The sequence below is a fragment of the Dermacentor silvarum genome, chromosome 8 (genome assembly GCF_013339745.2).
Source record: "Dermacentor silvarum isolate Dsil-2018 chromosome 8, BIME_Dsil_1.4, whole genome shotgun sequence".
Lineage (NCBI taxonomy): Eukaryota > Metazoa > Arthropoda > Arachnida > Ixodida > Ixodidae > Dermacentor > Dermacentor silvarum.
The window spans coordinates 40,039,033-40,183,211 of record NC_051161.1 but is presented as its reverse complement, the minus strand read 5'-3'; the positions used below and the strand labels follow the sequence as shown (position 1 = coordinate 40,183,211).

The following is a 144,179-nucleotide window of genomic DNA, read 5'->3' as shown; positions in this document are numbered from 1 at the left end:
TTGTCTCTCAGGGTCACGTGCTGACCCTATACTGCGAGGTAAACAGCGAAGGAAATGGCAAGACTTGCTGCCTCACGTAATGATCTCTCCTAGTTCATTTCTTCCTCCACGGGGGGCGGCCTCTCTCTGGCCCCAGGCAGCCTGTGTGACGTGTGCTTAAAGCGGGGAAACGCTTGGCAATCTCGGCAGGACTCGGGGAAAACAGTTGACAGTCGCTCTCGGTCTTCGCAGCCGCGCTGTCGTTGCTCGTGCTCCGCATTCTATAGTACGATTTCAAAATTTTCACGCCACTTTAGTCACTGTCTGGAAAACGATTAATCGAACTGCTTTCATCGATTAAACCGATTAAATTAAAGGTAGACATCGATGACGATTAATCGTTTTGCGGCGTACTTTTCGTCGATTAATCGATTAATCGTTCATCGATATCACCATCCCTAAGCAAGTGACTGTCCCAAAATGGTGAAATTGGTCAAAAAGTGACTATTTGCGACTAACTCAGTCGTGTTACCTCCTTAACTCGCCAATGTGATCGTGGCCTAACAGACACCAATCTCAAGGACCATGCTTTTGCATACTGCAGGTGCCAGAAGAGACTACATGGCGGCCATGGTTTGAGCACTGTCTATTGCCTCATATTGCTACTGCTATAACAAAATGCTCACATCATCTCAGAAGCCGAAAGGAAACAAAATCACTACAGCATGTTTCAGAAATAAGTACCTGTTTGATGCCGTTGAACTAGACAGGTGGGGAAGCCACGATCCAGCACTGCAGAGTGCAAGGTATCGCTGAATGAGTGCCCACGTCTCACTGGTGCTCAGCATATTATGCACCACCTTCTCATAGTGTGAACGCTCAAGAGTCTCCACACCTTCAATGGTAACTCCAAGCTCCCTAAACATCAGAGAGATGTTAGAAACATAAAATGCTCATTATGGATTGTTGCATGCTGTACAACAGGAGTTTCACAATGAGTGTTACAATATCACACCAGCAATCCCCGACGTCCCTGCATACTATGTAGGGATCAACAGAGGGCGAACAAGGAAACGCTCAGCGTAGAGACGATGTTCTGACAAGAAAACATGTCTTCATCCTTAAAGAAGTACTGAGAAAAATTTTTGTCTAGTTTATATTTCTTTATTGGACAGCTGTCGACTCAGTAATTACACTATGGAGCCTCCATTCCTTGAGAGTGCAAGAAATAATTATTTACGTTACCTTTTAACGCGAGCCATTCGAAACATGTGCCAAGTGCAGCATGGCTTCAGACGTTAAAGGGAAGACTGTTATCATCACCGAAGCCTGATTTGGCAGTCTCGTGGTACCAGACCCCCGTGACACACTTAGATCGTGCTGGCGAAAACTGAGCCCATTCAGCACTTGATGGACAAGAGGGGAGAAGAGCGAGTTCCCCTGTATTTCCAGGAGAAGTGCACCATTGGAAGGGTCAACCTGGAGCTTTCGTGAACATGGTCGCATTGCATGGCCTTCAGTTACTACACCAGGCTGGCTGGCACACTCTTGATTTGCTTGTGATACCACATGACCGTGACCTTCGCTTTTGGGTGACGTGAATATTCTCCTTTCTCACATTTGAAGCTGTGCTGCACTTGGTGCGCATTCTGAATGGGTCACCTAATAGGTGCGGTAATTACTATTTGTTTGTGGCATTCTCAAGGAATTGAGGCTTCATATTGTAATTATGGAGTCAACAGCTACCTAAAGAAAAGAGTGGGACACAAATTTTTCGTGTCAGTAGTTCTCTAAAAAGACAAGCCCCCTAAAAAGAGAAGTGCTGTTCATCTATTGTTGATTTCTTCAAGTCTCCATCTTTCTATGACTCCTTTGTCTTGTTTGTATATGATGTACAGTGCTCGTGGAATGAAACGTGGCAGGTAAGCTTTAAGTATACACCGGTTCATACTTCAGCAGGCAACACTGTAGAGGCTATACAAGTTGTGTGGCCATAGATATGTCACTGTGCAGGTTTTGCAGTACAGTTGTTCTTCATGTGCATTGTTTATTATGAAATAACTACGTCACATATTACAACTGCTACTTTTGGATGCAAGTTTAAGTCGAATAATACATTACTTGTGCATATTAATGCTTCTAGTAGGCAGCCAATATACTACATATACTTGGTCGCGAGCACAAGCGATGTGCTGTAGCCGCTGGTCGCAAAAACATGTTACTCCGCTCATTTGGTGGTAAATAGGTAAAAATCGATAACCGGTGGACCATTAGGGTTACAGAATGGATACCAAGAGAAGGGAAGCACAGTCGAGGTCGGCAGAAAACCAGATGGGATGATGAAGTTAGGAAATTTGCAGGCGCAAGTTGGAATACGCTAGCGCGAGACAGGGGTAATTGGAGATCGCAGGGAGAGGCCTTCGTCCTGCAGTGGACATAAAATATAGGCTGATGATGATGATGAGGTTTAGATCTCCGACACCTTTTGTGTAATAAATACATCAAATTTAGCGACCTGCAACTACGAGACTTAAAGGAGTCCTGAACCCCCCCCCTCGGGATTGGTGAAAAAACATAGTCCGCGGACAGCATATGTTGCGGTGAACAGCTTAGGCAAGTTTTACAGTCGTGCATGACGCGTGGAACTTGTAAGCGAAGCACAAAGTCACCTTTCTCTCAAACGCTCTTTTCAACAGAAGCCATGTCCCTAACTCTTTTCAGGACGCTTTATTTCATCATAAAGTGTCCGGAAAGCACGGCTGTTATTGGCCAATAGCTGAAATCAATCAAGAAGGGTGTTTGGACCTGTTTGGATCAGTGTGCTTCTTCCTACTATTACTGTGTAAATTTATTGACGAAGTTTAATAAACATGCTGAAGTAAACGAAAGTCTGCTTTTGAATTTTGATAATAATTACGTACTTCCGGAAGAAGCCGACTATAGTCTGCTCCTGCTAGGCCGTGGAAAACAGCCTATTTTAACTTCAAATGCATTTCTCCACTTCGATAAAAAGTGGTTCAGGGCCCCTTTTATTTTACATCCAGTTCATGGTGTGTACCTAATACTTTTCTTTCATATGTGACACACTACTTTTTGGTTGCAGATGCCAACAGTAAAAGAAGTCTCCCCAACCTTCGTAGTGTCGCCTGCTACGTGTGAAACAATGTATAGAGCATTTCATATATGCAACTACTTGGAAGAACTATGTCATGTCGCTATGAATCTGGTCACAAAAGGTGATGCAGACTCTGATCTAAGTTTATGAGCCAAAATTGCGCCAATGTCACACAAAACTACAGACGGTGCAAGTGAAAGAATGCGCATTAATTGACCCTAAATTGACGGTTTTAGTCCATGAGCACTGTACACGCATAATATGAGTGACGAGAGAACTTGCATGCTATTTAGCACAACAACCACCACAGTGCCATAGCATTCATTGTTTAATGTGTCACTTGTTCGTAAAGCTGTGCGCTCTCCGTGAAAGAAATTACTGTTGATGGTTCTAAAAAATATCAGCAGACTTCAGTGGTCCCTCGGGCTCTAAACTTATTTACTGCGACAGCAGCGGGCTCTCACAGGAGCACTATCATTTGCTCAACAAAGACTTCACTGCAACGGACACTTCACTGTCTTTGTACACCACAGTATCGCCTGCTCTTGCCTCCAAAATATGTGAACTGGTGCCACTGCTCTGATTATTCTGCATGATGCACAAAACCCACGCAAATAGCCAAGTGTGAACATTGCGCAATAGCTCAGTGGTTAATGCATCTGGCTCCAGACTGAAGAATGCCACAGGGATGTGAGCTCGATCTCCAATGGTGGTGGTCAGCAAACTTCTGTTTTTATTCGCCATTTGGTGAGCGTGAAGCTCAGTATAAAGAGGTGGCTTGATGGCACAGAGGAAATAAAAACATCTGTTTTTTAAACAGGAGGAAGCATCACGTGGCAATCTTGGAGCCTAGTCATAAAGATAAATAAAAAGCAGCAATCATGGGGAAAGTGCCTAAGCATATGATGGGAAGTGGTGTTTTCTAGTCACCCCATGTGGTTGCGCTGGGTTCGTCATCTGCTTGTCTGCTGCAATGCTTGTGCAGCCGCTTATAAGTTGTAATGAGTGGCTAATTGTGTGGATGCTCCTGAGCTAGTGTTGCCATTGCAACAGGAACAATGTTTCCAGATATCGAGAATGAGAAATAAATACATTAAATGCAGCGAACAGAAAACGGTCAGCATGGGCTGGAAAAAGTAGTGCCAGCTCCGGTAGCCACTGGAAAGGTCGAATAGGCAGACACAGCAAACTCAGTTTCCAGCTTTGGCTGGGTTTGCTATGAATTATTAATTTGACACCTTAATTAAAAAACACATTCTTCTATGCTTTCCTTGGTTTGACTGTCTGTTGGCTTCATGTGGTTGTTACTAAATATAAATAGATCCCCTCGGTTTCCCAGACTTCCCTCGTTCATTCTCACAACACATATGTCAGTGAAAAGCGCTTCTCTTACAGCAAGCACTTGGAGTTCCGCTAAGAGAAGCAAAGTGAACATTTCAGCAGAAAATAACAGAAAAATTGAACCGGTTTAATTTCCCATTCTGCAGCTTTTACAGTTGATCTTAGCTGGTCTTAATGGGCTATGAATGGGTGCGCAACAATAACCCAGCTACACTAGTTGAACATTTTCACATGCAATGTTCCAGGATTTCCTCAATGTAAGTACATCCTGCAAATTCCTAGAATTTTGTTTTCTTCTATATTTAACTGCATTACAGCATTCCCAGTGTAGCGCATGTTTGTGCCATTCTGGAAGCTCATAGAGCTTGAACGCGCTTTGATAAGAAGCATATCACGCATGCATCACATTACATGCCATAACAACATAAGAAAGTGAGACCACAAATGAAAAGACCCTCACATATCTGTGACTCTCTCACGTGACAGCAGTGCTTCAATGGCATCTGAGAATGGAGTCTCATCATCATAAATGAGATCCGAGATTCGCATCACTCTGGAGACATCTGGTGAAATTGTATCGCCGCCGCTCGGTGACCCCTCGGGTACAAAGCGACGCTCGCACCAAGTCTGGGCTGTAAAACCTCTTCGCACTAGGAAGCCCATGCCGGTAAGACTCTCAATGCGAAACATTCTTTTGTTGTTTCCAGACACACCCTGAAAACCTGAAAGCCAAACAGAATGAATGAATGAATGAATGAATGAATGAATGAATGAATGAATGAATGAATGAATGAATATGTTGGTATAGGTGTAGGTGTATCACATTGCAATAAGACTGCATTTTGCAATTGCATGAACATCTTTGCAAGGCCAGGTCTGCCTGTACCTCTCAATGTTGATTGATTGATTGATTGATTGATTGATTGATCAATTGATTGACTGGGTTAACACCCCAAAGCAACGCTAGCATTATGAATAACCTTGTAATGGATGGCTAAACCTATGTACAAAAGCATTTTAGCATTTCATCCCCATCAAAATGCCATGGTGCTGGCCAGGAATTGAACCTGCGACATTGTGTTCAGCAGTAGAGCACCATAGCCATTGAGAGAGAGCGAGCCTGGCTGGTCGGCTCTCAGTATTCTTCTCCTCCATCATAGATGTGCAGATGAAGTAAACAGTTTGCTCATTATTAACATACTGGAGCAAATACACCTTCTTAAATGTAAGTGTTGTGCTACATGTAACATGACCGAGGTTTCAGTTGAACAAAATCAGCTTTTCCATAGCAAATACTTAAAGTGTCTTACCATTGTCATTCCACGCTGAAATGCTGCTTATGGTGGAATCCATCTCCAGCAGCGGAAGAAGCTGACCGAGGTAAGCCAGGAAATCAGGTCCCAGCAAAACACCTTCTTCGATCACCACAAAATGTGCCTGAAAATAGTTAATGAGACCTTGCTACTGTACCTGATGTTTGTACTTTGCACATGATCAACCCGAAAACAATAAACATAATCGATTTTTAGCAGGAAAGTTTAGCAATATTTGCATGATTTAACACTACAAGTTCTCACTTACGGCATCTGGAAACTGGTGCTTTGCAAACTCGAATGCTTCAGTGAACTGGTCTATAAAAGAAAAACGGAAAGACAAATGAAGTGAGGGTGTAGCATAATTGCTGATCTTTGTTAAAGAAAGCAGATGAAAACATGTTAATCTGGGTAATTAAGCTGCCACACACATTATATTTGCTTCGTTTGGTCTTTGTCAGTATGCGACCCTCAACCATTGTGCAGCGTGTTATGGCCACAGAGAGAAGGAGAAGGTGCGAGTCACTGGCATTAGTAAATTGCAGTGGCAAGATAGCAGCAGTAGGGCATGGTGTTGGCCAATGATACGACATGCCCAGTTTGGCACGTTGTATGTGGCTGCCAGCTCGGGGGAGTATTGAAACTGCTGCATCAGAGGAGTTAATAGCAGTGTCGCATGCTGCCACATATTGAATCAACCCACAATTACCACAAAATTTTTATATGAACTACGAAAAGGTTCACTATATCTCAGTGCTCAGACAAAGTATACAGAAAGGAGCTACAGTGTAAATGCTGGTCTTCCATAATTTTAACCATGGTAGACCAACAAGCCTTACCAACATACCTTACTGAAGTTCACTGTAACTTATAGAAAATGTCTAATCTATTAAAATGAGATATTAAGTGCATGTATTTATAGGGATCTGAAGAATTATGATTGCCTCGTTATATCTATAAGTTCATTATGGTACTTCATGTGACTTTAATGACGTTTTTTTTTTTTTTTTTTTCGTAGCTCTCCGGCCTTTAAGGGTTCTCTCAGCCAATCAAAAACTTTCTTTTTAATAGTGAGACAGTGAACAGCTGTGCTTAGCAAGGGTAAAAACTGATTGAGGACAAATAAAATAATAAAAGACTGTGCTCATGCAAGATGCATAGAACCTAGAAGTTGACTGTGCTACAAGACAGAATCTAAAAAAAGCTAACTGTGGTGCATGCCGCTTGCTTAAATATGCATAAAAGTAAATGCTATAAAGCCACAGACCACATGGTTTGCCGATTTTAGCAGTGTCTATCTGCTCTGCTGCAAACTCAAACAGATCACAGAGTTCTTTCACTTCTGGGTTCTCAGGAAGGTAGAACACCTGCAAATTGCAACACAAGGCAAATCATTCAAATGCATATTAAATTTTTGTGTGTGTGTGTTGTGTACTTTCCAAAAGAAAAGAAAACCTTAATACTACAAGGAGAAAACATGCACACTTGATCTTCTGCTTTACATGCGGCAATCTGTTGGTGTTATGAGCCTTCTAGGGTAATGTATAAACATTTGTGTTGTGTCAGACAAACAACACACCATTGTAAAAAACTGCATCACGTGCCACGAACTTCAGCTATCGCCAAATTTTCATCGTCACGCTCCTTCAGCAGCTGGCAAGACATGCACTCATTCAGGATCATGCGTTTTCGCGAAACTGCGGCACTGCATGGACCCCTGACTTAAAGTCCTTCCTATGAAAAAATGTTCTCACTGAAAAAGCAATTCAAACCTAAACACACTTTCATATACATACCTTAAAGTAGAAAGAACTGCAATATTACAGTCTCAAATGTACATACATTTTACAACCTGTAATTCAAATTATTCCGGTGAAAAATTTATTCAGAACCTGAGTCATTGCCTAGATGAAGCAACAGGGGACACTATTGTTGGGCTAGCTGATATGCACTCATTAAAATGAAGAAAGAGCTCATACAAATGGGACAAAGAAGGGAGACGAACAGAGGCACTCTGTCAATATCTTTATAAAGGGGCCAATTGCAGTGCTTAGCATGTATTTTATGAGAACGTGAGCCTCCCCGCCATCACTCCCCTCAAGAACCAAGCTCAGAATATCTCAATCTGCCGAATGGCTGACTTGGGCCAAAACCACTGCACAGCGACACTGCCTGGCTGCTTACATCAAATCTGCAACGATGCGAACAGCCAGCGACCGTCTGGACTGAGGTGCTTGATCACTTACTAACATAAATTGCATAAGTTTTCTCTCCTTGTCTCGGTTGTGTGCACTGTCCTTCATTTTAAAGGGACACTCAAGAGAAACACAAAGTCAGATTAAACTGATAAAGTATTCTTTCAGACCTAAGGTATTTCAATTAATTTGGGCCATTGTGGCTGAGTAAAAGTTCTTGAAACTTACCAAATTCAGCCTTTGGCTCTTTTAGAATAGTCAAACCTCGATATAACGAACCTCGATTTAACGAAAGTCGCGATGTAATGAACTATTTTTATTTCCCCATCTTAGTTCTATTGAATTAATGAAACCTCGATATAACGAAATTCTCGATATAACAAAGTTTTTGCTGCGAGTACAACTTCGTTATATTGAGGTTTGACTGTACATCAGAATACAATGCAGTCCTTTTTACCGATAAATGTTTAGCTAGGCCTGAGCAGACGTCGCCAAATCTATGACATCATGGCAAGCTGGTGCAGGAACCTCAATGCAGCATCGACACTCGTCTTTCATTTTTGTGCCTTTTCTGGGTTGCCAAGCCTCTTTTCATGGTAATAAATGCTTCTTTGGTATTGCAGTAGGCTTATTCACTAATGCACCTCAAATAGTTTTTTTCTTTAGTTGTTCCTTTAATGACTATACTAAAGAGACACTAAAGAGCAACATTAAATTAGTTTGGTTCAGTCTGGTTGAGTATTTTCCTCGGGGCTCAATTTGGCATAAAAAAAAAGAAAAATGTTGTTAGCAGAGAAAATGAAGGACAAAGTGCCTTTAATTGAATTTCATGCTCAAAGCACAGTGCTGGATGCTAGTATGACATCCTGAATTTTGAAGTATTCTCGCAAGTTTTGGCCATCTTTCTTCAGAAAAAGGCCTTAAAACTCACTAGGCAGAGCTTTTAGAGTGCAATATAATTCTTGTTTGTAAACAAACTATAAACCAATCCAGCAGACGCTGTCCAAATCTCGTGACGTCACAAGGGACTAATGTGGTAACTTCAAGCCCCGTTTCTTTACTTTTACATCTTTTCTGGCCTTACAACACTCTGCCAGCCGTAAGGCTGAAATTTCTGGTGTTCCAGAAACCAATATTTGTGGTATGCCGGTGGTCTGGCATTTCCCATATACGTAGTGACATTTCTGGTATTCCAAAAATTCCTTATATTCCAGAAATGCCTGATGTTGCACACGTTTCCGCTTTTCACAAATGTAATTTACCAATTCAGCTCAAGTAAACATTCCTACTTACAGTGTCCCTTTAATCGAACTGATAAAAAAATCATTCGACCACATCACTTACCACAACACGATGTGGATTTATCCCAGGCTGCATCACAAGAGTCTCTAGTGTTAATGGCAAGTGACGAACGTCTTCTCCTAAAAGGCAGAGGTAAGAAAGACTTGTGCAGAGTTGACAGCAGGAGGACAGTCGAAATAATGATCAGAGAGAAAAGAAACAAAAAAAACTTTAATATAAGGCTGCCAAGTGAGCAACGCACCACTCATTACAATGACAGGCGTCGAAAAGATTTTGCTGCTTGGAGATCTCACGCTTGGGTTGGGAGAAAGCGGATTGTCCACGACGTCGCCTGAATGTGTGGGAGAAAAAAACTTAATATTTAATTCTGGGGTTTTACATGCCAAAACCAGGATATGATTAGGAGGCATGCATAGTAGGAGACTCTGGGTGAATTTTTACCATCTGGGGTACTTTAACATGCACCTAAATCTACCTAAATACATGCAGCCTATTGCATTTTGCTTTCATCGAAATGTAAATGCTTCAGTATTAACACCATTCACACAGAATTACGTACCTGAACAGAATGAGGGGAAGTGTTGGTATTTTTTACAGAAGTGTCTTCTGGCCAAGTTCTCCTGAGGCCTGGGGTCCGGGTGAATACTTCTCCCGGACACTTCAGAGAAGTTAATTGAGCATGTGGGCATTCAAACAATAGATTCGCATTCATACGAACCATTGACTAGCACTTATGCATTGCTTTGATATATACTCACTCTGAAACGGTATGCAGAATCGAATGTCATGGGGGATGGCCCAGCCTTTCGCCTCTACAAAGTGTAGCTGTCAGAAGAGAGTACACCAGGTGCACTGTTACTTCAAGTCTTTCTCACCTGAACACTGTGAAAATCAGTTTGGATCTACCGCAACCACATAGTACATTGCCACTGTGTGGAAAGAAAAAAATTAATCACACTGTTCTTTCAAATCGAGCATTTGAGCACAGTGATCAGTGGTTTTGAACTGTCTGTGAGCACAAGATAACAGGACTTGTAATTGTAGCACAAAGAGAAGCCTTCAACATTTTACTAGACCATTTTCAAGTTCCTCGAGGTTACCACTACCATTTCAAGTGCTTTCAAGGAGCCAAGAAATACTGCTTCAACCCGTTTCAACATTGCAAAAAGCCCATACTTCATCTCAAGATCTCAAACAAAAAAGCCAGTATTCACAAAGCCTTTATGTATAAGTGCTGGTTCAATGGCCGGCATTCAGGGCGTCCACGGTTTATGATAGTGATCAGCGTGATAATGAGACGATTGCCTTGGCAGTGGCCAATCTTGGGTGACACTTCCATAAGAGATGTCTCGCAAAAAATATACAGGCATAGTCCAACAACACTTCATTCACCTCAACAAAAGACAGAAGATAATGCCAAAATGTCAAAAGACTATGCCACCGTGGTATCGTGACAATGGCGTTGCGCTGCTAAGCACGATGTCGTAGGTTTAATTCCCGGCCGCTGCAAGCTGCATTTCAATGGGGGGAAAGTGCGAAAGCACTTGTGTACTTAAGCTCAGGTGTATGTTAAAGAAAACCAGGCGGTCAAAGTTAACCTGCAATTCCTCACTATGATGTGCCTCATAATCATATTGTGGTTTTGGCATGGCAAATTCCAAAGTTTATCTTAAGATAAATGCACAATCTCAATGCACTGCCTGATAAGAGACTGCTATGCAAGAAGCACTTGGAAAGACAATCCACATTGGCAATGTATGTTTACAGACCAGCTGTGATAATTTCTCACTCTTGGCACTGACATACACTTAACTGTAATATTGAGGGAGAAAACGCTGAATGGAATTTCTTGTGACCTGCAAAGTACAGTGCAGTCCTTAGCCTACTTCAGGGCTTAAGTCTCCCTGAGTCCCACGGAGCAAGTCACAGCATTAAAGGGGGCAAATGAAGAATTTAGACCCATATTTTCAAGTCTATGTCAACATGACGGTACTAGTACTCCATTGAGTTGAAGCAGGCAGATTGATCTGTTGACTGATGTGGTCAGTGCACTTCCCTGATACCTCTCGGTGATTCCTAGGTTACAATTATGAAACAGGAAATTTTAACACCTACTCAAAGGCAGTGGAGTAAAGAGGTGTTCCTAGAAAAATTTATCATTGCAAGAATTGCACAAGGGTATTACCAGTTCAATCTCATTCAATTCTGTGGTATTTATGTGCCAAAACACTGGTATGACTGGTATGATTATGAAGCACACTGTAGTGGGGGACTCTGAAATAATTTTGATCACCTATGGCTATTTAACGTCCACCTAAATCAAAGTATATGAGCATTCTTGCATTTCACCCCCATCGAAATGCGAAGATGAGCATAACTGAAGCATAAGGGTGACTTCAACCAGTCAGCAGTTCTGCTCTAGACTCTCACGAGTCGAGGTAGTGCACTGAGCGATTGAATGTTAAAAAAAGCCGGCAGATCCCACACCCTGTGAGAGCCGATGGTATGCGAAGCAGTGCGCAACCTACCAAGTTAACGAAATGACCACGAGAGCACCAAGACGTAGGCGGCTCTTTCATGACCTACATGACACGCATGTCACGACATTCATGTCATGAGTCCTCAGGAGTCCCTTTAGCTACACCTAAGAGACCTTAGGGTGAAAGCCTTAGACATACTCTTGACTATAACTTCTACCAGCATCCTGTAGTGTTTCCTTCACTTAGTACCCACGTCCAAACCCATTTCAGTGTTTTTCAGTGTTAATGATTTTTTCGCGAGTCATAGACATTTTTTTCTGAGTCATGCTCATGACTATGACTTCTACCATCATCCTTTAGTGTTTCCTTCACTTGTACCGACGTCCGAACCCATTCCAGTGGTTTTTGAGTGTTAAACTTTTTTCGCTGAGTCATTGTCATTTTGCTGAGTCATGCTCATGACTATGACTTCTACCAGCATCTTTTAGTGTTTGCTTCCCTTAGTACCACGTCTGAACCCATTTCAGTGATTTTTGAGTGCTATACTTTTTTTCGCTGAGTCATTGTCATTTTGCTGATTCATGCTCATGACTATGACTTCTACCAGCATCCTGTAGTGTTTCCTTCACTCAGTAACCACGTTCAAACCGATTTCAGTGGTTTTTGAGTGCTATACTTTGTTTGCTGAGTCATTTTCATTTTTGCTAAGTCATGCTCATGACTATGATTTCTACCATCGTCCTTTAGTGTTCCCTTCCCTTAGTGCCCACGTCCGAACCCATTTGAGCGCTTTTTGAGTGTTAAACTTTTTCGCTGGGTCATTGTCATGACCTAGATGACACGCATGCCATGACATTTTTGTTATGACCTATCACTTACGTTTGTCATACACTCCTGTCATAATATATCAATTTTGGTACCTACCAAGTTAACGAAACAACCATGAGAGCACCAAGACGTAGGCGGCTGTTTCATGACCTACATGACATGCATGTCATGATATTCATGTCATGACATATGATTCATGACTTTATACAGGATGCTGGTAGAAGTCATAGTCATATACTCTTGTCATAGTATGCTAATTTTGGTACATAAGTTAACGAAACGACTATGAGAGCACCAAGACGTAGGCGGCTGTTTCATGACCTACATGACACGCATGTCACAATATTAATGTTATGACACATAATTTATGTTCGTCATATACTCTTGTCATAGTATGCCAATTCTGGTACATAACAAGTTAACTAAACGACCATGAGAGCACAAAGTTGTAGGCGGATAGATAGATACGGTCAAAGTAGCAAATATTCGCCAAGAAATGCTTCGCATTTCAAATACATTGTCAAAAAGGCACTCAGTCACTTATACCCACAATGAATCTAAGGAGAAATCCAAAGCAAGGAAGGTGTGGTCCAACATAAGTCGTAAGTTGAAAAATACCAGATATGTATATAATGTGGCTTCTAAAGCCTACATCATTCATAGTTGTTTGCAAAGAATAAGTACGACTTTCCAGATAACTAGAACTTTTAACGCCTTCACATTCCTTGAATTCTGTGCTGAAATGTAAGCATGTATTGCGATTGAGGCGCCATAGATATAAATGACTGCTAATTAGTACTTGAACATTGTGTCATGCTCACTGGTTTATGGTTTATGAATTAGGATAATGTATTGAACTAAGAACGTTTCTCAGAACAGAGGTGACAAAATGGAAATAAAAGAATAATAGTCATGACGGAGCAAAGTAAGACCACACCCCAGCAGTTGTAAAGTGCAAAAAATTTTCTGGCGTCTAATGAGGGGGTGACGGCATGCAACTTCAAAGGAACGCAATGATAGTACTTCATGCAAGAACAACTGAACATACAAACCTAGGCACAGCTAGTTCGAACAAAGCAAACAGATCTGAAAAAGAAGTTAAACAAAAGATCATACATAAGCTTATGCACACAAAGGATGAACTTAAAATTCCCAGGGATGCAGAATTTCATCTGAATCGTTTAATGTGTCAGTTCTCAGAAACCAAACGATGCTTCCAACAACACAAAGCCTTGATTCAATGAATGAGCAGACATGCAAACAAAGCAGACTTCATAGCTGTCCTCTAAAGCAACTCGTTTTTGCTTTTTATCCTTTACCATCAAAGCAGCATGCATATGGTGATGCCTTATTTACTAATTTAATTCAATGACACGTACTGTACTCTTCTCCGCAGCAAGTACACCAGCAAGGTACACCAATGTGCTTCAACTTTGGCTATAGAGGCCACTTTCTCGTCCACGGAGTGTGCTTGATTATTTTTTTTAGGGCATATTACACCAGGTCACAAACAGAAGAAAGATAAAATGGTTAGTTATGATGATGTAATGTATGGTGGTCTGGAACCCACTGTGATGCCAAACTTTACTTTGTCACCTTGATGACACCCCTGCAGAATTGTGGCTGCAACTGCCATTTTGCTCGCACTTTCAAATAACTTTTCACATTTCAGATAAAAAACGGCCATATTATGATTAAGAATCGCTCTAAGTTTCTGTGTTGAGGTGAATTTGACCATGCAGGATTTAGTTCTTGAATAATCCACTGTGCAAAGCAGTAAACATTTTAAATCAACTGAAAGCACTGGCTGAATTCCGTCACCTAACAATACACCAGATACCATCAACCTTCCAGAATACCAAACCTGTTTGACCAAACCATAAGAGGAAATTATTAGAGTTACCGTAATTGTGAGCAGCGCCATAAAAGGGAAACAATATCAGTGTACATTCATCGGCTTTGAATGTACACAATTGTGGTCAAAAAAGATTTCAATAAATGTGTTCTTTTATATTAACTCGTACTGTATTTCATGGTCAATAGTCCACACTCGCTCTGCAGTCCGCAGCTGCAAATTTGGTCTGAAAATAAGATTTTTTTATAGCGTCTGCAATCAATGCACGGTCGATTTCGCTATGTGATTTAGCACAATAAGAGGCAATTGGGCCTTTTTATTATTCAAACGCAGCTATGATCAGATCCTTGAAAAAAATTTAACTTTGTATAGTCAGTACCCACAGACTGTTAACATCCTGCGAAATTTCCACATTTAGACACCTACAGTCTACTGACTACAGTTTGGAAAATATGGTACTCTTTATGATGTGAACTAGTTTGAATTGTGTTTTGAGGCATGAACCACTTGCAGCCACACTTACATCTTCATAAGGTGAGAACCCAGATATGCCTTTCTGAGTGATAAAGTACCACGAGGAGCGGTAATGCAGGTTCTGTGCCATTGCACTGCCAAGTTCATGAAGGAGCAGCCTGGCAATCTGCGAAAGCCTGTAATTGATGAAAGGAAACTGTCCCGCATCAGGCACTATTGCGTACAGATGATGATACAACTAATGCAATCATCATGATGTGTAGTGACATGCAGAACATCTTTCACGACGAGGCTCGGACATGACACATCAGCATGTAAATAGCAGAATCATGTGCTGACGTTGATAAGCGCAACATGAACCATTGAACAATATCAGTTCTGCAATGTTTGAGGTACTTTGACAGGGCTATTTGGTACAGCGTGTCTCAATCTCAAGATAGTATGCTGCTCAGTACATAAATACAGAAAAGCACATGCACATAGATAATAGTGCATTAATGTCTATGTTTGCTTCCGGAAATAAATAAAATTGAACTGGAAGAATACAGGAGATCCAAGGGCTCAATATTTTGTTAGTCACAACCATATGAAGGAAGCAGACAATGAAGCCAGAGAAAGCATACAGCTTGAGGTCGTTGCTGTACATGCAAGTGGGCATCCCAAGGTTTTTCATGATTCAAACTGGCAGTATTGTTTTTGGTTTATAACACTGACTTGCAAAAAGCTTCATTCCACATTATTGCCAGACAGTGACATAAGCAACAGGCAGCTTTATCTGAAGCAGGTTGGAAGGTCTAGCTTGAGTGCATCTTCTACAGTGCTAGCATTAATCCTGGATTTCTCTGGCCATCTTTCTTACTTTTGGTTGTGCTGAAAATTGTAGACATCTTTCGGTTTATGGTTTTAAACTGATTTCATGAAATGCAAATTGCTAGGTGCTTTTCTTATAATTTGTCAGTTAATATCAAATAATCCAAACCCTGGCCATAACATGCTTAACTCATTACATAGCCTCCCATATAGTACTTTCCATGCCCACGCAATCCCTCCAGTGGTGCCATTCAACCTCTTCACCAGGCCTCCTTGCATTTTATCCATGGCACCCACTAGGGTTCTGTCAGCCCAGAAAACCTAAGCCCCGCATGAGCCGTGGTCAGCATGCAGAAAAGGCGCAAAGCTAGCATGTTCATGTCTGCAAGTCTGCTAAAACATGATGAAATGTGTTTGCCTGGATAAAGCAGTGGTTGAGGATAAAGAATAAAATGATGTGCTCGTACACCAAAAAGACGGTTTCGTCTGTCAAGTTGACTAAGGGCATATCCTTCCCAGGAAAAGTACAGATGAGCCTGCCTAGCATATTAGTAGCTGTGCTTTGTACTAAATGGCCTTTCAGTTTACTTTAGAAATCCACTTGCTTACTTTTTTACAAAGGACAACACCGATTGAGAGCTTCATATCGTCAAACACTGCATGACAACAAAACTTGATTCAGTCGGCTTTCTTGTTCTGCACATTGCCATAGACAACCACTAGACTACAATGTGACTGTGTTTCAATCGCTGTGTAGTGGAAGCATTGTTCATTGTATTCCTCATTCTTAAGCTCAGACTGCAAGTTATTCTTGGAGTTCAATCAGCATCATTTGATCATAAATGTGAGATTGCAACTTTTGGTACGTGACTTCAGCAAGAATGGTGTTGAAGGGCTGCGACAGCGTGTAGTCTTCAAGTATTCAAGGTGAGAAGTTGTTGGAGGCTTTTGGAAGTTGCTGGAAGTTTTTTCTTGAGCGGAAACAGCACAAGAACAGGACAGACAACAGCGCTGTTGTCTGTCCTTTTCTCGCATCCTGCTCTTGCACTGTTTTCGCTCAAGTCATGAACTAATCAGCCCAAATGCGTACGCTTCTAAGTTTTTTCACCCTCTGTTCACCAACGTTGCCCTAGAGATAACGGGCAAGAATGACATCGCCAAAACTTTTGCACAGAAGCCACTGTCACGGATGGTCCACAAGCTTTAGCTGCAAATGACGGCAGTAAATACGTTTGTGTTGTACTTCTCAAACACCATATTGCATTTTTGTGTTAGGCTAGTGTGCAATACATCTTATACATTAAACAAAAGTGCAAGGAAGCATCTTAGGATAAATGAGAACAATTTCTTATGCTTTTTCATTTCTCGTACACACATTATTTGCAGCAGACTATTTGTTTGTGCCACTGCATATGTTACTGGCACTTATATTTATAAAGCAATAGAATTTGTGCAGAAAAAAAGGCCAGCTACAGTGGGCACTGCACTATTGTGTCGTCTGTTTGATTCTGGGCTGGCACTGCCGACCGGCAGCGAGCACTGGAACTAGGCGCAATGGCCGGTGCCTTGCGGTCTAGGCATGGATGGGCAGGCATGAAAGGGTACAGGAGGCTATAGGCTCATTGACTCCTTCACTTAAGCAGTGCACGTTCAATGATTACCAAAAAAATCAAAATTCAAGTACGAAGTTATCCTTTTAGTATGTGGTGTCAGTAAACAACATTTCCACAGAATCAACTCACTTGCGCGTGGGTTCATCAAACGTGAGGAGAATCAGGATATCTCCTTGCCTCAGGTTCAGAAGAAGTGTCTCAAGTTGAGATGAGTCTGGAATGACAATGTTTGACCAAGAGCCTTCAACCACACTTGAAATACTTACAATGTAAAGTGCACAAAAGAACATAGTTGCAAATGGTATGTTTCAATGACCCCATATTATAACAGGAACCAGCATTTCAAGGAAAGTAGAACGTGCTCCAACGCATGTATGTAAGATTTCATGTGGAATGACAAATCTCCGGAAGTCATTTGTAGTATACAAGAGGTGACTGAAAACTTATCGGCCTAACGACCATGATGCCTTTACCTTAGCCAAAGGTTAGTTTTGCAGCTCATAATAGATGTCTTTGCAAGGCCCCATATGAAATTTCTCACTAATGGCTTATTCTTTGTTTCAGGTAATGAAGACTGAAGTGCAGAAGGTGACCAGTGTCTGAACAGTTGCTAATGTGAGCAAACGTGCAGTTATCCAATACCTGCTCAAAAAGGGCATGAGTGGACAGGACAGTCACAAGAACATGACCGAAACATTAGCAGGAGGATGCCACACCCATTTCACTGTGAAAAAGTGGGTGGTTGAATTCAACAGGGGGAATTACTCTGTCCAAAATGCCCCTGGCAGCGGAAGGCCAGCAACTGCCAGTAAAAAAGAAAACGTCACAGCAATCCAGGATATCATAATGGCAGACAAGCATGGGACAGAACGTTTCATAGCAGAGAAAGTGGGAATACCCCAAGAATGAGTTGGGTGCATGCTAACTGTTGCACTGGACATGCACAAGTTGTCAAGTTGGTGGGTCCTGAAAACGTCGACTGCTGAAAACAAATGCCAGAGGCAAGCCATGTCTGCCGCAAACGTGACCCTCATTGAAGCAGATCATGCGACATTTCTCAAACGTTTTGTGACCACGCACGAAGCATGGGAATGCCACTTTCAGCCAGAGCCCAAGGCAAAACCAAAACAGTTGAAACACCCTCCTTCTCCCCCCCCCAAAAAAAAATTCAAGTCCATCTTATCAGCTAGCAAGGTGATGGCCTCTGTTTTTTGGGATGCAAGGGGTGTCATCCTGACTAAGTATCTCAAAAAGGGTGAAACAGTAAATGAAGCATGTTATGCTGCCCAATTCAAGCCTTTACGGGAGGCCATCAAAGCAAAACAGCTTGTAATGTTGAAGAAGCATGTCCTTTTCCACACCACACCCGTGCACAAGTCCACCACTACAATGCCTGTCACTGAGTCCTGTGGCTTCTAACTGCCTCCCCACCTTCACTACTCGCCAGATTTGGCTCCCTCAGACTTTCATCATTCGCCTAAGTTCGAGCAACACTTAGCTAGAACCCACTTTCCATGAGATAATGATGATGTCATGGCTGCGCCGGAGGACATGCAGGATGAAACATTCTATAAGGAAGGATAAGGATTAATAATGGATCATATTGGCGGCACCGGTAGCAAGAGTGCGTGGCACTGAAAGGGGACTAAGCTTAAAAATAGCCACGAAATACTGAGCTCCTCACCACCTTTCATTGGGAGGCCGAGAAGTTTTTGGTCGGATCATTACAAGGATTATCATTAGGACAACTAACATGGTGCGTCATAGCACCATGTTAGGATCACTGCGGAAAACATTGCTAGGATCCTCGCTTTGATCATTAACTTACAAGCTCAGGCTCACTTTGCAGTCTGTGCCTCAATTCACAACCTGTGTATCATTTTAACTATAATAAAAAGACACTAAATTAAAATAGTAAGTTGAGGTGTATTGGTAGATTACTCTTCAACAAAAGCAAAGTAGCCAGAAAATAGACAAAAACAAAAGACGAGTGGTGATGCTGCCCATGATGCTCCAGCACCAGCTTGCCATGCTGTCATGGATTCTGACAGCATTCACTCGAGTCTAGTTAAATGTTTATTGGTAAAGAAGAACTACCATGTTGCATTGTAAAATAAACTGATGCCACCTAGCAAGTTTCGAAGACATTTTCTGATCCAAAATGGCTCTAAATGTTCAGAAATGAGTGACATCACATTGATGTACCAGTGTAAAATTCAAGAAAGTCAGGTTTGACCTTCGTTTTCCCCAGTAATAATTAGCGATTTTTCTTTGTCAAATGAACAAAAATAGTGTTGAAAGAATATTTTATCCATCTAAACTGATTTACAGTGGCTCTATAGTGTCCCGTTAACTGCTTTGTTATTATCTGAGATAAATTATGGTGGAAAGATACACCAATGTAAATGAAGATGACTTTACACCTGCTGCAGTGAAATAAGCACGGCCCATTATACAGCTGCATTGACTGGTGGCTGGCCTCAAAGCATTCAATGCATTGAATACCAATGCCCTACAAAAGTAACATTGGGAACCATACCTTCTTCGTAGGTGTCAAAGTGGCTGACATGCTGCACAAATCGTGTGATGCTATCGATGATTGCCACATTCATGCCCCGTCCACCGCTGTTCAGGTTGGCTCCAAGGATGCTGCCATGCAGAAATAAACCTTGTCAATGTTATAATAACAAAAAAAGGAACAGAGCATGAAAACTAGTAAAGAGATGTATTGCTAAGGTTTTTGAAAGGCTTGTATACTATTCTTCAGATATATACTACTGTAAGTTTAGAACAAAGCTACAGAAAGCAAGCTGGCAGCCCACAAGCAATCATATCACACTTGTAAGTTATAAATTACATGGCGAGCATAATGAGCACATCACAATCCACTGACACATAAAGTAGGTGTAGCTTCAGACATTGCATCAGTAATATTCCGTTACCATCTGTTGACAGTTATAAATACCTTGGTGTTCACACTTCTTCTAATCTTTCGCGGAATACGCATGTCGAATATGCAACTAACAATGCGAATCGCATGCTTGGCTATCTGCGTCTAAATTTTTTTGAAGCCCCATCGTCCCTGAAGTTGACACTTTACAAAACCTTGGTAAGTTCTAAATTATAGTACGCATGCACCATATTGGATCCTACTCAGATCACCCTCATTCAAACTCTTGAAGCCATTCAGAATCGAGCAGCACTGTTTCATCTTGTCAAATTATTCACGTCATTCCAGTGTCACATCTATGAAGAAAACCCTAACTTGCCCTGATCTCGCGTTAATCTTTTTCACAAAATCTATAATTATAACAACTATTTGAAGGACATCCTGTTTCATCCACCTCATTATATATCTTCAAGGACCGATCATCGCTTCAAGGTTGGTCTACCGTCTTGTCGCACAAAATTGTGCAATGACTGTTTTGTCTCTAGAACAAGCGTCGCATGGAACCACCTTCCCTCCACAATCGCAAGCATAACTGATGACCACAAGTTCAGGATCGCTTTAGAAGATGCCTTGTAATATTTTGTTGTTATTTGCACGTCTTGTAATTCTCCCCCCACTCCTTTCTGTAGTGCCTTTGGGCCCTGAAAGTATTTTCAATAAATTAATAAATTAATTAAATCAAGACAGTGATGTGTTACTGAATATGCTCTGTTGAGCATAACAATGCTACTCATTAGATGTATCAAAAAAGGAAAGGAGGAGACTAGGAACTAAAAAAATGTCATTATTATTTATGCTGCTCGTGAAGCAAATGAACTAGTATCATGTAGAGTGCTCAGCGATTGAAGCGCGATACTCAGAAAGCATGGCTGTTGGCACTTTTCGCACCACTGGTGGGTGCTGGGGACACTGAGCTAATGCACTTTTGTATGACATGAAAGTGAGAGTTCTTGTGGGGTGCATTGTGAATGCATTCTTCAGCACTCTCCCAGCGCTCACTGGTAGTGCAAAAAGCACCCATCACCATTAGATTCGAGTATCGCACTTCAATCGCCGAGCACTGTACTCTCGTATACAAATGAAGTAGTAGTACAAACAAGTTCGGTTTAACTAAAACATATTATTTTGCTTATGCTTTAATCACTTTGAGCGAAGTCATAACCATTTAGCACATGCCATTTGAAGGTATAAAGGAGAGGCCAGTGTATATTATGAAACATCACACTTTTGTTGATCCACCATTTAAGCAATGCCTATTTTCCAACATAAGGATGCAATTGCTTCAAAGCTTTGGTTTCTAATTTTATAGATTTTTTTTCTGCTGGCTATTTACTTATTCGAAGCTTCCAGGACTGAAATTCTCCATAGTGTTTAAAATGCCTTCTCTGTAGCCCATGAAAAAATAGATACGCAGCAACTTCATGCTAATGGCATGTATATTTGTGACAATGTTGCCATTCTGTCTGCCGAATGCGTAAGAAAAGGTACAAGTTTTCGTACTACTTTCCATCGACACACAGCCTTGGCTGGTCATGGTGGTCCTTGCCAGTAAAGATGTGGACCGCAAAGGAGTCATTGGCGCATGGTTCGGGCAAACCACAGTTGGGGACACGCTCACCAACTAGTACTGCTGGAACAACATGTATGATCCTGCAGAGAACAAGAGGTTGAAAGCAAGTTTGTATAAACACAATGAGCTCATCAAAACTGCAAAAGAATGTACATCTACGAATATATGAATAATTAATGTGGAAGTCGCATGGAGAATCATCGGCTAAGCTTCTTGATTCAAAGATATATGCATTGGATACAATGAAATTTCATTTTTCCTAATACTTCACATTGAAAAAGAAAACTGTTCATTCAAACACTCTTGTGCTCACCAAATTGAAATGTAGTTCCAACAAGTCAGTGGTGGTCGCAGCAACAATTTCACCATGCTCTGAATGCATCGCGTACGCCTCTGTCATTATGAAAGCTACAATATTCTTGATATTACAAGCACCTCTGGCTCAAGAGCACAGACTGAGCACTAAAGAGCGCAGTGAAAGCAAAGTTGATAACAGTGGCACGGCAAAAATTGACGGTCAACAGCACAAATAACTGAGCTCATGTGGAAAAATTGCTAATGAAACAAACACAATCTAAAACTGCTGGAGTACAATTTGGAGGCATTGAAATTCAACTCTCCCTCGCAGCTTAATCTAAAAGCACGCACTGATGCTCACAAAGGTTTAAAGTGGAAGTTCAGGTATTCAATAACAGTTAATTGTACAAGTGCAAAACAACCCCTGAGCCACTAAATCCAACAGCTTGTTAGTTACAATGTGGGAAAATGAAACCTATTTTGCTGAACTGTTCAATGCATTCAACTGATGACGGCAGAGCTACCAAACGTAATTAAATATTATGAAGAAGGAGATACTGTACACAAATTAGCTTTTTAGAAGCCTGAATGGTAAGACATATATGAATTTTAACTCCAAATGCAGGCATGTTTGTGAAAGTGAAGTTGTGAATGAGAAAGAGCATGGGTACTGGTGAAAGTATACCAAAAATGCCAAAGAAAGATATATTACTTACTCATTTGTTTATTTTATTTGCCATATTTGCAGCGCCATTAAGGCATTACAGCAGAGGGGGATAACAAATATACAAAATTACAAATGCAAGAAAAAAAAGAGAGAATAATGGGTACTTATACACATTATAGATCCACCACGAAACTATGAATTTGCGAACAGACATGCAATCAATAACTGAGGGAAAATACTATTTTAAAAAGCTCTGTGCACCATTTTATTAGCGAACCTAATGTCATACTTGCCAAGATATTAGTTCAGTTGGTCAGTGCTACTTTCCACATGCTGTGTCAGTTAAGCAATGAAAGTAAGTGCTCATTTAGAGAGCCACTTACTCAGATTCCGTGTCCACTTTCAATGCATTCAAGAATCCTGTTAAGCTCGTCATGCTCATGTGTATGTCCTCGTAGACAGAACCTGCTGAAAAACGTGCAAGTCACAAATTAAGTCAGAAGCTTACCGACCAATTTGATTTTATAGGTTGAATTAAGTCGGCAACTACCGATAAAATTACTGCTCCTACGACCACTCAATACCATCACGTAAATAAAACGTTCATGATAAAAGCATACCTCAAAGATGCTCTCATTATTGCCAGCAACCATGCATGGAAAGTAAACACAAACAGCAGATATTTCGAGACTTGAGGCAGCTAGCTCAGAAAAAAAAAAAAAAACATGGCTATAAGAACTGCTTATTACTGGCTAGCCGCTTCTGATAAGAATCTGTTAGATACCACAATCATCCTGAGCCTGTTCTTGCGAACCTCTCCAGCGCACGAACTTCCTTGCAAACACAGGTGCGATCCTGTTGGTTATGCCACATAGCAGCAATGATGTGCAGGTAAACCAGCTACAAATAGCAAGCTTACGTGCTTTTGTAAAACCAGCCACGTAAAGCGAAACAAATGGCAGCTTACAGGTAAGAATGAGTTATTTGAGAATATTCGTATAGTTTATTCGGGTGCACTTTACATAGATGAAAATAAGACGGCGCAGTTAGCAACTCACCTGTGGAGTTAAACCCCAGTGCATAATCACCGCTACCGCCGCTATAACCTGCGGAAACAAAAAGGAAACTTCTGTATCTGTGCTAATATTTGGTGAAATTTGAGAAGGCTTGCCTTTCCAGGATATCCAGGGTCTAAAAAGTAAGTACAGCACGGAAATGGCAAGAACGAGCTTCAGACGCAAGTGGGCAGCTGAAAATGAAACCGCAGCACATCGCGACTGTCCAAAGCACACAAGTGTCACAGCTCAGCTTACCACTTCCGCCCTTAAATAGTTTGTAGCAGATGACTCGCGCTATAATCGCCATGTTTCATGCGTTTTTGCTAGATCGTTTCTTGCTAAATAAATCAGGTATCACATTTTCTTAAGCATTTTTCTCAAACAGAACTTTCTGCTCAGGCAGGCGCCATATTGAAGGTGGTTGCCAGCTTACGAACATGTAATCGCTAAATTCAGTTCGTGCAGTCATGGTGAACCAAAACGTAGAGGAGGTGGTTGGTTGATTGATCAGGCGAAAGGCGCACACATATTTAGCTCAAGAGATGTCTGTTTTCTTGCACTCCTCCATAAATTGTGCGTGACATTGCGAAATCTGCCATATATCGCATATGGAGTTTCCTACAGAAATAAAGCAGGAATCTTGTATCCTCTAAAGCTCAGATACCTTGTGTCGAAATGATTACTTTTCTCGCCTGTGTACTGTGCGCACGGTCCTTCGCACACTCTAAAAAAGATTTTACACCCTTTGGGTCTCTCCCAAACGATGGTCCTCATCTGGCTTCCTTGCGTTTCCTCTCTTGAAAACTCGGCGCTCGCTACGTTCCTGTAAATAATGCTGTATGTCACGTTGTTAGAGCACCATAGTAATTTACTATAAAACTTATTCGTACAAATCAGTCACCGCGGCTGCCGCATGTGAACGCAGCCAGAAGAAATGCATTAAGAACTTTCGTTTATTAATATTTTTTTTTATAGACAATGCCACCATATCTGGCCTTATCGCTACACGACGCGTCTAACATTTTTGCTGTCATGTCGTTGTCACATGTCACCACGTTGATGATGCCAGATGTGGCATTTCGAGACCAATTTTAGTATCGAAACTTAAATTTTATCATTTACGTAATTGCCAGAAACGTGTGGTATATTGTCTCTGGCGCACAGCTTGGAAAATAGGGCATGTTTAAAATATAAACGCTGTGTTTTGTGAAGAAATGCAAAATAAATAGCATCCCATTTTGATAAATTCCTTCAATTATAAAGCATTTTGACGTGGAGCTGCGCAAGAATTAAGCCTTACATTTCCGGACCGCTGATATACACTAAATGCAATGCCATCATGAACATCTTACCTTAATTATTCGCACCATAGGCAGGAGCGATAACATATATGCGTCAATGCTCGAATCGGAAGCGTATTTTGTCACAAAGAACGGAGACTCACGCACAAGCATGTACATGAACGTACGTGCGCGCGCGCGCGCGCGCGCGCGCGCGTGTGTGTGTGTGTGTGTGTGTGTGTGTGTGTGTGTGTGTGTGTGTGTGTGTGTGTGTGTGTGTGTGTGTGTGTGTGTGTGTGTTGTCGTGCGCAGTGCGCATCTGTGATAATATGCATGCACGATTTATTTATTTATTTTAAATACTCTCAATGCCATTGCTAGTTGTAGCCCTCCCTAATATCCCTGTGTAGTCCTCTACATCCCTCCCTCCAACTGACAGCGGTGCTCGTGTTCGTCTCCTTAACTATTTGGTCGTCATTATGGTGCCAATTCACCTCAACAGTTTATCAGTACCACATAGAGTTTCGGCGTAATTGATCCTATCGTCGAAACATTCATCAGGTTTGTTTATGGGGTCGACAGACTACATTTTATATATTACAGGTTTGCGCACCATTGCTGTGTGCTTAGTGTACTTGAACAATGCAAATCACTCCATCAAAAGGCTGAAAAATTCGGGCGCTGCTGATGCTACACTTGTGCAGGAGCTATGCGAAAGCTTATATAGCTTGTTTTCTTTCTTTTTTTTTTTAACTGCACCAAATTCTCAACTTTCAAATGTGGCCTGTGGCAGATAGCATGATTCTAACTCTTGAGCTAAATTACTTGACGAGTGGCCATTAGTTCTGAGAGAAATCAATATGCTTATTTGAACGATTAACATAATTAAGCCAATTAACGGTCTAATTAATTTGTTTACGGTGAATATTTCAACCTACGAATTGTAGCGAGTGAGTTCGCAAGGTATTTCCATTTGGAACGAATTCTGAGGGTGGCATCGGCTTTGAGATATGCGCGGTCAAACTTGCGGTAAAAATGCACTGTTGTTTCACTTACTTTTTTTTTTCGAGGGACGCGCGCTTTCACGGGGAGTGAACGAACGGCGGAGAACAAACGCGCGTTCTGTGCCGTGCTCCCTTAAGGGCTGCAGAAGTAGGCGTCTCTTTCCTCCTTTACAATCACCATATATGTAGAGCAAACGCGCCTTCTTCTGACGCACGAAAGGCCGTAGGGGGGAGGTAGAGGGAAGGGAGGCGACGTGTAGCTGCGGCACCATGCAGGCGCCTATTTATATCAGAGGCTCCGGCAACAGTCACCAACGCCGCACGCATTTTGTGCGAACGCGGGCAAAACGCCGACGGCGTCGACAACAGTTCTGCGTGTTGCCGGTGCTGCTGCATGTCCAAATTTATACAGCTGATAAAGCTACTATCATTACTCCGTATAGCTCTCTACAAATTTGCTATCGCAATTGATGCTTCGCCTTTCAGGTGAAACTGCGACAATTTTTTAAGAACACGCTGTTTTATGCATCGAAGCACAAAGGTAACTGGAACACAAATGCATTTCGTCAGACACTGTGAAAATTAATGTCTCGGAACTGGTGTATGCCTGAGAGTTCGTTTCAAATGGATGTAAGCCTTGCGAACTTACCGTAAGGCTACAGTTCGTAAACTGAAATATGTGCCGTAAAGTAAATAATTAAAAAGGTAATTGGTGTAACTGTGTTAATTATTTAATCAGGCATTTTGATTTCTTGTAGAAGTAATGGTCACCTCATCGAGTAATTCAGCTCAAGGGTTAGAATTGTGCTATCTACCACAGGCATTTTTTTTTTTAAATTTGGTACAGCTAAAAAAACAAGAACAAGAAAGAACACCTTGTGGAGTGTCTCATCGGTGTTATTGTATGTCAATCGTTTGTTTTCAGTCTGCTAATTTGTTTTGCCTTGTCGTTGTCTATGTTCAATCATTGCGGCTCATTGCTATTAACACCACGTTGAGCGACCACCGATTGCTGGCGCATGTCGCATTCTAGAGAGCCAGTCACGTCCCGATACACATCATGTGAAGTACACGCAATGTTTCATTTACTGCGCTGTACACTCAAACGCGTTTTTCGGCCCACTTGCCGTCTACGTGCCGAACGCTCGTTCTTTTCTGCGCTTACACCGGTCATCATCATTCTTCCTTCGACAAGCGTCATACATCGATCTTCATCCTTGTGACATCGCTGCGTGTATACGTCTCGCGCTGGGCATCCATCCGAAATGTGGTATGCATTTCGGCATAGCTTGGGAGCAACGTAATGCATAAACATAAAAATTGCAAGACAATAAAGTTTTGAACATTGTAATGGAGAAACATATGAACATAGTGTGACATTACACGTTGCATGGGATGAAAGTAAAGAAAATTGTACGCATCACCGTTAATTGTAAACAATGTAATTAACCGTTTTACTAAAGCTTCGTTTCACTTGACTGTGCGTTGGTTCTGCATTTTTTTTTTTTTTTGAGCGTCGGCGACAGCACGCTTCACTACAAAAGTACTATGGGCCACTGGAGAGTTTGAGGTGCGGCGCCGTGGCGTACTCCGTTGAAGCGAGCAAAGGTGATCAAGCCACCCGCGGCAGCCAATTGAGACCTGCAGTTGCTATTCTGGTGATTTTCAAATTGCGCCATATTGCCAAATTTGTCATTTTATCAGCTCTGATTGGCCCGTGTATAGGCTGCCGTGCGCGGTCTGATTGGCTCAAAACCGCGCCATTGCAGAATTTGACAATATTGCGATGTTTGGCAGTGTCCAGAATAGCACTCCCAGTGACTTGTAGAACGTATCGGTGACACTGCAGCATTGCCCACTTTTGTGACGGTCCTCCTCCCCTGGCCGGATTAGCGTTCTCTGCGCAAAGTTGGGGAGGTTTTTTCTCGCAATATCTCCAATTCGCAGAGCACCGCCACCCTCCTGTAGAATGCTGTAGATGTGGAGCCTAGAGATTAGTGATTGTATTCACGTTTCACATCGTTCTCTACGTAGGAATGTGCTCTTATTAGGCGCTGTTGCACCGAATTGCTGTGTTTTCTCAACATGATGATACTCATTGCCCTCAGGGACAGTAGCACGTACTACACTGTTAGGGCTCGGGGCCAAGAATCAGGTGACGTACCTGGCGTGTTCATAGAGATTGTGAGGAGTGTTAAAATTGAATTAGAATGTATACGACATTGTTAAAAGAGAGAACAGCCTGACTGACAGCAGACAAAAAGAAAACGAAAAAAAAAGAAAAAAGAAGAAGAAGCACGTCTTTGTCATCGTGTACCCAAGTATCCTGTGAATCTGGCTCCATAACTGGCGGCATAAATGCATAATGTATTTTATCTGTTACTTACCTTCAGACGACGTATATGGGATATATTGTGTCGTAAGTATTATAGGGAGATAACTACAGCGCCACGTCTTCCGCTTGCTTTTGTAAAGTAGCCTTTTATGTATTGTCGTGGTTGTATATATTTTTGGTTCAAGGGAGAGGAAGACAAAGCGGCGATGACACGCGCATAGCACTCGAGAGCCGCTCGCGCGACGGCTTCGAGCGCAGCGTCGGGCGCGGGTCGGGCCGATCCGCAGGATTAGGCTAAAACGAAATTCCACCATGTAGGCTCCAATGTCAGAGAAGGCCGCAAAGGTTACCGCGGAGTACTACCCACCAGGCGAAAAGGGTAAGCCGGCGGCCACGCCCATCGACATCTCGCCAAACGTCTTCATCAAGCCCGGGCTGACCTTCGACGACGCGAAGGGCGCTGGCAAACCCGAAGTCACCACCACAAGGCAGGTGACTCCGGACGGCATTGTCATCAGCCGAAAGAGGGAGAAGTACGCTATTAGGCCCAATGTCGAGACAGTCGTCGTCAACGCACGACCCCCGACTCCGCCGCCGTCGCCGCCCCCGAAGCAAATCATCACCACCACAGCGCCAGCACTCACCCCGTTCCACCAGCACTGCCTACGTGTACGGCCAGTGCCTCCACACGCTCTCATACCTTTCGTCAGACCCGTACATCCGCCAGTGCCACTGTGCCCGCCGCCGGTGATACCACGAGAACGTCGCCGCGAGTCGGCAGCTGAGGCCGCAGAGAGATTCAGTCGCAGCGTCCAAACCGACTGTCCCTCTCCATTTCAAGGCCTCCTTGGAGACCGAGACCATTGATTCTGCGAATAACATCACCGGTATCCCGTTCACGCCGATCTACTTGCCGGTTTCAATGCAGAGGCAGCGGGACTAACTGCGTCGTCCATGAGTCGACGGTGGCCCCGCAGCATAACTTCAGGATCCTTTCACCGCCTCCCGTGATCGAGACTTCGGCTGTCGGCGAGGCGCAACGCGCGGTCGTCACTCTCGAGAACGAGTACGACATCAAATTTCCCGCTCCTCCGCGGCGCGAGCCTTCGGTGAGGGCAATAGGCTGCGGATCAATGGAGGAAGATGACTTCCTCGGCAACGCATCGATGGTCGCACAGACCACCATAATCCTCAACGAGGGCACGCCGGGTAGCCCGGGGAACATCATCGTTCGTCGCGGCAGCAGCGCCACTAACCTGGCGCAACAGGCCCTGCCAGCGGCCCCCATGGCGACGATAACGCTGCCTCCTACTGGGCAGCGACTGACGACGCAGCAGATCACAATCCCACCCGTCGGACCGGTCCAGGTGTCCCCGCCACAGGTGTCGATGATGCCGCAACCGCAGACCATATCGCACGTGCAACAGACGTCCTCCGGGGCGCAGCCAATGGCCACCATCAACATCACGTCCCGTATTCGCGACCTGACCGACCAGGTGATGCGCGAGTCGCGGCGCGTGGGCCGCGCCCGCGACCGGCTGCAGCGCCGCCGTCCGGCGCCCTTGAACCGCGTGTACTCGGCCGAGGACAAGTTGTACAACCTCATGACCCTGGAGAACCAGCTGGCCAACGAGATCGCCAACTACCGAAACTCAGGACGCGTCCGCGACCCCGAATTCCTCTCGACGCTGGCGCAGACCGAGGACAAGCTGCGGCGCTTGATCAGCGCCGAGAACAACGTGGCGCGCGACATGCGCCGCATCAAGAAGGAGAGCTTCAAGCAGGAGACTTACAAGGTGATCAGCCCGCGCCGGTCCATCACGCCGACGTCGTCGGCCACTTCGACCAGCATGTCCTCGTACAGCCCGCCGTCGACTCCCATGCCCATGCCTCCCATGTATCCGATGCCGGCCATGCCGCCCATGCAGCCGCCCATGCAGCCGCCCATGATGCCGCAGCAGCAGCAGATGATGATGATGGGCGCCCAGCCCATGATGATGGGGGGTCCGGGCCAGATGATGATGCAGCCGGGAATGGGCATGATGGGAGGCGGGCCGCAGCAGCAGCAGCAGCGCTTACCCGGGCCTGGCATGTATCCGGGTCTGATGCGCATCAGCATCGAGTCCCCCGAGTGCACTTGCACGAGCTTCACCTCGTCGAGCAGTGTTACGTCCGACTCGTCGGACTCGTTGCCCAAGAGAAAGGTCGCCAAGGAAGAGACCAAGGTGGTCGTGGAGATGCCCCCGACCCCGCCGTCGCCGGCGAGCCCGCCGACGCCTCCGCCGCCGCCACCACCGCCGCCGCCGCCTCCACCTCCTCCGCCACCTCCTCCGCCGCCGCCCGTGGACTTGAGCGGTACTCCGTCTCCGGACGAAGGTGGAGGCAAGAAGAAAAAGAAGAAGAAGAAGAAGAAAAAGAAAAAGAAGAAGAAGGGAGGCAGCCCTGACGATGGTTCGCCCTCGCCGGACGACGCGAGCGGAGGTGGCAAGAAGAAGAAGAAAAAGAAGAAGAAGAAGAAAAAGAAGAAAAAGAAGGAGTGAAGACCGGGCAGACACAAATCGCGGGACTCTGACACGAATCGGATTAAATTCAGGCCTCCACGGGCCGCGCTTCGACGTAAGCTATTCGCCTCTCTCACTTCTTCGGAGGAAATATATCCAATCACGTCATCGCGGTCGCCATAACGCAGTACAGGGCTGGTATAATGTAAGGATTCCTTTAACTCTATTTAATCATCGTCGTCTACCCTTCCCGACCGACCGATCGCGGTGTTAACGTAGGGTGGAGCGTCGCTCGAACCACTAACAAAGCGAGGGAAGGAAGATAATTGAAACAGCATCAGTATATTGACCCGGCTCAGCATAATCCGGTTTTGAACAAGCTATCTCGTTAGCCTTAATCATTGTAAATTCAACTTTCTTACTATGCGTTACGAAAGAAAGAAAAGATGCCCGATCCGATGCTTCAAAGTTTATATTTAGATAGGATTAATCTGGTGGATTTCATGCTAAATACAAGCTGTTCGGAACGCTGAAATGTTGAGGTATTTTCCCTGAAAGAGGTGTGCCTTGCACGGTAAGAACAGCGGAAATCCTGCGATCATCTGTCTTGGGTCAGAGGTTTGGCAGCTGAGAATACATTAATATGGCGTCCATGCGTTAAACGATCAGTGAATAATTAAAAAAATTAATTAAAATTAGATACTTTTTGCTAATAGAATTACTTCCAATTCGAAGAGCGTATTCGAAGTGCACAAATATTCGCTGGGGCCGAAAATATGCCATTTGTTTACTACAGGTATAGGGGTACCTGTGCAAGTGAAAATACGTATATACCGAGTGTTTCATGTAACTAAAGCCAAGATTGAAAATAAAGTACATCTTAGGCGACTGAGAACAATCGCATATGTGTAACTTGACGTGGGATTAGTTAGCTATCTAGATACGTTGGATTGGTTAGCTATTAGTTAGGTATTTGGTTCCGTTGAATATTTATTTTAGGGCATAAGTGTCATTGTAAAAGTTGTAGAGCGTGTTCAGAAACACGAAATAATTTTTTTCCCGACAGTATCTTTTGCGTGGTTACTTCTCCCGGGGCTCTGAAGAAAGTCCGCGAACTCTGAAAAAAAAAAAAAAAGCAAAAAGAAAAGTGACGTCACTAGATGCTTGCGCGTCTGGTATGCCATACTCTCAACCAAACCCACGTGCTTTAAAAGTAGACGATGGGTGTATTTCGATCCGCTTCCTGTGCCGGCCTATCGCTTATCATTTTAGACCACCCCGACGTGGCTGCCTTGATGCCGGGGCGATCTTTATATACAGCAACATGCGACCTTCGCTGCTTGTAAACACGACGGAGGGCGCTGCACGGACGTAGCATATTGGCATTACGGGCGTAGTTGACATTACGAGAAAGAAATTGAGCTGGGCAGGCCATGCGTAGGGTAGATGAACTGGTGGACCATTAGAGTTAAAGAATGGGTTCCAAGAGAAGGGAAGCGCAGTCGAGGACGGCAGAAAACTAAGTGGGGTGATGAAATTAGGAAATTTGCAGGTGGAAAATTGGAATCTGCTAGTGCAGGACAGGGGTAATTGGAGATCGCAGGGATCCTTTCACCCTACAGTGGACATAAAATAGGCTGATGGTGAAGATAATCGCTGTTAAAGCCAACTCAGCCGGAAATTCTCAGCCATCCCTACAACATCTATTATGATAATATAGCTAAGCTCCCGGGGGCATTGTCGCGGTTGAGAGCGTTGGGAACAGAACGAGTATACGGAGCAGCTAATAACTTGTAGTCATTGATTTAATCGGGGGAGGGGGGGGGGGTCATTTTTAGGCAGCCTGCAAACTTCTTCTTTCAGTAGTAAAATTGTGTTCCTCTTCCTCTGCAGGTACCACCATGCTTGCATGACTAAGTGATGCGCCTTCTTCTATCGCTATACCTATCTTATCTGAACTGATACCGATAGTTAGTAATATCTCGTCGCGCGCTGCGATTATTTTCTTTGCCCTAATATTGACCATATGGTGTAAATTTCCCATTTATTATAATTTAAGATGGCTCAACTTTTTTGGAATTTCAGCTGTGAACGGCAATACATGTGTTGAAGTTGAATACAAGTTGAATTTGTCTGTAGGCTTTCTTTAGCCTACAGACAAATTTTTCAGAAATGAAGAAATATTTGGTATGTTATTCGGTGTTTGAAGGATTATTACACCAGATTAGTACTCAATTCGTAGATCCTCCTTGCCAACCCCTTCCCCCCCCCCCTCCTCTTTTTTTAGCAATTGCCTATATTGGGCTACTCAGCATTAGGAAGAAATTTCCTACTCAGGCCTTCAAACTTGTGTTGTATGAAAAAAAAAGAGACATCAAATATGACGATTACTTATTCTCTTGGGAATCGCGTAAGGTGTGCACTTCGGCCTATACAGGCTGCGCAAGTCCGCGTAGGTCTTGTTAATGATGCAGCACTAGTGTTGCAATATATAGCCTGCGTAAGAACGCAAGCTGCACTCGAACATGATGTCAGTGTTATATAGCGGCCAGAATCCATGTAGTGTCACGTGGAATCTATCGCGCTTGGCAACAGTCGTACAGTGAGACAGCGTCACCCACAAGAGTGCGATTTGCGATAACGTACGAACTTATGCAGAGACAAGAATGAACTGAAAAAAAAAACAACCCTGTAAGTCAAATGGGAGGCGCATTCTTGGTCGAGTGTTGCTAGACAGGGGCCTCGGATAAGGCCTTCCTGAGGGATACATGCCGACCCATTTCGGAGAGCACGCTGACCAAATTGGTTGGGGTGTCTTTCCCGTCTGCACGCCACCCACGGCGCGAGAACAAACCAACGCGTCGGCTTTTGCTTTGAGAGAGAAAATTCCTACAAAGTCTTTGCTGTGTGGAGAGCCACGTCACCCTTTTCTTGTATCGTTTTGTACTTTCACTCTTTTTGCTTTGTGTTTGCAACACTCCTCACATTCATTTTGGGTGCCTGTTCCGAAATCTCCGAATCTTGAAGGCGCACAGTAAGGGTACGCTAAGAGCAAGAGTGACCGCTGTTAGATTTCAATGCAAATGAAATGGATGGAACGGGGGCGGGGAACTCGAAGAAATAGCTGAGAACCCCTGAACTTCTCATCCACCTTTTATCTACAAATTTTACTTCTTTTTCTTTTTTGCAAGCAGCAAGAATGTAGTCTTTCTGAAAACAGTTCGCTTTCCTATCGTTTTGCTTTCAGTTCACACTGTGCTTCGTTTGCAGCAAATTGTAGCTCCATGTTTTAGTCTGCTTGGCTTGGTGTCGAAACAGTTTCTGCAGTTGCATACTGCTGTAGACAACATTAGCCCGAACGTGACACATACAAAGAAGGAAGCACGTAAGTACACAGGCGGTGTACATACACATAGAGGACCCTCTGTGCGTTGTACGTGGTTCCTTCGTTATCGGTGTCAGCAGCTTGCGTTAATCTTTCCAAAGGCATGCATCACCAACTCGTCCACACTGTGAAACTAGAGTTCTAGACAAACGCTCGTCTCGCGAGTGAAAGGAGAAAGAAGTAGCTGTACCACTGCTATATATTTTAGTGGTAACACAGCCGCACAAAAACCAACCAACAGACGCACGCACGCACAAAGATTATTTAGCTTTGCTTTCGTCTGCAGACAGGCTTTTCCTTTACGTGGCTGTTAATGTAACAGAGCACGCTTTACAGGAGGAAAATTTGGTGAATGCGTTGTAAGGTGCGGGCGGTGTGTGTGTGGGGGGGAAGGGGGGGGGGGGCATTTTGTTGCTCGAGCTCATTCAGAGTAATTGACCCATCGAAAGCCGCTCCTCAATGGTCCTCAATGGGAGGAGCAGGGCTAACGTTTTCACAGATTAACTGTTTCGCCGCCGCCACCTCGCTACAACGCGCCCGTCACCAAACCAGCCTTTTGTAAAGCGTGCTCCGTTACATTAATACCTATATAGAGAAGAAGCCCACTTTCAGGAAAAAAAAGCATAATCGAGTTTTTTTATTGTTTTGCAAGAAAAAAAACTTTACAAAGAAACAAAGTTAGGCTTAAGTACAAATGTTGCAAAAATACCAAGTGGTCCGCGACAACACGCGCGCCAAATTCACGAAGGAAGCATGTACTTGGGCCAACATTTGCCGCACACGCCATTCATCTATTGACCTCTTCTGCGTCACTTTAACGGCTGCCGATAATCTGCAGCGGTTCAGGGACTATGGCGTTCTGCTGCTGGGTACGAGGTCGCGGGTTTGATTCCCTGCCACGGCGGCCGCATTTCGAAGGAGGCGCCATGTGAAAAATGCATGTGTACTTAGATTTGGGCGCACGTTAGGTGTACGTACGTGTTCAAAATAGACCCGTAGCTCTCCATTACAGCGTCACTGATAGCCCCAGTGTTGTTTTGAGACGTTATATCTCCATGAATTAATGAATCAGCCCAAGTAAAGACCAAGCCATGTTATTATGCATTTGTCTTCATTTTCGGTAGAGATTCTGATACTGTAAAATGTCGCCAACGGTCACCTGTACGACACATTACGCGTCCTACCTAGTCCATGTCTTCCTTTTCATTTCATCAAGAAAACCAGCTCACGTATTCTTGTTAAACAGAAAATAAGCTCGGTCCCTCGCGGTTTTCTTTCAAGTTTCTTTATTAGCCTCTAATACACTATGTTTGTAGTATTGCTTTAAATCGGACATATTTACATCGATGTCTTTTCATCTAAGGAACTGTGGCATTCTATCCGATCTTTCCTTTCTGATGTACTCCACAGAGGTCCTTAATTTTTCCCAAGATGGGGCTGACACACGCGCGCGTGCGCACGCACGCACTCACACGCGCACACACACACACTCATATGCATGCACGCAAACACACGCACACGAACAAAGAAATAAAATCAACCTTTCTCCGTTCCCTAAATTATAACTTTATATCACTTCACATCCCTAAAAAAAAAGAACGTTAAGCTGACCTATACCTTCAACAAGCCAATAAAGTCATACAAATCTTTCTGAAGACTTTCTGAAGTTTGTTTTCTTTTTTCTTTTCTTCTTTCCATCTTTTCAGTTTCTCCCTGATGGCTGACATCCGGCCACCTATTGTCAATTCCGCGTGTGTCTTTCCCACTTAGAGCATCGAAAGAGAACGAGATTCGAGCCATAGAAATCGGGTGACAGCCACGGTAGACACGGGACGGTTTTAAAGCAGCACGGAGCCCTTGAGGCGTCCGTTCTCACGGAACACTGGAGGCCTCTAAATTGAATGCCAGGAACAGAGGAAAAATAGGCTCTCGTTCAAGTAAATATTTTATTGCGATAGCAATTATATGGACACTCAAAAGCAGATTTCTGCCGTCGGCGTCGCCGTCGCCGTCGGCGTCGCCGTCGCCGTCGCCGTCGCCGTGAGGTTCCGTATGACGTCAATGGAGATGAAATCGTGGCCGCGCGCCGCCGAACGCTGTATGTGCGAGTGAAAGGGCGCGAGGGACGCGCTCTTTCACGGGGAGTGAACGCACGGCGGAGAACAAACGCGCGTTCTGCGCCGTGCTTCCTTAAGGGCTGCAGAAGTAGGCGTCTCTTTCCTCCTTTACAATCACCATATATGTAGAGCAAACGCGCCTTCTTCCGATGCGCGAGAGGCCGTGGGGGAGGGGGGGAAGGGGGAGGGAAGGGAGGCGACGTTTAGCTGCGGCACCAAGTGCCTATTTATATCAGAGGCTCCGGCAACAGTCACCAACGCCGCACGCATTTTGAGCGAACGCGGGCAAAATGCCGACGGCGTCGACAACAGTTCGGCGCGTTGCCGGTGCTGCTGCATGTCCAAGTTTATACAGTTCTGCTTCTCTGTCAATGGGAGACTTGTGGGATTAGGTTTTGCGGATTTCGTGGTCACTCTTGTGAAGTAGGCATCTAAAAAATACAAGGTTGAAAAGAAGAAGAAAAAAATATTTGTCGATGCGAGTCGAGGGCGAAGGGCTTTCTGAGCCGGAAATCAATTTGTGTTCAAGGAAATGTTTTATAAGTGGGTGAGATTTTTCGCTTTCTGTTTTCCTGTTAAAAAAGAAAGAAAAAGAAGATAAAGGATGTTGGTGTTCTTTCGTTATATTGCGTGTAGGAAGGCGTTTCCAAGCCTATTTCATAGAATAAAGGCAACTAGAGAAAAAAATACAAGTCATGCTTTATTGCTCGGTTATTCTTGAAAAAGTCTACATTTCTTAAAACTTAAAATCGATGAATAAAAGGAAGTGAAAAATTTGGGAGAAGGGAGTTTAAATATTGAAATGTACGCCGAATTGTGGCGCCGTTGACGTCAGTGTAAAGCCGCGGACTTCACGATACTTCCACGCATTGAATTATTGTTAGGCGAGTGTGAATAGTAATTCTTGAGACAAAATCGAATACAAATCGAATAGTGCCAGCAGTGAAGCGAGTCGAATCAAATAGCTTTCGAATATTGAACAGCTACTTTTGTCACAATTACCATAAAATAATGTTCGCATAACGTTAGCAATTAAAGCACATATGGAGCGTCAGGAACAAATAAACAGTTTGTTCGTATCTATACAGAACTCTTCAAAGAGTGCGATTGACCACTGTATAGCCGGTAAGGTATGGTTTCCTGAGCGACGAAGCCTGCTTGAACACGTAAGTTCTCACGTTTTATGCCTATGCTATGACAGCGGGGATGAAATGGGTTTTACTTTTGCTTCAGTTTTATGTTTGTGTTTAATTGACGTTTCGAACAATTCGAAATCTATTCGATTCGTATTTACAAATAGTGACTATTCGATTGGAAGACCGAATCGAATGGGACACTATTCGATTCGTTGTTACGAATTTTCGAATATTCGCGCGCCTATAATTATTTTTGTGCAAAAAAAAGTGCACGAAGGTTGCCGGGCGGTACTTTTTTTACTTTGAAATGGAATGTAATTGTTTCTTTTTTTGCATATAAGTGAAAATAATCTAGTCCCGAGTAGTACTTTTCAAAATACATGACGTTACACAAAGATGGCATTGCCGGTTCAGTTGGATAATTATTTTATACTTCCTTTTTGGATTACGAAGTCTCCTCTCACGACAAGGATAGCTTATTTTCAATGACAGGAGCACAGTCTATCAATTTCATTGTAATTTATCTTGGTGTTTCTTTGTCTACTGGGGCGCTGCATTTTTTGTCGTTGCTTTACTTACGTGTAATCTTACTCTATCTTTTATCTTTATGCCAATTCTTTTTATCTTCAACTGCTGTCTCTATCCCTTCCTTCCTAAAGAGTAGGCATGGCGTTGTGCCTCTCTCAGTGGCAGTTGCCAGCCTACTTCTTTTCTATCTCACTTTCTGTCCATTGCGTATGTGTTTTCATATTGAATAATAATACCTATAATTTATCTCATTTCTCTGCAGTGTTTTATAATAGCTTTAGGAGTGAGTTGCCATGTGATTCGTATAGTAACGTATATACGTAAACGAGCTTACTGGCGTTATATACATAGCGAATCATTAGAATTATGTTGTACCCTTGTTTGTTTATATAAACAAACAAGGGTACAACATAATTCTAATGATTTGCAGGAAAACATGCATTTACATATCATTATTGCATGAATTAATACTCAACTTTGGTTTCAAGAATTGCACCATTGATCTCTGATTGTGTTGTTTTGTATTGCTTTTTCTAACATTTATCCCGTACTCGCATACAGTTGCCTTAATGTCGCATGTTCTTTCTGTCATTTAGATTATTAAATGACTAATTTGATTGACGTTTTGGTCGCTTGGCAGATACGCTTGGATATTCATAAGCTGCAAGTGGTCTGTGGATGGTGCCTTACATGAAGAACTCTTGTTTAATTTTTATCAAATTAGTATTAATTAAGGTGTTAGCTCCATCAACTAAAACAAGTGAGCTCGCTTACATTTATACGTTTGTTATTAGAACCATGCAGCAACTCGGACAGTTTCATCGGAATGCGACCGCTATGGTCGGACACTGAGCGTAGTGACAAGGCCCAACGCTAATACTTCACCAAAGGCTTGGACTGCCTTCTTGCGGAAAGCCGATGCTGAAGATTACAGAAAAAAATGCAAATGTAAGACAGAGATCAGCAATCAGTGAACAATATTCTTTATTTCTTCTTTTCTAAGCCGCGTCAAGAAAAGAAAACGGAACGAGAAGAATTGGGAAGATAGACGTGCCGTGATGCCCGGCACACTGTTTTCTTCAGCATCTTCAATGACAGCGTTCGCAAGAGCTGCAGCGCAGCCGGCCATTACAAAGGTTGATTGATGTTGCCGAGAGAGAGAGAAATACAATGCAAACCCGCGAGTCACGTTTACTTGCATCTCGACGGAGAGATAAAGGCAGGATTCTAACGAATCAAAAGGGGATGTCACAAAATCAAACGGGGAAGAACCGATTAGTTCCACGCATCGGGCCGATAATAAATATATAACCTTTTCTCCCCAACGCCCGCTCTTCTGACACTTTATCAATGATTGTTTGGCCAAATTGCCACGCATTCTGTACAGAGGCGGGTTTCTGGCGCCACAGACACATTAAAAAAGATAGAGAAAAAAAAGTCAAAGGCCATCATACCCGCAGTTTTTGTTTGTTGCGTCATAGCTGGCGATCTATCTCGGCTTTAAGTTCTTATCCGTGTTATTGATTGCATTTTTTATTTTTTTTATATCTCACTCTCATTATTTTCCAAGTCGCTCGGCGGATTCCCTGAAAAGCATCGTCCAACACATCTCCGGCGAGTATACACCAGAAACCTGCGACATAATACGCGGCGGCGCAATCTATGGCCCGTCATTTGCACTAGCGTTCTTTTTCTTTTTTCTCCGCCTGTTCACGTGTAACCCAGATCTACCATGTTTTAAACAAGTAAGTCCCCGGCGGGCTCCGGTCTGCTTAATGAGGATGCCTCTGACGTCACGCTCCATTGAGTATTGCCAGTGGAATGTGTTTGCTACGTCGTTTGCGATGAGACGAAAACGACGTTTCACGAGTGTTTTTGAAGCAGCAGTGACAGTCACTCGATGTACAGCAGTGCTCAACCTTCGGACGTGAAAGTAATTGTTGTGCTATTGCTTTCAGCCAGGGGTTTATAAACGAAACCAGAGAAACCAGCGTGCTGTCACGCTTTGTTTACCTTTGAATTCTGATTAAATATCTTTTTTTTCTGCTCATTACAGGACATTAACAATAACTCTGCCCTAAAGTAGCTTCGCAGAAAAGAGAAGCGTACATAAACTGATTTCTGGAACGTTCTGAGATAACAGAAGATAAACGCAGAGCATGGAAGTATAGATAGTAGCCGATATGCATGGGCAGTCATTGGAAGAAAAGAAAAGAAGCAGGAAATTTATTTCGGGTAGCCCACGACACACGAAAATTCCGCAGGTCGACTGCTCACGCCTGGCTCGAGACATCCAGCGATTCGGGTACAAGTGTGACGTTCTGTAACAAATTAGGCGAGAAAGAGATAGAGGACCAGACACATTTTATGTACTCAATATCAACGGCTGCAGATACGCTTGGCTTGTGGCTGCTGCCGCACAAATTGTACAGAGACCTTTCACATCCAATAAGTTAAAGCAAAGCGAATAGAAAGCTATACCAGCCTTTAAACAGCCAGACCGAAACGTTGAAATTAAACAGCCAGACCGAAACGTTGCAATCGAAGCAAACACATTCGAAGCCAGCTTGTCTGCACCTGCCAAGTGCACGCCGAGATGAAGCCTCGGTAACTAGGTTTCTGACTCCATATAGAGCAGTTTTCACAACGTAATCGGGCTGCGACATTTATTTTCTTTCGTGCAAGGCGCACAGCGCGTTCATCCTGAAAGGACAACGAAATGTGCAACTGTAACGAAGGGAGATGAGAGGTCGCTCGGTCATGAATTCTTTCAGGCTCGAGGTGAGCACGCGTCAGTGACACGTCACTTCCGGAGGGAGCCGGCGGCGGTGCCGGACTCCTGCTGCTCCGCCGACGACGAATGGAGCAGACCGCGTTCGGCCGCGGCCGCCATGACGTCATCGGCGACGGATCGCTTTCCGGGACCGCCGAGGAACTCCGAGTAGCGTTTTCCCGGGCCTCCCAAGAACTCGGAGTAGCGCTTTCCCGGGCCGCCCAGGAACTCGGAGTATCGTTTTCCGGGACCGCCCAGGAACTCGGAGAGCCGCTTGCTCGCCCTGTGGTGGCCCAGGATCCAATCCAAGTCGTGGCCGTAGCCACGGCTCCTCGCGAACGGGCTGTCGCCGGCGTACAGCTGCTGCAGGCTTCTGCTAAGTGCGCCGTCCGGATCTGCTCGTGTCGGGAAAGGGCGAAAGGAACGTCAGTTAGAGAGCAACGTGCTTACACGTGCTGAAAAAAAAAAAAAAAAGAACGGCTGCGACAACTGGCGCTTTGCGACCAGTATGTCACTTCCGACTAAATAAAACAATAACGTTGGGCGCCAGTCGCGCCGTTATCGGTGTTTGATGGCTGGACAGCGCTGAGTGCCTTTTGTCTGTGTAATCAGCATTGTCTTCGGCTTTGACGAGCGTAAACTTGAAGCTGTGAAAGCGCAAGTCTTTCCCAAAATGTGAATGTGGCAACGACCGCCAAAGGGCGCGATGCCTTTTCTAAAGCTTCCTGCACTGCGATACTGAACTTCGTTAAACAAGGAAGTGCTGCTATCGCAACAAGTTGCGATCAGCCGTTTCCAAGTTGAACCTTATTCCTATACTAAGAGCATCCATCCTTTGTCCGAGGTCATTCAACATTGCCTAAGATTCCGGCGGAAGTACTATTATGAATTTGCCCCCTTTTAATTCAGGCTGCAGCAGGTGTTACGAGTGGATCCCAAGACGATAGATCAACGGATGAATAATGCTTCCTGCTCGTCACAAAGGAGGCGCACAAAGAGTCGAGACCGTGTACGTGTAAAGTAGTCTTTGTTAGGTCAGGCACCGGAGAGGCGGCACGCCGGAAAGATACGCCTGCATGGAGCTCGACGTAGCGTGAACGAATGCATTTATAGTGTTGATTCCCATCCGTCAGCAATCGCAACTAACGCCTAAGCTGAGTTTCTAATCGAAGGCAATCTGCTCTTGACGTACCTACTAGCTTGACTAGCGTACATCAGCAGCTGTGACCAGACATTTATGCGTGTTTACGTTAACTGACCTTACCTGTTGTTATATACCTTTTCCCCTGATACCATGTGGTGTTTTGGTTTGTTCCGCGCATTTCTTGCTCTCCATAATCATTTTCGCATATTTGACAGGTGAACACTAACAAGTAAGCTCCACTAATGCATTTGAAGTATTGTTTAAACGAGAGAGGGTCAGGATCACTAGACTAGCGCGCCAGCCATGAAAGCTAGTGGGGATATAAATAAATAAGCAACATTTTGTGGGCAGCAGGTAGCTGCTATTTTTTTTTTTCACTGTTCACTTTCTGCAGAATTATTTGTACATATGAAGCCGCGAGTACAGTTTGAACCATGCGGGTGATTTAACGATGATAACGGTTTAGTCTTAAATGTTTAGGCGACATGGTTAAGTGGAACATTTAGAACACAGACTCACGTGTTGGGTGGTGCTGACCGAGCCATACAAAATTGTCTTATGCCCCTTGAAGGAAGAAAAAGAACACGGATGCATTTAAATACCGTGCATAGAAAAGTGATGCAGAGATTGGTCACAGGCAATGTTAAGACACGGCCGCTAAATAAAAAAAAAGTTTTTTTTTTTTTTTTTTTTTTTATCCAGCGGTCGCGGTTTAGGCAATGTTTAGAGGTTGAAAACAAAATTTGTGGCGAGTTTAGACGTGACTTTTAGAGAGTTAAGTAGAAGGTAAAGATGTGATAGGCTGTTTGTGGCGAGTCGGGAGAGTAGAAGTGCAAGCATAAAACAGAGGGAAATTTCAGTTTAATGAGCACGTGTTTAAAAGAGACTTCAGCACAAGCGTAAGCGTTTTAGGCACAATTGATTCATTTCAATGCTCGAGATGAACTCTTTGCGCCGCCTAAATCACCGATCGTTCGTCCATGAAAAATAAAAACAAAAATACAGTTAGACAAGGGCACAGTGAGAGCCTCGATCGTGCAACCGGAATTCCGCAACGATCGAATATGGATTCAACCCGTCTGCAGCAAAGCATAAAAACGGTCTCACTTCTTCGATTAATTGCGCTCGACATTACAGCTGGCGCATTTGCTTTTATTTCCGTTCTTTATCCGCGGTTACAGAAAATGCGCCTGGCGGGCGGTTTTTAAAGGAATGGGTCAATGGCTTCATCGTTGGCAGTTCATGCGGAGAAATCATTAATTTATGGCTGTCATTCGGCGAAAGTCAAAGCGCATTAAGTTGTAGAGGGCGGTAATAAGAAATATTGCAAGTTTAATGCTAACTCGAAGTAAGTTTAGGTGGACAAGTTCTTATTGGCCAAAAACATTACTGACTTCTTTTTTTTATGCTGTTCACACAACAACAATAAAAAGAGAATTCTGTTGAAGTTGTACAAGTATGTCTGCCTGCAGTTGCATATACATGTATACAGTGGTGCTAAGAAGCGACTAGCGCAGAGGCGTGCAGCTAGCTAGCTATCTATCTATCTATCTATCTATCTATCTATCTATCTATCTATCTATCTATCTATCTATCTATCTATCTATCTATCTATCTATCTATCTATCTATCTATCTATCTATCTATCTATCTATCTATCTATCTATCTATCTATCTATCTATCTATCTATCTATCTATCTATCTATCTATCTATCTATCTATCTATCTATCTATCTATCTATCTATCTATCTATCTATCTATCTATCTAAATAATTAATTAATTCTTCGCGGCCCCGGAAGGAGTCGTGTGCTCCACAGATATAGAATAGAGTTACTGCATATGGCTTTCCCTTTGGGAGTCGTATACAGTAACTCAAATAATGGCACTAAAGAGAATGCCTCCTAGAGGACGATAAGAATTTCTCACTTAATACCAACCAACAAGATAGATAATTATCCATAGTCTTGCACGCGGTGGGTAATGTGTTGCATAAGGTGCAACTTGTTGAAGGTGTTGTTGACGAGACATTACAGCAGGGAAACGTGCTTCGGGCGACGAAACCACGTAAAGAAGTGAAGCGCTAGCACAGGCAGTCCGTCTTCGTTCGATAGATGACGATAGTCGCCATCAGCTAAGAAAAAAAAAAAAAAAAAAAGAAAAAAACCCAATGTGGAGGAGCGCGCTTCTGAATTAGGAAAAATGGGTTCCTTCATAGCGAACACTCATCCCTCAGTGGAAGCTGTGTCTTCGTTAGAGCGCTGCATGATATCAGAAGACTAGGAAACCAGTTTCAAGATTCTTGCGAATGAATGTTACGGTCTGAAATATTTCTGAGCCAGAGCGGTTTTCTTTCCCATCCAGATGGCAGAAGTAATAATGGAGACATCGCAGTTTTACTTATGACTAAGGAACGTAAAACAAGTACGTCACTGTGATCGTAATGGCCGCGCCAGGGAGAAAGAAGTGAATGGGGCGCAATCGTGCAGATGGATGACACAGGTCTGTTAGTTTACTCTGCTGCGTGGCGGGTAGTTATGGTCACCAAAATAGCAAGAAGAGAGTCGTTTATGATTGCAAGCTCAGCCACAGTGCCGCATTATATATATATACCGACCTTTTTCCCTTGAAAAAGGTCGGTCCACCGACCGAAACTGTTGGGCAAGTAATAAACCTAAGATAACCGCGAAGTTGTGCTTCTGATTTTCCTAAATACGCTTGGCCCATTGAACAATCCAGTTACTACTATATATATATATATATATATATATATATATATATATAGAACAAACAACCTTCAACACAAATCTGGTCACAAATTTAAATATTCATTTTTTTTTGCAAAGTGAAATATAAACAGAAATATATAGAGAGAGAACATGAGCGCACTATGTTTCTTGTTTCTTTTAATGCGACCGCATTGTACCGGGTGCATTTTTTTTCAGACCACGCAGAATAATAAAAAAAAATGTCTGTGGCAGATAGCATAATTTTAGTTATTGAACTGGATTGCTCAAAGAGGCGGATATTACTTTCACCGGAAATCTAAATGCATAATTGAATTATTACCAAAAATTACAAATTTAGTTTTTAATTAATTACTTTACGGCACGTAATGCAATTACGAATTGTAGCTGGTGGGTTTGCAAGGCGTATTCACTTGAAATTAATTTTCATAATGACACTAGTTTCGAGTTATTCATTCCCAAAGTGTGCGACGAAATACATGGGCAGTTCCAGATACTTTCGAGCTTCAATGCATAAAACGGCAGGTTTGATTTAAAAAAAATGTATTTGGAATAATAGTGCATTTATACCGCAAGTTTCACGGTGCATATCCCGAGACCCACGCGATTTTAGAATTCGTTTCAAGTGGATATGCCTTTCAAGTTAACCGTCTACAATTCGTAAATTGCAATATGCGCTTTAATGCAAACAAGTAACCAAGTTAATTATATATTTTTAATTAGTCGATTGTGCACTTCGATTTCTCGTGCGAGTAATGTGCGCCGGCTCGAGTAATCCAGCTCAAGGACTAAAATTACGCTCTCAGCCACGGTCATAAAAAAAAAAGTTCTGTATAATCTAAAAAAAAAAAAAACAAATAAAAAGAAAAACATGGACCGATCACAGAGGCTGTGTAATCAAATACGTTGATTGGCTGATCTTGATAACGCTATCGCATTAGTCGTGTAGCGTGAGGTACCCCGAGTGTGTCGAGATTTCGTTTCTTTCTTTTTTTTTTTTTTGTCTCTCATTGGTTGAGCTGGAGGTAACACGAAGTCCAACAAACTCGCACAAACATGCGTTCCGCAAATGGCGTGCCGCTTGCGTTAGTACGCCTAGCTAGTTGCTGAACGCATCCCTTGTGCACCGATCTGAGTCGTCCTTATCGACCGTAAAGTGTAGTTGCAGGCGAGTGCAAGTAAGCGACGTTTAGATTATTCGTGGAAAACAAAAGCACGGAAGAGATCGACAGAGATGGAGTCGTTACAGACAGGTAAATGCAGAACACGCATACAGGCATATGTTTTAATACAAAGAGAGAAGACCAAGGAGATATGGGCCAAGTGATAGACTGCAATAGATGTATATAAAATCTGATTAGCCCAGGCAGGCTAGGTGGCTATTTGTCGCCATCCCCGTTTCGAATGGTATGCCAATACAAATCATCATCATTATTCATCATCATCATCATCATCATGTTCTGCTAGCGCCTGCAGCTTAGCTTTACGAAGGGGCTTTCTCATGCACATAGCTGATATAGTCGGATGCTCGAACGCTGTAATTACTTGCTGATAGCGCAAACGTATACATAACCTTCAGACACGAGGACGTCAAAAATAAAAACGACCGGTTGTGGAAGTGGAGCTCAGCAACTGGTATGGTTAGAAAAATATGCTTTTAATCGTCGCCCAGAAGCAAAAGGCGTTGCCTTCCGGACTTGTTTTAGTCGTCGTACAGTTTAGAGGAGGAGTTTCATGCAAGTATTGCTGGAGGGAAAACTGGCACTGTGGTCGCAGGGCCACCGTGCGATTCGTGGGAAGCAAGTTAATGTTATTCGACCCACTTTAAAAGCGTAGGTGTGGCGTCTTCTACCAGTACTTTTTGGTGTAGTTACGTCATGAGTATCATTCCGTTTCTTCGAACAACTAAACGTTTAAGCTTGAGTAATTATTCGATTTGCGATCAACTGTCTGGGGCTCTAAGTGTTATAGTTACTTTGACTGTGCGACGAAATAGGAGCTGCATTTAGAGAGTATAGCATTTACCCCAGAAAATTACTTGCTAGCATGTTAAACTAATTTACTCTCTCAAGAGGACCAAGAACAGTATGGTATCAGGTTAGATAGTTGTTGCTGCGTAAAGAAGTAGTCATGAAAAATAATTTGATGTTCACTCTGAAAGGATACTGCAGAATAGAAGCAGATTAATTAAACAATGCAACACCATCTATAACTTGTGTTCTGCTTGAACCATTGTGCTGGTGGTTCCCTGAGGCACCGGCGCCAGCTTTTCCTCCAGGAATTTTTCCTCCAGGAATGGCCTCCGAGAGCGACGAAATGCAGGCTTTCGCGCATGCGGTCCCCTACGTAGCCGCAAAATTTCGAAACCGTAGCGCTCGCTATCGAAGCATCGACAATTCCACCGCTCCTGCTCGCAAGGGGGACAAATGTTCACGGCATCTATATTGCATACGTGGCAGAATGTGTTCCATGCGACCTGCAACACTGCGCCATCATTCTATCGCTTGGTAAATCGTACGCCACCAGGCGCGCTTTCCGCCGAAGCAGTTGAATAGTTTAGTGTATAAAGTGTTTGGAGATTAAGATAACACTAGAAAGATAAAATGATCAAGGTTGGATGCTGCGTGCCACCGCTTCGTATCAAAGAGGATGCGCATCACCATCTATGTCATCATCATCATCATACATGTCGCAGCCAGTGCGATTACGCTCGACTGGATTGGACGCCTGGAAACGCGATGTACGGGACCGCCGCGGGGAGACCTGCTCGACGCCACACTCGGAGGCCTCGGTTTAGGCATAGTTTAGGCATGACCTCCGAGACGGCTGGCGCGGCCCACACAACTGCACCTCTCGCCAGCCATCTCAGAGGACACGGTTTAGACGGTGTACCTCGTTTACGCGTCCGGCGAAGAGTGGAACGCGTCACGTTTCCTCCGCCCGAGGAACTCGGAACCCATGCGCTTGGGCAGCAGGTCGGAGGTCGAGGAACGCTTGCCCAGGAACTCGGAGCCGATTCGCTTCTGCTTGGCCGCGGCCGCGGCCGCCGCCATGGCCAGGTCGAGGTCGTCGTCATCGTCGTTGTCGTAAGCGCCGCCGCCGCCGAAGCGGTTGACGCCGGCCGCGGCGCGCAGCAGCCTGGCCGCTCGCAGCGCGGCGGCGGGCGACCTCGCGGCCAGCTCTTCCTCCCAGAAGCCTCCTGGCAGCACGTCGGCGACGTCCAGCCGGGAGGACGGCGACCGCTTGCCCAGAAACTCGGATCCCATGCGCTTAGCTGCGTCGAAGCGCGGGCAGAACGCGCGGCCACGCCGCGTACAGCTCTTGTTGGAAAGCGACGGGATTTTACACGTATAGGAAGCCTTACCTGGCATCGGCAAATCAAAGGCCGAAAAAGAGAGAGAGAAAGAAAGAAGCAGCAGCTGTCTTGACTACTGCGATTAGTGGTTATTGTAGCCGGACTTGCGCACGTTTGCAGGGCAAGTAAGTGCTCTGGGGTGCGACAAGATTTGCAAAATAGAACGCTGACGCACTTACGAACGCTGTATCGCGCAATATTGAAATCTTTTATGCACCTGAATATACTACGCAATGCTTGATGAGTTTCTGTTGTTCCTTCCTTTCGTACTGTTTTGCAAGCAGAATTAATTCCTTTTCGTTAATTTGCGCCACACGCTAGAAGGTCTCGGCAAGAAAGCTATGTCTCTTTTGTTGGCATCTTTCCCGAAACAGGTACAGGTGAGGCGTCGGCGACCCAATCTACGCCGTAGCCTGTCTGTCTGCAGCGCGTCTGCAAACTCACATTTATGCCCGATGCTCCTGTTAACCCCACCCGCATTCCAACCCTTCCTACGCTATGTAATCAACTTGACGTTATCGCTCATAGCCTCATTCATCGTGCAGTATTTTCCTTGTATGCATCCCGGCGTTTACTACGCGCCGTGACTACGACATGTATCTATGACCTGGAAGCTAGTCCGCACAGGTTAGGCTGCGGCCAGAGCTTGAGTGTCCTTCGGTAATTCTGCTACGTACGTATTAACTCTGGACGTTGTTGCTGGCTGGCTAGGGTCTCTCAAAATCACGCGGAAATATTAGCGTCACACAGCAATGCCGTGTGCGCGCTCATTATTCTACAGCGACGCGTATATGTGACTCAGGAGACAAGCAGGACAGGAGTTCAGAAGGCACAGGGCAGAAACAAGCCTGCTTACACCTGTGTAGATCCTTTCTTTTTTTTTTTTTGTCACCCTTGCTTCTTGGTTGAACGAACAGCAGTATTCCTACCTCTTTCATCTCTATAATAGCTAATCCACACACGTGCACCTTTATTTAACACTTACACTTCCCTCACCCTACTCAACGAACGAGCTTGTTCTCCTCATCATTCCCCATTTAGAGTGGGAGAGATTGAGCTACGCGCTCACAAAAACGCTGCTAAGGTTAGCAGTTGCTGCCTGAGGAGCCAACTTCCCTTGTCGAAATGTTGGCTCCAGCGATATTCTTTGGTCGACGACTGTTATAAAGAAACAAGATTCATAGAGCGTCGAAATTATGATGAGAGAGCGAGGACTCACAGTTCAATAGAATCGTGTGCGAGCAGGACAACGAAAGAAAAGCCACTGCTGAAGTCCTCTCTTTCAGAGCTCAGTATCATCCATAAAAAGACATGCAGCCAACAATACCTGCGTCAGGCCACCATAGGTGTGGAGAAAACGCGCAGATAGCTTTCCCGTGGGGAGCGACTTTTTTTTTTTTTTTTTTTTGAACATCAGCAGCTGATGTCATACTGGATGGCACAATGCCGGAGGGTGCGATGGCGCGAGGCCGATATTAATGCGAATATTCGCGCGGGGCGCGTTGATTGCTTCATTATTGCGCTGATGGGGGGAAAGATACGCTTCTACGTTGGGGGAGCTCTCCGCGTTGGAAGCAGCCGAGGCTGCAGCACCATTAGCGTGCGCGGTTGAGTGCGAGAACCTAGCTCTACTACTACGGCGAAAGTCGGGTGAGCGTTATCGCAAATCCCATTGCGCGCGGTCCATGCGCTCTTTCGTTCCCTCTCTGTCTATCTGTGCGTCGCGGACGAAATTCCCGGTGACAGTGCGAAAGTGTGTGACATATATACCGCGGTCCCCCCATCAGCCATCGACTTGACCTTCCCGTCCGAAACGCAATCACGGCTTTGCCGCCGCGAGAGCGAACATTCCAACGACTGCCACGTGAGAGTTGCGGAGATTGGTCTCTTGCGTAATCGAGCGCCTTTACAGCGTCCGTGCTCGAGCGTAAGCGAAAGGTCTTAGGCATGTTATCTCGACTGCTGCTTATACGGGCGACTTGGCGTCTGTTTAATCAAGGTCGGCGAATTTCGCACTTGTCCTCGGCATAGCTACCTTGCTACCACGTCTTAAAATTTACTGTTGGGGGTTTCGCTTGCGTAGATGCTGCGGCACGTTCCAACAGGTCAAGCACACGCAAATGACTCTTTTTGTTTTTGTTTTCTTCTGGGGAGTGTACAGGAAGGGAGACGGAGCCTTCTGTTGGCATATATCGTAGAAACTACAACCGAAGTGCAGACGATCCGCATAATATACTGCATGTGTGGGAATTTCTATATGTTTTAGAAAAAAGAGAAAAATAGACGCAGATTCCTATGGAGATGTGTCCTGGCCAGCCAGCGTCAACTCCACGGAGACAGCATTGCCGAGCACATAATTTGGTAGCCGCTTCACGACGGTAATTGTAATGTGCGATCGAGCTATTCCTGTACCAGCTGCAACTATAGTTACTCTCGTTGCTAAGCAATTCTTTGCAACCCGCGGCGATAAGTAGCGCTGAGGATAGATCAGTGCACAGCTACGAGCTAACGGAGGCAAACTTAGAGCGACATACAGCTATACCTATGTGAAATGGAGAGGGATTATCATCTCCGGTTGATTTTACTATACAAGCACATAATAGCTAACGATGGCTACAACCAAAAGGCGCATTCACCTTCGACAGTAAAAATATTGATCGGAAAAAATGTTGTTACCTGGTTAGCGCATAGTCCGGGTTTGCTCACCACCCTTGCCCTTTTTCTATTGCACAAATGCGACAACTTCTTCAGCAGTTTAGCCCTGAAGTGGCTGTTGTTATGCAGGGTTTAGATATAGTTTATATGAGCTTGAGCACAGGGAGGAAGAGGTAGTTAGACACTGTTTTAGGGCATCACTGGCCCATTGCACCAACACAACTCCATGTTTAAGTTTGATGCCACGGCAATGTTTATAAGACATAAACGACAACTGTCGTACTTTTTAAGCCGAGAACGGCATGCAAAGCTCAAATTACTGGCGTATGACGTCGTATGTGCAGCTGCTGGCATAATCGCAAGCGACGATGGAAGACGACACGCGTTTCACAATGAGTAGTGTTCGTGCAAGCTGGGCTTAGCGATATTTAGTTCAGTGCGAGTTTAGCAGACAAACAGCTGGGGCAGAGCGATTTAGGCTGGCATACGGGGATTCAATTTTAGGCAAGGGTTTGGCTGCGCACAGCGACTGCGTTTGCACACAGCGAAATTTTCGCTTTGAATCACGCTAAAGATGGCAGTGAGGAGGAGCGAACGGATATAACGGAGCTCCCGTATTACCCTCCATGTTGGCGTGCACGGCACAAAAGAATCCGCACGTCGCCAGGACCACAAGAGCGAAGAGGTGAAGGCAGCTCATGGTGACCAGGTGCCTGGGAGGAAAACAGAGCGATAATGACGTGTTACTTCAAAAGAAACGGTTTGAGGGAAAGAGAATACCTTAATTTCTAAATGAAAGTTTGACTTCCTCCACGATAATTTAGTTGCTCCAGAAAAGCTAACGGTACTTAAGCAAAGATGTACATCGTTACAACAAAGGCCCTGGCAAGACACAAAAAGAAGACGAATCATCACGGCACAGTTTTATAGAGCAAGTTTATCTAAGTACAATGAGTACTCCATAATACTACTGATTGACCAATGAGAAACCGCCGGGTTGAAGTAGATTCATGGAAGACAAAGATGGCATACAGTTGAATACAGCACTAATCAGCAACGGAAACCCGCGCGGTTTTCTTCGGAAATAGACTTTGGGAGACGTGGAGAAATTCGCCTTGGTCGAGGAATCGAATCCAGGACCAGTGCCTGACTGCGGCGGTTGCTCTTGCTCATCAAATTGAGTTAACACAGAAGGTTAGTACGTGGCAGAGTGGGGGTGAATAATTCGACCAATAGAATCGCAGGAACACTGATAAATCAAATAGGAACTTCCTTTCTAGATCCATGCTTAATTTAGACGAACGCCGACATTCCATTCCATACGGTACCTATATGTAACATGTATTATGCGTGACGTCGTACAGCGACAATACATTGATTTGGCCGTCCCGCTCCGGACAATGCAGCACGCCATGCCCTTGATTATTAATAATAATATTTCGTAGAAACATGTTGTTTCGAGGCGTTTGCGCCCGAACGTGACGATCGGTGCAGCCGCACTTTGCAGCACGAAGACAAGGTTGCGAATGAAACGCGGACGCGAGCTGCTAATCGTCCATACTGTTTTGGCAGTCTTGTATACAGGGTGTCCCAGCTATCACGCAGCACGATTAAAAAAAAGAGGAACGGCATTACGCGAAGCAAACCTAGTGCGTATTGTTTCCTAGTACAGTGGAGTAGCCGCCAGTATTTTTTTCGTTACTGAGATTTAATTAATTAATTGTAATTAATTATCTAACTCGAGAAGTACTGTCCTATTATCAATGTGTCAATGAGAAAGTTGTAGAGCAACATGAAAAACTCCCGATACAGCTTTCTGTTGCTCAATAGCGTGCTACATAAATGTGTTTTTCCGAGCATGAAAGAAGTCCGCGAATACACGCAGAAGTGCCGCCGAGCTGGCCGCTCGGCGGCACTTCTGCGTGTATTCGCGGACTTCTTTCACACTCGGAAAAACACATTTATGTAGCACGCATTGAGCAATAGAAAGCTGTATCGAGAGTTTTCATGTTGCCCTACAACTTTCTCATTGACACATTGATAATAAGGACAGTACTTCTCGAGTTAGATAATTAATTACAATTTATTAATTAAATCTCACTAACGAAAAAATTACTGGCGGCTACTCCACTGTACTGGAAACAATACGCACTAGGTTGGCTTCGTGTAACGCCATTCCTCTTATTTTTTTCGTGCTGCGTGATTGCTGGGACACCCTGTATACAACAGATTGTAAATACCCTCGTTTATCCTTTCGACGTGCGTGTGATCCTAGTCCCAATATAAACACCACACAAAGATAAAAAAAAAAGTAGGATAGCTATTGTGTCCTGACAAGGATACCACACCCAGCCGCTTGGAACGGAGGAAAGAGAATGGAAAGAGAAAGAGGAAGACCTTGCGCAGACGCCAGATTACACAAAGACGTAGTATACGAGCACTACAGCTAGTGATGAAAGCCATTCCAAAACTGCCGTGGTGGCTTAGCGGCTTTGGCGTTGCGCTGCTAAGCCCGAGGTCGCGGGGTCAAATTCCGGCCGCGGCGGCCGCATTTCTATGCGGGCGAAGTGCAAAAACGCCCGTGTACCGTGATTCGGTGCACGCTAAAGAACCCCAGGGTCAAAGCTGATCCTGAGTCCCCCACTGCCGCGTTTCTCACAATTAAATCATGGTCTAATTTAATTTACACCCATTCCAAAACCGCCGACTGTCATTACACAACTCACCATGAGAAACATCATTTCATCTTTATTCGAGAATGTTTCAAGCAACGTTCGCCACAAAGCACATATTTTTACTCTATGATAGCGCTTGCACAAACCGTACAAAAGCGACAGTTCTTGACCCCCAATTCTGTTAATTACGCCAGGCTGCAGTTTTTCTCTTGTGTTCAAGTGGTTTCCTGCAGTCTCTGCTGTCTGCTACACAATAATTTGAAACTTGAAACCGCGGGAAGAAGCCTGTTTTAAACATATCCCAAAAGCAGCTAGCCACAAAAGCGTTTTGCCACAGCAGAATGGTAAAGTAAGCTGTTAATCGTGCGACCTTCCAGTGCTAATTCTCAGTAACTCAATATGGAATTTTTTTAATGGCAGCATAACACCTGAAAAATAGAATAAGGTTGCCGAACCTATCTCTCAGTTTTCTGGGATTTTTCTTAACTTCGCTTCACCACCAGCTGCTGTTCGTCTTTCGAATACATCGACATCAATAGTTAGACTGAGGGCATTGAAGCAGTAGTGGGGGGTATATGCGTATCCAGACTAAATTATGTTCAGGAGGACATTAAAGAAACCCCGTTCGCGTGAATCGGTGCCTAATATATATCCCAAGATAATACTTCCAAGAATTGCATTACTTTGAACCTTCGAATGGTTCATTTTTCTTCGATCTTGTCATTTCGGTAAAGCCCAGCACCTATCCGCATACTTTCTCGCACTGCTAATGGGTCGCGCTCTGTTGCCAGCACGGATTTCGTAACGACCCACTGCGACCCCCGATCCTCTCAGCACCCTATAGCACCATCACCGACACTCCGGGAATTCCCTCACCGGCATCATAGAACCGGCCGCCGCTGTTGCTGTCACGGCATTGTGTGCTCCAGATGCGGCTATACATACACAAAGAACACCCTCAGGAGTAATTTTCTCACCGTATGCATCGAACTCCCGAATCTTCTCTTATTTCTGTTTCGGCAAGCAAAACTGCGGTTGGTAGGTACTATGTGTGTGGGAGAAACCAAAGCCCTTCAGCAATCTGCATCCATGAAAACGCGGTGTCGCATGCTTTCTCAGGTTTTTGTGTCTCTGAAAGGCTCCGGCTCATTTAAAAAAATAAGCAGCAAACAGCTTTGTCGTTATCATCAGCACGTGGGTTTTGAACTTGGATGTTTCTCTTTATCCGAGGGCGCGTCTGAAGACATGAAAAATGAATGGCGCACCGAAGTAAACCAGCCAGAAGCCATTTATCATCAATCGAGTGCGGAGCGCAGGAAGGTGAAATAAATAGAAGCTTCGTTTTTGGCAAAGCTCCTTTGGTCCTCCCACATGCGGTGGATAGCTGAGTGCATCTGATAGGAGCTGTCATTAGGCGAACAATGTCACCTCCGTTTGGCAGCTCTCTCCGCCCTTTCTCTGTCTTTCTCTCGAAAGGTTACATTTTAGCGTAGGATAGAAGAAGCCTCTGTGAAGAAGGCACTAGCTCGCAAAGATTATCATCTGAGGTTTTATCCGTCTTATAATCTGCACGCTCGGAACGCGACCACAAAATAAGGTAAGAGATGAATGCGTTTTACTTGAGCTCGGTAACTTTACAATGCAAAACAAAAGCACTGAAGCAAAATCGCTCGGGAGGTAACCCACAAGTTGGAACTGTTTGTAATAGTATAGATGTCAGTCAACAGTGATTTTGACCATATTAATTAGCGAAGGCGGACGGCGAACGACAAACAGCACTTATTAACAAATTATTTCTTAGAACAGCTCGCTAAATCTTATTCGAGGAAAAGTCAAGGGAGCGCAGACAATCAAATGGAGGCATAAACGACAAGACTGCGCAGAAAGTGTCCACGACGAACCGAGGTGACGTGCAGCATCGTCCGCCGAGCTTCAGCTGAAGCAACATCCACATGGAGCGGCCAAGGCAAGAATGACACGGCTTATCTTTACAAGGCGGGGATGTTTCGGAGGAGGCGCCGACGATGTCCGACGCTTCCGATTAAAGACATTCGCCAGGAGTTACGCTGTCTAACTGGGCCGAGTATCTCGGGCTTGAGCGAGATAATGAACGGAAGCAGGCGCCACCAGGCTACTGTTCTCACCTCACAAGCTCGATCAAGGTTGATTTATCACCACTCCTCTTAATGAACGCGTGCTTCGGCAGCACAAAAATAGTAAACAGCGAAGAAGAGAGGCGGTAACGGATAAACGGTGTGCCGCTCCGAAGGGTTCACGGAGAAACGTTGCAGAAAGTGTTGCTCGGCCCCTCGCTGGCCGCGAAGACACGCGACATAACGTCCGAAGCACCCCTGCGAAAGCTTGGATTGCGCCCAGAAGGAGGCAACCCTGCTGTCATGTTCTCTCGTATTCGGTATTTTTTTTCTTCGACTTTCTGCTCCTTTCATTGCTTGATTGCGAGGCTTGTTACGTTGTCCAGAACGTTTGGGCGGCAGGCGCTCCCTCAAGAAGCGTTTAGGCGATGAGACGCGTTACAATGTTTCCCTTTATTTTCTCTCGCATTCTTCAATCCTGTCGCAGGCGTTGGTTTTCCCGGGGTACCGGAGTGCTGAGTCCTTGTTTCCATCAATGTGCGAACGAAAGCCTGGTGGTCAAACAAAACACTAAACGGCAAAATCTATTTCTTTCGAGTAGTGGTACGCATGTGCATCTTTTTTGAGGCTGAGGCTGTATAGCACGTCTTTCTCTTTCTTTCTTTCTTTCTTTCTTTCTTTCTTTCTTTCTTTCTTTCTTTCTTTCTTTCTTTCTTTCTTTCTTTCTTTCTTTCTTTCTTTCTTTCTTTCTTTTCTTTTCTTTCGGAAACTGCCACGCTAAGCGCGTCTCCAGGCCAATGCCATAGATTCACAGTAGACCGTTTAGGTGTGCACCCTTGCAGTACTACGCGAGATTGCACGCGACACAACCATGCTGTCCGGTACAGAAGCGCCGGCCTGCAGTGTTTGACGGTGTCGCAAATTGAGTCACGGGGCGACGTCGATTGGAAGCGACCAGGCATGACGTACCTGCATGGCTAAGCACGAAAACAGAAGGTGACCGAGTGGCCGTCGGAATGCATTTTTTCAGGGACTGATGCAGAACCGCGCACAAGTGACACAACTTCTTCGTACTCAGCAGAGCTGTTTTGCATCTCATCAAAAGCTCTCCTCTCTATTTTCAAATTAGATCGAGTGATGTGGCAACTCGTACGGGGGTCCTGACGTGAACTTTTGTGAGCCCTTGAAATGCAACAGCGCGTTAAGATCAGGTCTTCAGCCGCTTTAGACAATATGATTAGATAGATAGATAGATAGATAGATAGATAGATAGATAGATAGATAGATAGATAGATAGATAGATAGATAGATAGATAGATAGATAGATAGATAGATAGATAGATAGATAGATAGATAGATAGATAGATAGATAGATAGATAGATAGATAGATAGATCAGTGGAAGTCGCAAAGTAGCACACCGGCTATGAGAGACGCTGTAGTGGAGGACTTGAGACTAGTGTCGACCACTTGATGTCCTTTAACGTGAACCCAAGACGCGAAAGCACAAGCATTCTTTTCTTATTTTATTTTAATCTGCTCCGTTGGGATGCGACCTCTTAGGCCCAGACACGAACCAGGAAAACGGATGCTAAGCAACAAGTTGTCATTGTCGCATATGACGCAACAAGAGAAACCGCGGCATATACTTAACGCCAGTCGAGGACGGCAGAAAATAAAACTAGGTGGGGTCATGAAGTTAGGAAATTTGCAGACCCAAGTTGGAATCGGCTAGCGCAAGACAGGGGTAATTGGAGATCGCAGGGAGAGGCCTTCGTGCTGCAGTGGACATAAATATAGGCTTATGATGATGATGATACTTAAGGCAATAACAGATTTAGAGATGTAGATCCGGATATTAAAGCTGCACTAGGCCCTCATTTTACTGGTTGCACGAGAACCATGAGCTTGAGACGCTGAGTTGTTGTATGCTGGAACTCTAGGTAGACTTAAGTGTGCAGACTGCGCCATCTCTTCTATGAGAACTTGAAAACTAGCGGCTGCGGATCTATAGAGAGAAAAACAACAACGATAAATTGTAGACGAGGGTACATAAAAAACCGTCGAAGGCGAATGCCCATGAGCACGGAATGTCGCGTGCGTTCTGTTGATTGCTGACAGCGTTCTACGGCAAACGCTTCCACGCAGATTCATCGAGCGCGTTGCTCTCACGTAAATGCGCAGCCGAGCTTCTTTTTTTTTTGTCAATTTATGAATTTTTTTTAACGAAACGAAGCTGGCGGATTTCTCTCGCGAACGATGTATATAGGGCTTGAACTCTTGAAATAAGCACAACGCAGAAGCGTCCATGCACCTCGCGGCTCAAAACGCACTAAAATGAATGAATGGATAAAGCCTTTATTTTAAGGAAGGGGACGGCTCTAGGCCGCTGTAAATACAAACTGTGTCGTTATTGGCTGTGCTTAGCCTCATGCATACATTTTGGCACGTTCGCGCTGTACAGCGCGAACGCTGTATAGGGCTTGAACTCTTGAGATAAGCACAACGCAGAAGCTTCCACCTCGCGCCTCAAAACGCACTAAATTACAAACTGTGTCGTTATTGGCAGTGCCCGTGAGGGCAATTCACCGCCTTGTCACTAGGGTAAATTGAAACGGCGTGTTCAATTACCGTGCATTCGATAACTACACATGCTTTCCTAACCTGTTGACTGTCACGGGACCATTTTCGGAAGCGAAGGTCCTCAGACCATGACCCTGCGGTGAAAGCAACGGGAGCGTCACTGCAGTACTTCAAGTCTACAGGTCTCTGCGACCATTTGTGGATCTGGTGCGCACATTCAAGCGTGCGAGCAACTAGTGCTCTTTACTGATAGATAGATAGATAGATAGATAGATAGATAGATAGATAGATAGATAGATAGATAGATAGATAGATAGATAGATAGATAAGATAGATAGATAGATAGATAGATAGATAGATAGATAGATAGATAGATAGATAGATAGATAGATAGATAGATAGATAGATAGATAGATAGATAGATAGATAGATAGATAGATAGATAGATAGATAGATAGATAGATAGATAGATGTGGGTGGTCCCCTCAATCCAGGAGTCCAAGAGGCCCTAGCTGCCCTTCTCGCTCGGTTGACCAGGTTGAGCTGGTCTGTCGATGTAGCAAACCGTACGTGCGTCTGGTTAACCTCCCTGCCTTTCTTCCTTCTATTTAGTATTTCTCTTTATGATTTTATCGCTTTCCGCTTACTGGTGACCTTAAACTGTACGGCATGAGGTATAGAATGAGTGCCAGGAGATAAGCCTGCTGTAAGAGATTTATGGCCGCGATGTCATTTAACAATTATTTTCATTTTCTCTGCATTTGTTGTCTTCGCCTTCAGCAAAGAAAGCTTTCGAACAACACACAACCCGTTCAAGGGATGCACGTCTCACTACTTCTGTCGTCACCGTTAGTAAACATGAAAGGTTGGCCGTACGTACGTGACATGCTGCATCAACACAATTTTTTTTTATCGTAGTATTGAAAAGCTGCAGTCAGCGCGATCAGCACCAATTTTTTTCAATAGCAAACCTCTCTTGCGGCATGATCATTTCTCGCGATATTTGGTATTAAAAGCTTAAGCATGGATTCAAAACATAAAGAAAATAAAAAGCCGAGCTCGCAAATAAATAAATAAATAATATAATAATGATAAATAGATAAAAAAATCACTTATAGTATTTCAATAAACGTTAATGTTCCTTCATATTACCAGCACTCTTTCTTGGGCTACAGCTGTTTCATCGCGAATACCATCATTATTTCATCGCTTCTTATACCTCAGACTGAGTATTGTCGCGTTTTCCTCTCCTATTATAATATTAACACGCACTTCCGGCTGCTAGAGCGGTAGTGTGTTTTAGTGCTATGACGTATACTTGTCGGTACATTATGCCGTTCCAGTTGGCTGTTGGAACTAGTGACAGCCATATACTCTTCTCTCTATTGCTCTTTCTCTCTCTTTCTGCGCGCAGCACCCCCTTACCCTCACCCACACGTCTCGGACTATACGGTCTCGCGCTGTTCTACGCCACCTCCTCCTGCGGTAAACAGAGCCCGCAAAAGCCGTCTGAACTCGACGCCGCCGTTAATTCCTGCGACTTTCCTCCGGCCAGCTCGCCCTCCATTGGACACGCGGTTCTCAAGCCGCTTCATTGGCAACGACGCTACACGTGCGAGATGCGCATATCGCGCCTTTTTTTTTCCCGACCCGTGGCATCCTCGACGGCAAACGGTTCGCGTGAAGCCTTAGAAGATTGCCTCCACTTGCACAGGGCCGCCGGCGAGCGGCATTCAGATGTAATTAAGCGGATCTTCTCTCGGGCGAACGCGTTGCGGGTTTTCGCGACGGCCGCTTCGGGCGACCGCAGAAACACACATGAAGTCTACGGGCGCGGTTTGGAGGGAGGGGGGGGGGGGGGGGGGGGCAAGCCGTACGTAGGTCTGAAATCCTGAAGGCCATTTACGAGACGGCGGCCTTGCTTCCGAGACCCCTGGATAATGAGGCATTCGGGTTAGGGGCACGAAAGCTTGGCAGTACACGAAACGGTGCGCAGAGACCTCTCGCGGTGGGGGATGGGAAGAAGCTGCCGGCTTATAATCCGCGAGACTGCGGCACTTCGCGTTGGTGGGCACAGCGTTACATAGACACGCTAGGATATACACATGCAAGGATCCTCTGCCTGCGTTGGACACGCCACGGCGTAGGGCACGTGGCAAATAAATGCGCAGCTCCCCCATTTCTTTGTGGTTGTTGTTTTTTCTCCGTATGTTTCTCCGCTCCTCAAAACCAACGAGTTGACTTTACGCCACACTTTACGAACGTCTGTCCTCGTAATGTCAAAGCGAAATGCGATTTAACGTCTCCAATTCACGGCGTTGCTAGTTTAACGGCGTTGCTAGTTGACCTTTATATGCATGTGGTCAGTCCATTTCGTAGCTTCAGTACAACCCACGAAGAGATGCCGAATGATGTAGTGCTAGGGATGTGCGGGATGTAGTTTAAGGCTTACTAATAAAAATGTGATGAAGTGACTTTCGAGTCTTAATGTATTTTGTTTTGCCGCCGTGTGGCCCAAGTTAACTCACATGCAAAAAGCGAACATTACAAGCACGATGGCACTTCTGATGAATTCCAAGTATGCAGGACGTATTGCAACATCCTTGGGATATAAAATGACCCAAATGAACATTCTCGGCTGCAGGAATATATGAAACTGCCAGAATATAAGATGTTGAATTACCTGTCCTTAAGAAAGAGGGGCTAATGCAGACGTTCCTTAAAGCTCGTCTTTATATCAACGCGTGTCGTCACATAAACACTAAGGTCTCTAACCCAACACTTGGTTATTGCAACACACAAAACATATTTTGTCACACCATCACACATCCGCTACGAATGCGGAACCAACAATTTTTCTTTTTTTTTGCAGCGCTAAAAAGCACAGACCGAGTTTTAGAAGCGGGTGGCTCTTTTATTACACCAAGCATAGTAAATGAATCAGACGCTGCCTCTGAAACGTGTGATTGTCCAAATTTGCGGTCGTGACTCACCAACGAACTACTCATTTCGTGGTCACGTTTCAGACGAACGCCATAGCCACTGAGTCGCCATGTTCCAATGTAAAAATGCATGCGTCTCCCCTGTAATCATGTGAGAGTATCGGATATGAAAGTTAGAGACCTTACGAGCTTTTTTACCAGCGACAGGGCAGCTGCATATAACTATCATAACTGCAAATCTACCCTGCCAATTTAAAGCCTCAGTTTCCTTGAATCTAAGGCTAAAGCTCGTCACTCGGTTCGGCACTGACTCCCTCGGTTCTCGCTGGAACAAACCGTGATAGTGCGAAAAGGAGAAAAAAATAACATAAAATAAAGGAATGCAGAAATGGATGAATCGCCGGGTTTTAGCCATGCTAGAGGTCAAGAAACTGACGCTATACGGATGAAAACGGACCCCACGCGCCGAGGTTTTTCGTCCTGTTTTGCTAGGAAGAGGCTGGGTAGAAATTGAAGTTTCGCCCGCAGTCGCTACATTCGTCTCGCCTCATCGCGCCTGCGCAGAATCGCCGCACGCCTGGCGCGCACGCCGCCCTCCCACATCTTTCATGCATCTTGCGTTTGGATGCCCGCATTTGTATGACGTCCTTCGAGGCGTGACAGATCGCGCGGCGGCTTTCGCGAATATCAATCAGACGCCTCCCTGCTTGCGATAGCGCGTGAGGCCGCAAGAAGTGGTGCGTCGGTGATAACCAGACACGAGGGAAAAGAATGAGAAAAGAAAGGAAGACCGAAAGAAAGAAAATAAAGAAAACAAAAACGAAGTAACGAACAGTGACAGAAGAGGAAAGTTGTTCGGGCTTATTTTGGCGGAGTGATAACAACGGCCAGACAGTTCTTACAGAAGGTTCGCTTCCGTAAAGATTATAAAAAAGAAAGAAACAGCAACTCGAAATGACGAAACGGAAGCCAATTCACCGGGACTGCAGACTAGCAAGCGAAATGTGCAAACAAGCGTGTAGCGCGAAGAGGGCACGTTTTAAATAATTGGGCTGGAAAGGCAACACAAAGAAGAGGGATCGTATAAACCATCTGCCCTTTTCGAAGAAGCCGTGAAGAAGCGAATGTGAACGATAAGAAAAAAAAAAGCGTCTCTCCGTGCACACTCATGCTGTCGCGGCTCGTATTCACTCCATTTCAGTTTCTCCTCTCAGACTATGAGCTGCTGCCACTAGTTTTCATTCGGCGAGATTGTTTCTATGCTCTTTGACCAGTTGAACGCAAGAACGTGCCCGCACAACGAGACAGCGCTAACATGACACCCCTTTCACCACCCTCCCCCTCCACCCCCCGCACATGCACACGCGTACGTTTATCCTTATACCTTCCTCATCCTCTGTCGTTTTCGTCAGATTGTGCCTCCATGCAAACGCCCGGTATAGTCTTATTCTTGCACCAGACTACGAGACAATATAAGAGCGTAGCGCGTTTGCGGCATTAGAAAGGAAAAAAATATATATCTATATACGAAAGAAACCAACGCTGAAGCATTCACGATGGTGGAAGGAAAACGCGCTCGGTTACGACGTACTAAGGTCAGGATCGGCGAGAACGGTGTTTCTCAGCCCCGATGCAGGAGACACCGCAGACCAGCTGGCCATCAGACAAGCTTCAAGAGAGCCATGTGCACAAAACGACAGCGAACCGCGCTGTGCAAGTCGGTGTCTTCACCATCGCTTCCTCAAAAGGAACTTGAAGCTAACACTGTCGTTTTTGTCAAAGAAGGCGAGTGATGAAAGAAGGAAAAGAATGATACGGTTGTCCGGAATCGATGCTTGGAGCGTGCGCATCTTCTCAGAACTCCTGGGAAATATCAGTATTTTTTTCTTCTTTCTTCTCTCGCTCCTTGAGGTCGCAGTGAGCCTAACGTCCTCGTTTGGACTCCAGCCGTTCCTCTCCGTCTGCGGTGTGCGGCATGTTTTGAGTGCCCCTAACGCGCTACGGTTTTACGACGCCTGGAAGAACTCGACGCTCTACCAGCGCAGGGCTTCTTTTTTTTTTTTCTAAAGAAAGAAAGATTCTTCGGATACGCCATGTGTTTGTGCCTATAGTGCACAGCGAGTTACTAGACGGGAAGCCAGACCAAAACAGCAGTTAACTAAACCGACAAGTACAAACCCGCAGAGCGGCTGCACCCATGCGGCTGCTACAACATACAGCTACTGCAACGTTCCGTGGCATGTACAAGCGGCAGCCCCAAGGAGCAGCAATAAAATGCAACTGCACCACAGTGTGACAACTTCTACTGTACCCGTCCATTTTCTCGGGCTTACGTACCAAACATCTGGCAACCCGAACGTAATTAGAACAGGTAACGTAATGACTCCGGGTTGACTCATCCAGTATATAGGTTGTGCGACGCGAACTGATAGTTTGTACGGGTGAACTTGATAAAGTGACATTTGCTGCTACCATGCTCACGCATGATAAGTCACCTACATTAATTAAAGGACCACACGTGTAGCACATAACCTCTGAACACACAATCGAATTTGGTTATTGGTTATCAAGTGCGAAAAGTACGCCGCACTTGCTGAGAGTAATAATTTTACAGTACGCACTACGTATGACGCCTATGGAAGATTCCTTAAAGGGACACTCCAGAAAACATCGCAATGACCTTATAGAGAAGGTAGCATCACAGAACAGATGCTTTATATTTCTTGAAATACATATTATGAGGTTTCACCGTCGCCTACGCTGACGAGGCGCCAAGATCGAGCTCTAAATGAGCTATAGAAAAGTATCCATCGAAAAATGTATGATTATGCTAAAGCATAGCATAGTCTCGGCGGAGGACACGTTAGCTGCCGAATCAAACTGTGGAGCGGCAACACGTGTTACGACCCGGGCATCCTTTATCTTTGCAATATAAGCGAGGCCGAGCAACAGCACCTCGATCCAGACGCAACGCGAGAAATTTGAATACCTTTCACATTGAAGCCGTGCGCGCAGTCGCCTCTTTAGCGTCACTTTACTTCGCGCCTATACAACCTCTGACGGATGGCACAGGCAAACAACACTCTTAAACATACAGCTGAGGCCGAAAAAAGACACGTGCGCTATAGCGTACGTGTCAGTCTAATTCCTGAATAATTGTTGCTGTTCTCATTTCTGCTCAGCCATTCAGTGAAAAAGAGAGGCCATCACTAGTACTGAATCTCGTTCGCTTATTGTCCAATGAAAGAAAAAAAAAGAAGAAGATAGCCAGAGCTAACGCGTATATCCGCGAAAACGGGCGTTTAAGATTGTCGAGTAAACCGAAAACCGAGCTGCTTGGCAAATATGTGACGTCTTATTGGCATCAATTTTTTTACGCGTAGTCTCCTTTTTTTCTATCCATCGTCAACGGAAACTCGGTAAACAAAAGGAAATACGTTGTACTCACGTCACTAAACGTAGCCCTAAATTCATTTTTTTTTTTTTTTGCACAAGACTCCCAAACGAGGTTTTCTCCAACAGAGCCACTCCATAGCCCGAGGCTAACCATTGCGCTACTTCTTCTAGACCTTCTGTACGGGCTGATACACAGAAACAAGATAAAAAAGAAAACTGGCCTGATGTTCCTTCGCCCACTTAGATGAACTGCATCAATTTACAACAGAGCATTTTGTCTCTGACGTATGCCCCGAGGGGCCAATTTTCTGATCTTGGAGAACCAGCGCTCGACACTCCTACAACGACCGTCTCCAAAGCTTCCTATTTGCTTCTTACAGTGGTCTACAGTGATTGTGGAGCTAGGCTAGACGAAGTTTTGCGGCGAGATGGATGAAGAAAACTAAATATATGGTATAGGTCGCTTAAAGGAAAGATTTATGTGCCGCCCAAAGCACTGGTGACCGGCACACCTACGACGACAAAATAGAGGCAACCGGCCCAACGACAACCATGACACCAACAACAACGGTGACGACAATTACGTACAATAACGGAACGGCGACGCCGACGGCATAACGACAATTCATGCGTCACGAAATCGGGATTGAATATTAGCTAAGACATAAATGAAGGGTTCCTTTCCTAGCGACTTCCTTCTATACTTATACAAACAATATTATGACAAACAACATGTCGGTACTTACCACCGTGTTAACTTTACGTGTTTAACATATAAACTTTGTACTTGTTAACTTACACTATAAGAATGTTTTACACACTTTGGGGCCTTATTTTGTTCCCAAATAATAATAATCTACCCCGCGTGCACTTCCTTTATTTAAAAAACTCTGCAGTAGCTGATTTTCTGTCAGAAAGGCTATTTTCCACTGATCTTACCGAAACGCCACCGCTAAAGCTACGCTACGTACCGCTGATACGTGCATGCCATTCGTGAACCGAAAGCACAGCCTCCGAAATCGCGCTGAAGGTGTGGCGCTGTGATCTCGGAGGATACACTGAAAGTGCTGGCAGCGAAGCGTTAAGGAAAGGAAATGCACGCAAAAATAGACGAAGATCATTGTTGAGCGACAATATATGCCTCAAGGGGTGAAATTTTTACTTATATTGTGCGATTACGCTGACATAATCAACAAATTTTATTTTTGTCTTGCAATTTTCTTTTCACAAGGAAACTTGATGACAGATTTTATGTTCATACTTTTTTTTCGAGAGTTCACTCAACCGCATGAAATATTAAATATACAAATGTAGGCCGGTTTCGGCGATGAACATCAATAGTTCCAAGAATCATAGTCCGGTGGTCTCGTGGGATGAAGCCCCACCAGGTAGCGCTGTCGTACCTGGTTTAGACCCGGGCACGTCCACAACAGGTGTTTGATTGTAGCCACGGACACTCGAGCTGGGCAATATGGGCGGGTATCTCAAATGTCAACGTGTTGTTATATGATTTTACAGACAAGTAACCACCACGTATGCAAAGAAATAGACAGAAACGCAAAGCACTCACTATTTCGAGACCATGTTAGTGCACAGTGCATGCGAGCCTCCTTTATGTGCAGCTTCGTGACTTTTGTCTCCGCATCCCGTCGTTCGAACCCTCCGTAAGAATGGTTTCACCAGCGAGATCAAACAGCCGTACGTCTATTTCAGTATTCTTCTTGCATGCACGAATGCCGGTGAAAACTAAAGCTTCCGTGTTGCAGCTCCTTTTTAGGCGGGTAAATGGAGCTTGAACGTCAGTGCACACGTGTCGGTGTCCTCTGGGATTTGACGCACCAGCAACCGAACTTGGAGCTAAGGGTATAAATCGCTCCAGAAAAAAAAAAGGGGAAAAAAAAAGAAAGTAAGATCGTTTTCAACGGATCGTTGCGAACTTATTTTTCCGCGAGAACAAACCATTATGGTGGTGTGGCGGAACACGTCACTGCATGCATAAAAAAAAGAAGAAAAAAAAAGAGAAGAAAAGAAAGGAAGAGCCAGGAGACATTTAAATACATCATTTTCCGAACGGTTCTCAACGCGGAACGGCTTCACACAGCTACTGAACGTTTCATCACTTCTTTCGTTGTGCTATAGGATGTCACGGGCTATTTAAACGTTCCAGCTCAAACAAAGAAAGAGACGCCGAGGCAACGGTTTCATGAAGGTAAAAAACTTTGGCTTTTCTCTAATGCGACCTTCTCGCAAGAACCCCAGTGACTTCTTAGATGTATTCCGGACCACGCGGTGGGGTTCACACTCCATTTGACGTGGAAGTCTTGTCGTCACCGTAACAGCGAAGTTGTGAAATTGGTCTCCGAGGAAAGTGAATGGATGTACGATTCAAACTACGCCGCGTAAACAGTGCGTACGATCATCGAGGGACGTCTTAAGAAAAAGTTAAAGGAAAGAGAGAGAGAGAGAGAGGAAAAAAAAAAGACAAACGACGACATGCCGAGCCATTCTGCAGTGACGGTTTTCGAAATGAAGCCTTTGAAGTAAGAAGAGATGAAAAGTAAAGCGGAAAGGAAGGAATGGAAAATAATGGCCCACTGTTAGTGTGAATTGTGCTAGATATCAACTTCTTTTATGGCGCAAGAGGCCATATTTATCAGCGTGGCGCTGTTGTTGCAAAGGCATAACAAGGCATACTTTGGCCACTTAGTTTGTGTGGTTAATGCTCTCGTTTATAATCAGTATTTATATTTTATTAAATGCGTGAAATGAGACGCTTACGCCTGTCGCGAGCACCTGCTACCTATCCACCCTTAGGCGCGAGAAATGAGATGACGCGATGATTAAAGCCAGGCGAGAACGGATGTTCTTTTTTCGGCGAACAAAAACACAATGGGGTAGCAGATGCTTTCCGAACAAAAAGAAGATAACAAGATGATTAAAGCCACAGCGAAAACGGATGCCATCGCTTCGGCGAACAATAGCACGATAGGCAGCAGGTGCATTCCAAATAATAAATCGAGCAGACGGTGCTAGCACATCGCCCTGTTCTTCTGTGTTTTTTCCCCATGCCGTTCCAAACAAGTTAACAAAGTGCACCAAGTTACGAAAATGGGCATCCTCCTTCTGTTCTTATACACCCGTAGTTTCGTGACTGCTGCAAGGCGCTCAGCTGTATAGCACGACGTACTCGATATACAGAAAGGCTTTTTTTTTTTTTTTGCGGTCGAGTGATTGGCGGCTGACTATCAGATGGGTTATAAACCGAATAACGGACGCATTCGGCAGCAATATATCAAAATGCCCATTGGTACGGTCGAGTAATTGGTGAGAGACTAACAGTTTCGTTTCGTACTAAGATAACTAATCTCTTTGTCAGTCAAGGCAACCCATGGTGAGCTAACACATGATGGCCCCTTTGAACGCAGTGAAGAACGCTTCACAAATTCGACGAGCGCGCGGGTCGCGATATCTGCGCAGAATAAGCACCGGGTGAAATAATTTATCACGCTGTTCTTTTTGTTCTCTCGCTACGAAGCGGTATACCAACAAGCTTAAGTTCAGACCCTTTTAAAGAATTGGAGGCGCGCGCTCACCTGACTCCCTTCCATCCGCCCTAAGCGCGCTCCCCCCACCCTTCGTTTTGCGCGCAATATTGGGCGAGCGGGAAGACGGTATACGCATCAAGCCACCATCCTTCTCGGCTCACCCTATCTCGCCTTTTCCTCGCGCCTACAGCATACGACCAACGCCGGTGGGAATTCGCTTGGAGTGTCCCTATAATTGTCATCGCTATAAAATATCGCTATAAAATGTGTCGGAGGCGTTCATTCTTCAAACGCCGCCACTACAAGAACCGGACAGGCCACAAAGGTGTGCTCTCGAGCTCGGCGAACAAGACAAAATGAAATGCCCGCGGTTTAAAGCGAGAAACCTGCAGCATTGCTCGCAAGATCAGAGAACATAACAACGGTAGAGAGAGAATGTTAATGGCCCTTACTTGGTTGATGTGGTTAGTTTTCCCGCTCTCGTACAGAAGAAAGATTCTCAATAGCTGTACCTTCCCGCTGTTCCTTTGTAAACACACGCCAAGATTTCACGAAGTTTAATTGCTTCTCCGATGACATAAAGAATGTCGCCATAGCGCAAGCGTAATAGAAAAAAACAGAAAAGAAAAAGAAAAGATCAGCAAGGAATTTTATGGTTGCAGTTATCAAGCATTTCCACGTTCAGAATGTCAGCGCGAATGACTTCTGTAATTTTTCTTTTTTGTCAAATGAACCAGGACTTCGATATTCTGCACACTCGTTCGCTTTTACAGTAAAGTTTTTTTCGTTTGTCTTAGTGCTGAACAAGTGTTCTTTGTTCTCGCGTGGCACAGGCGGGATTATATCCCGATCTATACCTTCGTATACGCTCCTCATTAGTAATTTACTTCCGTTCTTACATTTTCGCTTTGCAATGAACTGCGGCCTACAGTGTTCTTACAAAGAAAACGTAGGCTGTTCGAGTCTTTATAGGCAACGTTTCCTTGCACGAAAAAGAAAAAAAAAGGGGGGGGGGGAAGGGGGAGAAAGAAAGAAAGGCAGACAGACAGACAGAAAAAGAACCTGATTATGAACACTGAGAGTGACCAGTAAGAGCTCGAAGTTCGCGTTTGCGGCATTCTTTTGCTTTCTATGGGTATTTATAGCCTCGCAAAAATATATGCAGATGCAGATATACAGATATACAAATCAATTCTGTCCTCTTTCCTTGCCGATCGTTCTTTCACAAGGTTAAAATATGAAGAACATTCAAAAGAGTTCAATTACTCATGTTTTTAACTCAGCGAAAACGTTTAATTCTGTTCAAGTTGGCCCGTTACTTCTCTGCACCGCTGGCAACGAACTTAGATTCGCTGCTCCTGTAGCTGACAGAGTCATGAACTTGACTCGCTTAAAAGGGGCTTCGCGCAAGCGCTCTTAGTGCCTACACACGCACGCACGCACGCACGCACGCTCGTACAAAAGAAAGATGATTACGTCGTGTTGCCTGCCCCCCATTGGATAAAGACGAGGTCAGATCCTCTCTTATTGGCTCAAGGAAGAAAAACACTGCGGAATAGCGGCTAACCAAAGCTGAACTAACCTAACTAAAGCTTATTCAGAAGGAACTGCGTCTGCTTTAGAGTTCAAGGTCTCAATCGCGATCGGATTAAAAATTCCGGGATTTTATGTACGAAAAGCACAATCTGATTATGAGGCACGCCGTAATGGAGGACTGATTTTGACCCACTGGGGTTCTTTACCGTGCACCTATATCTAAGTTCTGAAACTACGCAGCGCTCATGGCAAATTCTACAATCAGACTATGATTACATTCTTAAAAAAAACAAAAAAAATACACCCCAAGCAAGTTTCGGCGCTTCCTGTCCGACTCGAAACGATGTATCGAGCAGCTGAAATTAAATGACAAAGTGAGCTCCTATCTTGACGATATCATTAATGAATTTAATAATACAGCAGCTGAAAATAAATGACAAAGTGAGCTCCAATCTTAACGATGTCGTTAATGAATTTAATAATGCATTTTATAAATCACTTTAGTTGAACCTCAATTCTCAGCTCCCGTGTCGAGACCTATTCAAGATCTGCTTCATACTCAATTTCCGATGTTAGTCGCGAGGGAATATGATCTATGCTGCTGATTATTGACGTAAGAGAATCGGCTGATGCCGATGAGTTACCTAACAATTTTCTTCGACGCTACTTCGAACTTACTTCCGAATAGCTGCACATTATTTTAATGCATCTCTTAAACAGAGCTCTATATCTAAAGATTAGCTAACGTCCAAGTTAATACCGGTGTGTTTAAAGTGGGCGATAAACTTGATCCCGGCAATTATAGACCTATTTCCCTTAATAAGCACGTGTTGTGAGCTCTTGAGGCATATTATCGCTACTCACATATCTAACAACCTGGAGGCAATTTCTATATATATTTTTTTTTTACCAGCGTGACTTTCATAGAAAATGTTCAGCACCTCAATTGTTGACCCTCATACACGGCTTTGCCAAGTGCTATAGACGATCTCCTGCAAATTCAAACAATACTGGCCTATCAAAGGAATTTGACCGTGTACCGCACGCTACCTTAATTGAAACACTTAAAATGCTCCGACTACCAGAAAATCTAGTGCGTTGGATTAAGGCCTACTTTAACAGCTTGTGGAAATTGAAAACTTGCGCGTTTTCTCTGGTTTGCCACAGGGGTCTGTGTTGGGACCCCTGTTGTTTCTCATCTATGCTAATAATACTGGCAAAAATTTGGATCCAAATGCCGAGGTGAAATTGTTTGCAGATGATTGTACCATTTATTCTGTTGTCAAGAGTTCTTCATGACAGAACATACTTAACAAGAGTATTTGTAAACTCGCGGACTGGTGCGACAAAGGATCAATGCAGGTGAACTGTTCTAAAACAGTTTCAATGAAAATAACAACAAAACAAGAATTACTACTTTATACTTATCACATTGGAGATCGGAACCTTAACTCTGTTACCTCTGTTAAATACATAGGGTTAAAAATTAAGAACAGCCTCAGACAAGACACCCATATCGATAACATATGCAACAAAGCATTAAAGAAATTGCTTTTTACGTAGAAACATCGAACAGTTTTACATTCAACTGCCAAGCTGCAAGCTTACCGCTTCCTCGTGTGCCCTCTTAAAGTATGCTTCCATAGTATGGAACCCACACTTAAATAACGAAATTGCCAAACTTGAGCGAATCCAGCGCCTGGCTGCATGATTTATCTTCACACTTTACAGAACGTCATCATCTGTTTCTGGCATGTTAGGCAAAATCGACTGTCTCGTCTAAAATGCTGCGTATTCCAACCTCTAGAGTCATCATATGTTTTTGGAATGTTAGGCAAAGTCGGACTGGATCTGCCCCACATGAATCGTGAAATCGCCAGGCTCAAATTTTCTCACTTAGTGTTCCATAACCAAACATGTTTGGCTCCACACAGGTCATCCCGCATTTGTCACTCTAAAGTGGTATGATCACACTTTGCCTTCCACAAAAACTCATTCAAAAATAATTATTTCCACTTACGAGCGGAATCGTCTACCTGAAAGTGTTGTTCAATGCATATCACATGATTTTCTTTTTTGAAAAGCTCTTGCGAGCGCATCTCATATAACCCTATCCTGCACGGACAGCCTGCCATATTGTGTAAATAAATAAATAAATGTACACGAGCGTCTCTGTATTTCGCTCTCATCGAAATGTGGCCGACGAGGCCGGGGATCGAACCAGCGGCCCAGAGCTCAGCAGTGCAACGGCATAGCCACTGGGCTACTGCGCCGGGCACCAACCATATCAACAGCATCATTCAGTAGAAGCGAAAACTCATCATTGGTATAGAAGTGAAAGCTGGTCGAGTTGGAATGTGCTCTACATGGCAAAAAAAGAAGTGTGAACAACATAACATTCATAGAAAAAAAAAAAAAAAAAAGACAGCGTTCGTTCTGTATGTTCCTCTTTTTCAGTGTTATGTCATTCGCGCTGTTATTTTTGCTTTCTTTTTAAGGCGAAAGCCTTATATGTCTCATTAGTCATTCGACCTTGAGCGAAAACGCGTCGACGACACGAAATGTACAAAAAGGCTACGAACCCACGACCTTTGGTCGGAGTGAAATCCTCGGCCTACGGTGGGAGTCGAACCCTAGATCTGTGGTGGTAGCTAAGGCGAAGTGAATTAAGACACAGGTAATTAAGATAGAGCCAATTAAGGCCCTCGAACTCTCGATCTTTGGAATTAAGAGGGATGACCAAGCGAAGTCCACTAAGCGAATTAAGGGGGTTGACTAAGCGAATTAAGCGGATGAGTAAGCGAATAAAGAGAGATGATTAAGCGAAGTAGACTAATCGAATTAAGGAGGATGTGTACGTCATGTGTTCGTCTTTAATGCATTGGCATCTTGGGCTTTCGCCTTCAAGTCGTCTTGGGGATAACATGAGACCCTGTGAATTTTTGTTTACCATGTACAACGCCATCACCCCGTCAACTTCAGTAAAAGACGAAGGCAGTGATTTGCCACATTGGAGATTGGTCATGCTGTCGTTGGCTACGTGTGGACTTTGCATTGAATGACGCGTTTGCTTTGACGCCTAAATGATATACAGGCGGGCGCTGACGGACGCTATAGCGGAGGGCTCCGGATGAATTTTGACCACATGCGGTTCTTATCTCAGTGCAGCCCTGGACATTCTGTGCAAGCGCGCGCTGTCCGGTCAATGCTGACACTTTCTTTCCCTTATCGCTTTTCGGCCCAGAACCATACACAGCAGATTGCGGTGAATATGCGGGATGTCATACGACGTGTAAGCTTAATTGAATCAAAATAGTTGGCTTTACATCCTCTTTTTATTCGTACTTAACGAAAACATTCTAACGTCTAGCTTACATGCCAAAATCACGATATGATTATGAGGCACACCGTAGTGGGGGACTTCGAATAGTCTTTGACCCCTTGCGTTTCGTTAACACGAACCGAAATCTAAGTACCCTGGAGTTCTTGCGTGTCGCCCCCATCGAAATGCGGCCGCCGTGAGCGGGATCGAATACGCGACCTCGAGATCAGTAGCACATCGCCATAGCCACTGGGTACCGCGACGGGCGTTCTTATTCGTATATACACAATTAAGAAAAACACTTCTTTAGGAAAGACGTATGCGCAAATGCGAATACAGGCAATGCCACGAAACTGCCAGCGTAAGCACTCATCAACGATCAGCCAGAGCGAACTTTTCGACAAGGCGACTGTACTTCGTCAGGGCCCTTTCGAATAATAGTCGTCTAGTCGAAACGTTGGCTCCAGGCTGAACTTTCCTTTGCTCGGCTACTTTTGATTCTTTCAAGTATTCGTCTTCATGTGACCTCTCTGTCTTGCCAGGGTAAGTACTGCAGCTTGCGCTATAGAAGAGTGAATTTAGGAATTGAAAGCCACTCTGGTGCAAACAAGACTAAATCAAATCTCTAACCCCCTCTCTCATCTGCCCCCTTATCCTTCTTCCGTAGGTGGCGAAATGTAACTACCGAAAGAAAGCGAACTTTCTGCATGACAGTCGCCGCTATATATACGTGCGATTACTGATTTAGCGATAATCACATTTTGATCAACTCCGTCGTGACTGGAACTTCTGCCACGGCTTGTACAGGCATAAGTGGCGCAGCTTTTACGAGACGAAGCCTCGTAAATGTTGTACATGTCACAGGATTAGCGCAAAAGAAAATGATCACACGATCACCCATATACACTGAATGGACCGGAGTGCTTTTCGGAGAAGCATTATTAACGCCAATAGCAAAACGGCCTTCAGCCGCATCTGGCGCCACCTCGTGGTAGTGTACGTACGTCCTGACAAGGTGTGCTCTGGGCGGCATTAACTGGCAGCTAACGCGCAGACCCTGTTGCGACGTGTCGAAGCGGCTCGAACGTGATATTACTGCCGGTTTGGGGGTATATATACATACACTCGGCGGTTATAAGAAGCACGCAGAACAGAAAGCGATCTAGGATCCCAGTCGACGAGCGGTGATCCCGAATTCAGGGCGAAGTGCCGGTTTCTCTAAATAAGCAACGCGCCGCGGACCTTTTATAGCCGGCGCGCTGTATACAGCAGGGCGGGTGTGCCCGAGGGTGAGGTTCCTCGACGCGACAGGCGATAAACAAGAGCGACAATAATCCGATTGTGATATGGAATAATAAATCTCGCGCCACTAATAACGACGACTTGTATCGCGTACAGGTAAGCGCGCAGACCCCTCCACAGGCTTCTATACGGAGTCATAACAGCGGTGTTTAAGCTTTCATGTTCTTTGCTGAGAACGAGGCCACGGGCTGTACATATACTTGAGAAACAGCTCACTTATGGAATCAGTTTGTATAGAAGCATCGTGAAATGCAGGCAATACGAAAAAGTATACCAGGGTTAATAGTGATTTGTAACGCACTAGGCGCGCTGCCAATTAAGCTCCTAGCGTCCTGCTCCTTCACTCTAGCAGAGATCAAAATTATCCGTAGCATTTCATGATGTCACTACAGGGAAAATTGTAATTCGGTAGTACATCGCAGATATCGTAGTTTTATTTGTTTTTCTATTCTATTGGTATGCATGTTGCCTATATACAATAGACATTTAGCGATCAATGATAGTGGCTTGTCTTTAAAATTGATATTGTACTTATCACGCGCGGACTGGGTACTGTTTATACGATAGCGCCTGGAATGTATCACTTTGTATCTTAATGCCGTGCGACATTAAAGATTCACTTGTGCGGTTGATACATGGAAAGCAGAATGTGATGAGGTCATCTTTAGTCGTAGTTATTCTTGATAGTCTTATAGAAGCAGTTCTCCATGTGCAGTCTTCGTCAATCTAGCAATAAACTAAGATACTTTCTAGAGCCGTTCACTCGGACAAAGCTAGAATATATGCCTTCACAGCTTCCTTGACATTCTCGGCGGTATAGAAACATTGTTTCACAGCTATTTTATTCATTAAGAGGAGGAGGCGCTCAGTAATAGCCAAGAAGAAGACGTGGTTCAGCCAAGACCAAGAAGCAAATGGTTTATCCTAACCCTCCATGAGCTTCAGGAGCAACTCGGTCACAAACAGTGCCTTGGCGGACGGTGCGTTGCTATCGGCGAGGGATGGGCTGCTAGAAAGGTATTGTCATTTGACAACTTGCATATTAACAATCGGTAAAATGGTATCATAGTTGATACGTCCGTTAAGTTCTAGCTGTTATTCCCACTGGCTGTTATTAGACAACATCACGGCAGCAGATCACGAACGTTGCACTCGCAAGGTTGTCCTCACATATGCATTGTCGAGCTGTTATGTCCGGAATATGCCACTTTTTTTTTGCAACTTTCTTTCTTTCTTTCTTTCTTTCTTTCTTTCTTTCTTTCTTTCTTTCTTTCTTTCTTTCTTTCTTTCTTTCTTTCTTTCTTTCTTTCTTTCTTTCTTTCTTTCTTTCTTTCTGATGAGGTCATCTTTAGTCGTAGTTATTCAGTTTGTATAGAAGCATCGTGAAATGCAGGCAATACGAAAAAGTATACCAGGGTTAATAGTGATTTGTTACGCACTAGGCGCGCTGCCAACTATATTCTTTCTTTCTTTCTTTCTTTCTTTCTTTCTTTCTTTCTTTCTTTCTTTCTTTCTTTCTTTCTTTCTTTCTTTCTTCTTTCTTTCTTTCTTTCTTTCTTTCTTTCTTTCTTTCTTTCTTTCTTTCTTTCTTTCTTTCTTTCTTTCTTTCTTTCTTTCTTTCTTCTTTCTCCTGAACCACCTTTCCCCCTGCGTAGGGCAGCAAACCGGACGTGCGTCCGGTTTTTCTGGTGTGTCTGGTGCGTCTCTCTGCCTCTCTTTCTTTTTTTCGCTTCTCTCTCTCTCTCTACTCGATGTTTCATTTGATATTTTATAGCAGCAGTAATCGGGTACCTCCAAATAAACACGTACAATGCAGGAAAACCCCGAATGTTCCATGATCATGGAATATAAAGAAAGCATTTTAAAAATGTCGCAGCCACAGTTTGCCACACACAAATCAATTTTGCAGCTATTATCAAGAGAGGAACAGTAGCTGCCAAGCTTAGTGTTGCAGGCGGTCTAATTAGTTGAAAGTCATCATGACTGCCAATAAGTGAAACAAGAGGCAGACAGGCTTTGTGATTGTCATTGTGTTCCCGTATCTTTCGGCATAGCATTTGTAGAGGAACTATATTGACAATTACAGAAATTCACGCTTTCCTAAACGAAGAGTGGTTTTCAGGGTTTGACAAATATGACTATCAATTTAGTTACGTGTCGAACCATAAAATGATTAGCTCAGAGTTAAATCGTAGCTTTACGGACTCAAATAAACTACGTAGCAGTCAATTTCCTTAACAGAGCCAGTTATAACTTATATGTCAATAACACGCATTGTTTTCAAGAATATCGAATACACTATACCGATAAATATTGTGGACAGTCCGATGTTATAAGATAACGACTCACTAATATTTAATTTCATTATTCGAGAATATTTTGTAAAACTGTCTTGGGAGACATGACCTTCGGAGACATGAAACCAAATTTTCACAGAAAAAGTGGGAATCTCCACTCTAACAATAGCCTGACAATGTAGCAGCAGCTACAGCGCAGCTTTGGAACTGGGAACTTCGTGAGAGATTAAATAAATGACGCCTTGATGAAGAAGAAAGAGTGACTTTTGCAGAAGAAAGATTCATAATCTTAGTTAGCCAGAAAGAACTGAACATAAGCATCATATTAAGAAGCGTAAAAAACAAGACTTCCGCTGTTTTCCCACCGACACTCATAAATACGTCGAATGAACTGATAACTGCAATGAAGACAGTCCCGCGGTAATAGAAAATAACAATAATAATAATAATAATAAATAAAAGAGAGAGAAAAAAAGAGAACCCGTGACCGTTTTCTTTAGCACTCATTCATTTAGGCCGGACAGGCAAACGTTACAATTGGGAAGCGTAGTCTTCACTAACACGCTGGCCCACCGTCACGTCTGAAGCAGCCATTCGTAGTGATTGCCCGGAGATGAGCAAATTTCCTTTGTTACATGTCTCGGGTAATGGTGCTTCTTCGACGCGCGTACAACCTCGAACATGGCAGACACACAACTCATTCACTGTATCTCCAAGCCGAACAGCACTGGACCTGTAATAACGGCAGATAATGGGCTATATTGAGGAAAGAAATACCGAAGAACTGGGCCCGAGATTGTTTATGAAGTGCGCGCGCGAAAGTCTGTTGGCGGGGGTAGTTACTAAGTGAACAAGAAAGCAATCCAGATCATGATAACCTCACTGTACGGGAACATAGCCATTGTTCCAACTAGTAACGAAATAGTAACTATAGTGCCGATAATTTCACGCGCAAGCAACAGCGTGGGAGTTTCCACACATATTCAGCGTGCTGTCTGCTAGCAAACTTTTTTGAAATTGAAGTCGTTAGACAATATACGATGCCCTTCATGTTATCATGAATCCCCACCCCCCGTCCCCTTTCACCACCCAATTCTGCGATTACGAATATCTCATATTCTTAGAAGAAAGCAAACGGGAGCTATAGCCATTCTCATTTCCGATTAAGGCCCAGCGCAAGTGCGTAGATTACTTCAACATCTCAACAACAATGTATCGATACGACGTTCTCCTTTTCGCGGACGCCACGTGGCACACACATTACTAACAACTCCTTAACAGCGTCACAAACGCCATTCTGTCTCCTATACTGGTTTGGCAGCCTTCGCTGAGCCGGTGCTTCTTGGCCATCGGCGAGCAAGGAAACTCCATTAGGGAACCCGGCGCACGTGTGCAAGCGGTGATCGGATGATTAGGGGTCCGGGCAGACCTCTCCCCTTTCGCGATAGGCCGAAAGGCAGATGAGACAGGGCGGCAATCGCGGATAATGTATACTCGGCGTTATTCGCAGCTAACGTGGTGAGCTGATTCTGGCAGCGCTTAGCGGGAAGAGAACGGATTACGCCTACACCGCCCCTCCAGATGTAACACTACGTAACGCTTCGTATACTGCCCGATTTCTTTCCGCGCCTCCAGGTTCTGCTATGCGATGCGAAATACTTTACAGGGTTGTCCATCATGCGGTTTATGGTGGTTACACCGAGCAACAGTCCAGAGACATAGAAAAGCAAAGGACGGGCTCTGGACAGGCGAAACTTTAATTTAATTGCACGACTGCTTACACACGTACGCGCGCGCATATCTAGAGAATGAGAGAGGAAGAATGATAACTGAAAGGATAGGAGGTTAACCAGGGGCGCTATAACGTAAAGTGATTCCAAACTGTTTTGATTCCGAACTCCTGACGTCAAATTTACGTAACCACCGACGCAAGCATCGGGCGGTGAACCGCAGCGTTGTCTGAACAACCCAATCAAACACTCTCCTCGTTTATAGGAGGTCACCTTTGTTCGCTTTCAAAACCAATTACATTGTCTACACTCAGCGGTTTTTCTTATCTAATTGGCTGACAAGAGGCGAGGAGCACGCTCTAGTGGAGAGGGTTTTGATGGGGCCGAGCCAGCACAGTGAAAATAGATAACCGCATGAAGAGGGTGGTGCCGGCTTCTCCCATTGGTCCGCTTCGCCTTACTTAGCTTGCGGTGGCTGGTCGAAAATCGCGGCGGCGTGCAACGGAAGGATAAGAATGCCGCTAAAACGGATCCTCAGCAAGGAAGAGTTGGCAGAGCGATGTCGTATGCATGCCGAAAGGGCTCGATAACGTTTTACTGCCACGCAAAAAGGTTTATCATGCGCAAATAAATACATGCTCACCGGCATGTGCCAGTAGCGAGGGCCTGAGCGATCGGCGGGCAGCCATCTTCTATTCCTTTCGGAACGGGACAGTCTGTGGCTATTCAGAAAAATTTTCAGTTTTGTTGGGCATATTAATGCATTTTTTTTTCGCGTACATGTCACTTTGACTTGGTGAGTTTTCGCGGTTTTGTGAGGTCGCGTGACAGACAGGCGAAGTGGGCGTAGCCAGAAAACATTGGACCAATACCAGAGGGCTAATGGTGAAAACCCGTTGAATCAGGAATGATTATTTTTCTTTTGTGCGGTTTAATCATTCATAATCAGTGTGTACACGTTATATCAGATGGGGAGCTATCGCGGTTTTCGTGACGTCGCGTGACAGATAGGCGAAGTTGGGAGTGGTCTGAAAATGTTTTTACCAATCGTGGAGGCTGATTGCAGAAATTGGAATCAAAACAGTTTGGAATCATTTTACGTTATAACGCCCCAGGACCGAGATTTGTTCGCGATTTGCACCGCGAGAAGGGAAAAGCGAAGGAAAGGTTTCAGAGAAGGAGAGAGTCAAGAGCTGATCTGCACTGGAGTCGCTGATGTAGTCGAATCATCATACATACATACATACATACATACATACATACATACATACATACATACATACATACATACATACATACATACATACCTACATACATACATACATACATACATACTACATACATACATACATACATACTACATACATGACATACATACATACATACATGCATCACATGATGCATACATACATACCATACATACATACATACATAATACATACATACAACATACATACATACATACATACATACATACATACATACATACATACATACATACATACATACATACATACATACATACATACATACATACAATACATACATACATACTACATACATACATACATACATACATACATACAACATACAAACGCACAAGCCTGCAATGTTTCTACACGGGTGGATAATCTACCACGGCTCGAGGCCTATAAGTAGTGACGCCGACGTTGCGCACAATCTTTAGGGACTGATATGCTGCTACCTGTTGGGTGACTACCTGCTGCTAAAGAAAACACCGGCACAGGACAAGTTGGCGGTACCGCCAGACATAAATTGATACGATTCCAGACGTAACTTAACGCATAAATGTGGCTTATCTGCGAGCAAATTAAAAAAAAAGAATAAAATGGCCGGAGAATTGAATTCTGGGGTTTAACGTGCCAAAACCATGATTTGATTATGAGGCACGCCGTTGTGGAGGACTCCGGATTAATTTTGCCCACCAGGGGATATTTAACGTGCCCCAAATGCACGGAACACGGGCGTTTTTGCATTCCGTCCACACCAAAATGTGACCGCCGGGGCCGGGATTCGATCCCGCGACCTCGTGCTTAGCAGCGCAACACCATATCCGCTAAGCCACCGCGGCGGGTAAGTGCCGGATAAATTTAACGAGCGAGACGCACTACACCTGTGGCAGGCGTGGAGACAAGATCACGCGGGCACCAAGAGAAGGAGCGAAGGAAAGTATAAACAGCTCAGGTGCTGGCGCAAAGCAGCCCGAAGCCACCTCAAGGTTTTCCGTGCACCAGCCGCGATAAACTAAACCGTCAGAAAGCAAGGCAACATAACCATGCTCGGCCGTTGTTAATATTCAGTTTCCCTTAAACCCGCTCTTTCTTGCTTCTCATTTGCTATCCCTATCTGCAACACGTGTATCCCTTAAGGCCGCCGCTTCTGTTGCCATTCAAGGAAGCAGCACAAGGATTCACGAGCTTGGGAGGCTAGAAACAAACCATCGTGGCAAGCATCGCTACCACCGCGAAAGGAGTAGGACTTCAATTATTCATGTTACCGGGGGAAAAACAATAAGAGACCCGATTCCGAGTAAATCGTCGTGCGAGGAGAGCAGGTACATAACGCGGTTTTGTTTTCCTTTGGACGATTACGCCCCGATGCTGCAACACGACGCTCTGTTGCCTATAGGAGCGCGGGCAGAGCCCGACGTGTGCGCTTGCGGGGATGCAGGTTGGCCGGCGACGAAAAAACTCACGCGCCTTCTGTCTTATTTCGTCCTCTTCTCCATTTCTCGCGAGTCGTTGCTTATGTTATATTTATTAATTTGCCTTGCGCAGCCTCCAAGCAAGCCTATAAGATGCACGGTGCTGATAAGCGCGATTTTGGATGAAATGCTTTCTTTTATTTTTTTCAGCTCAGTCATCCGGGTCACGTCGGCGTGGAAAACGCCTCCGGCATATGTAAGGCACAGTTGGCAGGTGTTATAAAAATAGTGAAGCGAAGGCAGCCTTCTCCTTTCCTGCGTTTCATTTTATGTGTTGCTTGTGTGTTTGGATCACCCGTCTAGCCGCAAGCAGACAGCAGTTTTCGTGCTCGTACGTGAAATGAAGTTTTCCTTGCTTTCGTTTTACTTTTTTTTTGTGTTTGCTGCAAGTTATTCTTCCTCGGTTTGTTTTCAAGCAATCAAGAAAGATCAGTCCCTAGGCCACGTTACAGCTCCAGCAGCTGAATGGGTGTTTTTCTGTGTAAGGCGGTTGTTCCTGCATATGTGAGCTCGTTGGTGGGATGGGCGGTGAGTGGTTATTCTCGTCTTCTTCCTGCTCGAAGAGCACGACTCGCCATTGCTGAGCTCTGCGTGACTCAACTGTATGCTGCGGTGAGCTCCACGACGAAGACGAAGCGGCGGGCACGTCCCTCGCTGCACTAAGTTCATTACGCCAGAAGTGCAACTATGAGGCCAGCCTTTAAGTAAGAAGACCTCTCCGGGGCAGCCTCGCCTTTCGTTAGGTTTCTCTCGCACAACGCTGCATGTCGCCACTAGACAATCATCGCAGAAATAAAAAGGCAAAGTTAGAATGTAGCGTATTGCAGCTCGGAGTGTTCCTTTCTAATGGCCGCGCACCTTTATATATCTTGTATGTGCACCGACATTTTGGAAGTGAATGATGGAAGCAAGCAAGTATAACAGTGTAGTTGTTTCACCTCTACTGAGTTGCTCACGCGGCACAAAATATCATCTTCAGCTTCTGATTCTGTTTTTCCGTTTAGCTAATCGCTTAAGTAAATGTTATTATTGTTATCTGAGTGAACAAAGTCACGCGCTCTTGTTTCGATTACTTCATTCTGCAGCTCTCCCTCTGCTCTCGGACGGTGAGTGCTTTCAACAGAAGCACTAGTCAAGGACGTCACGTTCAGCGGACGTTATGGGACCACTGCAGGAAAAAATACTTCAAGAGTACCGCGTGCAGCGCAGCATATCTCTTTCAAAGTAGGAATTCTCATCGTTTTCTTCTTCGGCACTCGCATGCCAGTTAGGCGAAGCGATACCCGTCTCGTTTCAGCCAGTGAAAGCTTAGTAAACGGCGTCGATGCCTCGCCGTTCCTTACGCGATTACCTCATCTCTATCCCTGCTTCGCTTGAACCACATGCTATACGCTCTTAGGCAAACGTCCCACCAACAAACAGTCCACACAGACGCCAACTAACAAGTCCATGGTACTCGCGTTGCTTATCCATTCTTAAAAAAAAAAGAAATAAAAAGAAGAAAAAGAAAAGGGGGGGGGGGGTGAAGTTTTTGTGGAGAGCGTATGGAACTGCTGGCAGCCGTTTTCGGCGGAACCGAGACGGAATCCAAATGGCGCCACTTTTCGCGAAAGAGCGTGTTTTCTTTCGCGCGGTCACCTCCCGCACGTCGCTATCGGCGCCCTCTTCGTCTCGATTGAAAGAGCGACGCTGACCGTATATCTCAAGACTCGATCTGTCCTATATAGGCCGCCACTTTCGCGTCAAATTGAAAGCGAAGTTACGGCCCATCTAAACGGCACCACGATGACGAAGAAGAAAAAAAAAAGCGAGGAAGAAGAATAAAAAAGGTAAGTGTGGAGTTCGTGTCCTACGCACAAGACGAGCATCTCGTCTCGACCGCAGTGATAAACCGCCAGACAGACGGTGGTGTACACGGCGTCACGGAGGCCTGCGGGAGCGTTCAAAAGAAAAGAAGAAAAATGAAAATAAGAAAAACAAAAATAACAAGTAAACCGTAGTGCCCGCCTGTGTCTGCGCTCGCGTTTATGCGTTTTGCGTTCCGCTGCTGCAGTGGCGAGTCCGCGTAGCGGATTTAATAGGCGCGGCTTTAGGAGAGCACGTACGATGCGAACCATGAACGTGGCTCGCAGTGGCATTCGAAGCACACAAGTCGGCACGGCTTTGCGCGAAGTAAGGTTTCGAAGAGGAGGATGAGAAGGGCGACGTATAGACGCGGTTCATTGGTCCTTTTATGCGACCACGTTCGAAATAAATACGTAGGAGTACAGACACGCGCAAAACGTATACAGTATACGTAGTACAGGTCAGTTACCGGATTTCTCGGCGACCGGAGCGAACCAGATCTCTTTATTCTTAGAGAGTTGTTTAAGTAAACTCAGTTGGAGCAACCAACGTGACTTCTTTCACTTTGGATTTTGTATTTCCTTTCTTTTTAACAGAGTTTCTTTTTAATGGTCTCTCCCGAAAATGTGCGTAGGGCTAAGTCACGGCGAATGCCCAACGACTGTGTCTCATGCCTACTCGTATAGTGACGCGCTAGTGAGTCTAAAAGTTGTACATGGCACTGTACTATTCTGAAAGCAGCTCAATATCGGCTACAGCAGCGCTGTTACGAACCCTCACACGAGCACCCATTCGCCGTCGCAGCCGGCGGATGATTTTTCTGAAATATACAGCCCTAATTACGAGTGCGCTTCAGCTATGTCATCTTTCGTAAAGCCGCCAACCTGTACACCTCATCCTCTTTCGTGATTGTACTCTGTCATCCATCGGCGATTGGCAATGGCTAACATACTCTTTGTCTTTTACGGCGACGTCTGTATACGCACAGTTGGTATTTATCACCTGTATGACGCGCGTGCGTTGTCCGTGGACGAGCGCTGTTCCATGTGCCAGTTCATGGAACATCAACGTATCTATGGAGATGCGCATATTCGACAATATAGCTCGGAGAATAGGAAAGCCGAGTATCTATGTATACAGAGGATTCCCTAAATCTTAACGTTAGTATGCTGACAAACAAGACGTCTGTATATACTACTAAATCTCCCGCTGCCGCCTGAGAGAAAAATGTACAGGATTGGAACCGGATACAACGTCACCGGATACAACGTCACTGATCTTTGTAGGTGCGGTACAGCTGCCACTACATTGATGTCATGTAGTCAACTCTTCACCATCACAATAATCACCATGATCTTCACCGTCATCATTACCATAATCACCATTGCTGTCGTCGTCTTTCACGTCAATCACAGATCGACGAGCTCTCCCAGTGATCTCTATATACCCCTGCATTACGACAGCAGACTGAACTGCTGAAAATTAAAAAGAATAAATTTTCTTTTTACATCCTCGAATAAACGCATAATTAGCCTTTTAAGATTACGGAGCCTTTCCAGAACAAAAGGGGCATAAGAACGTACGATCACTGCAAAGTTCACGACGTCACCATAATACCAATGAAATCGCAGTATGTGGGCTTTTAATTCTAAACGGCAACATTCGCCTTCGTTTTCGCTGCTAACACCCAATTCGGTATAAGAACGTTGAAGCGGGCCAATTGGAAGTGATCCACTGTAAGCAGCGTGGGTCTGTGTTATTCGACTTCATCTCTTAGCGCGTTACTCGCAAATGAACGAGTCCTTTGACGCCCAAGCAAATGAGGAGCACAATTTGAGTGTGTAGTTTGGAATCAAAGCTGAATTAGTGTTTCTTTTTAGCATCCCTCTAACAGAAGTTAAAACACCACTCGTTTCCTGTATTAACAGCATTCACGCCTGACGCTTTTAGATGCTGCGAATTCACTCACAGCTGACGTCAGAAATTACCAGTCGGGACACGGATTGAAGCTTTTAAATTAGACCGCCGCACCACGAGCGCAGATGCCGTTCGGTTTAGGAATCAATTTTCCAAAAACTTCGCCAAGGCGAGTACGGGGGCTAGCTCGCGAAATCTTGGGAAACGAAGGAAGGTACCCGTTTGATAGTGAAAAAGCTTTTATCTATTTTTTTTCGATGTCAACATCTCCAGCGAATGAGGTATAATGAGCCCACGCGTAAACCCCTGTTTTAAGCACGCCCACGTTCATTTTCTTCTTTTTTTTTCTGGATTTGAGTATCGAAAGACTGCCCACACCGTAGTATGAGCTCGGCTGCGCATATGACTGCCGAGATCGAGATGAATTCTACGGAGAGGAGCATTACGGGAGATGAATGACCCAGACGAGCCGCGGTGATGAGATGCACATCCGATCTATATATCCGTTGCTCATCAGCGCTCCAGCGAAAAGTTGTGGAGGCTAACTTTACAAAAATGAACGCAGCGCGGGCTATTTCTGCAAACTCTTTTGTTCTTTCGTGTTCGTAAGGGTTGAATGTGTCGGCTATTTTGCTAATAAACATTGCGACGGCGCCGCAGACAGCCGGTGTTTGTAGCGGGAGCTACGCGACTGGTGCGATTGAAAAGAAAGAAAGAAAGAAAGAAAGAAAGAAAGAAAGAAAGAAAGAAAGAAAGAAAGAAAGAAAGAAAGAAAGAAAGAAAGAAAGAAAGAAAGAAAGAAAGAAAGAAAGAAAGAAAGAAAGAAAGAAATAGTCATGTAGATTCAATGCACACGTTGGAAGCTATGCGAAGCAAATCTTAAGTAAAGCGGTTGATTAAATACTTTACAGTAGCGTCGATGCGTAAAATTTGACGATGGCAGGTGCGTATGCACAGAAAAGTACAAGTATCAATCCACACTTAAACATTATCCCCCCCCCCCCCCTCTATTGGCACATGCCGAATGGCTAAATTCAACGAGATTAAAGTAAATCAAAGAAGTCGTGAAATGTAATTAATCATTCTATTCACAGATCAAGAGAATAAAGCAAAATCAATGAGTCCGTTGAATACAACTCACCCTTCCATTAACGAGTCGACGTGCTTTAGAGATGGCTGTGAGTCAACATTGCGTGTACAGGTTTTATGTAAGAAGTTATCCCCCCCCGCCCCCACAGAACATAGTTGAATAAAAGTGGTCAGCATGTAAGGTTTATATAAGCCACTTCATCGGTACCGTCATATCACCGTTGTATGCATGTCAACAAATATATTAGCCAAGTCAGCAGCCACGGTCAAAAAGTCTGGGAGGGTTAGCAAATTAAGTTTCGCTTTAATCATTGCTGTAACTCAAGGCACCTTCCCTTACATGACGCATGCACTCCTTTCAATTTCACATTTTCGGGCATGCACTTTATTGCAGCCGAGTCAGTAACCTAACGCTAACTGCATGCCAGGTAAGAAATCGCAGGTCTCGTCTCCCCATGAACGCAGGTATGAAGGTAAGCTACCCCATCATCAAAATCAAAGTTAGTATGGTCGCGTAGTTGGAGAACGTAATCGAACAGAAAGCTTTCGGTCCGTTTACGAGACGGCAAAAGCGGACAACATCGACAGAACGAGCATCGCTGTTTCTTTTTGCTTTCTTTTTTTTTTTAAACTTTACTTTCTGTTTTAGCTGACAATGGGTGTTACTGTCTGTGTCACTCCCACGGCCAATTACATCCCCGCAACGCCTTTATTCTGCTTGTTTCGCAAGAAGTGCGCAGCGACTTAGATGTCGGGTATGCTACCAGAGAGCGCTCTCACAGATTGCTTTTACAGAGATGCTGCAGGCCTAAGTCAGACACTGGGAGTTTGACATTCGCGGAACGCTTTCGTTCGCCACCGCCTTTATCACGCAGTCAGTGTTAATCATATAACAGCGGTCAAGGCAACAATAACGTCTTGCAAACAGCGCCAGATAACACGGAGGACAATCAGTGAGACATGAAGACAATCAGAAGGCACGTCTCGGTGCCTCCTTGCTTGTCCTTCGTGTTCTATAGCGCTGTCTGAAAGCCATGGAAAATCAACTAACCGAACGATACGTTTTAGACCAAAATTGTACTCTTTAACGCGTGAAACTAGAACACACCCGCCGCAGTTGCTCAGCGGCCGCCGCGTTCTGCTGTTGAGCACGAGGTCGCAAGTTCGATCCCCGCTAAAACAAGAAAATAGCGTCCGTGCGTTTAGATTTAGGTGCACATTGGTTGCATAACTTCCCGTGGTCGAACTAATTCAGATCCACCCGTTACGCCATATCTCATAGCTCCAGAGTTGGTTTGGGACGTTTCGCCCCGTTAATTTTTTTAATTATTATTTGAAAGCGGAACATCAGCCCAGCATCCCTGTAATTGCTACCAGCGCAAACACTTCTGTAATGCCATTAAGACTATTGCGTGATTGTGTGCTGAAACGTAGTCCCTCAACGCCAACCCTCCTTGCTGGCAATAACACACTTCGCAATAACAAGGTCAGGTCTTTGTGTAAGAGTTTTGTCCCACACAGTTCTTTGAAGAACGTCGACGTCACAGAGGGGCACACGGTTCTCGTTTGAACGTTGCGCGCGAATCGAAGTGCGATCGGCGTATAGCTTAAATCAAATGAAGCTTGTGAAGAGTGAAATCCCGGCTCTAGACTGCAATCTTCGAGCACGCCTAATGACTCACTGTGAGCAGCAGTGAACGTTGACGACTAAGGACGACGGCGACTGTTATTGCTCGTCTTGCAAATTCTTCTTTATACCGGTGTCACACAGTGCACTTAACGATCTCGAACGAACCACATCGGAATTGAGTTCCTCGATCACCACGCGATTTTCTCCTTTGCGCAAGCGGCTGAAGGGAGCACATCGCGGTCACGAAATTCGATCCCGATCAAACTCGACCGCGACCGAAAGTGTACAGTGTGACTGAGGTATAAGTCGCCGTCGTCCGTTTGTGGGCTGCGTTCAATAGATTGCCTTACAACTTTCCGCTTCATCGTCCTTCTACACGTCTAATGACGCACGTACGGTGGCATCACTCGTGATGTGGCCTGTCCATTACACTGGCAACAAACTGCCTGATTGGAACTGGGCCACGGCATTATTTCTCCAATCCACATCATAAGTGTCACTTCTTGATCCTTCCTTAACGCTTCAGCGTCTCCAAGGCATCCGCCGCTCTACCCCATTGTGTCGCTTGTGGCTGGTTGAGGCGCTCAGAAATGACCATTGGCTTTTCATTGGGATGGGCGGTGCCCTTTCTTACGGAAGTTGCGGGCGTGAGGAGTCAAACATCTCCTCAGCAGCTGTACCCGCAAAGACAATCAGCGCCTTTTGTGGTTCACCTTCTAGACTCAAGATCGTTCCTGTTGGCAAAGTTACTTGGATCGTGACCACCTGAGACGCAAGCACAGAAAGCGACACATGTTTTGGTGAACTTCTTGAAGTCGGCAGACATCTGTGACCAATGTGCGCCTCCGAACGAACGCGCCCCTGAGTATATTTATTTTTCTTTCTTTCTTTCTTTCTTTCTTTCTTTCTTTCTTTCTTTCTTTCTTTCTTTCTTTCTTTCTTTCTTTCTTTCTTTCTTTCTTTCTTTCTTTCTTTCTTTCTTTCTTTCTTTTCATCACTTAACCACGTGTCTCTCAAATCTCCAACGCAGGGCAGTAATCTCAACGACGTCCACAGCTCTTGAGAGCACAAGGAGAAGATTAAATGAAAATGTTAGTAATAGCGTAACAAGCCATCAAGGGTTTCATGATGGTCGTAGTCACAGTGAAATGAACCTCACAGCACGTGCGATTAGCCTCACGCTTGCCGCGTTATCGTCGGAGGCTGATGGCTCGGATGCGCTGACCGACGGTATGACGGTGATTGCATATACTGACATAATGAGTCGGCTCTGCTTACACGCCACCGTCTCTAAGTATTATGGCATCAACCGTACTACGGCAATCCTTGATTAATCCATCTCAGTGCCTTCAACGCACTTTTAAGCGGTCCGGCCGGGGCCCCTCGGCTTGGTTTTCAGAACTCATTCGAAGGCATTGCCGGCCGTGAGCGTGCAGGAGTCCATTTGCACGTGCCGCCAACTCATTACCGAACTATAGCGCTAATGACGCTGTGAATAGTTCGGGCTCAAAAACCCTGAAAGCTGCTTCGACCATCAACAAGTAGGTCTTTGTTTTATAAAATTTCCTCGGATCAGATTACTTTTAGACTGCCGCTCATGTATACGCAGTCATTGTCAAAAAAGTTTTGAAGGCACTCCGCGTGTGACAAGCCGTGCCGCCTACTGGTACATCTTCAGAACGCTTACTCCACCAGCGATCCTCCCCCTGCTGAGATCTGAAGCATCAGGCGTACTCCTGAGCTCTAAAGAAAGGCCCAAATACTCATCTGGTCAGGTGCAGAGTGACTCCTAATCATCTTTAAAAAATGAAAAAAAAAAATTGCCTTTCCTAAGTAAAGCCTTCGTAGAGGTGGTACAAAGGTCATTCATGAATGCTCCTTCCCTCATTCCGCTGCTAGTGGGATTAGTTATTCAGCTTGGACACTGACTTAGAAGTACTGAATGCTGGTCGAGTTGGTATTCCATACTGACGAATAGCGCGGAAAACAAGGAACGATAAATAAAGAAACATCGGCGCTCGTATTGTGTTTCTTTCTCGTTCCTTGTTTTCCACGCTATTCTTCGTCAGACACTGACTAGTTGCGCCTATAGTTCCTGCAAGTTGGGCAAAGTTCCCGCATAGGCGCGTTGAGCTGGAAACTTTCCACAAAAGTAACAAAGGGCTTTGATCTCGCCGCCGAGATAGGCGATTGGAAGATAATTACATCGTGCCCCTTGGTTTGGGCCACGAGCAGCTTGCAGATGACACAAGCCTCGCGCGCATCGTTCTCCGTTCTCAAACCACGCGCACGTTAGCGCCCGTACGTGCCATTTGATATGATATGGTTTTGATATAACGATAACTGCTTTCGCAGATGCCGGGTTCTTCGTTTGTTCACGCAAATGGAAACGGATATAAGAGCGAACGGCTGTAAAAGAGACGCCGAACTCCCCGATTGGCCGCCTAATGTCACACAGCCGCTTAACGTAGCGCGGCTCGTAAGGCTCACGCAAGTGAATCTTTTTTTTTTTTTTCTTGGCACAAACCAGGAGGCGCTGCCGGCAGTTTCGCTACTTTTATAACAGTCAGGTGTTTTATACCTCAGTTGACAGCAGCGCCAGAATCCGCCAGAGCACACAGCCTAACGAGCGGAAGAAGCAAAATTGGAAAGACGCGATTCACATTCACAATGACGCTTTGAATAATTTATCACGAGATAAGAGTGCCCGAGATCAACAAAGGCTAAGCTACGCTGGTCGTGTTGCGAAAATAGGGCATCCTAACGCTTGAGCACGGCAGCACAGTCATCCCTAAGCGTCGGCTTTCGGCTAGGGGAAAGCTCACATTCAGGCGAGTGATGAAGTCTCGTCTCTTTGCGTTTAAAAAGTTTCATGCTGTTCGCGACCCTAGCGGCCGCTGTCGGCGACACTGGTGTGATCAACGGAGCAGTCGTCGCCCCATCTCGCCGATGCGAGGTACCTATATGGCACCCTGTGGGACCAATCCATTCCCAGGGCTCCGTACCTATCGTTGTCATATACAGTTGCGTCTATCGCATTACCCACTTCTCGTTTTACAAAAATTATCTGTTCTCACCGGGGCTCAGCGGGCATCCTGTCTTTCACTCCAAGTCAAGCGTTTCAATTTCCGATGGCAAATTCTAACCTACGCAGATGCGTTGGAAAGAAATGAGTTGCAAGGAGGACTGGTGGCACGCTTCAAACGTTGTTTTCTTGTGTGTTTAACGGACCATTCGTTCATATCAGAAAAAAAAAGATAACGAGTAAACTGGTTTAAGTTAGGCCCATGCTCCCTCAGACAATGGAAGGGCACCTCTTGGATGATCCGCGCGTATCTAACTGACTTCATTTGCAACGTTAATTCTTTAGTAAATGTTGTAACGTACAGCATACAATTAGCGCAAAGCATCCTGTTTACATACATTACAGCGAACTCATCAGCACTTTGGTGTGCACAGTGTCAGTCTTGTTCTTTTTATATTTATCATACGCGCGCATCATTTAGTTGTTCTTTCGTCACCGGACGATCAACCATTGCGCAAAGGACGGTTAAGAGAGAGATTCTATTTGCTATATCTTCAAGATTACGCAATAAATCAACCTACACTAACTACGACCAGCATTACCAGCGAAAAGAAAATTAAAACAGCTTCCGGATCCAGCAAGACGCGTATACCTTGCTTTTTTTACGAACGTGTTGCTACCGAAAAATTTGCCTCCTGTGCACCGAGAGAGAAGAGTCGGCGTTGCACAAGCATAGAATTTTCCTGACGTCACGAGGCAGCACTGACGTCGCATGGGGCCTTTTTTTTATGCAGCAAGCATCGCCTCTGTCATGCCACATGAATATTCAAGAACTGGGGTTCTCTGCAATTTTCTCGGAAGCCGAATGTAACAACGTAAACATGACAGCAATAAAACACTCACCCCCTTCTCGAACTAGCCTACCGGGCTCAACCTGGTTAACCTCCCTGCCTTTCCCTTATGACTTTTCTCTCTCTCCTTGAACTGAATCTTCAACTGAACCGAAAATGCTGTCACCCGCCCACTGTTGCTCGGGGTGTTATTCAGGAAAGCGAACTACACGATGAACAACAAAAAGCACTAATATCGTTTCATCTGACGAGCAAAGACTGTTCAGAATACATCTGCTTTCACTGTCGGATTTACCCTGCTTGGAAAAGATGCTCGAATATTGACGGTGTCGTTTTGAATGGATTCAACGAAGCACGTCGCTCTACAGCAGAAACCTCTGTGCAAGCCACTAGATCACTTTAGCCTCATAGGCTATTTGGTGCCGCGGCAATCAGAACAGCTTCTTTTTCTCTCTTAACAATCTTCTCCACTAACCTTGTTTTTACTAAACGGTACTTGTTCTGCCGAAGCACTTTCAATCACACAATATTTCGCAAGGGCTTTATTATTAGTAGTAGTATTATTTGTTTTTAACCGACCTCTATTTGCACGGTTAACGAAACTCTTGTTGTGTTAAAAAAATGAGCAATGTTTTTAGATCATGGCGTGGATGAACGGGGACGGTAACTGCATTTAAAAGAAAGATGTTCGAATTCGCGAGAAAGCAGTTTGAGACGAGAAATACAACTGTACAACGATCCCCACTATCGCTGCAAATTGTTCTTCGGGCAGACACAAATTATGAACTACAAAAACAAGTTAAAAACTAGAGATTTCTCTTCTTCATCGTACATTTTAAACAAGGTATCTTCATTCGTTCGAAATAAAGAAATCCCTGTATTCCACTCATTAATGAACCTTTTCCGTATCAAGTAACTTTGTACGTATTTTGTGTATTTTGTTAACGTATCGTTCCCGGAGAACATTTTGTGGACGTTTTGCAAAGAACGTTTTGTAAATCTCTGTAAAATATTCGAATAAAATAAATAACTAAATGCGTTTCTAAATGCCGGCGTAAGTTGCTTCACTGAAGAACTGAAATTAAAGGCGATTCAAGATGTACGGATTGTTTATTATTAGTTTAGCGAAAACCTGCCTTTTAGCAATTTGTACTTATTCACGTTCAATTTACGCTACCTTCTGTTTTTCTGAATTTATTCGAGCTTTGCCGCGTATCATAAGGCTGCGAGAACGTCGTGCCGTTCGAAAAACGTAATTTGATATAGTAGAACCATGAACACGACAACGCGGAAGCACGTTGCAATTAAAAAGACTGTTTACCTTCGAAATAAAAACACACACTTCACCGTCACAAGGTAAAGAACGTTCTCAGTATTGTTTATATTTCTTTTTATTTATCGTTGACGCATTGAACGGCACATGTTCTGACTCGCACTCACAAAGGGGCTAAGCCCGCCGTGGTAGCCCAATGCTTTGAGCTCGCAAATGCAAAAACGTTCGCGTGCCTTAGTGCACATTACAGAATTCCCATAATTAAAAGAAATAACCCCAGAGTTAAATTAAAATAATTACCACACAACTACTTGACACGTACGCGAATGCCGTAGAATCACGCGTAAAGTACGGACTAGAAAATGATGAGAATAAAAATTTCGGGGCATCAAAAAAAAAAACTGTACGTAATATGAAATATATTTTTATCGTCGTGAAAATGCAGAAAAGGAAAAGAAAAACACTTACCACACTGACAACTTTGCTATCCGAATTTGACGTGGCAAGGTAGGGAAAAAGCCCTCCATTATATGCAGTATTTTACAGTAACTGATGTGATGACGCTGAATTACCCCCCCCCCCCCCCGGCTTAAAGAAGTTGTAAAAACCCCTCAGAAAACCCTGTCTGCTTTTACAAGAGATCACTGAAAAACGATCCCATGGTTTGTATTATCAAAAAAAAAAATTGCCCGCCAATCCACCCTGTGAAGGTGGTTGGAAAGCGAAGCTTTTTACGCCACCCTCACGGTGACTGCGGCGCACTTGATATTATTGTTCTTTCCGCCGAGCCTTATAGTCACGCTCTTCTTCTGCCGTCTTTACTTTCCGTGGTCTACCCATAGTGGGGTAGTCTAGAAAATGAACCGAAGCAGTTACTAGGCTGGAATGGTTTCGAATGACGTCAACCCTCTTTCAAGCAGCTGCATAAGCTTTGCAACAGCTGCAATCTAATCTTACGGACCGCGCCGAGCCTGTTTCCGTTGCTTGCCCGCAGCCCTTATCATTCATCATGTTGGCTCATCACTTTGAAGCTTGTTTTTGTGGTTTTTCTTGCGAAAACGAGTGCTTAGTTGTACGCTGAATGCCTGAATTCAAGTAAGCTATACTGCTATACCTGCAATTCTTAGCGGTTCGTCGGGATCGTTTTTTGATGACAACGACGGACACGACAGAACCCTTGGCTGGTAGAGGTACAAAGCTTCGCTTTAAAAAGTATATTTACGTCGCATTCCATACCACGCAGCTGAATCATGAAAAGATCAGCTGCGCGGAGGCGAATGTTACGAACGCATCTATACTCTCTTTTATACTGTTCTGGGCTAAAAGTCTTTTCGGTTGGTCTCCTTAAAGATGGATGGTAATATTGGATTCAATGAAGCTCGGCCGTGTCAGAATTTCAGCGAAGAAGAAGGGGGAAAACGAAAGAGCTCCGGTTACAATTCCAGGTAAACGATTACAAATTCAATGTACCAGCCGGGGAAGTAGTCAAAGCCTGCGGGACGTGCGACTGTGGCGTAGACTGTGACGCTCAGAAGATCCTATTTTGCGCCGACGTCTAGTTGAAGAGCGATATATGACCTTAAAAAGAAGGAATAGGAATCCAGAGACGTATTGTGTGTTATATAATAATCAGGGTCTTTCGTTCACTGCTTTATTCGCCCGCAGTCTAGCCGGTTAATTAAATTTTGTTGTAGTTTCGTTTTTTAGCTATGGTTTTCAGACGGCAGGCTCTTCAGCAGCCATATTCTCCATAATACCGCCGCTAACATGGACAGCCGTAACAGATACTACATTCCGACGGCAGGGTCTTCCTTTATGCTGATTCCTACTTAGTGGCCAGGAAGCTTAGTAGTGGCGTTATGAACTACTTCGTTAAGCCTCTGCAGCGGAAAGTCAAGAGTGAATTCTACTCGTTCACCCACAGCAACATTTCGTTTTTTGTTCACCAGAAGAGAACGCAAGTTTCTCGTGTCGATATGACGTTAGCATTGCATACTTCCCTTTGACACTGGGAACGAATCAATTTTAATCTATCGGCATAGACTGAGATTTCGCGTCTAGTCGACAGTACGGCTGTGCTAGGGAGCCTACATACAAACGCTATTAAACAGCGCTTGCATGAAGGCTTTTTCCATTGGCTGTGCCCAGCTTTACCCCTAGCGACAAAAACCTGCGCAAAGTAAACCAGCAGAGGTTTGCCAAATGTGATGCACGGTGTCTACTCTTGCTGGTTTATGTGCGCGTGCGCGTGCGTGCGTGCGTGCGCGCGCGTGTGTGTGTGTGTGTGTGTGTGTGTGTGTGCGCGCGTGTGTGTGTGTGTGTGTGTGTGTGTGTGTGTGTGTGTGTGTGTGTGTGTGTGTGTGCGTGTGTGTGTGTGTGTGTGCGTGCGTGCGTGCGTGCGTGCGCGCGCGTGCGTGTGTGTGTGTGTGTGCGTGTGTGTGTGTGTGTGTGTGTGTGTGTGTGTGTGTGTGTGTGTGTGTGTGTGTGTGTGTGTGTGTGTGTGTGTGTGTGTGTGTGTGTGTGTGTGTCTGGGTGCGTGCGTGCGTGCGTGCGTGCGTGCGCGCGTACATCCAGTAACGCTAAGTCATGTGCTGAAGTCAGACAGTTCTGCACAAGAACAAGAACTTTCGATTTCTCTTCCGGAAGCGCTACGCATATATGCAAAGCAAATGGAAAACGCGACTCTCGTGCCACGGACGAACATTCCGACTTCGGTGTTGCCGCACTATGCCGATCGCTGGCTCTCACACGCGTCGCTGCGTCAAATTTGTATTCAGAAGAAACAAGTGCTCCGTGAAAACGTTCACTCAGCAACCTTTACACTTATGCGCGGACACATATCGAGGTTGGAGCCAGATGTTCGTGTGCCTCGCATCTATTTCGCATGTGTGCCTTGCTCCGAAGTAACAGTCGCCTTATTGGAAGACGTTTTTCTCGCATGCTACGGCTGCTGATCGACGTAATAATTTCCTCTAGGAAATGACAATACTTGTGCTAAAAGACAAGGGCCCAAATTCATAAAGCTTTTGGTTTGCACGCTTTTTTGCCATTGGCCTCTCTCCGATTTCCAAAGCACCTTTCTGTGGCGTCACAGATTTCAGAAACCACTCAACGAGGCTTTTAATTGTCGTTCATTAAAAAAGAAAGGGGGCGGGGCGGGTCGGTTGCACCTCAAATTGTGCGAAAAGGTTATTCTGAAAGCTTTTGTACGCATTATCTGCATAGAAAAAGGCCTGAATAATTAAACAGATAGCCAAATATGGATTGTGCCAACGTAAAACTGTATTCCGACTGAGTGTTTTTTTTTTTTTGGTTTCTTTCCTTTTCTTTTCTTTTTCTTTTTTTTTTCTTTTTTACAGCGCATAGTAAATGGTCTCAATGGTGCTACGCTGTCAGCGTTATTAACAGAACCGAGTGACCGTAAGCAGTGAACGATCAGAAATGAATAAAATCGGGCGAAAAGAATTTTTACATTATACTGTCCCTGTGATGTCACATGAATAGGTTATCGGTGCCTCTGTTTGGTCTAGGGCCCTGTTGAGAAATGCGACTTCAACCTCCATTCGGGATTTTATTCCCTGGTTGGGCATCTTATTCTGTTTAATGAACGCGTAGATAGAATCAAACCAATAACTCGCGCTTCCATTTTGATGTTTTTTATTTTATTTTTATTTATTTAGTAATCCTTAGTAACTTGTAAGAGCCTCAGCAATTTCAGCCATAAGTATATTTACGTGAAGCATAGTATGACCTTACAAACTCAACGGCTGACGCGCATAGAAAGAACGAGAGGACACACAACGATAGACAGGAAAGCGAGTCTTCCTAAAAGAAATAAGGGAAGCGCGAGAAGAAAGAATAAAAGAAAAAGAAGGCGAAGAATGAAAAAAAAATTAAAGCATAAGGAAGAAAGCAACGGACAAACAGAAGAAAAATCAACACACAAATAAAAGGGAGAAAGCGAGAAGAGGAATGCACTATTCACTCCGTAAACGCAGTGTAACAAGGCAGGCTGTTTGTTCTCAGCGTAAGAGAGGGGACATCTGGAACAGCTCTGAAAGTGGAGTCAGAAGAGTGCCTAGACGCGCCCCCTCCCCTTCGCGACCTCCGGCCGGACAGTATTACCTTACGGCGCCACATTGATAGGGGCGCCGGAGATTTAGACACCGGGGAGGAAAACGAGCAATGCACGCTGTGACCGCCCCGTGGTCAGGACCTTTTCAAGTGCCGTCGTGATGTTGCGCTGTGACGTCAAGCGCGTACTCTGGTCGCTTGCCGATTTTGGCGGGCGCCTTTTTTTCCTGATAGTAGTCTACTGGGCCAGTTGGTGCAACATATCGTAGAAGTGCGAGCGTTTTTAACGGCAGGGGTGAAGGAAGACTTGACAGGAGAGACGCTCTGGTCTATCCTATGTTCTTTTTTTTTTTCTTTTTCAACTTCTCCCGAACTTGGAAGAGAGTTTTGATTGAAAGGTCATTTTTAAGGGCAACAAACATGCATGCACAAACAGGTTTAGCATTAATTGGCGTTGATTGTAATCCCGTGGTGTTATAGTGTGCTGCGTCGTTGTTGTTAATATTGTTTGTTAACTGCTACAATATGGGACGTTTGGCTATGAAGAGCCCGCTCTACCAAAATTGTAGCTAAACGTACACACATATTAAAAACACTACACGAGATAACAGTATAAACTGAAAAGATGTAAATAATCAAAAGCTTTCACAATCGTTGAGAGTGAAATAACTTATATCTACATACACTGTACAAATATAGAAAGGAAAAAAAAAGCCGACAGATCCCACGCTCTGTGGCAATCGATGTTATCAGAAGCAGTTTGCGGGGAGCATACCAAATTAACAAAACGATCATGAGAGCACCTGTTTCATGACCTACATGACACGCATGTTATGAAATTCATGTCATGAGTCCTCAGGGGTCCCTTTAGCTATGCCTAAGATATCTTAAGGCGAAAGTCTTAGTCATAATCGTGACTATGACTTTTACCACCATCCTTTAGTGTCTCCTTCACTTAGTACCCACGTCCGAACCCATTTCAGTGTTTTTGAGTGTTAATGTTCTTTCGCTGAGTCATTGTCATTTTTACTCAGTTATGCTCATGACTATCGCTTCTACCACCATCCTTTAGTGTTTCCTTCACTTAGTACAAACGTAAGGAGCCATTTCAGTGGTTTTTGAGTGTTAATATTTTTTCACTGAGTCATTGTCATTTTTGCTGAGTCATGCTCATAACCATTACTTCTACCATTATCCTTTAGTGTTTCCTTCACTAAGTACCCACGTCAGAACCCATTCCATTGGTTTTTTAGTGTGAATCTTTTTTTCGTGGAGTCATTGTCATTTTTGCTCAGTCATGCTCATGACTATGACTTCTACCATCATGCTTTAGTGTTTCCTTCACTTTGTGTCCAGGTACGAACCCATTCCAGTGGTTTTTCAGTGTTAATTTTTTTTCGCTGGATCACTGTCAATTTAGGCGGCTGCTTCATCACCTACATGACACTCATGCTATGCCATTCATGTCATGACGTATCATTTATGTTCGTCATACACTCTTGCCATACTATGCCAATTTTGGTACCTACCAAGTTAGCAAAACGACCATAAGAGCACCAAGACGTAGGTGGATGATGGATGATGATGGATGATGATAGATAGATAGATAGATAGATAGATAGATAGATAGATAGATAGATAGATAGATAGATAGATAGATAGATAGATAGATAGATAGATAGATAGATAGATAGATAGATAGATAGATAGATAGATAGATAGATAGATAGATAGATAGATAGATAGATAGATAGATAGATAGATAGATAGATAGATAGATAGATAGATAGATAGATAGATAGATAGATAGATAGATAGATAGATAGATAGTGTCAAAGTGGCAAATGTTGGCCAAGAAATGCTTGGCATTTAAAGATTTTTATTAAGTTTAAATCTATACAAATCATGCGTAATGCAGAGTCAGCGTATGACAAGCACGGGTAGTCTCTGCCCATTGTATTGTGAAATAGATCAGTTCGAAGAAAACCGCATGAAATGTCACTAACGCGAAAAAAAATATCACGATAACAAAATGAGACGGAAAGAACACAACACATCGAACAACACAAAATGTAATTGGTACGACAAAGTCATGGTAACGTTCTTGTGACACAAAAATTACATCACTCAAATAGCATTATTCACAAGAAAATCAAACAATTCTTTGACAGCTTCTCTTTGCTTATATGGGCAGGACCAGGGCCCGTATTCACAAAAGGCTCTTGCGCTATATTTGTTCGTAAGAGAAAATTCCAACCAATCCTCGGGTTCGAAATATCATAAGCCAAGGCGGCCAACCAATGGCAAAGATTACTTACGAACGAAGAGCTTTGTGAATACGAGCCCAGCATTGTGAACGACTGCGGACGTTTGCCTGTGTTTGGTGTCTATTTCCGTCTTATCTTTTACCTTTCCCGTCCCCCAGCAAACTGGTTTCTCTAATCTGCTCTAAACGGCACAATTACCCTGCTTCCTTATCTTGTCTCCATATATGTCTCTTATCATGCGCCATTCTTTTACATCGTCGATAAAAGACCGCGTGCGGGTTGTTCACTTGCTCGTAGGCGTATCACAAGGTAATGAGTAACCACCTTTAATTAACCTCGAAGTATAATGCACACGCACTAAGCTTCCTTTCTTGGTTAATTTTCTTCTTTATTTTAAATGTAGCCAGTCGTGGCAGGTGTCTACCTTAACCAACAGAACTTGGAACTTTTAAAAGCTTCGTGGTAAATTTTAGCGTGATGTTTTCCAACAGCGCAAATACAATAATAATAAATATAAAACCTTGATTTCGACACCGAAATGATTGTTCGGTTCTGTCGCTAGCTGACACTTGCGCAAGTTACTGTAAAATAATTCCGCGAATTGCCCAAGTTCAGCGTGCTTCATTGGTTAGTTCCAAAGCGCCGCAGCCCCCATCACACCCACCCACATTTCTGCCCCCCTCAAAAAGAAAGAAACAAAAAAAAAGAACGTAGAAAAGATGAAAATGTCTATCGTGCAGAAGAAAGTACACGAAGAGGAGCAGTCACCTACAGATGCCTATTGTAAGAATGAAAAACGGTCCTAAATACAAACTGCTGTCAATGAGCGACAGTCTCCTGCTTTCAGAGCTGATGCATTTTCTTTTTCTTTCTTTTTTTTTCGCGCTCAATTTCCTGGAGTATGATGACGATCAAGCAACTCACCCAACATACCAGTTTTCTTTGAAAGCGAAACGTCAAAGTGTCAGCGGATATCTTCATCTTCTGTCAACAATGAGTCCGCATCCACGAATCAATACTTGCAGAGAAGAAAACTGTCAATTTTCGCGCCCGCTCGCCGAAACGCTGGGACAAAAAGATGCGCCTACGCAGTGTACAGCTTTGATATCGAATTTTCCGAGCCCTATATACGCGCGCGAAGAGAAAGGGCTCAGTCAGAGCTCGTTTTAAAACTAGCATTTGACAAAAGGCGATTGCCGTTTTGCGCTTAAAGAAAGAGTTAACGAACCAAATCCGTTATTAACAAAAGACCAAACAAAAGGGAAATCATGGCCTCTAAACGAAGAAGCCGTATTTGCGCGTTCTATGACGGTATACGAAGCTTTATATCTAAAGAAAAAAATCGCTTGACGCGGCAATTATTCAGAAATGACGACCCGGTCAATACTCCCAATGCATGATTAGCCGGCTTTAGTAGTGGGCGTATATTTAGAGGGAACGGAAGAAGCGACGAGTCCGGACTATGCATAGATGTCCTTGATTGCTTCTCAAGGGAGGTCGCATACAGCAAGATAAATTAACATCATCGGGATCGGAAACATCTGCTTATTTCAGTCAATTACGTTTTTTTTTCTGTCTCTCTCTTTGAAAACAGTAAGGGGACATCCGCGCTTTTTTTTAAATAATATTTCTTACGGAAGAACGACGGTTCGAGGCGTCCAACAAAGTGTGCTTCATTTGATGATATCAACATAGCTTGCCTGACATCTTTAAGACAGTAAACGCGAAACAAAACGTGAAAGACGAAAAAACAAAATCCCACGCGAAAACTAGAAACAAAAATTCAGAATCTTTTGAGGCTGATTTTGACGATGATGGCAAAAATAAAAGTAATGCTGTATTGAGTAATTGCATGCGAAATTCCCAAATCATCTATCCTTTTTCCCTAACGTAATATTTCTCTGTTATTCTGCAGCATCACGAGGGAAAAAGTAAAACAGTTAAAAAGTGCATTTTCACTGGCGCTCTACATTCACTTAACGATCATAACGTTTCCAAACTCATCTGTTCTGGGACTGTAGTTTAGACACTTTCTATGCATGAAGATGAAACAACACTTGGAACATACATAGCGTAAGACTGCATAACACTGGAAGCTCCTTGCCTGATCAAAATATTAGTGCTTCTCTTCCTGTGTCTGTCCTTGGACCGGAGCGGTCTCGTGAAAGACGCTCATTAAGGTTCGGGAAAAGTCCGATTTATCTTAAGGGTATATATTTCGCAGTAATACCTGCTACACGATTAGAAAACAGAACATCAGCCAAAATGTTTAAAGGTTTAAGGAAACGATTTCTTCTTTAGAGAACGAAGCTTCCATGTGCAAGCCGAAATTTCTCCTTCTTAAACTTTTCCCTTTAACCACAACAGTTTGGTCTTTCCTAGTAATACTTCTTAACACGGATTCTTTTTTTTTCGCACAGACGAAATGTGTAATTTCATTGAAAAAGAAATGGATGGTGTATAAACGCACGTTTTTGTCGACTTTTCTCGGTATGCGTTACGAAGTCAAAAAGAAAAAAAAAAGAGAAGAGAAATAAAATAAAACAGAACACGAATGGAATATAACCCAATTCTTTCTGCAAGTTGCCTTCCTTTCACGGCAAAACCCAGTTTTGGATTTCGTTTTCCGGACTCCACCCCGTCGATTAACAGGTCGGATCGTAATTCTTCCGGCCTGCTATTCAGCATTGAAAGAAAAGCGATAGCCTCCGGTTTTCTTCCAGTGAACCCAGTCGAATCTTGGATAGATATTGTCTTCGATCGAATTACAGTCCTCGGTCGTTCAGCAGGGGACATGAGAGAGAGAGAGAGAGAGAGAGTATAACTTGCTCGTGAATAAAACCAACAACCCCAAGTTCTTGCAGGTTTGTTCTGGTGTATGTGATTCCTCAGCGGCTACACACTGCTTCAAGATTTCGGGCTTATTAGGCAAATGAAGAACACTGTCGCGACAAAACATTCGTTTAACTGAATGCTTCACAGATGCGCACACGCGACCAAAGTATGAAAAAAAAAACTACGGAATACATTTAGGACACGTTTTCAAGATCACGTGAGTAAGCAAACCAACCAATACACTTTTCGACATACGATGTTTAGCGGTAACCAACGCCGCGGAACATTGAAACTCGCACGTAAGCAAGCTTTCACGAGAAGGAGAGATTTCCGGTATCCTACATTATAGCGTACGTACATTCGAATGAATCGGGAGTGCTTAACTGGTTCTAACCGCAGTCAGGCGCTCCAGCGCGCTTGCGCAGGCAGTTCCTTTTCACAACTTTGTTTCCTCTCTCCTAGCCTTTTTTGTACCCACTCCATGTTCACGGTGGCTAACTGGACATTTATGCTAGCTAACCTTGATCGCCTTATTTGCTGGTTCCCCATTCCCCGAGGATCGGCAGTTCTTGGCCGTTTAGATCGAATCTGCAACGATGCGAGTGGCCAGCGAGCCCTGTGATTGAGTTCTTAACAAATTACAATAAATTAACTATGTTAAACTTACGGAGCTCGCTATTGAAAGGCTTCGATGTTGTGCTCTTTGATTCATCATTCTTATAAGGCATGGGAACGCGCGGTTGTGCTTGTGTTCGTACTACAGTTTTTTGCACTGTTCCCACGCCTGACTCTTAAACTCATTAAACTATATTAAATAACTTCTCTCTTTTTCATCCTCCCGTTTCTCTTTCTATCTTGACTGAGAATTCATCGGAGCTTCCCTCTATTGCTGTTGCACCAAACCTGCATTTGCACCAAATCTGCTGTTGCACCAAACGTGCATTTGTACCAAACCGGCTGTTGTACCAAATCTGCTGTTGCACCAAACTTGCAATTGCACCAAACTTGCGGTTACACCAAACATGCCGTTGCACCAAACCCGCTGTTGCACCAAATCTGCTGTTGCACCAAACCTGCATTTGCACCAAGCCCGCTGTTGTACCAAACCTGCTGTTGCACCAAGCCTGCTGTTGTACCAAACCTGCTGTTGCACCAAACTTTCCATTGCACCAAACTTGCCGTTACACCAAACCTGCCGTTGCACCAAACCCGCTGTTGCACCAAACCTGCTGTTGCACTAAACCCGACCATGCTACGGTTGAGCACGAATCCGCGGGTCCGATCTCTCGCAGTGGCAGTCGCATTCCGATGATATCGCAATGCAAACACCCTCAAGTGCGTTGATTAAAATGCACGTTAATGAACCTTAGGTAGCCAAATCAATCCGGCACCCTTAAAAACGGTGTCTGTCTTTGTCACAGTGCTGTTTTGAGGCTTTGCGCCTCGTCGACCAATCAATGAATTACGAACCAGAAATCGTGCCATGTGGGTGTCATTTGTAACAAGACTTAGAGAATGGACGTGATGGCGCAATTTAGAGGGATGTGCGTCTTAATCGAAACGTGGAAGCGGCGGCGGTATTTCCGCATGCTACGCGCTTCACATAGGTACCCATGTGAATTAATGACAGTCGAGACCGAGTGCTTGTAAACACGTCAACATCGAAACCTCGTCGAGCACTGCATACGGGTTGTCCCACAAACGGAAGGGGGCCGCATTTACTGAGCCGTGCGGCTTCTATATACATTTGCAGTTGGGCAACTAGCTCGCAATCGCGGCATTTTGCGTCCGTTCCGCCGCCATATAGTCGCTTTCTTTCCCGCTTACGACGAATGTTACGGGATGTGTTAAGGATACACGCGGATTTTATTGTACACAGATGAGCGATGCGCTCGACAGTGAGAGGGCGCAAATCAGACGGCAATGCAAGCAATGGAATCCTCGGTTGAATGGTTTCCTGAGAATAGCCCGCCCGCATCATTGAGAATGCCTGTGGCAATTATGATGTTTATATATCATTTGTAGTCTTTTTCTTATTTGGGTCGGCTAGCCTTTGTAATCGGAATAAAGCTGCGAGGACTCTCTAGGCTCCCAAAGATTATTTGTAGAAGAAACAGTGGTATGAGGATGAACAAAGTTCCTTTTGGTTTGCATGCCTGGTTATGGCTGGTAATACCGCAAAATCTCACCCAGCGCGAGTATTGCGAAATCTTACAGTATATTAACTCTGCGTTAATCATCAACTAGCTGCGTATTTGTTAGTCTATAACTCCAACTGGCGTTTGATTTCAGCTGTCTGAAACAACTTGTGCAGAGAAAAAAACTGAATAGATGCAGTTTACACTAAAGAGACAAAAATAAAGCTGTATACAGTCACACTATAGTTATGTGCAGTCAGGTGGGAGCGGCTCTCACGTTCGCGAACAGGCAATTGAAAGGACCACCCGCCTGTTTCTTTTCATCACTTGCGTCGGCAGTCCTGTCGCACCGTCTGTACCTATTGTCACAGAAAGGTGCGTTTGCAAACCAAACCGTGTTATGCATCAGCGACTTAGTTCACGGCCTCAAAAAAACCTGATCTTTATATCCCACCCCTTTACTCTTTCGTACACATCTCCAATATCAAGGAATGACAGTACAAAAAGTGAAAAATAAACATGATGAGCAAGCAACCAGCGGGCTGTTCACGAAGGCGAAGAAAATGTGAAGAGCAATTTTGTTTTCTTTCTTTGTTTCTTTCTTTGTTTCTTTGTTTCTTTCTTTCTTTGTTTCTTTCTTTCTTTCTTTTTCGCCAAACTGCATTTGTATCTGCGGCTACAAAGAGAGCGTTGGTCGCAGTGTAAGTTGTCGTTTTTGATATCACCTGCAGAGCCGATCTTCGTCAAGTGGATCATGGCGCTAGTGGATGAACGACCATTGCTAGTTGAGGAAATATTCGAGCGTGGGCTTCACTGCTCATCGACCCACAAGACATTTAGTGCGCGTCTGTGTTTTCTTGAAACTGTACTGTGCCTCGCGAAAGCCTTCAATCGCCTGACGCTGTTCTGCTTGACGCTTTATCAAGCGATTTCCTAAGTCAATGTTGTCGTACCCTACCTGAAGCAGAGTTACGCTTTTGAGGAAGGCACGGCGTAATGAACGTCAGGAAAAAAAAGGAAATTCAAGTATCCGTATTGGTAACAAGGCGGAAATGCCAAACGTCATGCTGGCACACCGAATCTCTCTTTCTTTGTTTTTGAAGACGAGGTATTCTTGGGCGACCTCGGATCAACGTGGGGTTCAAGAAATCTGGGTATCTAGCCACTTTCGCCTAGTCAAATAAACAATTTGAGGCCTTCTAGTGCAAGTAGGACAACGAAAAAGGCGTCAAAATTAAGTTTGGAAGAAAGGAGATGCGCCAAGTTAGCGTAGAGCTATGTAAGAGCAGTACTAACGCGCAATTAGCACGAAAAGGCCGAAATGAAACCCGGATGCACTCGTTCAAAAATGCGCGCGCTGAAAACCGGAACCGGAAGTGCGATTTTGCGCAACAAAAAATATGATCCGATCGCGGAGATTGTGAAGTCTAAAAATGTGGGCTGAGCCAGAAGGTAGTACATTCTAAAAAGAAAGAAAGTAAACGTAAAATGAAGTGCTCTGTGTAAGAGTAAGCCACGTGTTACACTACTGTACCCCGGAAGACTGTATTTCTTCGATCTCAATCGCTGTTGAGTCGCCTGTTTAGCCTCCCAGACAAAGCAAAACATGCCCCAAGGAATGCACCTGGCTTAGTCACACGGTTGACGGTCTTACCGTCTGCGATCGAACGCATACGCACGTGCGCACAGTTTTCTTGCCAACAGAGCTTCAAACGGTAAGCACTTCTGTAGCCATGGAAACCCTCTTAACCACCCTTATCTTAGACAAGGAACAGAGTCATCATCTAAAAAGCGCTGAAGCGTTATTTCCCTCCTCGCGTTTTGTACAAGACCAAGCACTCCTGGGCTAACAAAAATATTAAAAACAATCCACAACGCCAGTTTTACCCGCAAGCTGTTTCTCCTGTTTGGTGCTCGAATCTCGTGATCGAACGTACGCCAACAGAAAAAAGAAGAAAAAAAGAAGTGTTTCTCCAATTTTATTGTTTTGACATCACTGTCAAAAAGACAGGCTGATCAGAATAATACTGCGATTCTATTTTGTTTCTGCGCATCGAAGATGTTCTCTGTGCCATTCATCATTGAATAGAGAGGTACGACGCTCGTGTTATCACTCGAAGCAGCTAGCCGGCGGCGGTGGGATGATGAGGGTGGAATAGAATCGATCTACACGGATACGCCTGTCGAGCTCAACAACTTTACTACGCAATACCGATACAGGCATAGAAATCCCACTATTAGAGCAAGAATGTATTAAAGTAGTGTCTTTTTGGGACCTTTAAGGCAGGCTATACATAGAAGCCGGGCATCTTCAAGAGCCCGATAAAATCCTCGTCGAGTCTATCAGACTGAAAATTTTTTGAAGGGGATCACGCAAACTAACGTATCGGATTCAGGGAGCTATGTATGCCGAAGGCATAGAAGTGAAGATACAAGGAAATCTAGAAATGTTTATGCATTCTCTTGCAATCCGCATGAATCGAAGGAAGCGACAGCTACGTCCATGATTTTTATGAACATCCTTTAGATACGAAATCGACGAGGGTGGCAATGTGGGCTTGTTGGTCTGTCATCATGTAATGTTAATTTGGAAGCGCATAAAAACACGGACACGAGGAGAAACGAAGACGAAGAAGACTGTCTTTGCCTTCGTTTCTTCTCGTGTCCGTGTTTTTATGCGCTTCCAAATTACCATTCCTTTAGGTATATCTGCCATAGCTTTACGCTTAACGCCTTCGATCAACGCGAGCACTTACGACTGCACCACTACCACGAAAAAAATTTGGCACGTGTTCCCGACCTAAGGCCACGGAGCTACAATTTTGTTGGGCTACAAGCATAAATATCCCGGCCTGTGTCAGCAAAATACGTCTGGATTCGATCAGCTGCAAAACAAAGATTGTTGTGGAGGCAGTGAAACATAAGCCCAAGTTATGATAATAGTGCCTGGCTATTCCAGAGCAGCCTATACTAGGTAAAGAAAGTACTGCAATCAACGGATGACAGTTTACAATAAAAAAACATTATTTCATGGAACTATGCGTCTAGACAGTATAGAACAGTCCGTTTAGGGTCTGTACTGCGAGCGCACACTTAAGTCAAAACCTTCACTCTCCGAGCCTCGCCCTCCGCTCCGTCGCGTCTGCTCTGCAATACACGCCATTGCAAGAACTTGCAGGAGTGCTATCACTCTAAAATATTATCTTATGAGAACGAAAACGAGAGTATATCATAAAGTGGCGAGACAATCTGGTTGCAAGTGAGACCCGTTTCGTTTTTTGAGGGCGCCGTCCCGCTCTCTCGGCGGCCCCAGTTTTCCGACCCGGACTCATATGGCAACACCGACCAGCAAACTGCACTGCCCTGCCGAACGGCACGCTCCGAACGCTGCATACGAAGAGCTAATGTCGCCGCTGCTCAATCTTTATAGTAGACAGGATACGCAAAAGTTGCCGTGGTTTTTTTTTTTTTTCTAATCACATACATCGATGCAGCATCGGGCGCCAACCTGTCTACAACCGGGAAAGGCCTAACAGGCCGTTTTCAGCCAGCCCTTCGCTGGTCGCGCAATCAGATCGTGAAGCGAGAGCGGGAAGGCAGCTCGCTCCTGTGCGGGCGTTGGAAATAAATCTGACAGGGGACCGCGCGCTGACGTCCAAACACAGCTCTGTCAATACGTTTCCTGCGCGCTGGCGCCGAGCCTGCCCGCAGGCTAGACACTCTCGACATAAAGGGGAAAAATTTCGAGTGAACGCCGGAAACCCAACAGCACAACGTGTAGTGCTTGACTTCGAGCCATAGACATCCGTCTGCAGCCTCGAGTCTCAGTTTTCTACCTGTGATGCTTTGTAGACTTTGCACATATACGTTTCTTTGACTATTCTGACTCCTCGTGAATTTTGAATTGAGAAGCAGCTGTCTTTTGCAGCACTTGGCGTCGATGCTACCAACTTTGTATGTGTAATTCTTGAACCATCCACCTCCAGACTCTCGGATGATGCTCCACAGTTGGTTGCGCAGATCACGCCAAATCCTTTTCTCTTTGGCTACACATAATAACACTTCCGTAAGTAACAATTGCTCAAGAATGCACAGTCGCAAGTATAGAGACTATATTCCAACAAAATTCATGCACTTGCAGCCACAAGTAAGTTTATATCCACAAACTATGTGTGCTGAAAATTTTCGCAGGACTATACATACAGTATTGATAAATGCCTGTTATACGTTATGTTTATATGTTGGAACAATAAGTTCCCCGATGCCGTCAAACACAAACCGGCCGAGTATTGCATAGTCTGGGTTTTATTAGTTACGCTAAGCAGCGTACCGGCAGCTGTCGTTATTGGATATTTCCTGCGGTTTTAAGACAGATAGACATATGGAAGCAGAAAGGGGCACATGATTCATCCATAGAAATGTTTTCTGTACGCAAAGCTCAATTTCCTCATTAATTCTAACTTATTGAACTCAAAAATTTCAACGCCTCTTTCTTTTCTCCTTTACATTAACTGCTCCCCAACTGCATTCCTTCTTTTTTTGTGACTATCCTTCGCATGTTAACATGTAATTTCGCCCGTAATCGCATCGCCTAGTTTTTATCAGCCGTAGAATATTATTTTATGCTGTCACTTTGATTGATACATCTGATTCTTGGTATATCCCCGTCCACACGATGTGTATGAGCCATAGGTTTGCTAGCTAACAACAACCACTGCCAGTCTTTTAACAGACTGTACATAGAAAATGATGTTTCATTAGTGAGATATTGAAAAAAAAATATGCTGTCTGAGAATACGTCTATCGGGTGTAATGATCGCAAGTGCACCGCACGTATTGTTGATGCCAAAGTAATCGACGTCTTTCGAGAGAGAGAGGAAAGGTGGATAGGTTAACGAGATTACAGTTTCGGGCTTGCTACCCTGCACTGGGGTGGAAGAAGAGGTTTTTGGACAGAAAGTAAAACGAAAGTTGGATTACTTGGAGGGTGCGACAGACGGGTTACCACACAGCTGTCAGCTTATTTTTCTTCGAAATGCGAAAAGCTTCTTTCTGAAAAGCTCGAAAAAATTGTCAATAGCGTCAGGTTTCCGACTATAGCGTTATACTGTCTGTATTAGCTGACAGTACTGTCACCGCCCGCCTTTGTAAGGGGGGGCGTCGCCCCGCTTCAATCACACGTGCACGCTTATGATCTAGCTGGATGCGTCTCTCACTGAGCGACGCCGTGAGGTCATTGTGGCTGTGCGCGGTTCATTTCCTCTTTGGCGAAAACGTAATTTCCGAGCAGCGTCGCGGTGGCGCATAATCGCTCGCGAATCTCGGGTCGGGATAATAATCGAACCTTCATTCGCCTGGCTGACACGTGAATCCGACTTCACCACAAAAGCGCGTGATCACTGTGACCTCCGCACGTGCGTGCCCGAGGCACGTAGAATGCGTGCAGTGATCGATGGCTGATGTTGACACAATGGCGTTAACAGGCCTCAATAATTTGTTATTAACACTTTAGGTAAAATGTGAAGATCGAGATAATTACGGAATAATTCCAAGTTCAAAGCGCAACGACGTCCTTTGACTCTTCGAAGATTAGGGAAAGAATCCATGGTGCCAGTTTATCGCGTGAAAGTTCAGGTAAACGAAAAAAAAAAACGCAGAAATTAACCTGAAAACACACAGTATACGCTGTTTAAATTAAATTTAACGATCGGCAGTGTGGTTACCACAGGTCCTTAATTTCAGCTAAGCGGTTGAAAATCGTAAAAATAACTTAATAAAGAGAAATCAGTCGAGGTCGTCCGTGTCGTTGTAGATTTGGCCTCAAGTATTTCATCTGTGCCATGAATTCTTATATGAATTCTCTGTGCAGGCTACCAGCGGGACTATAAACAGACATGGAAATCAATATATATATATATATATATATATATATATATATATATATATATATATATATATATATATATATATGGCAGAGCGCCCGTCTCATCTGCGGGAGGTTGTGGGTTCCATTCCCACCGCCGCCGGGCACCCACTGGTTCAAATGGTTACAAGCGTACCCCGGCCTGGCGTTCGGCTTCCTTGAGGAATGATACGCTTGGGAAAGGAGCCTGCGCCCTGAATTTCCGTCGAAACCCTCGTGAGCCGTTAATTGGTTTCTATACGGAACGTCACGGCGACGGCGACGGCGATAGCAGAAATCCGCTTGAAGTGTCCATATAATTGCTATCGCAATAAAACGTTGCCAGGCGAGAAGGTGGTAAAGATTTCCGACGCTGCTCGACGAGTATCCCGTTCTGATCTCGTCGAAAACCTCCGAGCCGCCCCCAGAGGCACCGGCAACAGTCACCAACGCCGCGCGCGTTCGGTGCGAACGCGGGCAAGACGCCAATGGCGTCGACAACAGTTTTGCGCGTTGCTGGTGCTGCTGACTACTATCCTTACTCCGTATAGCTCTCTACTAATTTGCTATCGCAATTGATGCTTCACCTTTCAGGTGAAACTGCGACATCTTTTATTATTGCTGTCTCCTGGCGAAGTGGAGGTGTGAACGTAAATAAGCTTTCCTTTCTTGACTTTTGTTACTTGCCATCAGGATTCGTAGTGCTTCCGGAGAGATTCGGCCGTTAGCGAAATTTCGTACTGCCGCCTGAGAGTCACTGGCTATTACGTCCGCTTCGGTCTGTGATACTGTTAGCGCAATAGCTATCTCCTCCGCAATCTCGATTTTGCTGTGCTTGCCGTACGGCATGTTTTGCACTTCTTTTCTCGATCAATTATGACGGCTGTAAAGGCGCTCCTGTGATTGTATCTAGCTGCGTCTACAAAGACTGCGTCTTTACTATTCCCAATTTCTTTTGTATGTCCATTGATCGGCTTTCTCTTCTACCTTTATGGTATACGGCGTGCATGTTCTTTGGTAAAGGGGGAACGGTTATCGTATCCCTGACATTATTCGGTATGCTCACTTTGGTTACGTGTTAAGTATGGTACCCAATACCAAGCCTTTCTAGTATGCGTCTTCCTGTCTTGGTCCTAGAAAGGCGTTCGTACTGCGCTATCCGCCGCTGCGCCTCTATGAGCTCGTCCATTGTGTTGTGCAGGCCTTATATATATATATATATATATATATATATATATATATATATATATATATTGTAAAGGAACAGAGACAAAGAGACAGCACCCGTTCCTGGGCCAACTGATGATGATGATGATTGATGATGTCCTCAGCACATGGCTCGTACCCACTTCGGGAGATTGGCCAAGAATTGGGCACTGAACTTTTAGATGTGGATTCTGAAATTACAGTTACTGTGCAATTTAGTAATCAGAATAGACAGATTACTTTTCCTAAACTGCATAATTTATAATATTAATGTCATGCATTAAAACTGAATTATGTCTCAGAGAATTGTAAAAGTAGGGATTTAAAATTTTATTCGTTTTGTTGACTGAATGAAACCACAAACGGCGTCAAATACGCCCCTGTGGCTAAAGCCAAATACCGAGGCACCGAAAGCGAGTACGTTCTATTCTGCTTCGTCGATCGTCCTCTCTGTCTGCCCGCGCCCGCAGTCCGAGTGCGGCAACCTCAGTGCGTCATTCCCTTCATTACACTCGGCCACGCTGCCGAAGATAGCTCAGGTGATTGTGAGAGCGTGCTGGTGATGGACATCTATAATCGACATGACTTGGGAATGGGAGTCGTCATCGTAATGTCTCACGCGTTAGGGCCGAATATATATATATATATATATATATATATATATATATATATATATATATATATATATATATTCCCCTCCTTCCCTCCTTCCCTCCCGTTCCCCGCGGCCTTTCGTGAGACGGAAGAAGTCGCGTTTGCTCTCCGCCGTGCGTTTGCTCCCCGTGAAAGAGCGCACCCTCGCGCGCTTTCACTCGCACATACGGCATACGGCTCGCGGCGACGATTTCAACGCTGCTGGACTTTATAGGGAACCTCACGGCCACGGCGACGGCCACGACGACGCCGACGGCAGAAATCCGCTTGGAGTGTCCATATAATTGCTATCGCAATAATAAGACGGCGCATGACGTGGCCCAAGGGCTTACGGACCGAGTCAGGGCCGATAATAGGGCCGGCACCTTAGCGCCTCCCTAAAAGGAGGATGGAATATAGCGGGAATGGGAGGATCGTACGACCAGATTTCATGACATCACACAACACTATACAAATTGCGAAGGTGCGTTCTCCCACCATATCACCAAAAGCTCAGCAAAAGGCAGTGTGCCGAATGGCGGCAGTTATACAGACCAGAACTTATCCGAACCCGGCGATCTCACACCTCATTTACCCAGACACATGCAAGACAGATAAATGTATGAACTGTGGTTCTAGAGCCACTCTGGAACATACACTACGGGAATGTCGAGGCATAAGAAACAATAATGGGAATGCAGCCTCTCGCGATCGCCTCCGCGCGCGCGCGCTGGGAGACTGTGTTGCTTAGCTCTGCCCTCGAAGACCAACTCTGGGCTGTCCAGCTGGCCGAGGAAGCCGCCAGGACTCAAGAACTCCTGGCCGTCACCTAGGCGGGACCTTTCGCCCGTCCCGCAAGCTCGCAGGACCTTTCAATGAAGTTCTTGGACTGACTGACTGAAAAACATCGCTGCGTCATAATTCCGAAAGGCATTCTTTTTACGTCCCTCTAATACACAGGTGCCACTTCACTGTCTTTGCCACGTAAATTGAAAGTGAGAACGTGTCACAGTGCTTAGAAAGAGAGAAGTAACAGAAGAGAGGTTAATCAGACACACGTCGCCCTTCGCTGCCCTGCACTGTGGGTGAAGGGATATAGGGAAGAAAAGAGAGAAAGGATGTAAGAGCGAGAGCACCACTTGCGCGCACACTTAAGGGTGCGCGCCAAATCTATAAACGGTCGCAGAGACCTGTCGAGTTCAAGTACAGCAGCCGTCGTTGCATTCTGCGCCATCGCGAGCGCGGCCACAGTCCAAATGTATAATATACGCAGTGTATAATATACGAAAGGCATTACAAGGTTCACTATAATACAGCCAAAGGAGATGCTTATGCAGCCATCAGAGCAGCGCTCTGTGAGGTAGCGTAAAACTCAGGCGTTCAATTATGAAAAACAAAAATGTTTTTCAGTGGCCAGCGGCCTTTCCCGTTAACGTGATAGTTGTCGCTATCGGCTGGTGGCCTCATGTACGAACAGATTCAGCTCGCTTACGAACACCCTTGCAAATGCAGGTCCAGGTCTTCTTCTATTGTCCTTCTTATTTCGCATACAAAAGAACAAAATCCGGAAGTACGGAACTCGCACAACAGCGGGATATCGAAGAGAAGGTAACGCAGCAGCCGGATCTTAAAAGTCAGCGCCAGAAACGCACTGAAAAAAAAAAAGTGTTCGAAAATCTTTTTCTTTCTTTCTTTTTTTTTCTTTATTTTGCATGCGACTCTCGAAAGAAAAGGGGGGTCGTCAGAACAAAAGGCTGGAACGTAATCCATTCATTCCCTTGTAAATGAGACGCTGCCAATGATAGAAGCTTGGCGGCGACCCAACCGAATGCACTGCAAATGGAATAAGCTCCAGTGTACAATGAGTCAGCTAAAAGAAGAAATGACGGCGGGGGAGAAAGTTAGTTTCTAATTTGAATGCCGGATTGGATTATTCAGGCTTATCGGTGTATAAGGTCCTTGCTTTTGCACGCATAAGACGGAATCGCGTGCTTGCGGGGCAAAGTTCGTGCCGAAACAACACAGGGAGCAACATCAATCGGTGAAACGTTTTCTTCATGAATCGTTTTCACCGTAGAAATTGCAAGTCACAATTAAAGCGTTCGGTGTTGTTTGGTGCAGTAGGGAGCGACAATATTTTCACGTGTTCACGATGAAATATTAATACAGTCGAACCCGAATATATCGAACCCCAATATAACGAATTATTGTGTATAACGAACAGCAGTAAAATCCCCTTGAAAGTGTTTGTAACAAATGTTTATTTTATATACCGAATTACAAACTTTCTCGTCATGTATTAACACGCCCAGTTTGCTCTCGTTAAGTTGACCTTCTCGATCACGTTGACCTTAACTTGAAGAAACAACCCTGCCAAAACAGTTATTCCTAATCATTAGGCATTCTGACGACAGTTTTGCATTGCGGTGTACAAGACACCGAAATTGTTTCATTTGTTGCAACGATACGCCATAAGGCCACTCATAAAAAAGTTGAAGAAAAAATATTCGGCACAGACACTTAAGCCTGTTTGCGTGTGGGAATGATAAAGCATTATACTGTTTGTAGACCTCAGAACGTCATGAACGCGCTCATTTTATACACTCATGACGTGGCCCCACCTCCTCCCCATTGGCTGCGCCGTCACCTGCCCAATGACGCACGCATTAGGCCACATCTTTAGTCAGCCAGAGCCGTGGAGCCGCCATGACGTCGGGGAAGTGTGCTCGTCTCACACCCCGAAGGCCCGGGTTAGATTCTCACCCAGACCGAAATGTACGAAATTTTATTTTCAAAGCCATTTATTTACTTTGTTTACAGGAACCTCTCTGAGAAATTTTACGTCAACCCGTGCATTTCTTCGCGTGTTTTTACTCTTTGCGCCTTCGGCTATTTTTGGCACCGTCTTTCGGTCACGCCGACGGTTTTTCACGTAATGGAGCATATAATGAGTTCGCATAAAGATGGTGGAGTTTGTTGTCCCGAAACTGCGCAGTGCATCGTGAAGGACGCCGTAGGTGGTGACTCCGGAGAAATTTTGACCACCTGATGTTCTTTAACGCGCACCTAAATCTAAGTACGCGATCGAGCGCGTTTCTTGCATTCCGCCTGCTTCGGAATGAGGCCGCCGGCTGCCGTTGGGAAACGAACCCGCGACAGGCGGCTCACTGAAAGTACCATATGTGCAATACGGAAGCCGCGAAGAAGACTCAATTCCCTTGCCACGTGGACGCGCTGTCTGGAATTTAAATCGCAACTATGCAATCCACGCGAACACGTGCCCTACGCAACCTCATATGCGTGGCTACGTTTTTAAGCTGCGACAATGTTTCGCTTCCTTTCGTTGCTTATTTCTTCTTTTTTTTCGGGACTACGTGATCTGAAAACATTGGTAAGCGGCTCCGCCGCACTTTCACGCTCCTTGTCTTCTCAGAGCCTCCGTCACCACTGTCTGGAGCGCGGGGTCGGTGCCAATTTGAAAAGAGGGGGGGGGGGGGGATGGGGAGGAGAGGGAGGCGTCATATCCTCCTAAGACCCCTTGTACAATACATTGTACATTGCCTTCAACAATTTTTCGTAGTTCACTCGGGGGTGATTACGCAAAATATTCATTCTGGGTATGAATTTGACCCTGAATTGATCTAGACATCTGTGTCGTCCCAGACGGCCGAATGAAACCTTGAGGTGTGTTTCGAAATCGCTGCGATTGCGTGCCAATACCGAACGCGACAGCAACATGGCAATGTACGTACTACACGTATAGTTTCATCTTCATATCTGTGATTAAGCAATGAAATTTAGCTTTTACCATAGCAAACGTAAGAAGATGATGAAGATAGTTATTTTTTTCACGTACATGGAGACGCAGTTTTTGGCATCTAACCGTGGTACTTTAATTTTAAAAAATTGTTTTTCAAATTCATAACATAACAGTACACAATAAAAACCACCTTGAAGACCCACAGTTGTGTTCGGGTCTCAGGAGGTTAATGCTGTCATTTAAGAGTGCAGTTATCAAAATTATGTGTCTTGCGTGTCTAATAGACGTCGTTTACTGTGGTGAGTGAATAAAGGCGAAGACGTGTGGCGGTGGTGGTTGTGGTGCTTCTTCAGGCAGTTTTAAAGAGAGAAAGTTTAAGGTCAGTGGTAGAGGTTAATTAAAGGTTTGAGACGCCAATGTCGGCAATTGGTCCACCTCAGCGCCTGTTTTCGGAACCAAAAGTGCTGAGACATGCGACAATTCGATAAATAGGTGATATACAGCCTTTCCCGCTATTCATGACTGTTCTGCGCAAGTTTCCAAATAATCTTCTTCGATAGTGTCTGACGTACAGTCAGGGTGTTTCAGCGAACACTTTCAAAAATTCTTCAAGGTTGCCTGTGGCATATAGCACAATTCCAGTTCATGAGCTGGTCTACTCGAAGAGGCGAACTTAACTTGGATAAGAAATTGAAATGCATAATGGAATAATTAACAAAAATTCACTAATTCAGTTTTTAACTAATTACCTGATGGCCCATATTGCAATTTACAAATTGGAGCCGTGGAGTTCGCAAGGCGGATCCACTAGGAACGAATTCTCGGGATGACACCAGTTTCGCGATATTAGGCCCCGAACTTTGCGGAGAAAAGCATTGGCGTCCCAATTAGTTTCTTAACAAAACGATGCTTTATGAAATTGAAGCACAAAATTAACTGGAACGCCAATGCATTTCTCCGCAAAGTTCGGGATTTCATATCCCGAAACTGGTGTCATCCTGAGAATTCATTCCAAGTGGATCCGCCTTGCGTACTCCACGACTACAATGTATTAATTGCAATATGTGTCATCAGTTAATCAGTTAAAAACTTCATTAGTGAATTTTTGTTGATTATTTGATTATGCATTTAAATTTTTTGTACAAATAGCGTCTGCTCCTTCGAGTAGAGCAGCTCATTAACTACAATTGGGATATCTGCCACAGGCAACCTTAAATAAATTTTGAAAGTGTTCGCTGAAACACCCTGTATATCATTGGTGTTATCATTGGTGAATAAAGTAGAAACTTTAAACAAACTTGTGCGCATGAAAGAGCCAGGACGAAGACGCACCAACTAGCTCACCGTCTAACGTCGTCGCAGAGTTGGGCAATCGTTCTCTCGCGTACGCGTGTACGTGCTTGGGATCTACGTACTGCTTACAGTTTAATTAAAGTTTAATAGGCAGCAGGGCTCACGCCGGGAGGCCCAGAAGTGCGAAGATATGCGGTTTCGCGCGCGCGCAAGTGTTTATCCAGAGAGGTAATGGAGAACCGAGAGCAGCGTGGCGAGGCATATACGGCTAAGCATTAGGTAAATACGAAGATGTCTCACTCAAGACCCGCGGGTGAATCGACGATCGAAGCGTGCTAGGATTGCGAGTCTTCCCGGCGCGCCGGTAAAGGGTTGGCGAGGAAGGGTAAAAGAGAACGCTGGTACGAGACAATATAGCGGGCTGAAGTGAACGAGAGGAGCAGCGGAGAAGGAAGCTTTTTCTTTTCCGCACGCGAAGCACGTTCTTTCGAGGCGGTCGCGCGGGACCCATTCGTTACAATCGCGTCAGCGAGAGGACTGAGCCTACAACATCGCAGGTCAAAGTAAGACGCGGTAAAAACGATATTTTCGTAATTCTTGCGCAATGGCAAGAAGAGGTGGCGTTCCCGTTGCGTTTCGTGAGAGCGTGGATGTGCGAGTATAATTAATGCGTCCGTTTTTCACGTTGCGAAGAGGGCATCTACTTTACGAGATGTAAATGAAGAGAGACATGTTGTAAGTGCAATTTTTATCGCGCTGCTGGAAAGAATTGCAGCGTTCCTGTTTGTATAACTGATTTTGAGAACGTGTACTCGTGAAAGATAATTTCTTTGTCTGAAGAGTTCGTAGCTTAAAACAGTAAGCGCTACCGGTAGTAACGCTCTTCCGTACCACCAAGTTGACGCTTTTAATTAGATATTAGGAATAAGAACTTCAGCGACCGACGAAGTGGCTGCAGCAGTTATGTCAATGTTTGTATAATTAAATAAAACAGGTTACTTTTTATGAAGTTACTATGCGATTGCAGTTGAAGCAAGTGCACGAACAGTTCTGCGTCTTCCGAAAATGATACATCTGCAAAGGTTTTAACAAACGCAATACAACGCCTATAGCTTGTTTTCCTGTTGCTAACGTCTTTTAATCCTCCTAAAATAAAAACTTTAACATGTTAGAGCTGTTTACATGCTCGAGACAATGCATCAAAGAAATATTCCAGAGATTTCTTGCACTTTAACGCCCAGGTAACAAAAACACTGCACGAGTCATTTGCAAATGAATGAGTGGTTAACAAAATGAACGACCCAGTGTGAGGCTGCATGCGTTCAGTAGAAAACAGAAGTAACTGTCTCAGCATACGTTTGTCACATGATCATCATAATTTGCATTCAACAGGCATGACATAGAGATGGATGCGTCGAAAGAGAAAGTGTGCGTCACTTCACTGAGTGAATTTATGGTAAGGTAATGCGCATCAGTGTAACACATGCGAAATTAATCGCGAGACGTTTTTATTTCTATATTGTGATATTGAAGTAAGTCCTGCGGCTGCGGGAATTAGCAAGGTGGAGGAATATTTACGTAAGAAAAAGCGGCCAGTCACTTGCCACAACTTTTACCCTAAGTGGTGGCTAAAAGTCTATGACGACTTGCTGCTGAACACAAAATCTTACGACTGACTACAGTCAGCTGCGACCGGGTTTCAATGGAGATAAATATTAAAAAGAAACATTCATGTACTTGGCGGTGCATCAACAAACTCTAACTGGGCAAACTATGAAGCGCAATCCTCCGCTACGGTGTCCCCTCACACACTCTGTGCTGTTTTAGGGACATGAAATCCCCATGCATTCGGTCATCAATGCTATCTTCGAGCTCTTTTAGCTGACGATTGTTCTGCTTTTGTGGTGCCAGCTTGTAGTTTTTTGGCTATTGAAGTTGACACTAGAGGGAGGCTTCCACACTAAGGCAGTGGCTTTGGGTTTGATTTCACGGAGGAGCAAGAGCCTGTCTTGACTACCCCCTTTTCAAACCGATAGTGTCAAAGCAACTTTACAAGTAGCTGATATCCGACACCAGGGAAGTGAACCACCATGCTCTGGAAACAGGGTACAACATAACTTTTCATTGGATTCCTGCTCACTGTGGCATCGTTGCCAACGACTTTATTGACTGGGCTGCCCTGTCTGGCCACGAAAACACAAGACGCGTTCAATACCTTTGGCGAGGACGGATGCTGCCAAGGAACTTCGTCTGCTTGAAAGTCACAAGCTTTCCGGAGTTCAAGTGCCTTCAATTGCCGATTGCAAAAGCTGGACCCCTTGCTACGGCTACAACTGCGATCTAGCCTTTCCCGCGGCGTAACAACCTTGTTGTGCCGCTTGTAGCTGGGAGTGGCGTTCACGAACGCTTACTCCTATCGTATGGGAATGGCTGAGAGCCCGATGTGTGACTCATTTAGGTGCGAGGAAACCGTTGAGAACATATTGTGTATCTGCCCTCGCTACGACGTACAACGCCTCTCTCTCTCAGGCCAACTTTAAACAGAGTGGACTCGAGACCGTTATCTCAGTCAAAGATACTCGGACCGTGGCCACACCCGTCACTGGCACAAAAAGCGATTCGTGCACTAGTACAGTACTTGAAGTGCATCCGTTTAAGAGACCGCTTATACTGTCCCTGTGCATCCTCCCACGTGCACTCAGTTCTCACTCACTTTCTATTCCCCCTTTCCCTTACCTCCAGTTTAGGGTAGCAAACCGGACGCTCGTCTGGTTGACCTCCCTGCCTTTCCTCTGCTTGCTCTCTCTCTCTTCGAAGCAACTCGCATCTTCGCAAAGCAATAATATGTATCTCCTTCGTACCGCAAGGCTATATTCAAGTAGACAGATGTTACTATTCGTGACAGTAACGCGCATTGACAGTGACACGGAACGCAATGATGATATCGACGTGCAATATTGTGATTACGAGGATAATACTAAAAGCGCATAATTCAATAATGGGTAATACTAATCAAAGGGCTGTGAACTCATTTTTGTGGATAACGGAGAAGGAAAGAGCAGAAAAAGGTGGAGGAGGGGCTTCCGTCGTCAAACGCTTCGCATCAAGATTCTTTGTTTGCTGCTGTCAAGTTATGCTTTGCATTAAAGTACGTATCCATGCTCAATGTAACCTACGGCAACATCGGAGTTTGCCTTCGCTCAAAATATTGCTACATTCTTCGTGCTAAGGCGATGGGAGCTGACCTCAGCAGTTCAATCAGCACGGAACGGTAAATGTCGACGCAGTTGTTCCTCTTGCAAGGACGCCAGGAGAACGTGACAAATGTAATCCACGTTATTGCAAATATAATAACTACTACTCCTACACGCGCTTGGTAGCCGTTGTCCCGTGTTGAAGAGAACTCGGCTAAGTCACTATTTTGAAAACAAGACGCGGTTTACCGAACTCTAGCATACCGTCATTATTGCGAGCTGTTTTGGTCAGTGACAGCTTCGTTTCTTTGTGGCAAGAAAACATGCCAATTCCAGGCTTGATCAAAAGGCTATTACTAGCAGCTTAATGGTTATACGTGATGATAAAATCAAAAAGCAAACAATGTAGTTTAGGCAAAGTAATGCCAGAGCCCAAGCAGCGCGCAGACTGCTGTCCGTGCGAGTTTTATGCGGACTTCGCACGGCGTTCTTACTGGATATGGGGCGGGAACCAGCAAGAGGAGTACAAGTATGTTTCAGTCGTTTCACCTACGTTTCTCCATGTATTTACACACCACTTTCATTCGTAATTTGTAGATAATAAACAAGAAAAGTATTTTTTATCACCCTGATCCGCCTTTCGGATAAACTTCTACAATAGTCTGAACGTGCATCAATGCGCTCCTAATTATACTGTTATAACGACTGAATCTTTTAGGTCGTTTAATGTATAGTCTAATGATTTACTCGTAGAGGAAAGTAATGTATTGCAGTTAGCAAAAGTGAAATTGCCAGACAAGCAATGAACGAGCATATCCATCTTGAAAACCGCAGGAACATTTGAATTTAATTGCGCTAGTCGAAGCAGTTCACTCAAACCCGTACGTGTCAAGAACTAAGAATACGCTAGTCGGGTCACAGCAGCTAAGTAGCATTTGGTTCCGACAGTCCTTGACATATGGACTGCGTGAGAGGGTGGAGTGCTGAGAGCTCACATTCTGCTGAAGGTGCATCTTCCCAACCCGAGGGCCTCGCCAACTCTTAGGTGCTTTGGGACGCCGTCAGATTAAGTGCCCCTATGAAATCGGCCAGGAGCCCCTTTTTACACTGTTGTATGTCCAGGTGGATTTGGTGTGATTTCCGTGCGACAGAATCTTGTCCCAGGACCTGTCGCTCCCGAAGAAAGCCGAGTGCGAGGCCGAGGGACACCGGCCCCCCAATTTTAAACGGTAGGTAGCCAGCGGCAGTAGGGTTTTGAACCCACGACCTTCCACGGTCTAAGCGGGCGCTCAACCACGAGGTCATGGCTGTGGGTTCTCTTGAGCAGGAAAGTTACGGTGTCTGTGGCAATAGATGTCCGCCTCGTCGACACCCTAAACAACACTGCTATTGCGAAAAGAAGCAGTACATAAAAGTTGTAGATTTACTTCTACACATCTACGCATTGCAGTGAGGGAGTCGAGATTAAGAAATACGTCGGCGTCGCGTCATCCTTTCTTTTACCCAAATTAAAAAAAAATAACATAGCTCACTCAGGTTCTCAAACGTGAAGTGTCAACAGGGTCACTCGTCCGCAGCTCCAACTCACGTTGGGTCCACAAGGATGCGTCGACGGAACCCTTGGGGCACGCTGTGTCGCGGGGTTCTTCCTTGCGCGGCGGACTCTCGGGCCAATTGCGCGGTTCCCTCCTCTCTTCGGTCGAAGTCGCTGCTCAACACGCGGCAAACTTTCCCGCGCGGTGAGTATTTATAACGTGAGCGGGCGCCACAAGCGGGCGCTCAGCGCAGCTGCACTTCGTCCCGGGCGCAGATGGGAGGAAGAGGAAGAGGAGAAAGTGGAGAGAGGTGGGTAGCGCACTGGGCCTCCTCTGCCACGGATCGACGCAAACCAATCGCTGCCGCTGACGTCGGCCTACCACGTGACTACCGCAGACCAATGTGAGAGGTGCGGGGGCTCGCGGACGAAACAAAACAAAAGAAACGTCACGCGTAGGAAGAGGAGGGAGGCGAGACAGAGCGGCGGTTCATTGCTGTGTTCGGTACGGGGGCGTATACATGCCCTATAGGGGACAGGACGGACGTTTAAGTAAATGTGACGCATACACGTGAGAGGAAAGAATGACAACTATCTCAGGCCGAGCCGAAATTGTTCCGAAAATAAAACCTGCCCTCAAAAGTGAGAGACCCCTTGAATGTCGTACGAGGTTGCGTGAAAAAGAAATACTCTATTACGTCTATGCCAACGAGACGCACGAAGTATGCCCGAAGTGCGTGCGGAAAAATAGAACTTGGTTGACCTTCATACTTACCTAAACGTTCATGAAGTACTCATGGTAGAGAAAAATTGAAAGGAGGCCGTGACAATGACTTTCTCTTTCTCTTCCAAATGCATTCCAAGCGTACCGGTAAACCCGTGAGATCTGTTTGCTAAGCGTTAGAATCGTTTATTCTGGCTTTGATTTTTTTCTTTTCAAGTTCTGTCGCGTCGAATACCGTTGCAGACTGCCTTGTTTACATTCTTGATCAGACTTGTCCGGAGATTCCTACTTTCCGCATTGCTCTGTCTCCATATTCATCTGTATTTCTACATTTGTCTGCCTTTCTGCATTTACCTTGCTTTCATCTGTCACCTCTCGTGAAATAAGGTGAGCGGGACCATAGCACAAGCTTGCTTCGTCTTTTTCAAGTGAATTTCTGTAATCATTATTGTTACATGCTCCTGAAATTTTGTGCACTATAACCGGAATTACACAATGGCCTTTATCTTCAGTGCTTACTTTTACCTCGGAACGTTTCGATATACATATTTTAAAGAAATGCTGCAACGAACGCGGTTTAAATCGTGGATCCTGACCTCACAGAGATGCGACGTAATTCTAACGCATTTCTCTCGCCACATGATTTTTTTTTTCAACCTTAGATGGCATGCTGATATATTTAGATAGAAAGTTGGTAAGTTGTTACGCATTCCCGTTGGTACTGAAATATTCGAATATCAAAATTTCAAAATCGAATCGAATACGAACAGCGGAGAAAAGTGACATTAGAACATCGAATCGAATGCCGAATAATTTCTAATTGCTGAAATAAACAGACGAAAAGGTTGCTTGGAGCCCGTGTGCTATAAAATGCTTGCTTGCGCTATTCGAAACTCGGAATGCCGTTGCCGTGTGGACGTCCGGTCAACCGAGGAGCTTGTATGACGTTGGCCGTTTTGAAACAAAAGAAGAGTGAGTCACCACATGCACATGGAGTGTCGTCCTCGTCGAAGGCGCCAAGTGTAATACTGCACCAACTCACACCGCTTTAAATGAATGCGAAGGCGGTAAGACTGGCCATATTTTAAAAGCTGATCTGTCCAAATCGAGAAATCTTCCTAAGCAGTCTAAAGGAGAAGCATTCTCTTTGAATAACTGTAAATTAATGAGTTAAAGTTATCTGCTACGTGTGTGTGTCCAGCGTAACGATTGGCTGAAATTTTATCTTACGAACAAATCCAACGCGATAGCGTTTTTTTGTTAATACGGGCCCTAATGTCTCTGCGCAACAACTTCGGCTCTCCTGCAGCAGAACCATACGAAAGGGTTAACACGTGTATCGGTCTTTCTCCCTGAATACTCTAATAGGCGTTGTCCTTATATTATAAACAAAACCATATATTAGAACCTCGTGCAGATATACGGCACTTTCGACGACCGAATTCTTGGATAGAATACGAAACGAATAGCAAAGTATATTTCCTGTGTATCCAAATTTTCGAATTATCGCACTCCCTTAATGTTTGCTCAGTGCATTCGTGCGGAGTAGAAATTGGCGAGTCAGCGCTTGCCGTGCCTTTCTGCGGTTATCTGCTTTTGTCTGTCATTTTTTGCGATAAAACTTTATAATATAGGGACTTGCATAACCCTGTAATGCCCAATGTTATATGCTACGCTGTGCCTACGGGTGCCTAAAATCGTTTATTGAAAAGTAGGAAACTTAATGCGAACCCCATAGTCACTTTTTTGAAATGATGGAGTGAAGTTCCAGCTGTAGATAGCTTAAGAAATTCATTACTAATTAAGTAATTTGTACAGTAATTAGGTTATAACTAAAAAAAAACATAGTTTTTCTTTCTACAGATGTGGTCTTCGTGGCCAGGGATAAATGTGAACAATTTGTTTCAATTTTCCTTGATGCGTACCTGTGTTTGAGCATTACAGGAATAAACTCGTCTTACCCTTTCCAGACTGAAGATAAATTTTACGTGTGCGTTCGTTCGCAGTGCAAGACAACCAAGTGAAACGAGTGGTCATTTTGCCTCTTCAAGCAGTAGTCTCGGGTAGCCGAATCCATAGCCGTCAGCGGCCGTGTTCCGCCTAATTGATAAATGTATGTCCCTGCCTTCAGCCTTACTTCTCCGCAAATACTCATTGAGCTTTCGGCACATTCGACAAAAGAGAGAGAGAGAGAGAGATAACAGCGACGTCCATTACCCTAACAAAGAGACAAGGAAACCATAACAATCTTTATGGCCAGAGCTGCCTCGCTGCGCACTTTCGGCGACTACAGCCACCAAAGACCAGCCGCAGTGCGCCTATTAGGTATAAAACGCCAACGAACGCGTGGTAATTCGATCGAGATGCCATAATTCGAACTTTGTTGCGCGGATTTTATTTTCTTCTTCCTTTTTTTTGGCGATCTCTCGCTCATTTATTTAGTTTCGCGGCTGGAAAATAAGTGGGCGCGCTGCCGTAGCTCGCTTACAAAAGCCCATCGGCAAGAAACACCGTTATTACAAAAGCGCAATAGAATTTCGATAATTTGATCGAAATGCGGTATAATTCGAACCGCTTCCTAATTCCGAGAACATTTCCGGGCTCCCCCGCTATGACCATCGAGTCGCGGAGCGCACAAGCAGGCGTTGCAGTAAGGCGTGAAACGCAGTTAAAGTTGAGTGTGAGGAGGAGGAGAAAAAAAATGTATACCGTATAGACCCTGGTATAAGGGTGTTTCACTTGGGCCAAACTTTCAAAATATGCAAATGCTACGTAGCTGGACAGAACCAAGGTAATGTTGTTTGCTGTCGCTTGGAGATATTCAGATTATGTTTTGCATTCCGTCTAATTAAGTAATTAGTCTCAATTATTTATTCAACTTCTCGATTATTATAATTAGATCAAAAGTGTCAATGAGAAAATTGTAGAGCAACATGTAAAACTCCCGATACAGCTTTCTGTTACTCAATACGTGCTGCACAAGAGTGTTTCTCCGAGCGTGAGAGATGCCCGCGAACACACGCAAATTAAGTGCCTCGAGCGGCTAGTCGTGCAGCGATCTTGAGTGACGAAATCTCCTATAGTTACTATAGTTACTAAGTGTCACAGACTCAGCGTCCCCGAGTAAGTGACTGCGCTAAGCAGCTGTATTGCAATATATCCCTTCACAATACCTAGCAACCCCGATCACACAACAGAACGAATGTTTACATAAGCAATGCGCAAGATTGGTCCACACTTGAGCGCCGTTATGCAATGTTGTCGCTATGTGTTCCTGTAAGCGGCCAAATTCACCCTAACGTTTATCTTAATTTCATTTCATTTATTTGTAAAAGTACCGAATAGCCGCTTTACGCCTTAGTAATGGTGCACTTGTGTTACACACAGACCAGAAAACAAAACATAAAACCTCAAAGGACAGTGGTATACAAGATGCAACAAAAAAATTGAATTAAACCAACGACAAAAGTCTTCGTTTTCGAGGCTTCGAGCATGATGTTACACGGCGCCCTGATGCTGCAAGCATCCATGATGTTACAAACTTACAATGAAAAGCGGTGTTACAAGGAGCCCTGGTGTTACGAGGAACCGTGATGTTACAGGGACATCCCGATGCTTATAGCCGATAACTGCATAGCGCAGTAAAACGAATAATACACTATTTGGGGGGTAATTTCAGCAGAAAGAGCTCTATTTTTTTTATTCCGTAATTTGATTTTTTCTTGCGAAGGCGAAATCGAAATGCACACTGTGCAAAGTCCAAACCTTTCATCCAAACGAACCATAATTCTATACGTTTACGCACATTAGGCGATTTAAAGCCCACGAATTCGACAGCAAAACCTAATTTGCTAGAAAAAGAAACATTACCAGCGTGTTTATCAAATTTTCCACTAATTTCGTAGTTAGCCGAGCGTAACGTTGGCACTTTTCGCAGTAAAGTTTGCGTTGGGCAATACCCGGTCGTAGTCCTATGGCAGATTCGACGAGTACGTGAGCGCGCGTACAGCTACATGTGTTGCGTTTCCACCAGTCTGTGAGGCTCGTAGAAAGTTTATCAAGTTTGCCGATAATTTCGTAGCAGAACAGTGTCGTCGCTGACAGGCACAACTGGGAGAGCCATTTCAAACTCTACGCAAGACTCAGCCGCGGTGTCTACGAAGACGGCGTAGGAATCATCTTCAGGGGCTACATCCCTGCGCGTGTTCTTCGGTTTATCCACGAGAAAAGTTTCTCTTCTCCGTCCAGCAACAACGCTTTCTTTCGGCTCGCGAAGAAACCCCGCGCCGCAACCGCGAGACGTTAGTATGTTTTCTTGACACGCGATAACACACCAATGTTAATGCTTCTCGGCGTAAAAAATAAACATTTGCTTCGGGCAATACCTTGCTGCATTCCTATGGAAGACTGGACGAAGTTCACATGCGTGCGCGTGCGTTGTTGTCTCGTGCGCTTTTTGAGCCGTGTGCGGGGACGTTTGAAGATGAAGGCTCCGCGCGCGGAGCCACAGCTCTGCGGCTAGCAATCTACGCTGTATATCGGCGAACATTTCTACACCAACTGGGACTATAGCGCCTGAGTGACGCGAACAAGAAAGAAAGACAAGAATAGCGCGCGCTTCTTATATTCTTTCCTATACACGTCGCTTAAGCGCTGTGGCCCCAGAACATGTATAAAACCAACCAGCCTGAAAGTGTGTGTGTGTACTTCGAAACGATATTCATTGTCATTGTTTCCGCGTTGCCGTCTAGCTCGATTCGTCCGCTGCGAATAAGTACGCTCATAGAAACTCCGGAAATTAAAGCTCTTACGCTACAACTTTTTGCAAGAGCAGTTACAAGCCAATCGCGATGTTGCACATATATCAGCAAAGACGGCCGCCAAACAGTAATGAGCACTTAAGAAAAAATGCCTTGTTAACTCGGCCACAGGTCAAATCTTTATTGGGGCAAAATTTTCACGTATATTTTGTCTAAATAATATGTCTACGAACGTAAAATTGCTCCACAACCACGTGAGCGGACGTGTGGTAATTTTAAAGTATAAAGCTCTGCATCTACATTACCTTCACATTTTGTGCCTATTTCTAAAAAATGAGACTTTGGAAAATATCTTATATGCGTATCGAAAGCACGAAGCTAGAAGAAAATGAATGCCGGCGCCATTAACTACGCATGTTCCACGTTCCACTTCATGCATTACTTTGTTCACAAATCGTTATTTCCAACTCAAAATCTGGAGATTTCAATAAACAGCTCGATGTTAAAATTTTGCATGCCGTGAGGCAAAAAGAAGAAAGCTTCACGCCGAAGCAAACAACACCACTGGACGCGTGATGCGAGGTTAGGCGTGTTGAGTCAATTACCTGGACTATACATTTCAGCTTCTTTCTTCTGTGGTTAGATGTTCGCGAAGACCGTTAAGAAATTCTTCCAATTGCGCTCGGACAACTAAATCGTCGATCCTTTTGCAGATGCAAAGGTCTTTGGTGTGTGGCCTCACCTATGACCAACCTAGAAAGCTACGCGCTCCGATGTCATTTCTGAAATCAACGGACCTGCGAAGACGCTTTTCGACGCCCTGTGTCTACTACTGTGCAGGTGGACACGCTCTCTTGAATGTTGTTTTGACGGTTTTTTTCTTTCTTTCAATCTGTCATCCCCTTTCTCCTGTGTAGGGTAAATAACCGGACGTCCATCTGGTTGCGCTTCCTGCTGCTCTCTCTCTCTCTCTCTCTCTCTCTCTCTCTCAATTTACACTACCGTGCATGAGAACTGCGACATCAACCGGGACCTTTGGCTTTACACTGTGATTTTATAGCACTCCACTGACCAGCTGTGCAGCTTCCTACCTCACTTACGGCGAGCCGGTTTTCTATTCTTCAACATCGATGCACTATCGTGGACAAATCAAACGGGGACAAGTTAGGGCTAGCTAGAATCTTGCATTATTTTGTTTCGCCTTTAACGACTTCGCGTGATGACAGTATGATTTCGGCCCGTATACGCATAATTTGAGGCTTGTACCACCATTGGAGTTCGGATTGCAGCAGTAAAAAACGGAGCCCTCGTGTTATTGCTCGTAGGAGATGACCTGCCTTACAGTTTCCTGCTCACGTTTAGTTTGCCCAGGGTAGTTATTTGGGGACACTTGTATGTCAGAGAGACGTCAAAAAAAGAGTACACTTGTTGATGAGGGTCAAACACGGTACGTGCCCGCTATGGGCGACCGGCCAAAAACCAGGTGGGGGAAAAATTAATAAATAATAAACAAGTGCAATCACATGAAAAGAAAATGTAAGACATGAAGATTTTGGGAACAAGGAATATTGCGTAACTGAGTAACCAGACCACACGAATACGCAAATAAAAGAGGTTAGAAAAGAGAGCCATGCTCCAATGAACATTTTGGATAACAAGTTTGGACGATAGATAACAACGATATGAGAAAATAGAAGTAGTATGGTAAATTTTGTATAACTTATAGCAGACTGAGCATACTGCATCATACATGGGTATAACCTAGAACCAAGGGTCAGTGTGAGATTTCAACCAAAACGCTTAGGTGCAGGATATGACGAAGCGGAGCTTTTGGAAACCCTCCTCATTGAAATATATATCAGCAACAAACTAAAATATACTGGTCAATAGATTCAATTTCATTTCAGAAATGAAACGGGGGAGTGATAATCAGATAATGGGTAGCCAGAGAAGAAATGACTGTAGAATAATTGCCAAAATATATTTTCCGTCAAAATGTGGCTGTCGATTCATGTTTTCGCCTTCCGATGGAAGTGGAATGCTTATTGACAACACCATTTCCTCATCAGGCGCTTTCAAATTGTGGCAGAAAATCCGTCTCTAACGTTAACTACACGCTTACGCAAATTAGGTGCTTGCGCCTTCGTGATACGGGCAGTGCTAATTAGCTAAGGTCCCGCATGTTTCACGTCATGCACAAAGCAGAGTACCTTAAGCTCGGGCGATTGCTCAATGGTTATCCTGTCTACCCTTACAAAAGTTTACGTCAATCAGCATAGGTTTCTAAAAGCACTCTATTGGGCTGAGTGAAATGAGCGTATAGTGCAAATAAATGTAGCAATTTTTGTCAGCGTACGACGCGCATTATAGCGGTTTGCCAAAGACAGTGGTCCTTCGAATCAATTTTCTGGGTAAAATTCGAAGAAATATCTTTCTGCGTGGCATGCTACCTCACGACGTTACTATCAAATCAGCGGTATCTCTGATGTATGTACGCAATAACTCTTCTTATAAGCGGTTAATGCCTCAAAGCGGCGTCTAAGCACCTGTTACCATCCTGTGGCCGTTAGAGGGGCGGTTTATTCATGTGTAACATGTACGTCTTTGAAATTGAAACGATACTCCAGCATTGCTGCTATTACCACCCACACACTGAACTGGACTGATAATTTGGGTCATGGCGGCTGCAGACTTGAGGGGACGCAGGGTGGTAGCATAGTTATACGTCATAATTATTATGAGCAGCAGGGTTGTAGAATTTAGGACTGCCGACTTCATTGCAGTTTCAACATTACAGTTGAACATGGCGCTTGATAACTGATAGCTCACTGATATTCCTCTTTCTAGAATGTCGTGCGCTACCGTTTATTGCCCAGTGAATTGACCGATTGGTAGATAATGCAAGAAATGTCAGTGACATTTAGAGAAATAATTTTTTTGGCAGCAGATAAATGTTGCACAGTTCAACGACAGCAACCCACCAGCGAATTAAACAAGTCATTGCATAAATCAGCAACATACTTGATTATTTTGGACAGAGTTGGCGATTATTTGATGCATGAAGAGTAAAACTTGAAAGCCGACAATAACGCCCCAGACAACGAGCTCACACAATAGTCAAGTAAACTATCAGCTTATAACAATCACACCCTCATTACTAAAAGGGACACTAAAGAGAAATACTAAATCAGTTTAGTTTGATAAAGTACGTATTATTGAAGAACTTTATTTTCATTGATTTTGCGGTAATAGGTTGATTATTAGAAAAGAAAATGAGAGCCAGAGTTTCATTTTTGAATTTAGCACCGAAATCCCTGGTTATTACGCGAGTGTGACGTCACAAATTGCAAAGCATTTTTTCTTCGAATTTTGGCCGTTGCGGTTCTATAAAAAATTAATAAAATTTTCTAAGTTAGGTCTTTAGTTCTTTTTGAATTCGATGGAGTTCATTCGCACCGACTAAAAGTATAACTAGGCCCGAGCAGGCGGCGTCTAAATTCATGACGTCACGGCGAAGCTGGTGCGAGAGTTTCAAGGCGGCGTCGCCACCCTCCTTTCGTTATTGCGCCTCCTCTGGCGTTAAGCCAGAGCCAAGCCAAGTTAAGCCAAGCGTCTTCTCGCGGTAAGAGTGACATTTTTTTTTATATTTTGGAATTGTAATTCACTAACACAGCTCAAGTAATCTTTCTCTTTAGTGTCTCTTTAATTGACCAGTCACTCCAAGCTGTTAGCTGCGAGAAGTTGGAGTGGTGCCCGCCCGCGAATGACGTCACGGCTAGGACGCCGCTCGCTCCGGCTCGCTCGGCAAAAGCGCGCGCTCGTTCATTTCGTGCATGTTCGGGGTCTCGGACGCGCCAGCCGTACTTCTTGAAGGATGTTTCGGCTGCTTTCTGCCGTCACGGCTAAGCTGCAATTCTTTGTCAAAAACACATGAATCGCAAAATTCTGAGGCTTGGATGTTGCAAGCTATGCAGCGTTAAAGGGGTCTACTGCTCTTGCAATGCAGCGGTGCGCCGTTTCTGTCCGTGAATTTTGCGTAAAACATAATGTCTGCAAATTCAGCATGGAAAATTACGTATGCTGCTTCGCTTGAAACATAACATTCCCTTAAGTAGTACTTAGTTATGGCAGTCGTTGCATTTTACACGAAACTGAAATCTTCGGTATTTGGTGTCAACATTAGAAATCCTTGTTAGAATGATGCTGCCTCCGAAGCTTTCATCAATATTCTTATTGTTCTGGTGACTGCATGAATGCGTAGGAAGCACCACAAGGCGTGCTTTTTCTAGAAAAAGTTTGCTACTACTCCCACCGCTCTCCGAAACAGGCGCCCCCCCCCCCCAAAAAAAAAAAAAGGAAAAGAAAACATTCTTCGTTAGCTGTTAAAACGACTGCGCGTTATGTACAGTATATACTTCACGAATACCATAATAGCAATCGCTTGAAAGAAAGGTTTCGTGGTTAAAATCAAGAGTCAAGTCATTACGAGTGATATAACGTTTCAAAGTGGCCTGCAGCAGCCTTTATCGACAATATGGCACAGCAACCGACTGTCGTTACGGCGTTATGGCGAGGCATGCATTGTTCGCGAAACTCATCCGTTCAATACAACTTCGAACTGAAACCATCAAGCAGTCCTTTACAGCGCAAACTGCAATGCCAAAACTATATTCGAGACACTAGAACGCAGCTTAGGCTACCTTGAAGAGAAAAATCCAAGTACTTTCTGCATAATGATGTCTCGAAACCTCGTGGTTTAATTATATGAACTGAGAACTATATATATATATTCGTTTCGTCACTACATAAAAAAACCATCTCGTATGCCCTCCCCATAAAGACACCACAAGCCTCATATGAATTCCATTGCTTTTTTGCGTCCTCTGGTGAATGATTATATATTCCTCCCATACCACTAATGAATGAGGCTTTGCGGTTTTTTTGTTTTTTTTTTTGCTAGCTTATTCCATACGCTCTAAAAGGCATACTTCGCCCAAAAATGTGGACCGAGAAGCTGTGTCAGTTTCTCGAAACGGATCTGTCATAGTTAACCGTTCCTTAGGCAACAAGCACCTGTAAATTGCTGAACTGAGATGAACGTGTAGCACTGAGAAGACAATAACTATTGCTCCATGCTTTTTCGTGGGCTGCAAACAGCTGAAAGCCTTAAGTAGCTCCACTTCAAATTACCACTGCTTAAACTTAACCGGCGAGGAACGGCCTAATTTTGAGACGCAGTTTAAAAACCAAACGGCGCCGGAAAAATCTAGACCGCAGCGTTAATTCAGTCGTCGTGCAACTTCTGAACGTTTCTGTGAAGAAAAGCGAAAATTCTATACTTTACGTGGATCACTCGTCGCGAGCAAAAACGCTTCAGCGAGTTAAAATCAAGATAAATGTTGTAGCAGTCATATATAGCCAGGGTTTGTTACATGCTCGTTTAACCACGGCAATTATGGTCGCTTTACTGAATTGTTGTATCCTAAGTTATTGCATTTATGGTTTTATTATTCACCTGAGCTACCGCTGCAGAGTGTAGAACCGCGCATGAAAGACCAGCTATGTGCTGGAGCTCCATCGGCTGGTACTGTAGCATCACCTTTGAGAAATATATTGTTGTCGAGGAAATAAGCTCTTTGAATAAATTTCGACGGACAAAGACATCGCAAAAACATATTTGAGAGGACCGTTATAAGCGTACTACCATAGGGAATGGGGCGAACAACCGAAAAGAGCGAACAAACAGAAACGCTGCACGAAGCGCCCGGTCATCGCTCGAACTGTAGCAGACGACAGGCGCGAGTCCATGCCCTGATATGGCACGTGATCGGCGCTCGTTGCGCCCCTGTAGGTTCTTCTCGGGGCTAATAACCTTTGTAACTGTGATCAGATGGTAATAGATACAATATCGACATCCTTTGATGAGAAAATTAAGGCTGGCGAAGCGGTTCTTCCGCGTTGATGAGCAATTTCACGGTCCAGTCACCTTTTGCGCAGCAAGGTAACGCTTTTCAAGGCAATTCAGCGTCTGCCTGAAGTGCTGATTTTTTTAAATTTTTTTTTGTCTGTGACTCAGCAGGGCTGCTCTTGTGTGCGAGACGCGGAGCGGAGCTGCAGCACAGGAAGAAATATTCTTCCGGCTCAGATTTCGCGTGTTGCTCTGTACTCGAGGTGTCAATGCGTGATACTGTGGTTTTGTACCACGTCTTACGTAGGGGAGCTAATATTTGCGAGCTCATCACCAGGAGCTTGTGAAACGTCAACGGTGTGACAAGATGCACAACTTTCCTTTTTCTCGTGTGCTTCCAGCACCACCATTTCTCCTGTCACTGGTTCCTTCCTTCATCTCTATTACAGCTATTGCTTCGTATGCAACACCTAAACACCCTTAAAAATTACGTAAGAGTGTAAAGACTGGAAGAAATCCTGTGGTTATCAGCCTTGTTACTGCATTAATAGGTATTTCGCTTTTGTTGTCAGATAACCAGCCTCGCCGCCCGAACCGCATTTCTTATCAATGCTGCAGCTTTATTTCTTTAAAGCGTGCTTTTCCGCGTAAGCACTATTACTGAGGCAAAGCCACCTTTTCGTTGGGGTTGAATGGTTAAAACAAGGTCTGTAAGGTACGCAAGCTGATACTGTTATTTTGTTAATCTTCCTTGTATTCTTTCTTCAAAGGGTTCGGATACAACGAAAGGTTCTGTGGACAACGAAATCGTTTGCGATCTGGCGAGCATAGATCCGTCCCAGCGCTCGCAGGCCGCAGCCATCTTCTCTACCGCCCTTGTCTTCGGCCCTGAAGAATAAAACGGAGGCTAAAACACCCAGCACGCGTGCGTGCGTGTGTGTGTTTGTGTGCGTGCGTGTGTGCGTGCGTGCGCGTGTCTGTGTGCTTGTGGGCGTGTGCGTGTGTGTTTGTGTGCGTGCGGGCGTGTGCACATGTGTGTGTGTGAGGGGAGGAGGGTGCATACGTGCGTAAGTCCGTGTATAAAAGTTGTAAAAGTTGCACATTGTTCGAACAAAGCCTCGACGTTAGCCTTATTCTGAGAATGACCGGCGTAGACCATTTGTGAAGATCATACATAAAGCTGGAGACTGCTTTGCTTTCGTTTTTAGCGCAAGGTCAGTGTGTATAAAGAAAAACCACGTAATGAGTTGAGCAGAACAATGCTTTCGACAAGAAAGTCGGGAGTTGGGATACAGTAATCCTCGAGAGAACAGAAATGTCTATGAAAGCCGGAATTACCGTAATCCGAAAGCAACGCATGTCAGCACAACGCCCTCGAAACAGGGGCAGGTTGCAATATAAACGTTGCTCTTTCCGCTTACAAGTACCTCAATTGGCAATGAGAAGCAATTCGCTGACTCAGCAAAAAGAAACAAAAGAAAATATCATTATATTTGGATTAAGCGTAAAGGTTCGAAGCATTGCTAGTAAGCCAAAGTACTTATTCTTACACTTCCTTATCACTGTACCATCAATCATCATTGTATTTCCTCACTGTCTTCATTGCTTCAGGTGTTTTCTTATCTACGTTACGGTAGATGCACTCGACTGCTGCCGCCCCCGTTCTGTTACGTCACAATGCAATTTATTAGAGATGAGTTCCACGTATTTATTACAACCAGAACGTTCACGAGCTATTTCTAATGACCAAATATTAATATTGGTTGCGCCTGAATAAACCTTAGTCTCGCCAAGCCATTGTAACACGTAATCGTTTAAAAGCCATTACAACCGCTTTAAACTAAGAGATGAGAAAAAAATTGTCGGCGTTATATAACGAGGAGAGACGGCATAAAAAATGCACGGAAAATAGCCGGGAAAGCATCCGATTGGCTACCCTACACAGGGGTAAGGAGAAGTGGGGTATAGAAATATGGAAGGGACAAAAGGAATGTTACCTGTACCCGAGTGCGCTTGAGGAGAATGTCACGTGTTCAAAAATGATCACACGGGCATAATTATTTTAAGAGGCGATGTTCGACAGATCCCAACCAACGTCAGTCAGCGAGATAAATGATGTTCTAAGCATCAACTTCACTTAACCTAATCAAGTACATCGGTCTTTTTAGGGGCGAAGCTCCTTAGGGTCGAGCCTTGTCCCTCGTCGCGCCGTCGTAGCCACGCTAGTACTCGCCGCTCCCGCTAGAGGCGCAGCTATGCTCTTCCTGTTACTTTCTGTTTCTCTCTCGTTCCCGACGCGCGCTCTCTCTCTCATCGTAGCTAGGGGCACTGCGGTGCACAAGGGCGTTCATTCCCGACGCGCGCGCTCTCTCTCTCTATCTCTCTCGTCCGTAGCTAGGGGCGCTGCGGTGCACAAGCGCGTTCGTTCCCGACGCGCACTCTCTTTCTCTCTCGTCCGTAGCTCTGGTTTACCCGAATGCGTTCGTTTCTCTTTCTCTTTTTCTCTCGTTCCCGACGGTCTCTCTCTCGTCCTTGGCTAGCGGCGCTGCGGTGCACAAGAGCGTTTGTTCCCGACGCGCGCTCTCTTTCTCTCTCGTCCGTAGCTCTGGTTTATTCGAATGATGCCCCGGTGCTTCGCCCACTCATCATCATTCACGTCGTGGATATGCGGTGATTTTTTTTATTTCCTTTGAAATCTCGAACACTTAGAAAAAAAGTATAAGTATTGTAAAATAATCAAGGAGACAGAGACAGCACCCGTTTCTGGACCAGCTGTTCTATTCTCTCCTCGTCGTCTTCTCTCGCCCTAGCGCTCGCTGTCCGAGTGCCCGAGCCCAAGTGCATCTCTTCATCTTTACAGTATCTTATCTTCAGCGCTTGCAAGCTTGAGCTAAATGTACGGTGAGTTTAGTTGCGAAGCTACGTCTGCTCAAGCACCTGCTCACGTGGACAAACCGACAAGATGTTGACGAAGGGCAATGAATAGTTATTGTACTGTATAGGGATTTCTGTTTCTTATACAACAACAACGCGTACTTTATTGCGCTTCGCTGGTGGAACGAAGTTTATCGAAAGAGAGTTCGTTCTTGAGATGTCGCCTCGGAGGAGCGCCCCCGATAAAGGCTCTTGATACAAGAAAGCCCTCTCGCACTGGGGCAGAGAAGCTCATGCGCCTAGGCGTGACAACAGAGCCGGAAATGCCGCCGGCGCTTTCGACAGTTCCTCGGAGAGAGGAAAGACAAACACTCCACATCTGGTACTCGTTAAACGAGCTGCTTCACCTAGAGCCTAAAAACTCTCCACACCCCGTACTGAATGGTCACGGCGAAAAAGAAAAGAAAAAGAGAAGAAAAATAAAGCTAAAGGAAATTAGAATCGCTTACTCGTGTACAAGCTCGTTAGAGAGCTCACAAAACATTCCAACCTAGGCTACAACGAAAGGCACTTCCTGGGCGGCCCACGCGTGAGAGAAAGAGAAAAAAAAGAAACTAAATATACGCGCGTAGTGCAAACAGTATCCTTTACCGAGTGTAGTAAAAACACCGACCGTCTTTCTTTCAAGCCATTGTGTGGGAATGGCTTCAAAAGGAATCGCTGTTATATAGGCGTGGGTGACCGACGTGTGTTGTGGGAAACTGAAGCATCTTAAGTGCCGTCAGCTGAGCCATCACTTTACTCGATCTGTGTCACGTCCTGAAATTTGTCCTTTTACTCTAGTGAGTGTCACAGTGACACAAGCGTTGGAAGTGAGTTGTCGGCCACGCGATTATCTTAGACACCGCACAGATATTTTAATCATTTCTTTATCCTTGAAAGTGTCAAACGCATTCTCGGGGTAAATACAGGGAGGGTAATGATCCAGTGACGCTGATACACAATACAAAGTGATAGCGCACATTCGCTGATCCAAAGTGGGCATTCAAACAAAATAAAATGCTCGTAACAAAGCTTTATCGTATTACATTATCGTAAACTTTGTCTCGCATTACGCGGCAACATTTGTGAATACTTCTCTGCAGCAATGAATCAATAAGTTAGTAAATTTGTCTCACATTAGACCTCGGGCGGAGAGCTTTCATTTTCCTGTGGGAGGGGGGGGGGGCTCTTTCTTTTCTCCCTCCTTCTCTCTCTGTCTCTATCTCTCTCTTTCTATATATATCATCATCATCCTATATTTTATGTCCACTGCAGGACGAAGGCCTCTCCCTGCGATCTCCTTCTCTCTCTGTCTCTATCTCTCTCTTTCTATATATATCATCATCATCCTATATTTTATGTCCACTGCAGGACGAAGGCCTCTCCCTGCGATCTCCAATTACCCCTGTCTTGCGCTAGCGTATTCCAACTTGCGCCTGCAAATTTCCTAACTTCATCATCCCATCTGGTTTTCTGCCGACCTCGACTGCGCTTCCCTTCTGTATGTATATGTATGTATATATACATAGTATATATACTTTTTTCTAACTGTCTCGGTTGGTCTCGGCGAGAGACTACACATTGCTGTGGCAGGAAAACGCTGTGCTGGAGTGCGCTTTGAAGACGAGGGCAAAGTAAGGCACACACAGAAACATATGGTAGGGCCCGTTATGTTCTGGGTGTACCTTACTCTGTTGTAGTCCTTAAAGCGCAAGCAAGCACAGTCTGCATTTCCAACTCGCCCAAGAAGCAGCACTTTTACATGAAAACTCTCACACGGAAAAGCATTACTTTCGGTTAATTCGCAACCCAACGTCGCCCCCCTTGCGCTCAATGGTCATTAAACGCAACCATTCAGAGCCTGATACAGGTCAGAACGTCGGAAAATAAAAACGTTATTGTACGTACGCCTTTTCATTAACTATCCGGGAAAACATTCCATGCATTTATATATATATATATATATATATATATATATATATATATATATATATATATATATATATATACAGGGTGTTTCAGTGAACACTTTCAAAAATTCTTAAAGGTTGCCTGTGGCAGATAGCACAATTCTAGTTCATGAGCTGGTCTACTCGATGAGGCGGACATTACTTGCACAAGAAATTGAAATGCATAATTGGATAATTAACAGAAACTTAATATCTCGAAACTGGTGTCATCCCGAGAATTCGTTCCAAGTGGATCCGCCTTGCGAACTCCACGGCTACAATTTCTAAATTGCAATATGGGCCATCAGGTAATTCGTTAAAAACCTGATTAGTGAATTTTTGTTAATTAGTCGATTATGCATTTCAATTTTTTGCGCAAGTTTTGTCCGCCTCTTCGAGTAGACCAGCTCATTAACTAGAATTGGGGTATCTGCCACGGTCAACCTTAAATAAATTCTGAAAGTGTTCGCTGAAAAACCCTATATATATATATATATATATATATATATACACACACACATACACATACACACACACACACACACATATATATGTGTGTGTGTGTGTGTGTGTGTGTGTGGTGTGTGTGTGTGTGTGTGTGTGTGTGGTGTGTGTGTGTGTGTGTGTTGTGTGTGTGTGTGTGTGTGTGTGTGTGTGTGTGTGTGTGTGTGTGTGTGTGTGTGTGTGTGTGTGTGTGTGGTGTGTGTGTGTGTGTGTGTGTGTGTGTGTGTGTGTGTGTGTGTGTGTGTGTGTGTGTGTGTGTGTGTGTGTGTGTGTGTGTGTGTGTGTGTGTGTGTGGTGTGTGTGTGTGTGTGTGTGTGTGTGTGTGTGTGTGTGTGTGTGTGTGTGTGTGTGTGTGTGTGTGGTGTGTGTGTGTGTGTGTGTGCTGTGTGTGTGTGGTGTGTGTGTGTGTGTGTGGTGTGTGTGTGTGTGTGTGTGTGTGTGTGTGTGTGTGTGTGTTTGCCTTCGATAGATTATTCAATTCGCGCTTATTCAGGTGTGTCGATTTCTATACAGACCATTTCAATTCATGACACACTACATCTTACACTGCATAATTGTTAGAAATAGGCTGGATTGAAGTCGAGGCTGTTGAGCTTGCTAGCTTTTTACTTGTAATTTCCAGAATTTTGTTGTAGCTGCACCAGTAAACATTTATCTGGACTGCCGGAAAATGCAGTCATGATAACTGTTAAATAGAACACCAGTCCTAACGCCGCACACTTTCAGAGTATACTTCTGCGCATTGAGTGTACTACTGTGCATTGTGTACTAGATGGCTTGAATTTTTCATTAAAACATCTTCCGTCCTTCTTCCTCACCTTATTTCTATGTCTGCGAAAAAACATCATAGTTTCACCATAAGGGCGAAACGATGAATGCAATAGCAACATGTTAGAAAACTGAAACTGCTGGGCTGAATGGGGCAATGGTTATAGAAAAGTGCGGATGCGTCTCGACAATCGTACTATAGAAATGATCCTATGAAGCATGATCTTCTCAGAAAAGTACAGTTTATTTTATGCAAACAGGCCAAAATGTTTGAGCAAGCAGCAAAAGAGTCAACACATTTGCATACGTATGCCATAAGTTCATGGCATACGTATGCGAATGCGAAGTCTCCGAATGCGAAGTCATCCTTTGAACAAATATTACACGAAGTGTAACGCTGGTAGCTGTAGTGGCAGTGTGAATTGCAGAAAACTGTAAGCTAAGTAAACAGAACACTGTATCGGGAGTTTTTCATATTCATCTACAATTTTCTCATTGACACTTTTCATCTAACTATAATATTTGATATGTTTATTAATTGATTAAGGCTAATTATGTAATCAGGCGGAATGCAAAAATTAATCTGAGTATCTCCAAGCGACAGCAAACAACACAACCTTGGTTCTGTCCACTACGCGGCCTTTGAATATCTTTAGATATTGGTGCATGATAGTTGGCACTGTATATAACAAGCCCTTAGTCAATTGAAAATTTGAACAAGTGAAAAGTTAAATAAAATAAAGCTAACCTAAAAGATACATCAGGTGTAGCCGACAGACGCCTTGCGATAGCAAATTGGGGACGGGACGGGAGGGGGGGGGGGGGGGGCGCACTACAATGTGCCTACGATGTGCCTCATAATTAGATCGTGGTTTCGGCCCATACAAGCCTAGAATTTATTGTTTAAATAAATGCTGCCTACTTATTTTGACTTCAGCCCAGTGAGCACTGCGTCTCCCATTGATTTGTGCCTTCTTTTCAATCCTTAAATAACGTAGCAACATGTCAGGCGTTGAGTACCAAGTTATGGAGAACTTGTATGGCCGCACCATAGTACTCTGGCATCCCACGTCACAAGAAAAAGAAGACAAAAACGACTTACTAGCACTTAAAAGTTTCTACAGCACAGCTATAGTGTTTCTCGGTGTTAGCTAAAAGGCTAGTTTATTTATCGGTGCTTTTCCGCTGCTTTTTTTTTTTTTTTTTTTTTGCCTATGCACGCACGGACGAAAGTCACCCAAACTGTTTTCAATGCGTCGCATAAAAGTGTGGGTATTTGGTAAACGCGTTGACGAGGCGGAACCTCACCACGATATGTATAAGGCACAAGGTGTTTATGAACGCTCCCTGCCGAAATAGGAGCGCAAGTCGCAGATGATAGTCACTCCCGCAATACGCGCTGTAATGTGCGACGGAAAAAAAAAAACAGGGCAAAAAAAAAAAACTTGTAAAGGTCACGAGAGCGAGTAAAAAGCGACAAGAAACACGAACAAAGAAGATCCAAATGACTGCAAGATAGGGGTTAATAAGTATAATTGGGCGCAAGAAGACGCCCACCCGGCAGCCGCAAGGCATCTATGCAAATGTGCAGACTTACCCGAGGCGACAATACGCTTATAAAGACATGGGGTTCTTCGGGAAAGACTTGGGGGAAATTAGGAAGAGGACGCCGTTATCTCGTTCGTCTTTCTTTATTCTCGAGGCAGACGGCCCAGAATTTTGACCGCGCCTCCTGAGTGACGAGACCTGTGGTGTAAGGGATGGGAGGAGGGCTAGGTAAGGTGCAGGATTAGAGCCTCATTTTTTTTTGTGTGTGTGTGTTCTGTGTTCTTTATTTTGTTTCCCCTTCCTTTCACTTTCCTTGCGTTTTCTCAACCTTTCCATCGCTGCGCGTTTCTTCTTTGTCTCTTTCTTGGTTTCTTAACCGTTCATTACGTCTGCTTCTTTCGTCAACGAACTTGATGCTTGAGCGTTCTCGTCAGCACGGTGAACTAAAGATCGTTCAAAGCAAAGCCACGCCCCCCCCCCCTCCCCCGCTCTCCCCCCTCATCGCCCGCCGGTCTTCTCGACCTTATTTTTTCAGTCTATTGCGCAGCCCTCGTATTTAAACAGCTGTTCGCGTGTGCTTCCCGCATATCGCACACGTTATACAGTGAATACGGAGCTCAGACGGAAGTCTACGCAAATGAGTTTCATCTTTACCCTGTGTGGGTCTGCCTTTGTGTCCTCGGGCTCTTTTTTTGGGTTTTCTTTCTTCGTTGTTGTTGTTGTTAGATCACCGCCGCTTTCAGTTCGCTCATGAAAATTAATGTGTGATGAGAAAGGCTTATTTTTGACCCCGCAGTGGTGCATTGGGTCTCATTACCGCGGGCAACACTGAAAGGAGCGCGCCTGAAATAAATATGCGGACGAGTACGGCCCTTTCACAAAGTTGCTAGGCCAGTGAGCGCGCGATCTCAGCTTATTCCGGAACCGTTTATTAGAGCTCGTACTTCACGGAGGGCACTTACTGGAGTGATTCAGTACTTCTAGCAGGCCACCGTTGAGTACGGGCTCGAAAGTTTGACACTCAGCTGTCGTGGCGGCACCGATATGAAACTGTTGGCGCAGGTCAAAGGAACCTCGTGCGCTTAAAAGTAATCCGGGGCCATCTTGCACGACGTCTCCCAAAGCCCGTGTGGAGCTTCTTTTGGGTTCAAAATGGCGATGAAAGGGGCTAGCTGGTGTAATTGCGAACCATTATTCACCTGTCCGTTATTTTTCTGTCTCAGTCTTTCCGTACTGCATACCGCAAGAAGAAAGTAGTTTCTTTAGCTCCACAGCCAAAATATCCCGCGTGCCCGGCCAATGTGGCTTCATTGATCGTGAACTGGAAATGTGACTGTGCCAAAGAGTGCTTCCTGTCCCTTTCTTTTTGTAGCGTTAGCTACACTGGCCTAGCCAAGCCCGTTTCGCGCGGCACATCAAGAGCCGTGCTGTGCATGCGCAAGGATCAGTGATGTCAAGCGGCTTGCGCACCGGAGCCACCGGAGCCGGCACCTCTCGCGCATTCCGCCGCCAGTCTGCGCATTCCAGAGGAGTGAGTGACGTCGTAGCCGTGGTAGACGCACTGGCGCCGGCGCGCGCTCGCTGTGCAGTCGCCGTCTGACACTGCGCTGGAGCCGCTGCGCTTCTGACTGGCGTTTGCCAGTGTGGTATAGCCATGGAGAAGGAGAGCGCAAATGCTGCTCAACAGCGCAGAAGAACGGAGAAGCTTGACTCATCGGATCCCGAAGTAGTTGCCTGGCAATTAGCGGTTGAGCGTAGGAGACAACCAGGAAAGCTAAGAATAATCAGCTGAACCTTTGCTAACGCTACGTATATCCTGGCATAGCCGAGCTAAGCCACTGCAACTTTTTTTTCTTCATCCGTTTTCTTTTCACGTCTACATTATCATCACTTTCTTCCTCTCGTTTTGTTACGCTTCCTGTTTACCCTAACGCTGAGTATCAGGCTAGAACACAGTAGCTCAGGCCGACCTCCCAGCTTTTATTTTGTAATAAATCTTTTTCCCTGTGCGTTTATTCTCGATTCTTCATTATCCTATCCCATACCAATTCCTATTATTTGTACAGCGATCGTAGCAAGCGAAATCAGTGCAAGGTGAGCAGAACTTCCGTCTTCACTCTATACCACTCAAGATTTAAGGAACGCCCCATAAGCTTAACCACGTTATCGAGCAGTAAATCTGCTCGATTACGTGTCTCAACATCTTTCTAACTTTTCTAGTTTCTTTTCTCTTTTTTTTCTTTTTATTTATTACATATCAAGAACTGTATTTCGCTAGAACCGCAGCTTGGGCTTGTTGGTTTTCAATCCTGGTGTTCTGGTGTTAACAGCGCAAAAACCTTAGACGGGAACACGAGACAAGAAGACGATAACGTTCCTTCGAATAAACGTTGAAAGTAAGCGCTCGTGGTGTCGTCTTCTCGTCTCGTGTTCTCGTCTAAGGTTTTTGCGTTGTTAACACAAGTATATAAAGAACGTTATCAGCTGTTCCACAACATGTCAGTCCAAGAAAAAAGACCTCTTTCGAACAAACGCAACCGAATTGCAACTAAAATTACGAATGGATGCTTGTATTCCTCATAGTCAGTGAGGGAAAGGTCTCAAGACAAATATCCACGGAAAAAGTAGCTTGAAGACATCTGCGACCCAGAAAACAGGTACCAACACGCATAATACAAGGACGCGGTACGCAGTCATTATGTCAGCATGCAATGACGAAATAACATTTTAACTATGAAGGACACAAGATGTCATACATGTCTACTGCGAAACTTTCGATAAAATTTAGTCCAGATAACTGTTTTTTTTTTTATTGTAAAACTCCTGCTATTATTATATTCTTCAAAATCATACGACTCTCTTTTTCAGTTCTTTAGCTTTGGACATTTGCAAATATTTAGTGCTGTCTATGTGTATCTTTTATTTGCAGCACTGTCGTGTGCCGTCGTCGCTTGCTTCATATAGAGGAACAGGCAGAAAGGGGAGAGCGGGGGGAGGGTCTCTTAAGTGGAGTTCTTAAGAGCATAATTCTTTATCTATCGCCCATTGTACTGCATTGCACCGTTATTTCACTAGATACTATCTTAACTTAGTGCTCTCCGCGAGAACTTGTTCTTTATCACATAGAAGAGCACCCTGTGCGTTCGCTGCCCAATAATTACGTGAAATAAGTGCACGCACTTGATCACAGAAGATACCAGCCCAAGGCGATGTAGCTATATTGGCCACTGTTTCTCTTTTCGCATTACTCTGCGAGCCTCATTATCGCAATACGCCATCTTATCACGCTGACCTACGATCGACGTGCCTGCCGTAATTGTCCACGCGACCCAATTTTGACGTCCACAAAATGCTGTATCCGGCGTTCCTCTTATTTTTCTTTCGAGGTGCGTAACGGTTGTTCCACGGTGAGGATTTATGAAATAATATCCTGAAACACTAACGCTCTGTCAGCAAGCATTTTCATCTCGTATCCTTGGCAAGCAAGCCGTAGCATCGGCAGCGATAACAGTAACGCCACAGTGTGCCTTTCGTTATGACGCGATCGGCTCCCTAAATATCGACGACTGGAGCCGCGCAACCAACAGCCACTGACCTTCGAGATACTATAGATGAAGAGCTACGTTTGCAGCCGATTATCTGATGCTCTCCCACAGTGCAAAGCGTCACACAAAGTGCTTAGTG

General features: G+C 44.5%; 2 protein-coding genes across 7 annotated transcripts in view; both read right to left on the bottom strand.

Annotated features, from left to right (window-relative positions):
* Window positions 1–24,237, bottom strand: part of LOC119461079 (protein O-linked-mannose beta-1,2-N-acetylglucosaminyltransferase 1-like) — a 28,711-nt gene extending 4,474 nt beyond the window's left edge. Inside the window, exons 1-17 of one of the 3 annotated variants that reach the window (XM_037722257.2) lie at window positions 24,103–24,237; window positions 23,961–24,038; window positions 23,848–23,895; window positions 23,173–23,257; window positions 21,756–21,905; window positions 19,845–19,954; window positions 17,435–17,519; window positions 14,932–15,058; window positions 10,004–10,070; window positions 9,805–9,903; window positions 9,487–9,576; window positions 9,288–9,364; window positions 7,016–7,115; window positions 6,017–6,066; window positions 5,746–5,872; window positions 4,896–5,157; window positions 724–897 (exon numbers count right to left, since the gene is read on the bottom strand). In XM_037722257.2, coding sequence (XP_037578185.1) covers window positions 724–897; window positions 4,896–5,157; window positions 5,746–5,872; window positions 6,017–6,066; window positions 7,016–7,115; window positions 9,288–9,364; window positions 9,487–9,576; window positions 9,805–9,903; window positions 10,004–10,070; window positions 14,932–15,058; window positions 17,435–17,519; window positions 19,845–19,954; window positions 21,756–21,905; window positions 23,173–23,257; window positions 23,848–23,895; window positions 23,961–24,038; window positions 24,103–24,154 — 1,781 coding nt within the window. In that variant the 5' untranslated portion in view covers window positions 24,155–24,237. The remainder of the gene's footprint in view (window positions 1–723; window positions 898–4,895; window positions 5,158–5,745; window positions 5,873–6,016; window positions 6,067–7,015; window positions 7,116–9,287; window positions 9,365–9,486; window positions 9,577–9,804; window positions 9,904–10,003; window positions 10,071–14,931; window positions 15,059–17,434; window positions 17,520–19,844; window positions 19,955–21,755; window positions 21,906–23,172; window positions 23,258–23,847; window positions 23,896–23,960; window positions 24,039–24,102) is intronic. The other 2 variants (XM_037722260.2, XM_037722258.2) reach the window with 2 other exon arrangements.
* A 14,863-nt stretch (window positions 24,238–39,100) lies between these two features.
* Window positions 39,101–121,627, bottom strand: LOC119461078 (uncharacterized). Of its 4 annotated transcripts, none has more exons than XM_049672572.1 (5): window positions 121,473–121,627; window positions 51,429–51,520; window positions 47,690–48,071; window positions 42,570–42,614; window positions 41,162–41,301 (listed from the first exon to the last, which is right to left on the bottom strand). In XM_049672572.1, the coding sequence occupies exons 2-3, from the start codon at window positions 51,505–51,507 to the stop codon at window positions 47,695–47,697; spliced, it is 456 nt and encodes a 151-aa protein (XP_049528529.1). In that variant the 5' UTR covers window positions 51,508–51,520; window positions 121,473–121,627; the 3' UTR covers window positions 41,162–41,301; window positions 42,570–42,614; window positions 47,690–47,694. The 4 variants fall into 4 exon arrangements, with proteins under 4 accessions (XP_037578184.1, XP_049528531.1, XP_049528529.1 ...); XM_049672573.1 differs by having other exon boundaries at window positions 121,417–121,615; XM_037722256.2 differs by lacking the exons at window positions 42,570–42,614; window positions 47,690–48,071 and having other exon boundaries at window positions 39,101–41,301.
* Window positions 121,628–144,179: the final 22,552 nt, after the last annotated feature.

Excerpts from the sequence above, each read along its gene's own strand:
- LOC119461078 (XM_049672572.1), bottom strand. The coding sequence starts at position 51,507 with ATGAGCTGCCTTCACCTCTTCGCTCTTGTGGTCCTGGCGACGTGCGGA. Across the intron at positions 48,072-51,428 it reads CGTGCACGCCAACATGGAGG|CTAAGCGCATGGGATCCGAG; the intron begins GTAATACGGGAG and ends GCTTCGACGCAG.